General features: G+C 41.1%; 14 protein-coding genes across 15 annotated transcripts in view; 8 read left to right on the top strand and 6 right to left on the bottom strand.

Annotated features, from left to right (window-relative positions):
- Positions 1-12,425, top strand: part of clpxa (caseinolytic mitochondrial matrix peptidase chaperone subunit Xa) — a 17,005-nt gene extending 4,580 nt beyond the window's left edge. The window contains exons 5-13 of the mRNA XM_080730778.1: positions 1,065-1,227; positions 5,344-5,517; positions 7,163-7,327; positions 7,519-7,607; positions 8,056-8,220; positions 9,767-10,060; positions 10,150-10,242; positions 10,334-10,440; positions 10,723-12,425. Coding sequence (XP_080586904.1) covers positions 1,065-1,227; positions 5,344-5,517; positions 7,163-7,327; positions 7,519-7,607; positions 8,056-8,220; positions 9,767-10,060; positions 10,150-10,242; positions 10,334-10,440; positions 10,723-10,813 — 1,341 coding nt within the window. The 3' untranslated portion in view covers positions 10,814-12,425. The remainder of the gene's footprint in view (positions 1-1,064; positions 1,228-5,343; positions 5,518-7,162; positions 7,328-7,518; positions 7,608-8,055; positions 8,221-9,766; positions 10,061-10,149; positions 10,243-10,333; positions 10,441-10,722) is intronic.
- A 1,240-nt stretch (positions 12,426-13,665) lies between these two features.
- Positions 13,666-20,443, top strand: pdcd7 (programmed cell death 7). Its single transcript, XM_080730063.1, has 6 exons — positions 13,666-13,770; positions 14,271-15,395; positions 16,096-16,234; positions 17,840-18,070; positions 19,143-19,230; positions 20,126-20,443. Exons 2-6 carry the CDS (start codon positions 14,310-14,312, stop codon positions 20,250-20,252), a joined length of 1,671 nt encoding a protein of 556 aa, XP_080586189.1. The 5' UTR covers positions 13,666-13,770; positions 14,271-14,309; the 3' UTR covers positions 20,253-20,443.
- A 2,490-nt stretch (positions 20,444-22,933) lies between these two features.
- Positions 22,934-33,144, top strand: ubap1lb (ubiquitin associated protein 1-like b; the record flags this gene model as incomplete). The annotated part of the gene is made up of 6 exons (XM_080730062.1): positions 22,934-22,962; positions 23,976-24,105; positions 25,575-26,186; positions 28,678-28,890; positions 31,525-31,626; positions 33,010-33,144. The coding sequence occupies 6 exons, from the start codon at positions 22,934-22,936 to the stop codon at positions 33,142-33,144; spliced, it is 1,221 nt and encodes a 406-aa protein (XP_080586188.1).
- Positions 33,145-35,191: 2,047 nt separating this feature from the next.
- kbtbd13a (kelch repeat and BTB domain containing 13a) lies at positions 35,192-37,929 on the bottom strand (the record flags this gene model as incomplete). Its single annotated transcript, XM_080730061.1, has 2 exons — positions 35,192-36,715; positions 37,792-37,929. 2 exons carry the CDS (start codon positions 37,927-37,929, stop codon positions 35,192-35,194), a joined length of 1,662 nt encoding a protein of 553 aa, XP_080586187.1.
- A 2,082-nt stretch (positions 37,930-40,011) lies between these two features.
- On the top strand, positions 40,012-44,948 carry rasl12 (RAS-like, family 12; the record flags this gene model as incomplete). Its single annotated transcript, XM_080730786.1, has 5 exons — positions 40,012-40,114; positions 41,183-41,239; positions 41,358-41,431; positions 43,531-43,721; positions 44,612-44,948. The coding sequence occupies 5 exons, from the start codon at positions 40,012-40,014 to the stop codon at positions 44,946-44,948; spliced, it is 762 nt and encodes a 253-aa protein (XP_080586912.1).
- A 692-nt stretch (positions 44,949-45,640) lies between these two features.
- Positions 45,641-51,774, bottom strand: LOC308289180 (uncharacterized protein). Of its 2 annotated transcripts, none has more exons than XM_080730782.1 (6): positions 51,693-51,774; positions 51,303-51,344; positions 50,813-51,196; positions 49,670-49,804; positions 47,775-47,865; positions 45,641-47,190 (listed from the first exon to the last, which is right to left on the bottom strand). In XM_080730782.1, the coding sequence occupies exons 2-6, from the start codon at positions 51,340-51,342 to the stop codon at positions 46,731-46,733; spliced, it is 1,110 nt and encodes a 369-aa protein (XP_080586908.1). In that variant the 5' UTR covers positions 51,343-51,344; positions 51,693-51,774; the 3' UTR covers positions 45,641-46,730. The 2 variants fall into 2 exon arrangements, with proteins under 2 accessions (XP_080586908.1, XP_080586909.1); XM_080730783.1 differs by having other exon boundaries at positions 51,712-51,735.
- Positions 51,775-54,165: 2,391 nt separating this feature from the next.
- LOC308289179 (methionyl-tRNA formyltransferase, mitochondrial-like) lies at positions 54,166-58,454 on the top strand. Its single transcript, XM_080730781.1, has 9 exons — positions 54,166-54,719; positions 55,353-55,550; positions 55,698-55,820; positions 55,928-56,030; positions 57,367-57,442; positions 57,530-57,621; positions 57,726-57,804; positions 57,878-57,951; positions 58,063-58,454. The coding sequence occupies exons 1-9, from the start codon at positions 54,460-54,462 to the stop codon at positions 58,249-58,251; spliced, it is 1,194 nt and encodes a 397-aa protein (XP_080586907.1). The 5' UTR covers positions 54,166-54,459; the 3' UTR covers positions 58,252-58,454.
- Positions 58,365-63,388, bottom strand: LOC308289186 (uncharacterized protein; the record flags this gene model as incomplete). Its single annotated transcript, XM_080730790.1, has 12 exons — positions 58,365-58,599; positions 58,681-58,785; positions 59,003-59,156; positions 59,461-59,539; positions 59,996-60,065; positions 60,149-60,316; positions 60,489-60,638; positions 61,239-61,336; positions 61,688-61,790; positions 61,952-62,070; positions 62,207-62,295; positions 63,282-63,388. The coding sequence occupies 12 exons, from the start codon at positions 63,386-63,388 to the stop codon at positions 58,567-58,569; spliced, it is 1,275 nt and encodes a 424-aa protein (XP_080586916.1). The 3' UTR covers positions 58,365-58,566.
- A 1,122-nt stretch (positions 63,389-64,510) lies between these two features.
- prc1b (protein regulator of cytokinesis 1b) lies at positions 64,511-75,045 on the bottom strand (the record flags this gene model as incomplete). Its single annotated transcript, XM_080730060.1, has 14 exons — positions 64,511-64,582; positions 65,322-65,504; positions 66,219-66,329; positions 66,421-66,567; positions 66,692-66,787; positions 67,573-67,709; positions 67,797-67,944; positions 69,623-69,772; positions 69,961-70,131; positions 70,571-70,804; positions 73,059-73,181; positions 73,789-73,921; positions 74,138-74,193; positions 74,962-75,045. The coding sequence occupies 14 exons, from the start codon at positions 75,043-75,045 to the stop codon at positions 64,511-64,513; spliced, it is 1,845 nt and encodes a 614-aa protein (XP_080586186.1).
- Positions 74,901-83,865, bottom strand: vps33b (VPS33B late endosome and lysosome associated). The gene is made up of 24 exons (XM_080730777.1): positions 83,837-83,865; positions 83,348-83,522; positions 82,489-82,569; positions 82,339-82,400; positions 82,207-82,256; positions 82,022-82,089; positions 81,213-81,258; positions 81,026-81,120; positions 79,667-79,771; positions 79,361-79,451; positions 79,196-79,273; positions 78,911-78,984; positions 78,723-78,809; positions 78,381-78,471; positions 78,226-78,300; positions 77,809-77,873; positions 77,640-77,694; positions 77,506-77,552; positions 77,074-77,206; positions 76,402-76,475; positions 75,818-75,919; positions 75,582-75,657; positions 75,379-75,486; positions 74,901-75,162 (listed from the first exon to the last, which is right to left on the bottom strand). The coding sequence occupies exons 2-24, from the start codon at positions 83,441-83,443 to the stop codon at positions 75,083-75,085; spliced, it is 1,839 nt and encodes a 612-aa protein (XP_080586903.1). The 5' UTR covers positions 83,444-83,522; positions 83,837-83,865; the 3' UTR covers positions 74,901-75,082.
- Positions 83,866-83,939: 74 nt separating this feature from the next.
- Positions 83,940-87,085, top strand: hddc3 (HD domain containing 3). Its single transcript, XM_080730788.1, has 4 exons — positions 83,940-84,120; positions 84,358-84,417; positions 84,894-85,130; positions 86,433-87,085. Exons 1-4 carry the CDS (start codon positions 84,009-84,011, stop codon positions 86,561-86,563), a joined length of 540 nt encoding a protein of 179 aa, XP_080586914.1. The 5' UTR covers positions 83,940-84,008; the 3' UTR covers positions 86,564-87,085.
- Positions 87,086-88,047: 962 nt separating this feature from the next.
- On the top strand, positions 88,048-95,378 carry mfap1 (microfibril associated protein 1). The gene is made up of 8 exons (XM_080730779.1): positions 88,048-88,218; positions 89,436-89,652; positions 90,093-90,231; positions 90,553-90,743; positions 91,069-91,338; positions 92,830-92,989; positions 93,575-93,664; positions 94,282-95,378. The coding sequence occupies exons 1-8, from the start codon at positions 88,122-88,124 to the stop codon at positions 94,459-94,461; spliced, it is 1,344 nt and encodes a 447-aa protein (XP_080586905.1). The 5' UTR covers positions 88,048-88,121; the 3' UTR covers positions 94,462-95,378.
- A 125-nt stretch (positions 95,379-95,503) lies between these two features.
- Positions 95,504-98,822, bottom strand: hypk (huntingtin interacting protein K). The gene is made up of 4 exons (XM_080730789.1): positions 98,638-98,822; positions 97,525-97,580; positions 96,261-96,312; positions 95,504-95,815 (listed from the first exon to the last, which is right to left on the bottom strand). The coding sequence occupies exons 1-4, from the start codon at positions 98,797-98,799 to the stop codon at positions 95,720-95,722; spliced, it is 366 nt and encodes a 121-aa protein (XP_080586915.1). The 5' UTR covers positions 98,800-98,822; the 3' UTR covers positions 95,504-95,719.
- A 6,637-nt stretch (positions 98,823-105,459) lies between these two features.
- serinc4 (serine incorporator 4) lies at positions 105,460-141,068 on the top strand (the record flags this gene model as incomplete). The annotated part of the gene is made up of 11 exons (XM_080730059.1): positions 105,460-105,528; positions 114,170-114,337; positions 116,236-116,414; positions 120,325-120,404; positions 124,691-124,784; positions 126,907-127,118; positions 127,980-128,075; positions 138,263-138,389; positions 138,828-138,940; positions 140,099-140,249; positions 140,858-141,068. 11 exons carry the CDS (start codon positions 105,460-105,462, stop codon positions 141,066-141,068), a joined length of 1,500 nt encoding a protein of 499 aa, XP_080586185.1.
- Positions 141,069-142,872: the final 1,804 nt, after the last annotated feature.

Below are 142,872 nucleotides of genomic sequence, written 5' to 3'. Positions count from 1 at the left end.
CTGAAATCTTCTAGGTGGCTCACCTTTTCTTTTCTATAATTACAATCTAAAATATGAACCCTTGTTGTAAAAAAAAACAAAGAGAAAGAAATCTGTGCAGTTTCTTCCAGTGAATCACAGTTCTACCAACATGTTCTTTTGAAGAACTTTTGTCCTGATTGGTTAAGCATTCATAAACACAGCTATTTCCATTTGCCACACTAGGACATGCACACAAGAAGCTTGCCTGTGTAGTGGGGCTTCACTGAACATTGCATTGTGTTGTGCAGCTTCATTCACAAAAAGCAGTGCACACAATGTCATTTTCGTTCAAGATTGGACAGGCAGGTTATTAGACTCCTGTTTTCTCTCTCCATGACCTCATTGCATGTCGAAAACATGTGTCCAAACACTTATAGCACATAAACCAACACAAGGTAGATTCTATTTCAGATAAACAAGTCCTGCCTATTTCACCTCCTGGTTAATTGCACATCGTTGTCATTGTACCAAAACTCAAAACTACTTTGCAATGAGAGAGCAGTGGGGCAACTAATATCATGCTCAGATAGCTACAGTATACAGTCCAAGGTTCTACAAAAGATAAACATCACTTTAAGATTACACTTCTTTCGTAAAGTAGAATATCACCACGTGCTTTTGCCGTCAATGAAAATGGATGCAACTAGGGCTGTCACGATTATGACATTTTACATGACGATTATTTATCACTCAAATAATTGCAATTAACGATTTAATTGTGTTTTTGTTGTTGACAATTACATTTCCGTTGGCTTTTAGGCTTTGAAGTTGCACACGGTAGATATGACACATAACCTAAATATACAATATACGACATATTTGACAACTTACTACTTAAAAAATAACTTTGATAGTGGAAATAGCCGATCTACAAGCTGCTATTTCCGCTATTTTTACATGTTTGAACATATGTAAACATTTTTCAATATGTTAACGATTATGACGATTATCACAAAATAATCGCGATTATGTCAAATAATTGCGATTAGACGATTATGTAATAATTGTGACAGCCCTAAACATGTGCTAACATTTTCTTTCAGATCTACGCCTACCTTGACAAGTACATTATTGGCCAGTCTTATGCAAAGAAAGTAATGGCGGTGGCCGTTTACAATCACTACAAGCGCATCTACAACAACCTTCCTGCTGCTGGTGCCAAGCAACAGGTGGAAACAGAGAAACAGGCCTCCTTGACTCCCCGAGGTTGGTAATATGGCGCAAACACTGTGTCATGGGAAAAGATTTACTATAAACTACTTTTAAGTTTGAAACATATAAAAAGTCTAAGGCCGGACTCACACATATGCGTGAAACATCTTCTCCGTATCGTCTGAGAATGAGGGAGGGAGGGGGAGTTCCAATGCATTGTCAATGGAAGGTTGTTTGTTGAGCGGTGGTCACAACGCTCCTATACGTGGCCGTGTGTGTGGGTATGTCTGTCTCCGTCCGTGTCTGTCTGTCTGTATGTAGCCTACAGTACCTTTTATGACCACACATGTTAAGGGAGGGGCGCTGTTGTTCAGGCCAGGCCAGAACAGGCAAGGCACACTCGCACGCACGCACGCACGCACGCACGCACGCACGCACGCACGCACACACACACACACACACACACACGCACAGACTCCACCGCTCAGTTAACACAAGTGTGATTTTTTTTTTGTCGTTGCCGTGTCTCTAGCTCAACCACAGGCTGTCTTTTGGCCAAGAGACACGGCAACGACAAAAAACCAAACAACCTTCCATTGACAATGCATTGGATCTTCCCCTCCCCCCCTCAATCTCAAGAATACACGGACACGATATCTGTTGCAACTGTGTGTAGGGCGCCTAACAAATTGGTGAGCTGCACTGTTAATAAGGGTATTGCTAGCCAAACTTGAAGTTATTTGAATGCTAGATATCCTGAATGTCAGTATGATGATTTGGCATTTGTACAACATGTTTTAACCCATTTAGGCCTAGGATTATTGACTACTTTAACCATTGAAAAATAGCAGATATACAAGCTCACAGCGCGGCACCGAGTGCCGCGGTTACACCCCGCCATTCCGAAACACCGCTATTCCGAACGTTGACTTCTAACCCTAACCCTACCCCTACCCCTAACCCTAACCCTTACCCTAACCCTAACCCTAACTAACCCTAACCCTACCCCTAACCCTAACCCTAAACCTAACCCTAACCCTGCTTCGGAATAGCGGTGTTTCGGAATGGCGGACTGTTGCCGAGTGCCGCGCTGCAAGCTTGTAGATCTGCTATTTTTGAAAAAGTCGTGAAAATGTGTGCAAATCTTTGAATATATGTATTTTCAAAGCGAACGTTTGTAACTCAAATTTTGCTTCTGGGTGGTCCCTGGAACTAAATATTTTGAAATGGGGGTCTGTGGCCAAATACATATCATTTTGGGGGTCCTTCACATGAAAAGGTTTGAGAACCTCTGACATAGTAGTCTCTCAAGAACAGACTAACTGAGCTCCAGTTAAGTGAAAAGGACCTTTTCTTTGACGATGGCTGGCCAGATTGCTGACATAGAAACATAGGTTTTTTTCCAAAAATCTTAGAAGGATTCAAAAGACACTTATAGAATCGGGTCGAAATTCTAATTTTCACGATTTTTCAAAAATAGCAGATCTACAAGCTCGCCGCGCTGTGAGCTTGTATATCTGCTATTTTTTTATATTTAAAGCATAAAATATTGCGTCATAATGTGTTCAGGCCTAAATGGGTTAAGAGGATAAAGGTCCCTCCTGAAAAGAGATAAGAGCAGCCCAATTAGAATGCTGTACATGCACCACAATGAGCTTTAGTAGTTGAGGACGTACACTGGCGCTAGTTTGAAAAAACAGTAGTTAACTATATAAAGTGAAACCTTTGTGTAAATATATGACAAATACTATATACTGTATCTAGCAATACATCTATCTAGCCCATGACATTTCCGTGTACTAGTAACCGGTTACTGTATGTTTACTCAGTATGTAACCAAACACTGAGACTGGAAGAAATATTTATTTATAGAAACGACTAGGTGACAACAAGAGGTATGTGTTATGTATAGGGTTCACAAAAGTAGGTCAACCTATATAATGCGAGGTTAATATTCTCCCTTGGAGATGGGTGCAGTAGTTATTGAGTAAAAATACTGGCTGGGAGTGAGACGGTCTAAAATGGCGTATTTCTGTTATTTACAAACTTTTACTGTTTCTGTGTAAAGAGAGAATAGTCAATCAATAAACACATGCCTACTACCTAAGTGTCTCATTTTAATAATAATTATTATAAATGTGACACATTGAATTTATTGCACCGATACCCCGCCTGCATATTCTAGATGTTGCTCTCAGGTTACTCTGTGCTATGTTTTGGTTGCCTTGAACCCTTGCCTTGAGAACCTGCTTCCTTACCTTCAAACCTGCAGAATCTCAGAGCTTAGGTCCTAATTCTCACCATTGCCTCGTATACAGATTCCATAATTTACATATATGATAATGCCAGAAATATAGCTTTACTATTTTATTTAAGCAGATGCTAGGCTTATATTTAAAACACCAAATACACCTAAAGTAATTAAGACCAGATGTGTGCAACTGTGCATTTCAATACTACGCCTTGAAACACCTGCCTGAAGTTGCCGTTTGTGTGAAACTAGAAGGTCGGCCGGCTATGCCGGCCTCCCCTCTAGGTCGCCGCGTTGCATCTATAGGAGTAGATATTCGTCGAAAACAAACCCCTGAGGTACAGGGTGGCTTTGATCAGATTCCATTGCAATTGGGCAGTTTATGTTGCTGTTACAATTAAACAGCACAACATGCACCAACAACCAGTTGTGAGTCAGGCACCAAAAGGCCTTGGGTTAGGGTTAGGGTTTGATGCGTAGACTGTATGTAGACTGGAATCCTAATTTATTTTCCCTTGCTGCTTTCTTTAGCTTTTTCCTGCTTGGCCACTGCTTGCAGCTATATTTGATTGTTGCACATTTGTCTGTGTTTGTTGGTGTGTAAAAGGCACACATACTAATGTCGACATTGTAGAAGCTAACAACACTGCCGTGGAGTTCTATATCTGTGTTTATCAATCTATGTATGTATCTATCTACTATATTATAATATATGCTATATACTACCAGTAAGACGACCTAAGGGCAAGCTAAGGATTATTATCATTAATTAATCTTTTATTTATTTATGTATTTATTGGTGGTACATTTATTATGGAGAGAAGTGACTGTTATGCCTCTGCTCTTTCTGTGTGTGTAATGGCCAAATATGTTTTTTTTTTAGAGAAAAAAAGTTTTTTGAGAAAAAAAAATTGAGAAAAAAATAAAAAATAAAACGTATTGGTGATGCGATGACGTGGTGTATACGGATGTTACTGCGATTGAGGTGAAAGAGAAAGTGGAAAGTTGTGAGCTAACTATTAGCTGTGTGTGTGTGTGTGTGTGTGTGTGTGTGTGTGTGTGTGTGTGTGTGTGTGTGTGTGTGTGTGTGTGTGTGTGTGTGTGTGTGTGTGTGTGTGTGTGTGTGTGTGTGTGTGTGTGTGTGTGTGTGTGTGTGTGTGTTCTGGCTACGCCCCCCTCGGTTGAAATTGGATCCGCCGGTCCCATAGCTGGGAATACGAGCCAATCACCGGTCACCATGGCAACGGGGGGCCAATGATAGTTATGGGCGGTATTATTCCCTACGTTCTCCTCCCTACGTTCTCCTCCCTACCGTTGAGTTGTGGGATGCGGCTTTTGCTCAATTGTATATATACTAGAATTTCGCCCGCCTTCGGCGGGCTCATCCTAGTGCTCACATGCACACACGCACAGCTGCTCCAAGCCATGTTGCCCACAAAAAGCACAGTAATGCTTCTCTCTCTGTGTGCGCGCTTCTGCACTGACTGTGCCTGTGAGGGGCACGTGCCTCTCTCTCTCTCTCTCTCTCTCTCTCTCTCTCTCTCTCTCTCTCTCTCTCTCTCTCTCTCTCTCTCTCTCTCTCTCTCTCTCTCTCTCCACGCGCTTCTGCACTGATAGTCTCTCGGAGGGGCTGCGCTCTCTAGGGGCTGTGTGTGTGTGTGTGTGTGTGTGTGTGTGTGTGTGTGTGTGGCTACGCCCCCCTCGGTTGAAATAGGATCCGCCGGTCCCATAGGAATGAGCCAATGGAGGGCGGTCACCATGGCGACGGGGGGCGAATCAGCGGACGGCTGTGCCGTGCATTCTACCGACATCTGAGCTAGCTATGAGTTGAAGTCTTGAGTTGTGGGATGCGGCTTTTGCTCAATTGTATATATAAGATGAATTGACGATCACCAATCCAACTCTTTGTTTTTCCACAGAGCTACTGCAGATTGCTGGGCTCAATCCCCATGGCAACGCTCTGGGTGCCTCATCACAGCAGGCAAACCAGCAGCCTCCCCAGGAGAAGAGAGGGGGAGAGATCCTAGACTCCCACCCCACCAACATTAAACTAGAGAAAAGCAACATTGTACTGCTGGGGCCCACTGGGTCAGGTGAGGAAGTTAAAACAATATATAATGGATTAAAGAAGACCCATTAAACAGAAGACCTACTGTATATTAGCTGTCATGTACCCTTTATAGAGCTGTGACACTGTATCTGGATCTAATTAAATTACAAGTTGAACGGTTAGTCTACAATTATTTTGTTATATCAGCCTGAACTTTATGACATATTTATGACATCCCTACTTAATATCAAGTGTTCTGTAATGCAGCAGCTTGTCTGTGACAAATGCTATATCAGCAGACAAATGTACTTAAAATTCTCAAATGATACAAGAGCTCATGTTGTTAACTGCCTAGAAATCCAACTAATCAGAATGGCTAATCCAGCTGGTCTGGCATCATCACATTACCCATGACTCTTACAGTAAGCCTGTTGTGAGAGCTGGTTAAGCAGCACACTTGAGGTCACAAACGAGACACGTACAGTTCACAATGGAGAGTTTATCTGGGGGCAGGGGGTTAGAAAATGGACACAACTGACGTTCTCCCCAGATTGGGGTGTAACCGCAAAACCCAGCAGGGTATCATTGCCTGGAACAAAGGTAACCGAACACGGATGAGTTGAATGTGAGTGGCCCGGGTCACAGGTCACTTCAGTATCATTCTCTCGAGACAGAGTCTGGGACAAACCGAGTGGGTGTTTCCTTTTCTTTGACGATGGCTTGCCAGATTGCTTCAGTATGAACATAAATGTTTTAAAAACCACAGCGAATGTGGATGCCTTGTACACTACAGACAGAGAGCACCCGTTGGGGAGAGACCTGCAATGTGCCTCATTCCCAGTAATTAACCAATTAAACCCCATATAATTAATTGACCGCAGTCCCCCAAGGGTCTATTCCAGGGTTCCCCAATAGGCGGCCCGCGGGCCATTAGCGGCCCGCGGGGGGCTACTGTCTGGCCCACACCAACCCCAGTAATAATGGTGGTATAAGAGCAGCAACAACACTAGTATATCGTCGTTGTCGGGTGGAAATCTCGTATCTCCAAATTTGTACGTTCTTTCGCAAATCATACAAGGCCGTCGAACAAAAGTAGTGAAAACAGCAGATCTACAAGCACACAACGCCTCTTTAAATCATTTTTAAAATGATAAATTCAAAACGAACTGTTTTGGACATACAAGATTTTCACCCGAAAACTGTCGCTGGAGTAGTGGGAACGCCACCGTCGCCCCCTGCAATGTTGTGGCCCTCGGCTTGGTACCCTAGACATAATTCGGCCCTTGGGGAAAACTAATTGGGGAACCCTGGTCTATTCTATACTATCATATACTGTAGGTCTATTAACTTGCCGCTAACCCTCAAGCTTGCATGGAGGTTGCTTTGAGCAATGTGCTGCGAGCTTGTAAATCTATTTTCGCAGAATGTTTGCCCCAGAATAGTGACAGTAGGGTTCATGGTTAAAGGTACTGAAGTGAAATCTAAACTGAGCCGGCATTAATGACTGTAATCTGCTAAATTCAGTATTCTCAGGCTCCTGCTCTCCCATGTAACCTTATGAAGGGACGGGTCAGTGCTTATACTCCACACTGCACAATTAAAATTGTAGGCATGTAGTTTGTAATGTCATCCAGTGATGCCACCTGTGGATGCCTGCTCTAATCTTCATAATGATATCTATGTTGCAGGCAAAACTCTCATAGCTCAGACGCTGGCCAAATGCCTAGATGTACCCTTTGCCATCTGTGACTGTACAACGCTAACTCAGGCGGGGTATGTGGGAGAGGACATTGAATCTGTCATTGCGAAACTCCTGCAAGACGCCAACTACTCTGTTGAAAAAGCACAACAAGGTACAGTACAGTATTCTGAAGATTGTTTTTGGTTTCAGACTCATGGTGCATGTCAACCCAATAAAAACAGAGTGACAATAGGTGTACTATTGTCACTCAAACTGTGTGTGTGAGTGCGTACGTACGTGTGCATTTACGTGCACGCACAAAACCTTCAAGTGCTTCATGAAGTTCATGCTCATTCCTGGCAGGTATCGTGTTTCTGGATGAAGTCGACAAAATCGGCAGTGTCCCTGGAATTCACCAGTTGAGGGATGTAGGTGGAGAGGGAGTACAGCAGGTCTGTATAATCACTAGAATACATTTTTCCTCTTTTGCTGTGGCATTTATTCAAACTGGCCCCCCAGTATAGGAAATGTTGAGAGGCCAAGGTTATAGGGAATGTGACATTCTCAAGCTATGGTTACACTAAGTTATCACCACGCACCATGACAATTAAACCTTGATCATCGATGATGTCACTGATAGGCGGGTTTCTGAACTGTCCACAGCCCTCCTCTGAGACACAGGCAGAGTAGAAAAAGACTAGCATAATTAGCATTAGTGAGGAGTGACCAATTATATGTGCCAGCATGAACAACTCCTGTACAGTTAATTTCACGCTGGCTGTCATAAACATTTCCTGGATAATTTGTACATATTGCATTTCTCTCTGGATGGAGAGCAGGTGAAGCTATTGATTGAAACAGGCTTCTTGTAAGATCCATGCCCATCATGTTTCATTACAGGGACTACTGAAACTCCTGGAAGGCACGGTTGTCAGTGTTCCTGAGAAGAACTCCAGGAAGCTGCGGGGAGAGATGGTGCAAGTAGACACTACCAACATCCTGTTTGTAGCTTCTGGGGCCTTTAACGGACTGGACAGGATAATCAGTAGGAGAAAAAATGAAAAGGTAAATAATAATCAGAGTTGGGTGTAACGCGTTACAAAGTAACGCGTTACTGTAATAATACGTAACGGCACTACTCCTCCGAAATAGATAATAACACTACAAATACTGCCTGGTCGCGTTACTCGCTACTCGCTACTTTCGTGGCTGCAGTTCCTGCTTCTGCCTTCAGCAGGAACCGATTGTAAACATCATCAGTTGTCTTTTAGAACATTGGAACTATCATTTCACTAAAATAACTAACCAGAGAAGAGGTAATCAAACACAAGTGAGTCAGTGCAGCAGGAGGTCACGGTGACATGCCTGCAATCAGACAGTACTGTAGCAGGCACCCGACATTTGATAACAGTCACACTTATAGATTAATAAAAAGACTAAATACAACAAAACCCCCAACTATAAGGAGATTTATAATATCAAGCTAAGAAATGAATTACTTTTAGGAAGAGAGAGAGAAAGAGAGAGAGAGAGAAAAGAGAAAAAAAAGAGTCGCACTGGCAGGCAGCGCGGTGCGCAAACCCGACAGTTGATTAACAACCTAGATTAATATCCTACATGTGACACAATAAACTAAAACCTCAAAATAATGAGTATTAAATATACAGCAAGCCACAAGAATGAATTAGCCTACTGGAAATCCATGTATAGGCTGAGAGAGAGGGAAAGAGAAACCTACACCGCCTCACCTCTCTGGACTGCTGAGATGATGCTGTCATGATGACGGACAATTAATAAATATAATCCTTATGCAAAAAACATCTGTGATATCTTGCTTTTTTAAACATGAAGTTTTCAGCAGCGAGCTATAGACCTATATAGCCTAATCAGTTTGATACTGTTTGAGCTGTACACAGTAAATCAATCGCCTCGTTGATCATTCTCCCCTGCTATGCTGTGCTGCGCTCTGCGGAGGGAAAATCTCTGCCAGGTTAGGTTGTCCACCCCTGGCCTGTAAAATTCATAGGAGCCAAATGGAATGAAATCTGCTTAAACTTACTGACATACGGATACAGAACCATATATAGGCTATATTATGTCAGGTGGAAACCTTGTATGTCCGTAAATAAAAATGAATAAAATCATGAATGTATGGCAGCTGTTTTTTTTTGCTGCACAATGGGAGTCCTAAATTACAACAAGGCACCAGGGGCTCAGAAATAATAATTATTATTATTATCATTTGTATTTATTGTTATTATTATAATTATACTCATTCAAATTACCACCAGTGAGCAACTGTATTGTATTAGATATTATTATAATATCTAATAAATATTAATACATCTAATATATGTTGGCAATGCATCTCAGACATTTTTATGGAGTAACACAAAAGTAGTGTAACGAGTAGTGTAACTAGTAGTATGAAGTATTGTAAGGCACTACTTTTTTCAAAGGTAATATGTAATATGTAGTGCACTACTTTTTTGAGTAACGGACCCCAACTCTGATAATAATATATACTGTATGTTTATTTTATTTTTTGTCTGTTTAATGAGGTATCATAGCAGTCATGTACTGTAAGAAATTGTCACCTTAATGCTTTCAGTACTTGGGCTTCGGTGCTCCACCTGACATGGGCCAGGGCCGTCGGGCTGCTGCAGACCTCGCTAGCAGCGCCGGGGAGCTTGACGCAGTGCAGGAGATTGAGGAGAAGGACCGTCTACTGAGGCACGTGGAGGCCAGGGACCTGATAGAGTTCGGAATGATCCCAGAGTTTGTGGGCCGTCTGCCTGTGGTGGTGCCCCTTCATAGCCTGGATGAGGACTCCTTGGTGCGCATCTTGACTGAGCCTCGCAATGCTCTGGTGCCCCAGTACCAGGCCCTCTTCAGCATGGACAAGGTATGCATGCACACTTGAGAGAATACCTTCATGAGTAACACTCAATGCCTTCGTTCACTAAATATTGGTATCCCTGTGTTTGATTTTAGTGTGAATTGATTGTCACTGCGGAAGCCTTGAGGTCCATTGCAAAGATGGCTTTGGAAAGAAAGACCGGTGCTCGTGGTCTTAGATCTATCATGGTGAGAAAGTTGTTTGTTTCTCCCTCTGAATTGTTATAAATGCTAACTGTAGACACAGGCCATGTGTAATTAAATGGATTGTATTCAACAGGAGAAGCTGCTGCTCGATCCAATGTTTGATGTGCCACACTCCGACATCATGGCTGTAGAACTGAACAAAGACGCTATCGAAGGGAAATCGTCGCCCAGATATGTGAAGTAAGTATACTTGTCTTCATTTGACTGTTACATAAATATAAGTCAAGTTATTGCTTGAGATCTTTATAGATTGACTTTATAATCATGCTCTATTTATTTAGAAAAGTTAAACCCCAAAGTGTCTTATTTGGCTCTGACCACAGCTATTAGAAGACACTCTGTCGGTCAGTTGGCCCGTCAGTCCAATATTGAGAGCACAAAGTGAGAGCTGGATTATGTGCTTGTTTTCTTATTATTTTGTTGTATGTGTAGACTTAAAACTGTTTTTATTTTATTTTCCAGAGCACCAGTGAAGGAATCTCTGGAAGAAGAGTACGACTCTGGGGTTGAAGAGGAGAATTGGCCGAGGCAGGCGGACGTGGCCAAGAACTGATGCTTGGATGATCTTATTGGGGGGAAAATACTCCCCCGATCATAGAATTTCTATTGAATAAGCTATAGACGTTTTATTTGAAAAACAGATCACGATGGGCCCATTTTCAAAATTTGAAATTTGAAGGCCAGGCCTGATAGCGGCAGTAAGGAGCATTTATTCCATTTAAGACTTTTTCCACGTGATTGTAGAATTGAGTCTCACCTGCCTCAGCTGTCGGGCAAGCTGCAGAATGTGTTGACATGTTTGTGTAGACTTTTATGCTGTCAGAGGAACCATTCCTTTTTGTATGGTGAGTCACTGATGCCATCATTATTAATAACAAACGTTAACAAAGACCTTTTTGTATTTTCTAAACATTTTACTGCTTAGGGGTGGATTTTAAATATTCTCCACAGAAATTGCATACCAAACATACATGGAGCGGGTTAAGTTAAAGTAATGTTTCCATCCTAGATACCAAGCAATATGGCATCTTGAAGCTATGTTTCATCTGTATTAAAGCCATAAACGGTATTGTATAAGAATTAGGTGAAGGATGGTCTGTTATGTTTTTTCTTTTAGTCATCCTAGGGTTATAATGACAAGCGTATTACCATACACTTAGTGCATTGTGGCCACAGTATGATTATGACCATATTTGTTTTACAAAGGTATCAAAAACATGTATGGAAAGTATGTTATTTCTGTTTTGTGAGCAAAACAAAAATAACATTTTGGTTCTGATCAAAAGCCACATCTTGCTGACCATTTACAAGGGACAATTCATCTAGGGATGAGATAATTTTGATTATGTATATGGGTTAATCTTTCATTTACCGTAACAAAAGTGCCACCAATTTAACAAACCATGACTGTAAAGTACAGGTAAAGTAACCAGCATTTGCAATCAAAAACCTAAAGATCAGTGTGGTTGTAAACAGTTTCATCTCTGGAATGCAGCAGTTGCAAAATGTGTAGTATGTCATTAAATTTGGGAAATTTCTTACTAACCTATATGTCCAAAGTCATTACTACTGTATAGTTTATGTATTGTGCAAATGTCATGATTGACTGACAAAAAAAATAACATTGAGTGTTCTGTTGATTGATCTGATAATAAGTCAGAGGATCATCAATTACAGTAGACACAAACGGGTGTTTTGAATATCTGATACAAATACAGCTTTTCCTCAGTGATCTTTCCTTGTTTTGTCTTCACATTTTTCACTTGAAATGTGTTATTGTCTGCAAATGAGTACTATGCTACTGTCATATAATGGAAAGGTTATTGTGTGAGACATTTTCATGTAGCAACTATGAAAAGCATTGAGGTAATGAGGAATTTATGTTCATTGATCTTTCCCAGTAATTGTATTAAAGAATAATTTCCAATGTAATGAAAATGAAAAACCACGAAGCATGTCCTTTTAGACCAGTGTTTCTCAAATGGGGGTACTGCAGGGGGTACTCCAGAAAATGCCCCCAAAAAAATAAAAATGTAGGTATAAATCATGCTAATATCGTTCATAGTTACAGTAAGTAATTGACTACAATTGAATTAGGAGGGGAAATAACATGTACTGTTATGTTTAATGATGACACATGGAGAAACTTGATATGAGCCTGATTTTCTAACCCAAATGACATTGTACCAGGCAACTGGGATGTGTTCTAAAGTTGTTTGAATGTATTGAAATTATTGACCTGAAAACCGTTTGAGACTCTTTCACTCCATTTCTTATTTGTGATTTTATATTCTTGAAATGGGGGGGGGGTTATCATAGCACCATATATTTTAATTACAGTTTTATAAGCAAAATGTTTCTGGGTAAAGGGGGTACTTGGATTCAGAAATCAGGGAAAGGGGGTACTCAAGCCAAAAAAGATTGAGAAACACTGTTTTAGACTGATACCATGAAGGTTGAAAGCTATAGTCTTTCCAGTCAATAGTTCATTTTCTTTATTTCTGTATTTTATTATTTCAGCTCAAAGATGCAAAGCTTCTAGGTTTATTATACCTGTTTCTAATATAAAATGCCTTGAGAATATAATCTTAGATGACTTAAGAATTAATTGCAATGATTACTTTACTGAAGCTTCACTCAGAGAATCAAATATACAGAAATACACCAATACTAGAATGATTTGTGCACATTGGGTGTGCTTGTGCCGTCTGGTAAAGGATTTTACAGTAAACGGCAATCCGTACACCAATGGCATTTGGAACTAGAAATGTTGGTTATGGATCAACTCAGAACCCAGAGGAAATAGTGTTTTTATCTACTACATACCTTTCCAGTTTGTGCATTTGTGTACGCGCTTTTGTGAGGCACGCACCTCAACATATGGGGAATGGGGACCTTATAACTCTGGTGGGGAGTGGGGACAGGCATTAATTTCACAAAATCATGGAATGGAAATTCTGATTATTGTTTTGCTATCATCATTTCCCCCAAAATGCTATTCATTAATTTAACTTATTATAACTAAGCGTTTATATGACGTTTTAAATAAATAATTTGTGTCAAAAGAAATGACAAGGATTGAAAAACTGCAATTTAGATTGAGATTTAGTAGATTGGGATGTGCGACTCGAGCTAGTGAGAATAAAGAGTTCCATCTGATCCACAAGGTGGCAGTAACGTACTAATGAGATGGTTGCAGTTGGAGTTAAACCCCAAGAAGAAGAACCCTGTAAACGTGTTTCCGGAATTAATGACGACACGACAATATGGCGTCTTCGTGTTAGAAGATGTGTAAACATGGTAAACATGCATTAATCAAGCGCGTCCTTTGAACAATTTCCCCAAATTGTATCTCATTTACTTTCGTGGAAAAATAAACAACGTGCCATTAGCATGTGCGTTTCTGGAAAACAACAAGACATTTCAAATTACTTTACCGGGAAAGTAGCAACCTCTTTAGTAGTGATCTGATCTCTCCGCCGCTGTGGTCAAGGAGCGACACACCACACGGTATTTACTTATTTTTATGGGTCCCTTTATCGTTGGGACCTAGCTCTGGTCCATCGCTTTCACCTCCCGCATGGAGCAATGCGGGAGGTGAAAGCGATGGACCAGAGCTAGTTGGGACCGTACCTATGTTCCCCAGGTTCTATGTTCCCCACTTACCACCTGAACCTAACAACCCTAACCTCAGTAAAACTAATGCTGGTTAACCTGTGGGACCCCTTATTGTTACATGTTATTTTTATAAAACATTTTCAAAAAACATTGTAAAAAAAAAAAAAAAAAATCTTTCATGAATTAAAAAGATTCTATATATTTCTTCAGTATTTTCATTAAGAAATAAAAGAAAAATCTAAGAAATTCCATGAATTCGAAAACAAATGTTTAAGAAGTATTGACAATAGCAGATCTACAAGCTCACAACGCTGTGAGCTGGTAGATCTACTATTTTCACTAGTTTGGGTCCCGTGGCAAATGTCTAATTTAATTTCTCTTTTGGGTCACAGGCTATAAAGTTTGGGAACCACCGATCTACAGTAAGCAACATGCAAAGCAACACTTCAAGCAACGCCGGATTCTGGCCGCCGGCTCAAGATCCGTCGCAGCATAACCCCAGTAACGAGTGGGCAGCTCCATCCCCACCCTCTGGTCCAGTGTATGGCGGTCAACCGTATGGGTTCAGACCGCCCTTCCCACCCGCACCACCACCCAGACCAGAGGGCTATCATGGCCCACCTCGCATGGGACACGGCTACGGGTTCGATCCCTCCATACCACCGCCTGGATTCAACTCTCCACCACCCCCTGGCCCCCCGTTCCCCCCCATGCTGAACCCCGTTCAGAGGTCTCTCCATCAAGGTCCGCCGTGCTCAGACCTTAGGCCACAGGCTGGCCCGTCCAATACGTGGTACGAGGACGTGCATGGTAACTCTGGGGCTTCAAATAGCCAAAGATTTAATCAACACCCAACGGAAAGCTGCAGCTTTGGTCCACAGAGTGGTCAGAGTGAGTATCAACCCAACAGCAACTCTTTGGGACAACATGCACACCGAGATGTGCCCGAGAGAGGACCTCTCCTAGACTCCCCGTCCTTTCCTGCCTGGAGTAAAGAACATAACCAGGGTTTTGCTAAGGCAGCAGAAACACAGCAGCCTGTGGACGAAGAAGCTGTTCAGAAGAGACAAGATGAACAGTGGGTCAAGCGTTTCTTGCAATGCAGAGGGGGGACCTTAAAAATGCCAGAATCGGTGAAACCACGCTCCGAGATATCTGTTCCTTTTATACAGAACACACTCTATGGTGCTGTTGAACTTGTTTCAAAGCTGTCACTTGCTTGCGAAGCACTGAAACACAACTTGGAGAACGAGAGCGCTTGGGCAGACTCTTATGCATTGGCTCTAAAACTGAAAGGAGAGCTGCAGGACAAAATGAAAGTCGTTAATGACCCTGAATGTTTAGATGGGTTGAAAAATAAACTGTCCCGTATCGCTAAGAAGAGAGCCTGGCAGCGGAGGAATAAACAAAAACGAATAGAAGAAACACTGATTGAGGAGGAGCGGATCGCAGAAAAAGAGGCAGCAATAGATAAATGGAGGTTGAAGAAAATTCTGGAAGTAGAAGAGAAGAAGAGGGTTAGTGAATAAGGCACAACATTTAAAGTAAATGTATTTCCATTGTGCAGTATGTTACATCTTTTCACCAGTAGATGGCACCACAAACCCACCATCATGAAACTTTGCACATAGTCTACTCTACTGGTCCAGAGCGTCAGCTCCACTGACACTCTGATAGGCGGCTGGCTAAAAGACTAGACTAGGATTTCTGTACCCCTACAAGGGCTCAACCCTGTAAAATACATTATTTTTGTCATGAAATAAAATGCACCCACCTTGAGCCGGGAGTGAGCCACCGCAGACACAACCCGTAAATAAGCGGCGGTCGAGTTGGATGTGTTTTATTTCATGACAAAAATAATGTGTTTTACAGAGTGGGTGGGGTGCTGAGAGGTTTCCCACCGCAGAGACTAGACTTTCAACAACGCAAAACTACCTTTGGTTAGGTGAGTAGCGAAGTAGATTTGTTTATTTTGACTGAGGTTGAGCCCTCGTAAGGATACAGAAATCCTGGTCTAGTCTTTTAGTCAGCCGCCTGTCAGAGCGTCAGTGCAGCTGACGCTTTGGACCAGAGCTACATAGTCCAGTACAGTGCATGATCTATACAGCAGCCTGTTTGGGGGAATCCTAGCTGTATTGGATGACAGAGATCAGGCTGCAAGTAACTTTGTTTTAGTTTTGTGCTTGAATCTAACTATCGATCGCTTCTGTCGAACAGGAACGGGAACTGAAGCTGGCCGCTGATTCTGTCCTCTCTGAAGTGCTGAAGAAACAAGCAGATGTGAAGAGAATGCTGGATATCCTCAGGTCTCTGGAGAAACTACGCAAACTGAGGAAGGAGGCTGCATCCAGGAAAGGTGAGAATGAGCCTGTTAGGGCTTAAGTTTTTTGCCTAAGATGGCTCAGCGTTGAAGACAGAGTTAAACAACTAAAAATGGGATTGACTTTCAAAATAGTTCATGCAAATCTGCCCTCAATCCCCTCAGTACCCGCTTATCTGACCAAACATCTCCAAAAAGTTAGCGACACCCACAGCCACAACACCAGAGGGAGCGCACACAACGATCTGATAACACAAACCCATAAGACAAATATGGGTAAATTCTCCTTCTACAACACTGCCACCCAGGTGTGGAATTCCTTGACTACCTCCCTTAAAACATGTAGTTCGCTGGCATCCTTCAAATCTGCCCTGAGAACTCACCTTTCAGGAGGCCAGAGCCAGAGGTAGTTATCACTTCTCCCATAGACAGGCGAGAAGTAAGCACCCCCCCTTACCTACCCCACCCCCTTGTTTCCCCTACCCTGTACATAATAGTGTTTTTATAACTGCGATGATTTTCTGTTTTTCTTTTTTTGCTTGCTATTTGTTATGTCCATGAATTGAATACCAAGGAAGTAAAAAAGACTGTAAAAGGACTTATTTGGGATGCTTCTTTTAGGCAGGGTGTTTAACTGTACTTGCACTTATCCTGATGCTCTACTATTCTAAATATGTAAATAAATAAAAAAACAGCCCAAAAAAAGATTATATAATAAAATAAAATAAAACAATTGACAATTCTTCTCTGATATTGATTAATGTACGGTATTATATTTGTAATAAATAAACATGTTGCTGTTTAACTCTACGTTTGGCATGTTGATGAAATTGCATGATTTAAGACGCAATACAATAACGATAATGATAATAATAATAATAATAGTATATAATGGATCGGGGGGGGGGGGGGGGGGGGGGTGAAAACCTTAGCCTCAATGTGCAGAATAAGGAGAGGGAGGATCATTAGAAACAATATGCACAGAACAGAAGACAGAACATAGTACACATACATACAGCACCTACACTGGATTTGTACCGATTTAATGCATTTTCCCCCCCCCATGTCCTTGTTCAGGGCTCTCGCAGCCGCAAGGAAAAACTCCATCTGAGCCTTGAGCCTCGGGCTGTGAGACACCTCAATCGTTTCACAAATAGTCCGTTGCAGGGACTTTTTCCCTGATTCAGCCCGGGAAAAAGAGTTGGAGAGGCCCTCATTGCGTGCTATAGAGAGAGAGAGATCTCTCTATAGCGCTGCTGCTACTCAAAGATTTGCCATTTCAGATCATGACAAGTGACAAGCCAGTGGACCCAATTACATGAGTTATATTACGTTGTTGTCGGGTGGAAACCTTGTCGGGTCCTAAACCGTTTGTTTTGTATTTATCATTTTAAAATCTACAAGCACACAACGCCTCACACCAAATGTACACATTTGAAACTTGGAGATACGAGGTTTACTTTGTCGGCCGCCCAGCCCCCAAAATGGAACGAAGGCAGACATTTTATTTTAATTTTTTTCCTAATGGCCGGCCTGGACCGGCCGTTCGGGAGTTGTCCCACTTTTCCCAATGGCCAGCACATCCCTGGTCCGTTGCTATTGTGGTGTTTGTCTTTCATGTTTGGTCTTGTGGTTTTCCAGGTATCTTCCCAGAGCAGGAGGCAGATCAGGTGTTTGACAAACAGCTAGAGCAACTGAGAGCTCTGATCAGGAAGAGGACTGCTGTTTACGGGGCAGAAGAGAACACACTCCGGTGCATGCTGGAAGGAGAGCAAGAAGAGGAGCGTAAAAAAGACTTGGAGAAACGCCAGAAGAAGGAGAGAGACCGACAGCTACAGAAGAAGCGAGAGATCGAGGCCATGCTGTTTGGAGGTAATTTGGTAGCCGCTGGCATTAGAGTGTGTTATGGATCCACTTTAAAGTCGCAGTTTAATATAACTATGGTGTACCGAACGTAATCAACAATATTATTGTTAGACTAGAAAAAGTGCGCCTCAGCACACAGGTCTATGCCGGGTCAGGTAGGTTATTGTGGGCCAGCAATCTTTGGAATTCAGTCATTATAGAGGTGAGTGGAGTCTATAGACGTTGTGGGATTAATGTTGAAGTTATTGCGATTTGCTTTGTTTTTTGACAAAATCTGTAGGAGTAATAAGAGAGTGTTTTGCAAAAACTGGCCTCCGGGTGGCGCAAAATCAGCGGTGTGTGAACTTTCACAATGGTCGGACTCTTTCATGATTTGAAGCATTTGATCCAAACGAGCCACTCCTGCAAACTTTACATGACAATCTTAGCCAATCAGGGTGGACTATAAATTTGTTTTGGTCACAGCTATCCACCTCTTTCCGCGGGAATTTACTGGAGATTTTTTGCACCACCCTTCCGGTTAACAGCAGACATACAAGCTCACGTCGCGTCGCAGATGCAACCGGTGTGAGCTTGTAGATCACACTCAGCTGCGGTGCCGGAAGCTCCGTGCAACTTCTGCGCAATGCACGATGGGATGTTGGAAAGTTGTGGATAGAGATAATGTGCACTGGTTTGGGTGACAAAATCTGTAGGAGTAACATAAAAAAATGTTTAGCGAAAATTGGCCTGCTGGTGGTGCTATAATATTCCAATGTATAAACTGTAAAGGGTATCATTTTTTCCTCTGCCTAGTGGGAATTTGCATGCAAAGTTTCACTGCAATCAGACATGATTGCAGAGCCACTCTTGCAAACCTTTTAGACGCCAATCTTTGGCAATTAGGATGGAATATGAAAAATCGTTGGGGAGACGGACAGGGGACAAAACATGGTCTCGGCCACACCTTTGGCCTGATGGAGACAACGATAGATAATATAATGGAAAATGTTTTTTTTTTTACTTGTATTGTTTTGGTTTAGACAGAAATGTGTGTCAGATTTTCTCTTCATTATTTGTTTTTCATCTGATCTTTTAGAGGAGATGCCAGCTGATCACCTTCTGCAGCCTTTCAGAGAATATTATACACAGGCAGAGCACTCACTACCAGCTTTGGTGCAGATAAGGTACATTATATATTCACTCTTCCTGCTTTACTTCATACAGTCTCATTTGCCCACCTCGAGTTAGCTGTGCCCACAGCTTTCAGGAAGAAACCAGAAGTACACAGGGAAGACATATCTTTATATTATAACCACACCTGGGGGTCTATTAGAGTAATTTTAACTCCATAGACAAAAAACATAAAAATCACAAAACTATGGCACCCCATCTTGAATGTAACAAACTGTAACCTAATACCTACAGTAGATACATTTTAACTTAATTAGTGTCTAGCCGTTTACGCAGGGCATATGGTTGGTTAAAGTTTAGGCATTTAGCAGACACTTTTAATCCAAAGCGACTTACAATAAGCAGATAATACACCACTATAATAAACAAGATAACATGTCAGAACATCAACAACAATATAACAAATGCATATGAATATCAATCTAAAAAAACAATATAATCAGTAAAGAGGATTCTAAAAACCTAAAAACAAATGCTAACTAGCTTCATGTATGGTCATTGAGTGTTTCAGTAGTGCCAAGGGTTTAGGTGGAGTCTGAAAAGGTGAGTCTTCAGTCGAAAGCTAGTGAGTGAGTCTGTTGTTCTAAGTGCGACAGGGAGTTTATTCCACAGCTTGGGGGCCAGGAGGGCAAACTGTCTCGGACGAGTGGATTTTTGGTTATGAGGCTGCCAATTCAGGAGCCACTAATAACCTTGAAATGTATCTTTAGACTATTAATAGTTAATTATTCATCATTAGTCTATGCTGCCATAATAGTTTACTGATTCTCTTCCAATTGATACGTTTAATTTATGTATCAAGTTTGCTAAAATACAAAATCTAAAAGATGAAATTAAGCCATTTCTGTTAATACTGCTTACACATTTCACTGGTCTCATTCCTGCCAGGAGAGAGTGGGATGTTTTCCTGGTTCCTGTGGACCACCCAGACGGTACAGCCATTCCCCAGGGATGGGTCTTGCCTGAGGCTCCATCAGACAGGGCCTGGGCTTCAGCCCTAGATAATGCCCAATAGTCAGCCTCATTGACTCTATTCAGATAGAGGCTGAGATGTGTCTTTGACTGTTGAGATAACAGAGAGAATGTGCTACTGGAAAACATATCCTGCTGGACAAGACAAAAAGGATCTCACATGAACTATTTCCCCCAATGTTCAATTTAATACATGACTCATGCCCAACCCAACTAGCTCTCTCTCTGGACTGGTTGGAATGGGTAATGTATTCTGTTTTTCATTCATGCCCCTTTGATTGTTGCTGGAGATCATGCGTAATTAAAGTTGTCTTAGGCTTTGATGCTTGTCCTCTAAAAAATGAACACAATAAAGTAAAGCTTTCTCTAGAAATATCTTTGTGTACAGTATGTCCGAGTTAAGATGTCACTCATATGAATTAGATTTCAGCACTACAGGTCAAATATAGAAACAGGCAGGGAGGGGTTTAAAGTTGCAATGGCCTAAATTGAGAGAAAGCGGCTGTTTTCACTATAGTTTAAATCATTTTTTAAACGATAAATACAAAACAAACGGTTTTGGACAACGACGAAATATAACTGAAAATGTAATTGGCCCACTGGCTTGTCACTTTGTCACAAATCTTTGAGTAGCAGCAGCGCTATAGAGAGAGATGCGCTATAGCGCGCAATGAGGGCCTCCAACCCTTTTCCCGGGCTGAATCAGGGGCCCAGCACATCCCTGCTACTTACTGATGTCACTGTGTCTGGTACAACACAAACCTGATATGATTTCTGTTTACATTTTGAGATCACCACAAACATGGCTCTCAAGATCTTTTAAGATTGTGTGAAGCACCTGATTTTAGAAACACAACGATAACAGCTAGCAATACATTTATTTTATAATCTATTAACACATTTGGCCTCAAACCAATGCAAACTTTTACTATACAGTTTAGACCACACATGCATATTTTGAATGTATGTAATGTTTCATTGTGGGCCGCTCCTCCAGTAAATGTGTGCGCGGACAGCCACGTACGTCTGTCGCCTGAGTTCAGTGACCCTGGTCAGTGGTTTATTGGTTCAGGGGGATTAAGTGTCATCATCAGGTGCATCTTCTGATTCTGCCATGAGTCTTGGTAGCTTCAGTAAGTCTCAGACGTCACGATACAGACAGACATCCTACGAAGATACCAGAGAACCCAAGTATAGGAGAAGCAGCTGGTACAAGGAAACGGGTATGGAACTTTATTGCTTTCATAGATGGCATTCAATGGTCCTCTAGAAAATATACATTTTCAGATTTTGTTCTGTTGTTTCACTTAATTCAAAATAAAATAAATGTGTATAAAGTCTATTCAATATTTTGTATATAGAATTTTGTTCCTAAAAGTACTTGATAAGTTAACCTTAAAATGCTTTTCACAGTCAAATAAGCCTGCACTTATTTATTTCAAATTAAAGGAGCTATAGTCAACATTTTCTTGAAAAACGGACGCTAAAATAAAAATGTTTCAAAAATGACCACAAAAAGCATAAAATAATGATAAAATAATCATTTTGGCCATGTCAGACTGACTTTGTTTACATTCCTCTTCTATGGATTGATAAGGGATGTAAACAAAGTCGGCCCTACAATGGCCAAAATGATTATTTTATCATTATTTTACGCTTTTTGTGGTCATTTTTGAATAGAAACACATACATGAAGCTTATTTTTTTATAAAACATTTTCGAAACAATCTTTATTTTAGCATCCGTTTTTCAAGAAAAAGTTGACTATAGCTCGTTTAATTAAATGTATGTTTTTCTGGAACAAAATGGATCAAAATGAGCTATAGAAAATAATCCTGACATTCTATGTAGCCTGCTGACCAGCTATCTATTATCATTAAATTAATTAATTGAGAAATAATATATTGATTTACAGGTACATAAAATCCCAGTTTAAGAATGAAAGCCGGTGACTTAGACACGGAACATTCCGCATCAAAAGGAAAAAGCAAACTGATCATGTTAAAAATGTTACTTTCATGACTGCAAAGTTTCAACAACAGTGTCTTTCAGAGTTACTGTACATTGTAGCTACCAGCCCATTTGGCGCCAGGCTGCCATTTCTGTGTGCTTCAGGCTTTTCCTTTTTATGTTTTACACAAGCCTTTTAGAGACTAAATTGCTTGCAGTTTTTCAGTATTGTCATCACATAAAATATTCTGGCCTTGAATAAATTATGTGAAAACTGAAGTATCCAACTATAATGTTAGCTCAGGGACATAGCTCAGGGGTAGAGAAACCGTTACTAGAGCACGAAGGGTTCCCAGTTCGAATCCGGGCTCCCCCTGAGTTAATGTCGAAGAGTCCTAGCAAGACTGAACCCCTAATTGCTCCCGGTGAGCAGGTTGGTGCCTTGCATGGTTTCCTCCGCCACCGGTGTATGAATTTGTGTGTGAATGGGTGAATGTAATGCACAATCTATGTAAAGCGCCTTGGATAAAAGTGCTATATAAATGCACCATTTACCATTTATGTATTCTTGGTATGCATTTATTTAACATGCTATTATTCATCATACCAGTACTTTCTGATACTCTTTGTTCTTGAAACCACTTAATGAGCTTATCGAAGCATCTTTGGTCTGTCGCCTGGTCATAAGTCCTGTACCATATGGCTTTTTGGAAGTTTGTGTGCTTGTGTTGTGGGAGCAGCCATTCTGGAGCAAGTACCTGATTTAGCTTTCCCATGGCAGTGGTGATGGAAGTGGCTCAACAGTGAGTCATGTTCCTCGTCATAATACCTTCTGTCTACCTTGAGGTTTACTCTCAGACACACGTGAGGACTTAAAGCAGAGACGCAGGACTTAAGTATGTTTGGGTCCACTGATACGCACAACAGCTACAGTACTGTATGTGCAACGTGTGTGGTGTGTGCATGCATGTTTAATGTTTCGTGGTACCTTTGGCCAATAAGGAAAGGGCACCAGTTTGGCTGCTAAACAAACATGGTGTCATAATCCCTTATCATCCACCTGCAGACAGCTCTGTTGGCCTTCTAGTTGCATAATACACTTAACCAATATAGAAACAACAACATGTAAGAGGGTAGGCCTTCTGGGAGCCACTAAATCAGGGTTCCCCAATAGGCGGCCCGCGGGCCATTTGCGGCCCGCGAGGGGCTACTGTCTGGCCCCCACCAACCCAGTAATAATGGTGGTATAAGAGCAGCAACAACACTAGTATATCGTCGTTGTTGGGTGGAAACCTTGTATCTCCAAATTTGTACGTTCTTTCGCAAATCATACAAGGCCGTCGCACAAAAGTAGTGAAAACAGCAGATCTACAAGCACACAACGCCTCGCACCACGAGGCGTTGTGTGCTTGTAGATCGGCTGTTTTCACTAGTTTAAATCATTTTTAATATGATAAATTCAAAATGAACGGTTTTGGACATACAAGATTTTCACCTGACAACGACGAAAACTGTTGCTGGAGTAGCGGGAACACCACCGTCACTCCCTGCAATGTTGCGGCCCTTGGCTTGGTACCCTAGACATAATTCGGCCTTTGGGAAAACTAATTGGGGAACCCTGCACTAAATCGAATGTAGCCTTTCATATTTGGTTTTCGGAAGGCTTTTAATTTTTTTTTAAGATATGCAACCTGAAATCTGTAATACAGAGTAGATTATGTGGCATTTGTGCTAGTTAATCACATTTTATGTCCCAATATATCCCCCAAATTATTCTAACTACTCCCAATATGTCTACCCTTCTCTCTGTCTATAGCAGTGAAATGGACTGTGTCCCTATGAGGATGCCTCTGGGGAGTTTACAAGAAGCCAAGGAAGAAGTGGAACTGATTACTGCCCCAGACATTACAGTCCCTGACTACCTCACCATACTGCAAGAGACAGAGGTGCGTGTGCGTGTGTGTGTGTGTGTGTGTGTGTGTGTGTGTGTGTGTGAGTTCAAGCCATCAAATCGTTAGTGTTAATTTGACTCTGAGATCGTACAAATATAACCCAGGTTACACTGGATTTTACTGCGGAGGAACAAGCTAGACTAATTGCACTGTTGTTTACCCAACACACACTCTCCCTTTAATCACTGCTGTGCCACCTGCACACACAGTGCTGTAGAAATGAAGTGTGGCCGTGAGATGTTGATATTGAGCTCATAACAAATAAGGTGTCAGTGTCTGCTTGCTATTCTTTCTGCATCAAATGTATCAAATGATTACATGGAGGCATGTGAAGCATCCTGGAATGTACCTCTCTCGTCTGATTGTAATTAAGATTATCATAACAATCAACTCTGATCTCCTCAGCGACTGCCCAGACTCATTCCTCTGTATATTTGGACATGGATTCCTTATAACATATTAGGAAGAAAAAAAAGGTCTTACTTGCTAATGTTGTCAAACTATAGCCAAGAGTCTTAAGAGATCACACTAGAATTTTGCCTCATATAGTCATACAAAATACGCAAAGACGCAATTATAACCCATGTAGAGATATCGCCCGAAGAAAAAGGCAGCACTCCAAGAACAGGCAAAACAAAGTAAAAATCTCTTTGTCCTTTTTCGAGTTGAGCCTTCCATCAGAGCATCCTTTTTTCCTCCAACCCACCCATTTATAACCTTGTTATGGTTATCCACTTTATAAATAAGGCTTTGTAGGATCTTTCCCAAGGAATGGGGGGATAAGAGATGAAGAGGAAGGAGGGAAATGATTAGTTGAGGAAGGAATAGTTAACCACATGACTTGGCTTTGGAGACAGGTAGATTCATTGGGACTCCTGAGGAGGACAGAGTTTGTTAGTTGTGTGATTTGGAGGAATTTTAAAATGAGGTTCATTTCTTGTTTTATTGTCCATTATGATGAATTAAGACATAGATTATTTGGTAAAATGTCATCTATTTGTGTTAACCTTTTTTGGTTGGACGATTATGAAAGACTTGAATTATGTTTTAGTAAAGGTATTTTCTTTTTGGCAGATTATGTGTGTAAGCTTGGTAAAAAAGACTAAGTGTTTTGTATGTCTGAAGCAAAGTTTGAAAAACAGTCTTTTTGTTGGTTTGTTTTTATTTTATTTTTAAATGTATACCTGTATAATGTATGGTACTGATGAAATGATTTATAATGATGTGTCCTGTAAGTCCATGTGGGCTGGGCACCTTTTTGGTGCACGACACGAAAATAAAGAAATCTATCTATCTATCACATGAACCCTTGTGTACCTATTCTGGCCTGGGCATGTCATAATAGGCGAACATTTCGGCAAACAGGAAGATGTGTAGAGGGGTAAAAAGAGGGACGTGGAAGAAATGGAGTGAAGAAATAAGAAATGTACTAACACATCATTTGTTTGATGTTTGTGGTACAGTTTGAGTTCAGTCTGGAGAAGTGGGTGCTGACGGGGCTCCAAGATGGCTACCCCAGCCAGCCTAAGCCTCCTGTTCTGCGCTCCCCATCAGAAGTACCGCCATCCTGCCCACCCTACTGGATGATGTTTAGTAGTCCCCAACAGAGCCGCCTGGCCAGCCGACACGATTCAGACTTCTGGGAGCCCAACCCTCGACAGAGGTCCCATAGTCTCAACCTGAAAGACCTGCGCACTGGCGTGAACCTCAACATCTCCGACTCCGACGATGAAGTAGAAAGCCCTGCAGAGAAAACGAAAACATTTTTGCCAGTGAAAGCCTCTTTGGCTGGAGGCCCTGTGCCCATTTTATGTCAGCGAGGTCCGAGAAAAGCACAGAAAGCCTTCACCCCCAACCTGCTGAATCCACCCACTTGTCTGAGCAGCCTCCCACATCAACGCAGGAAGAACCTGCGTCAGTGTTCCCTCTCAGGGTTGGATGCTTCTGGTGAAGACACCCAGAAAAAGAGCAGCCGCGCAGAACCTACGCAGGCTCTCACGTCCCACAAACACAGACCTCCCAACGCAAGGGCCAGCACAGTCGACAGGGTCCCCGACATTAAACACAACATGCTGGTAAGGGATGAAGCCATCTGAGAAACCTCGTAAAAATAATTCATGAATTCAAGACCAACAGTTTCTCTAATAACCATGTAATTATTTAGAGCTGATTGTAGGCTTAATCACACAAAAGAAAATGGAGAGTCAGTACAAACTATTTTGGTTAGACAGAGTTGTGTTTATTGGAATCGCTAGAAATATGTTAGCTATACAAATTGCCCTGTCTCTTGGGATAAATAATCAAAGGCTGGTTCCCAAAGGCGGGATATTTTCCAGCCTGAAGCCCAGAGCACTTATTTTTAGTGGGTAGAAGGGATGACCTTACTATAAGTAGCTCTATACATAGGTCTGGTAAAGACAAGCAAAGTATTTTAATCACCACAAGCCGTGATGGAAAGTAACTAATTACATTTACTCACTAAGTATTGTACTTCGGAACAGTTTTTACTTGAGTTACTTTTTTTTTAAGATTTGTTTTTGGGCTTGTTATGCCTTTATTTGATAGGATAGTAGACTGACAGGAAATGGGGAGAGAGCTGGGGACGACACGTGGCAAAGGCCGTCCGGACCTGGAATCAAACCGGCGACGCCAGCAGGCATCATAGCCTAGTATGTGGTATGCGCCTTGACCACTAGGCCAGTGGGCGCCCCTTACGTACTTTTCTTGAGTATTTAAATTGTCCAATACTTAATACTTCTACTACCTCTCAGAGTCAAATATTGTATTTTTTTACTACTCAACAATTATTTGAAAACTTTAGTTACTAGTTACTTTGCAGATATAGATTATTATACAAAATACACAACTGATACATTTAATAACCACTTTTTGAAAATAGCCTATCTACAAGCGCACAACATGTGCTCATACATCTCCTAGCTAAACCCTTATCAAGTTCACATAGATTTCGTTGCTCGGTAATTCAATTCCATGTTGTTAATCAAGGCATTGTTTTAATTTATTACTTGTGTTTTGGTTTAAGATTACCACAATTTTTCAAATAGAAGAGAAAATTGACTATGAACTATGATCGCTTTTCCCCCCCCTTTCACTGCACATTTCTAAAATATTTCTGGGGATTCTGCAGTCTAAACTTAGCTAGTGTAAAGTCTGGCCCTGGAGTCTGACCAGGATACTACAATTTCATCAGGATTAGCAAGTGGAAGTGCTCTGAAATTGTCTTTCTCAGCAAAGCTGCATCTCAAGGTTCAGGGACGAGGGACGTGCTGGGCCCCTGATTCAGCCCAGCGCGTTATATTTCGTCTTTGTCCCGTGGAAACCTTATATGTCCAAAACTGTTTGTTTTGTATTTATCATTTTAAAAATGATGATGAACTAGTGAAAACAGCCGATCCACAACGCCTCGCACCGCGAGGCGTTGTGTGCTTGTAGATCTGCTGTTTTCACTACTTTTGTGCAACGGCCTTGTATGATGAAGCAGGGCTTTGCTTTGCGAAAAAAAATATAAATTTGAAACTTGGAGATACGAGGTTTCTGCCCGACAGTGACGATTTACTTTGTTGGCCGCCCAGCTCCCAAAATGAAGGCCGACATTTAATTTTTATTTTTTTTCCTAATGGCCGGCCTGGAATGAACCGGCCGTTCGGGAGTTGTCCCGCTTTTCCCAATGGCCAGCACGTCCCTGTCAAGGTTAATCATCTGGATTAACCTTGCAACACGCCGTGAATGGCATTCCATTTGGCATGTTCACACTGTCAGTCAGGGTTTCAGTGTGCGGTCATATTTAGTTTCCATGCTAATCTCAGCATGGGGTTGTCCATCTCTCGTTGCATTTCTTCCTACAACCCTCCTCTACTGCAGTGTTGTTTTTGACAGCAAATTTTGATTTAGTTTTGGTCATAGTCTTTTGAAGAAAATCTCATTTAGTTTTAGTCATAATTTAGTCTCCTGAAAGGTTTTAGTTTTAGTCTAATTTTAGTCAACTAAATATCATGAGATTTTAGTTGACTAAATCTACAGTTTAGTCAATTAAAATGCATTTTGGCAGGCCTTGATGACATCGTAATGACTGATTTTACACTTGGTTGCATGCTGAAAATAGCCGATCTACAAGCTCACAACGCGCCGCAGCGCGACGCGTTGTGAGCTTGTAGATCGGCTATTTTCAGCACGCAACACCTGAGAGCAACCAAACATAAAATGACTCACTTCTCCACTAGTCCCTCCCTAACGTTTTAGTCTAGTTTTTATTTTGTTGACAACATTGTCAATATATTTAGTCTTAGTTTTAGTCATCACAGCTTTGTTTTTATTTAGTTTTTATTTAGTTTTCATTTAGTTTTCGTCAGTGAAAAGGACGCAGTCGACAAACATTTTTCGTCATAGTTTTAGTCGACGAAATCAACACTGCTTCCTACAACCCTCCTCTACTGTTTATCTTCCTCTCTCTTTATACATTCTCAAGCATGCAAAGACAAATCTACACACGCAATCATACATACACAGGGGACGTTTGCTGACATCGGTCTCCTCTTTTCCGCACAGTCTCTCAGCCCATATTCATGCTCGCCTCCCCCTCCATCTGCGACCTCGCGACCCCTGGGTTCCCACACGCCAATGCTGGACTCGTCACTGGAACTACTGTCTGCTTTGAGCCCAGAGGAGAGGGAGCTGTTGGGGGCCATCACAGATAGAGGGTACCCCCTCCGTGCGGCCATCATTGCCCTTCAGAAGACAGGGCAGCAATCCCCAGAACAGGTCAGTTAAAAATAACATACAGCATTGTCCACACAATGTCTCTTTGGTCTCGGCTCAGCTATTAACTTATTATTAGTGACCTTCTCTGAATCAAGAGAGCAGATCTGTAATCCTTGTGGCGTGGTAATAGACTGCGGACAGGTTCAACCATCAAAATGTCTTTCTTATCTCCTGGTACTTCTGTTATCCCATTCAGAGCTAACACAGTCTGACATCTTATTCCTTTGTATAGTAATGGTACACTAAGGTCAAAGATGTAATCGCAGCAATCCATCACTGACTCGCACCAAAAGCCCAACGTTTGTGTAATTTGCGACAGGGCCAACATTTTTCTACAATGACCCCGTACAACTAATAGAATTTAACTTATGTAATTCTTGCAACAGTCTGCCAAATCGTTTTTTTCTCCTTTTTTTTGCACCTTTCATAACTTGAAGCAGACGGTCTCTACCTCACTGTTGGCATGGCATTATACAGATGGAACATCTGGTTTCAGCTCTCAATATATCTGATGCTGTTGCCCTGTGAGGGAAAAAACCCACGCCACAGCAGCATAGCAAAAATAGATACCGTCTTCAGAGTTTCCACAGCCTGCTCTGTATTGGGTGCTTCTCATCGGTGTCAGTCCCGAGAGTCCGAATCAATCAAAGACCAGTACATAAGGTTAATGTGGGGAACCAGGGTAGAAGGTTGGTAGAGGTAAGCAAATGCTCCCTACTGGTATAGTGTAGGGACTAGGGCATTCACGAATAGTGGTTTTTAGTATTCGAATTATTAGACCTCAAAGTATTCGAATAGTCGAATATTCGACAGGACTGGCCAAACTGTCAAATATTAAGCAAGCAAGAGGCGAACATTGTGAAAATAGCCGATCTACATGCTCACAACGCCTTGCGTTGCGAGGGGTTGTGAGCATGTAGATCTGCTATTTTCACAATATTTATCTGTGGAACCGAGTCACATTAAATGTAATACCTACAATTCCAAGTGCTTGTCAGGGTGGGGGTCCCCAGTTCAAATATGTTTATTTTTGGGGTCACAGCCTAAAAAGGTTTGAGAACCCCTGGTATAGAGCATTAACAAATTCATCCACCAGGGGAATGACAAGTCATTCTTATGACTTCCTATCTAGCCAAGCTTGATAAACTATATGTTTTAAAGAGAAAACAATAAAAAAATAAAAATAAGCGAATATTCGACTTTGGTGAACAACGTCGAATAGTGACTTTGATATTCGAATATTCGAATATTTGGTGAATGCCCTAGTAGGGACAAGACATAATGAAATACACATGGGGTTGCAAATTTGGCCCCCACCAACTCTCCATTCCTGAGATGTTATAACCGATCACGTCATTTTGACCTGGCTTGATCTTTGACCATTTTCACCCCAAAAGATGCTCATCTTTTCGGGGGATTTCTCCTAATCATTCCCACCAAGTAACATGAATATCTGCCTCATCCTTCTTGAGTTATTTTGTTCACAGACAGCCTGCTGCATGCAGGCAGGCAGGGTAATTATGGAATGGTGTGTGGAGTAGAGACAGGCACTAAAGCGTTAGCAAAATTTATATTTGTATTGACTACATAGAGATAATGACAAAATTATTACAATGGTAAAATAAAAATTGTTTTGTGTTTTTGCATTTTGTGGTGCCGCAGATGGAAAGTCCATACAGTTTTCCATAGAGAGATTTCCAAAAATATTGATATCAATTATATTAAGCCTAGAATCAAGCCATCCAGGCTCCTGGTATGACCATAAAACATTAGATTCTGTGTGAAAACCTATTTGAATATGTAATTATATTATTTAATGATGTCATATACTATATTTAATAAATACCCTTTTTTGCTATATGGCTTGGTTCCATGTTTAAATTATAAAAAATATTCTCAGAAATCTCCATGGGAAAAATGAACCTATTGCTTCATTGCACCATGGCAAGACAAAGCCACGCTGTTGCATAACTATTGGCAGACACTGAAAACTGCAGGAAGTCTGCAGGAAGCTAGGTAATTGATTCCACACAAATCAGATACATTTAGAACCTTGATAAGTACAACATTAATATCTTGTTCAAATAACGTCACTCTGAGACGGATGGATAACAACCAGAGGCCAGCAGAGTGAACGGTGAGAGCAGCGTGACATCTGCTACAGCACACAGACCAGAATGAATATTGCACTGATTGAGCAAGTAATGCGTGGATCTCTGTTGATGAAGTCTTGTTATATGAATTTGCCACTGCCAGCTGCGATCTCTCTTCTTGTTGCATGGAAGGAGAAAGTAGAGTCAGGAAAGATGTAGGGAGGAATGCAGGCAGTCACCTAGCTCTGGTTAGATGGAGTTCTCCTAACTCTAGGGACCCTAAATCCTTTCTTCAACAGACTTTCCAAAACCACGAGTTTTATCAGTAGAATCATCTTCTTTTGTGTTACTTTGTTATTATTATTATTATTTCACATCATTTTGTTTATTGTGTGTTATTTGTTTCTAATATTAATTTGTTTGTTTTATCTAATTCTATAATTTCTATATTTTTTCTTTGTTCCTTCTGGAGCTCACGGCCTGGAAAGGTTGAGAACCACTAGTCTGTGATACAGTATGTGGATATGTGTTTTGCCTGCAGATCCTGAGTTACATGGTGGCATGTGACCATCTCTGTGAGCTGGGTTACGATGCAGCTCAGGTAGAGGAGGCCCTGGAGATGTTCCAGAACTGTGAAACCAAGGTAAACCGCCCTCCTTGTACAGCAGTGGTTCTCAACCAGTGGTCCGGGGACCACCAGTGGTCTGTGGTCCTTGAGGGGGTTCCGCGATGCAAATAAATGTGTTCTCATTCGTCGTCGAACTGTCAATGTGGCAAATGAATGATTGTCATTCGCTGTGGGAGATGTGGGCGTCTAAAAGTGACCAACCACTGGTCTCAGATGCAGAGACTGGGCTCTCAAGCGCGAAGGATATACTCGGCTCATAACAGTAAACAGACAGGTTTTGACAGGTCTTGCTTAATATGAATAAAATAACAGTACTTTACAACTGTCGGTTATTTTTCGCTGGACATACAACTGGACATATAGCTACGTCAGCCTGTGCCACGCACTGCAGCCTGCAGGCAGGCTGTTGTGTCTCACTGTGAGCGAGACCGAACCTTCTCCCAAATATGCTATAAATTAACCCGATTATATTAAGCCTAAAATGGTTCCGCCGCCGTGCAGAACCGTTTTTAACAGTTTTTAACCATAGAAAAAAAAGAGTAAAATCTTACGGGTCCATTTGATTTCATTTTACGCTCTCAAGACTTTAATTATTGTTAAACACCTGCATTACAATAGGTCTACACAATTACAGAATGTACTTCAGAAGAATAGTTATGTTGATCGACTAAACGTGTGCCTGTTATCTCTCCTAGTCCTATCCCACATCAATACAGCATGGAATTGTGGATAAAATCGTATCCAACAAAAACAAAATATTCTACGTTTTGGGTCTGAGAGGCTAAATCTCATCTAGTGGTGGTCCGTGGCTCAAATGCAGAATAAACAATAGACCTTGATATGAAAAGGGTTGAAAACCACTGATACATACACTCAGGGTTCCCACGGTTATGAAATTCCTGGAAATATTTTGAAATTAGAAAAAAAGAAATCCAGTACTGGAAAGGTTTTGGAATTGATCAAGGGTCCTGGAAGGTCCTGGACAAAATAGCTATGCATTGTCTTTGGTTATTGATTTTGTTAATACCTCTGAGATGACAAATGAAACATTGGCCAAATTGTCAAATATTAGAGGCAGAAATTGTGAAATTTCACAATAGAAACGTGTTATACAAAATCCCTCAACTCTTGTTCTCGTCAGGGTGCCGGGTCCCCAGTTAAAATATGATTATTTCGAGGGTCACAGCCTGAAAAGGTTGAGAACCACTGGCGTACACTAACTACCTGTCTTTGGGCATTGCGCGTAGGAGTAAGCGACTTGTTATTGAGCTGAATTATTGTTATATAGTCCTGGAAATTGGGTTAAATATTTTTGGAAATTAATTGGTAAAAATGTGTGGGAACCCTGTACACTGCTTGGGTAACAATACAATATGATCTTCTCTTGTTGACTATCAGGCTAAGGAGTTCCTTCATCTGCTCAGGCAGTTCAATGAGATGGGCTTCCAGCAGAACGCCATCAAAGAGGTCCTGCTTGTACATGACAACCACTGTGAGAGGGCTCTGGAGGAGCTGATGATGCTTACAACATGACAGTGAACACACACACACACACACACACACACACACACACACACACACACACACACACACACACACACACACACACACACACACTAGGCCCTAGGGCATTCACCACATATTCGAATATTCGAATATCAAAGTCACTATTCAACATTGTTCACCGAAGTCGAATATTCGCCTTTTTTTTTTTCTCTTAAAAAAAATAAATATATATTTCTTCATGGTTTATAAAGCTTGGGTAGATAGGAAGTCATAAGAATGAGTTGTCAATGCCCCTGGCGGATGAATTTGTTAATGCTCTATACCAGGGGTTCTCAAACTTTTTTAGGCCGTGACCTCCAAAATAAACATATTTGAACTGGGGTATTACATTTAATGTGACTCGGTTCTACAGATAAATATTGTGAAAATAGCAGATCTACATGCTCGTTGCGAGGCGTTGTGAGCATGTAGATCGGCTATTTTCACCATGTTCGCCTCTTGCTTACTTAATATTATTTGACAGTTTGCCCAGTTTGGCGAGTCCTGTCGACTGTCAAATATTCGACTATTCGCATACTTTGAGGTCGAATAATTCGAATACTAAAAAGCTCTATTCGTGAATGCCCTAACACACACACACACACACACACACACACACACACACACACACACACACACACACACACACACACACCTTAACATGCATCTGCATCCTATTTAATTGGATAAAACATCTAAGCGGTATTAATAGTTTTAATCATTTATGGACAGTGGCCTTTAAAATAAGGATCTCTACTTACGATATGGTGTATTAAGTAATTTGCCCATAATTAATTATTTTGGCTCAGTTGTTTTGTTATTGAGCCTTTGACAAAAAAATGAAAAAGGTTTAGTATGCTAATAGTTTATTCAATGTGCAAGTCACTTAATTTTTCCCTGGTATGGATGCTTTTGCTGAATGAATGAATAATATCTTAAATACTGTCTTTTTTCTGTCAAATCTGGCAATTGCTGACTGGCGTTGCCAACTCTTACTTTTTTTACCTGAATATGCCTATAACTTTAATTTATAAGAATACATGTTGTGACTCTAACTGTATATTTAAAAAAAGCAATTGTCTAAAATTCATTAAACATACAATACAAAGATTGTTGTGTTTTTATTGTGTTTTCAGCAACTCTTCATAACACAACTTTATTCCTGCACATATTTGCCATGCCTTCTCTGTTGATGTGTGCCAGTTTTCACATGGCTATACAATACTGGTTTGTTACCGGCCTATCGGTGTCCTAAGAGCTTAGCATCGGGGGTTGAGCAAAGGGAAGAGTCGGCATATATTAAAGATGTGTATCTATGATGATGGACATAACACACTCTGCTTAGAGCGGATTTCTTTTTACTTTTCCAGTTTCATCAGTTCATCAGCTAATGAACATAGTCATACCTATGTCAAACACAGTCTTATGTCAAACCTATGTCAAACATAGTCAAACACAATGTTAAAGAAATCGAAAGTACAGAAAGCAGTGGATAATAAATTGGAAAGATTAAGCTTATTAGCGGATACTTTACTCGCCTGCTGACTAGACATGGTTTGAAAAAACAAAACAAAAAAAAGTTAAATGTTTGATTAAAATGTCAATGTCAGCGTGGCAGCGTTACCTAAGGCAGTGTTTTGTTATCTAACAATCCACGATTTTAAATTAGATCTAAAAACATGTCAGGGAGACTTGACACAGCTATGCACAAGTTTTCTTATTTATCTCTGAGTGAACGCCATCTTGGCCTTATCTAACCCTGATTCCCAGAATGAATACCCCTGGGAGCGTGCTGTTATGCAAGTGTTGTTTTCTGTAAAAACAGGAAAAGTGCACATGTCTGTCAGTGTCTGCTTGGCACAGAGAACCTGTTATCAGGGATTGGTTTGCATTGCCAGTGTCGATGGCTAGGTCTGGTTTCACGTTTCCAAAATGAACTGAATTGACTTATTTGCTATTTCAGCGATAGTTTTCTCTCCTCGTGGAGAGAGAGAGAGAGCACCAACAGGTTATTTGTATACACATTCACGGACATTCAGTCAAAGCATTGCCTCACGGATCTGGGACTGTCGTCGAAAAGGTCTGCAAAGTTCCGGCTGTGAGTCAGAACCTCCGTGTTTCCTATGCGGGGGGCGGCGGCTTTGGGAAGCCGCAGCAGAAATGTGTACATGGATCCAATCCTTCCAAAACCCTTCATCCGTCTCTTGGTTTTCCACTTGTGGTCATCTATGGTGTACTCTGTGGTCACCATTTGGTCGAGGGTGAAGACAGAGTCCCCTCGCACCACAGCAGTGAACAGAGAGCAGTTGCTGTTCCCGTACTGGCCAGATACAGCTGTCCACTGGCCAGTGCTGAGGTTGTAGCAGTCCATCACGCACATCAGGAAGTCATCGCAGGGTCCATTGCGCATCACGTACACATTGTCCTTGTGGGCCACCATGCAATGGCCGTAGCTCTGTTGGCGAATGAGCGTGGTGACCAACACCCACTGGTCTCTTTCGGGTACGTACTCGTGAATCTCTGTGGCGCCCTTTGCCTTCCAGAGGCAGATAAAGATCCTGTCCATGGCTTTAGCAGAGGCCACCGACGCTGCCGGGCAGGGGAGATGAGACGTAAAGCTCCAGTTTGCTTTAGATACGCTGTACCTCTCCACAGATGCCATGGCCTTCCTGTCATACTCTCCTCCTACGGCATAGAGAAAGCCGTCGTGTCCTATAAGAGTGAAATTGTAACGTAGTTGCTGGGGACTGGGGATCATGGACCAAGTGTTACTCACAGGGTCATAGCAAAAGCCACCCTCTACAACCTTCTTGCTGACATCATGGACCCCACCAATGATGTAGAGTTTGTTGTCATGGACAGTCACACCTGCCATGGTGGTACTAGTGCTCAAGGGGAGATCGGTAAGGGCCTTCCACTCTCTGTCGTTCTCATCCAAATAATACACTGTCCTCTGGCAGCCCTTCAACTTCTCAGTGGACGGTGAATGGGTACACACCGCAATGTAGGTACTCGGAGCAAGAGACTCGATGTATTCAACCAGCTCTCTAGGTAAGGCGTGAACATGCTCTTGCAGGTCGGAGTACATGTCTCGGACGAATAAGGCAGCACTGTGGGAGAGCTCCCACACACCGTAGGTGGCAGCCGTGTGGAGCATGAGTAGACAGTTGTCAGAGTTGATGCTGTTGATCAGGTGCTTTGTGAGAGCTTGGACTTGGAGGAAAGCAGCACACTCGATGGCTTCCACGATCTCGTCACCTCCCAGGACGGGCCGCTCGCCGTGCAGAACGCGGAGCACAGTGAGAAAGCCCAAGGCGCCCACGCCCCTCAGATGGATCTCCTCTTGGTGGCACTCCTTCATTCCTGACTGGAAAAGAGCTCGGAAGTACTCGCAGCTTTGACCGAGGAGGGTTTTATCCACGACAAAGAGGCTGTCGTCCACTCTCACTCTCAGGGTGTCCCTCTCTAGTGAGTTCAGTGCCTTGCGGAGATCCCCATCCTGGCTGCCAGCCTCTGAGCCCGGACAGCTGCTCACCTCCATCACTTCACGGGCAAATATCTTCATTACAGTACCATGCAGCCACACACAAAACTCACCAAGAGATGAATAATAACGTGAAGGAAATCTAAATCCTAAAAATATCCACAATACGTCCTTTTGGCATCACTGGGCAACCAGCGTGAACACAGCCAGTCCGGAGCAGATGAGGCTTAACTGTATCGACTGTTTCTATTTGTTTTCACAGCTACTAGAATAGACTGGTCTAAACATAGCACCGTTGTACATTAGGATGACATGCAGTCAAGGCAGACACCAGAGTTGACCTACTGAAAGAGGAGATGGAATATGACAGGCAGGGGTAGAGGCATTGTACACTTACTGTAATGTGCAGATGATTTATGGCTCTTTGTTTTGTGGTGACTGGTGGCCACTGGCCAATGGAATCACAGCTGAAAATACCAGGGTTTGTCCTAGGACATATAAAAATATCGACCTATAACAATAGGTTGTTCTCAGAGGATATAGATACAAATATTTCAACAGCCAAGCTTCTTTTTTTTACCAGTTATCCAATCAGAAAGGCTAAAACCTTACCTTATAAGGGGTTGTTAAGTCTGACATCATTTTGTAGGCAGAGGAGAACTTTTGGGGCCAAAAGGCCCCAGCGCCTGAATCTTTTTACTATTTTTACTATTTACAAATTTTTCTTCTCTTTGTTGTTGAAAGGAAAGTGGTAGAATTATACTTTAGTCGTTATTCTTGTCTCTGATCTGTTGAAATAGCGAGGGACAGATATTGATAATAAATCTGCTTGGCGGTCTGACTACAAAATTATGTATGCCCCATGGCATCTGACCAAACCAATCATGCGTGTCTACAAGGTGAAGACACGCCAGCCCAGCAACACACCTTGTTGAGACAACTCTCATTGACAGAAGTGTTGAATGCTGTTTTCATGTTAAATAAGCCTTATGAGTATGAAATTGGGGTAATAGTCATTTGTAGTAGGGTAATCCAATTGCAAAAATATATTCTGTTAATAAACATCTACTGATGCACAAACTCCTCCAGGCGACCTGACCGAAGCTGATCAGACCCCGGCCTATGTCCAAGTGGCATGCTAATGCCCCCACTGTCTCTTGGGGGCTTAGGGTGGCATAGTTGTGAGATGTTTGCAGCAGGTGTTGCTGGTGACTCCAGGAGGATCTGGGCACTGAGCCTCCGGGCCTGTATCCTCCTGCGTCTGACCGTTCTTCTGTGCGATGTGTCATCGTTGCTGCATGGGCACAAAACATCTAATTCTGTCTTGATTGATTTTTCTGTTACGTTTGTCATTGGCTTCCAAAGTTTGCAGGATTGGTCCATTTTGAACAAAATTACTTAAATCATGAATGCAGCTTGTGATTACAGAGAAATTCTGCACGCACATTCCCACTATATTAAGGAACAAATGCCACTCTTTTCACATTGGCCTGTTATAGCGCCACCAGCACGTCGACCTTTGCCAAACTAATTTTTGGAACAAAATGCCTCAAATCATGCATGCATTGCCGTTAAAGGCCAAAGAAGACATGGCACCCTTTTCACATTTAGCACCACCAGGACCTGCCTGGCCTGGTGGAGACCTGTGCTCGGAAGAGCACTGCTTCTATATTTTTTTTTTTCTTTTTGTAATTCTAAAATGTTTTCACAATTTTTCAAAAATGTTCACAACACATGGACCATTGAGCAAGAACAGAAATTTGCCAATTTCCATGTATTGTCTCCGCTCACGCAAATCGGTACACAGTGTATCTCTATAAACGAAACGTCCGGGTCATATTCGATTATGTCGGCTGTGATTGGTTTCCAAGGTTTGCAGAAGTGCTCCGTTTTCAATAAAATGCTTCAAATCATGAACATAGCTTGCATTTACCTGACATTTTGCACATTCCCACATCCCACTACTAATAGGCCAGGATCACTTTTTCAAATCAGCCTCATGGTGGCACTATAACATGTTTTACCTATAACTCTAAAAGAAGAATCTCTCAAGCAAATCAGTACACATGATTACTGTAATCATGTGATCAAGACGGATCTGTATGATTTTTCATATTCTATCCTGATTGCCTAAGATTTTTTTAAATTGCCTTTTTACAGAGCCACCAGGAGGCTGATCTTCGCAAAACATTTTTTTTAAATATTAGGCCTACTCCCACAAATGTTAAATCCACTCCAAACATCACACAAATCAGTACACATAGTTATCAAGATGGATCCATTCCATCCTGATTAAGATGGATCCATTCCATCCTGATTGACGAATTCCAAACATTACTGGCCCACAATAACCAACCTGACCTGGCGGAGACCTGTGGTCCGAGGAGCACTTTTTCTAGTTTATTATTCTTATATCATTATTTTACAGTTGTGAAATTATTAAATAGGGCTTTCTATTTGGCATTAGCAAATAAATAAGCATTAAAGAGTGATATGATCGTGACTCAAGTCTTTTAAGAGGGTTGCTATTTTTCACGGATATTAATATTGCTTATTAATAGGCTATGTGTCGATATTATAAAAATGCATTAAAGGCTGTGTGTTTCATTTAGCCTACACTCAGCCACGTGTATGCCTATGTAAAAATGTGTAGGAGCTATAGTCAACTTTTTCATTGTAGGGCCAACACTTTGTTTACATCCTAGTCTATAGACTAGAATGTAAACAAAGTGTCGGTCTGACAATGGCCAAAATGATTATTTTATCATTATTTTACGCTTTTTGTGGTCATTTTTGAATAGAAACACATATGTGAAGCTTATTTTTTTATAAAATATTTTCGAAACATTATTTTTATTTTAGCATCCGTTTCTCAAGAAAAAGTTGACTATAGCTCCTTTAATTAAGTCCCTTCCCATAAATGGAGATGGCAGTCAATCATGTGTAGGCTAGTAGCCTACAGTTGGGAAGGCGGTCTTTTTCTCTGCAGCCTCCTCAGTGTTTCAGCAGTCTGCCAGGGCACAACTCCAGCTGTTTCGTTACTCCTAGTCCTCGTATCGTCATGAACATCTGTTTTGGACTCGGGGGTGCAATATTTGTAATATTTCTATTTTCGGAGGCCTGAGAAGATGAGTTGACGGATATACTTCACTCGACCACTTCTTCCTGAGGGCCAGCCAACTGGTGTCGTCGTTTCAACATACCTGTACGTATATAGCTATCCTTGTCGACATTGTGAAGAAGATTATCATACTTTGAACATGTAAAGACTCAAGAGTCACGTTAGACCAACATATTACGATGCAAAACACAGAACAGAAGTTAAACGAGGTGAATTCAACTGAATTGATGTCTCCTTCTAAGCCTATAGGATGTCTATGTTTGGGAAAGCAAAGAGCTGTCATTTAGTCCCTGGGAGGATCCAGCCTGAGTGCAAGGTGGTGATTCTAGGTGTGATGGGCTCAGGGAAATCAGGTTTGTTCTATTTGTGATATGCAGTGAGTTAAAAAGGTGCTGTTATATAAGTGATGTTTTTTTTGGACAAAACAAAACGTTTTAAGAGGTTAAAGGCATATTTCACTTTCAAAAACATTTTTTGGCATTTGATTTTTCTACTCAGGTTTTTGGGAGTTAGGCTACTCGATTCAGATCTGATAGACCTATTCATTTTATCACACACACACACACGTCACACACACACACACACACACACACACACACACACACACACACACACACACACACACACACACACACACACACACTCACTCACTCACTCACACACTCACTCACTCACTCACACACACACACACACACACACACACACACACACACACACACACACACACACACACACACACACACACACACACACACATATATATATATATACTCCCATTACCATAATTTTCACTTGTGTATCCTGTATGTTGTATGAGTTTTCTCTCCTGATCCAATGAAATTGGTATCCCAACATGAACATGTATTTTGTGTTTAGCTACTAAAGAGCAGGAGAGATGTCAAGAGATCTTAACAAATATTACAATGACAATATAGAGCTACTTTTACACATGTTAAACAAAAACAAACACTTATACAACCCATTTCATTTGTATTGACTATTAAGATTACACCCCCCACACACACACTTTTCTTTCTTTCTCCAATCCATATTATAGGCCACTCCCTTCGTTGAACTAGACCCTATTTTGTTTGTTTTTTGGGAAATTGGGGGAGAGATGGGGAGAGACATGCGGCAAAGGTCGTCTGGATCAGGAATCGAACCGGCGACGCCGCCAGGCATCAATGCCTATATGGTATGCGCTTAGACCAGTAGGCCACCAGGCGCCCCTACTAGACCCTAGTTATGTTTTTAGTAGGTCTACTTGTTATTTTAGAAGTCTGATGACAAATGTCCAATGATAAATGTCTTGGGAGTGTTTACATTGGGTAGTTTTCTCATGGCCTCTCTGGAGACCCTTACATCTGAGGACACAGCATGACTGCGTTCTAAACAGGAAGCCCTTCTCTTCTTTTCTGCAGCGCTGACTGTGAAGTTCCTTACAAAGCGATTCATCAGTGAATATGACCCCAATCTCGGTGAGATTCTTGTTGCCTTTGATGAATGAATCTTATGGAGAAAGAGACTGGATATTCATGACAATGAGCGTGTAATGAAGTTGCTGTTATTTGTCTTTCACCCGTGGCCTCCATCTAGAGGATATCTACTCATCTGAGGAGATTGTTGACCAACAGCCAATTGTGGTGAAGGTGATGGACACTGCTGACCAGGTATGATTGATGCATTATACTTTTTAGACCAGGAGTCTTCAACGTTTTCAGGTCAAGGACCCCTTAGTTGAGAGAGAGATGAAGCAGGGACCCCCACAACCTGTTCATAGATTCCATATGAATCATCGGTGTATTTTCTGATTTATGTCAATGTGTGTTTTCAGATATTTAACCACTTGAACCGTCAAACTTAATAAACTTGACCTTTCACTCTGTACTTCTTCCCCTCTTCACCAAACCTCTTTCCCAAAAATAGCCGATCTACAAGCTCACAACGCCTCGAGGCGTTGTGAGCTTGTAGATCGGATATTTTTGGGTAAAGTTTTCAGAATATGAACACTATGGTTCAAGTGTTAAAATAAAATAAAAAGTAGAAAAAAACGTTCTATCACTCAAAGATTTGGATTTTGGAGGACCCCCTGTAGTAACTCTGAGGACCCCCTAGGGGCCCCGGACCCCCTGTTGAAGACCCCTGTTTTAGACAGTGCAGTAATACTATAATAATAGCAAAGACGGTACATTTGGCTAATGCCTCATTTACACTCCGATGCATGATGCCTCAAGCACCAAAAATAGCAGAGCTACAAGCTCTCAACGTATCACTTTTGTGATGCGTTGTGAGCTTGTAGGTCAGCTACTTTCGGTGATACAGTCATAGCCTGGCATGGCCAGACTAATATCAGTGCTGCTGAGGGAAAATCTTTTCTTTTCATTTCTTTTTTTGCACTGGCAGATCTGTCTGGTTTCCAGGCTAATGCCGTTGTGCAATGAAGCATGAATTGTTGGGCTTTACAATTCTCAGGTTGATCTTGACCTTGACAGCAGTACTTAACAGAATGCAGAGAATCTAGATGGGAAGGAGATTCAGTAGAATGATTAAAATAGAACTATACAACGTCTGGAAGGTTTCCTGTTTAAGGCTCACAGATGAGGGTCTCCACCACAAACGTGTTCTCAAAATGACGAATCTTGCCTCTTGGCATGTGACTTCCAATTTAGGTACAGTATTTTGCAGACGCTCTTATCCAGAGAGACGTATGATAAGCAAGGTAAATGATCACATACATAGAATGCAGAGAGAACAGTCTCAAGAAACTGTAGGAAGCGATGGTCAATTTCAACACACTGAAGACCATAGCTGGTGCAGTCCAGCCCCTCTTTGACTACGGAGTCCACGTATGGTATCGTGACGCCCCAAAAGCCCTGAAAACTAAGCTCCAAACAGCCCAAAACAAACTAATTAGGGTCCTGCTTAACCTTCCCTATCAGACTCACCTTACCGCTACTCACCATTAAGAGTGGGGTGGCTCAGAGTAGATGACAGAGTACAGCAACTTGCAATGGGCCTGGTGTACAAGATTCACTACACCACTAAGATACCCATGTACCTGTCAAAATACTTTAAAAAAACGTTAAGGATGTCCATAATTATAACACCAGAGGCAGTGCCACAGATCACGTTCAACCCAGAGTCAACTCAAAGGGTCAAACTCGTTCTTCTGCTATACCACAACAATGTGGAATCCCTAGCATCCTTTAAAATTGCCCTGAAAAACCACTTACAGGTGGCAGCCGTTCACAACTGGTAAAAACAAACCTAGCCCAGCCTCCCCTGACCCTTCTTTGTATTTACCTACTTTTTTATTTTACTTTTTTCCTGACTATATCTACTGCACAGTACTGTGTTCTATCCATCTGCCATTCAATGTTATGAGATACTTCAATGGTTTCCTGTGTAAATAAGCCAAGTGCTTTTCTAGGATCTCCTTTTAGTTGACCTTGTACCAGTGAACTGTACCGTCTAATAGAGCTAATAGAGTCTTCAATCAATCAATAAATAGGATACCAGGTAAACCATGAACTTAGCCTTCTAAACAATTAGGTATAGTTTCAATGTGCAGATTGATACAGTATTTAGGAGACTGGGGGTGAGGTGGAAGGTGAAGAGGTGAGTCTTCAGATTACTGTGGAAAATTGGGGTTGAGTCTGCAGTTCTGGAGTTGCAGTCAGAATGTGACGGGGGGAAGAAAATAACATCTGGGAACTCAGATTACAGTCAGAACTGTCAGTCCATCCATGTCTCTGCTTTGTAATCCCAGGATGGTCCTGTGAACAGTGAGCGGTACCTGTCCTGGGCCAGTGTTTTCCTGGTGGTCTACAGCATAGATAACAGGCGGAGCTTTGAAGGATGCCAGCAGTACCTGGAGACGGTGACCCTTCACACCAGAACTCTCCTGCCCCAAACTCCCATCATCCTGCTGGGAAACAAGCTGGACATGGAGAGATACAGGTTTGTGCCTTTATCTGTGTGTGTGTGTGTGTGTGTGTGTGTGTGTGTGTGTGTGTGTGTGTGTGTGTGTGTGTGTGCGTGCGTGCGTGCGTGCGTGCGTGCGTGCGTGCGTGCGTGTGTACGTGCCGCGCAGGGCCGTTTTTAGCTATAGGCGGTATAGGCGGCCGCCTAGAGCGCCATCCTAGAGGGGGCGCCGAGGGGGCGCAGAAATGGAAGCAGTGGACCCAAACCAGCCCCAAACCGGCCCAAAACCGGGCCAAAATCGGCCCAAAACCGACTAAAATCATGGCAAAACCCGCAAAAAGCGCGCGCACGCGAGTGGAGAGAGGCGCATTCAAGAGAGTTCGCCTAGAGCGCTGATCAAACGCGCTACGGCCCTGTATGTGCGTGTGTGTGTGTGTGTGCGTGTGTGCATGCCTGGAATACTCTTAGCCGTCCGCCTCCTGTCCAAAATACACTTTTTGGCCAGAAAATATTCCACTGGATGTGGGGAAAAGATAGTTACTCCACTGCGCCCCCTATGGATCTTGTCAATAGAAGAATTCCATTGACCACATCAGTTCTTGCCAAAAAGTATATTTTAGACGGGTGGAGAGGGGCTCAGTGTTCCCACTTAGAATAAGTACGCTTTCAACAACTGTCTTTGTTTTCGTGAGGTATTTTTAATTTTTACTACAGTCGAGAGGCACGTGTGTGCATGCAAGCACATTTCAACACATGTCCTTAGCTCCACAAAGAGCAAATGAATTATTATGATGTCCCATTACTTCATTATACTTCTATCTGAACAAAGTGTGATGAAGAAGTGGCGAAACTCTCTACCTCTTCACCGGCAATCTTTTACTGTGCATAAAAGGCTATTCACACTTTTTTTTTTTTTTTTTTTTCAGGCAAGTGAGCAAGACAGACGGCTTGGCCCTGGCCACTCGCTTTGGCTGTCTCTTCTACGAGGTGTCGGCCTGCCTGGACTTCCTGTCTGTGCAGCACATCTTCCACGAGGCAGTGAGAGAGGCAAGGCGAGAGAGGAGTCTACCGCTACGACCCCTCTACATCAGCGAGGACAAACCCCTGGTCGGTCTCTCCTCACTGCCTTCCTTCACCACGCCGTGCTACAAGGAGCTGCCGGCCCCCACCACCGCCAAGCTGGTCACGGTCAAGTCCTCAAGGGCCCAGAGCAAACGTCGGGCCCCAACACTCACACTGCTCAAGGGCTTTAAGATCTTCTGATTAGTCCGTCCTTGCCAACCAAGTCAAAACACAATGTATACAAAAACAGACTAAGGCCCTAAGGAGGAGACAAAAGAACTACAGGAAGTGTTTCAGTATGTGAGGAGGACTACACCATTTAAGACTGTGAATAACTTTGGATGTGCCTTTAGATGTATTTACAAGTGGACCAAAACTGCTGTGATTGCACAGTAAAATCCAGTTCATTTTAGCTCTGAAATGGAACTGTAAAGGTAAAAGAGGTAAAAATGGGTAAAACAAATCAAACAAAACAAAACAAAAACAGTACTACTCTGATGGAGGAACACAGAACGTGTATTTGACAAAGCATTGCTAAAGTGTACAATACCATGCTATCCATGCTGTCAATTATAGGGACACTGTATATGTTATCACCCTTATCACTGGAGTGATTACAAGCATCAGGTATTAGTTTATTCACTGTAGTTTTAAAACACTTAACGTGGTGTGTCTAGGTAAAGCCAACATTTTAAAAGAAAAGCACTTCCATAAACACACTGCAACTTCTGTGAAGTGTATCAAAGCTGAGTTCTTATAGCATAACTATACAAATGCTGTACCTTAGAATGCACAAATTTGCATTTTATTTTTAACTGAATGTATTGAATTTTCTTAAATACTGTAAATTATAGTGTACTCTACATTGCACAATTAAAATCTCAGACAAGCAATCTCTTGATATTACATTTATTCCCATTTTGACATTGAACATATATATTACAACTTGATTCTGAATACAGTTTAACAGTAAAAATATACAAACATATGGGAAGATGGATACAAAACAATGGCATATTTTAACATGTCTGTTCCTTAATACTTTTAGTCTTCCAATTAATATTTTACTTGAACGGAATAACCCCAAAAGATCATTGTGATACACAAAAACTAAAACGGTTTCATTTTTTATTTTTTTTAGATTTGTTTTTGGGCTTTTTATACCTTTATTTGATAGGATAGTAGACTGACAGGAAATGGGGGGAGAGATGGGGAATGATATGTGGCAAAGGTCGTCCAGATCGGGAATCGAACCGGCGACACCAGCAGGCATATTCATAGCCTAGTATGTGGTATGCGTCTTGACCACTAGGACAGCGGGCGCCCCCCCAAAAAAAACGGTTTTATTTCTTGCACATGTTGTGAATTGTGTTGTTGTAACAAAGTGGTTTAATGTAATATTGCATTTCTCTAATAGCAATACATTATAAATTACTGTTTCAATTATGAACAAGTGAAATGAAACACCATTGGCACAATGGCAGGGATCATCACCATGTTGGCTTGTGGTGGACATCTTTGTCAAAATTCCATTTTTGCCATGGCTATATAAAGTGACCAGACAATAATATTACCAGAAACATATAAAGAGTTAGCCTTGAATGACCATAACAGGCCTGTAACTCTGAGAGTGTACAAATGGAACCAAGTGGACCCCTAGAGTTATGGGGGTCCTTGCACTCAAAACGTTTGAGAACGTTTGTCTTTGCCACAGACACATTTGTCTGTGTAGTGTGTACGGACATGTTGATGACCCCTGCACAATGGATATGTTATTTATTAACAGTGTATCTTTGAATAGGACTCAGGAGTCTTCCACACAAACACGAACAGTTTTTCAAATGACACTTACTGTATTCAAAAATCATTTGACACTGCCGGCGTATAAATTAAGATTAAGGTGGCACACATGATGAGTGGAGTTTCCAGAGCAGCAGTACCATAGAACCTGTATCTATCTGTTCATGCCATCATACCACCCGTTCATTCTGCCCCAACCTGCGCGTCAGTCTCAGCCACTGACTCCACCTCCTCTTCTTTTTCCTCCACCTTCTGTTCTATCTGTTCTTCCTCCAGTTCCGCAGCAGAATCTGAGTAGAGGTTAGACACGTTCCCATCCTTCCATGTCACCACAATGTCCCCGGCTTTCAATGCCTCAGCCTCCCCGTTTAGCCCGTTTGCCGATGGCGGCTTAGCCTCCCCGTTTACCCCGTTTGCTGCTTTAGCCTCCCCGTTTACCCCGTTTGCTGCTTTAGCCTCCCCGTTTACCCCGTTTGCCACTGACGCATGCATGTCGTGTCCGTTGTGGGCCTGAGCTTCAGCACCGTTGACTGCATCCACCTCTTTGTGGTGTGTGACCTCTGTGATGACCAGTAGTTCTTCAGCCTCTGGCCTTTGAGCCAACGCAGCAGCTGCCTTGTACTTTGCTATCTTCTTTCTGTTCCTATGTGGGGAATAGGATACAGAACTTGAACTGGTTCATCAAAATTGGAGTTGGGGGAAATTCCTTTCAAAATGTATTATATATTTCATATTACTTTACTTCCCAAAACACACCTAGGCATTATAAAGAGGGTAGACTACAGTAAATACAGTAAATTTCAATGTCACAAAACAACGCCAAAGCTGCAGCACCCTCTATAGGTGCAATCTATTAATACTGTAGCTTATTGATTGTATTTTTTATTAGTGTGAATGAAAGTATTGCATCACGTGATAATAGTAAAGTATTGTAGACTTTGTGAAATTAGCTAATTGATTGTTTTTGTCATTAATGTGAATGAAAGAATTGCATCACTTGACACAGTCACTAATAATATTATGCACTTTGTGAAATTAACACAATACAATTACTTTGATACCCATCAAAGTATGTCATTATAACACATTGCTTATGTAATGTGTAACCCCCAACACTGACAACAAATGTCATGTGATCTCCTGATGTAACATACATTTATTATTACATCATAAGTACTTCTATGAAAATGCTGTGTGACTCATTCTGACAGAGAGTACTTTACATACTTGTTGGCCATGGAGCCCATTCCCAGCAGCAGAAAGCCAATGAGGAGGCAAGCAAAGGATAACGCCAGCATTGCAAACTTCCATGTGGTTGCTGTGACAGGAAGAAAACCACAGGAGAAGTACATCTTATCACACCATCGTAAATTAAAAGTGCAGCAGGACATTTATGAGGTAATCAAAGACATTTTTGAGCCCGGCCCAAGTGTTCATTTAAGCAATTCTTTACTGGCTGGAGGGAGTAAACGTTTACTGCCATATGAATCTCGGCAAAATGCTACTCTGTAAAATGTGTCCTTTTATGGTTTGAGCCGGAGGGTGTGATTCTTCACCAGGCCTTCGGCATGACAGTGTTGTAGTGTAGTTCCACCCAAAGAAAGGTCTTTCACCCATCTTAAAACCGACAAACAAACTCCTACAGAATGTTGAGCCTTTGTGTGTTCCATTGAATCTCTTTGTAAAATACCGCTATGTCCAAAAAGAAGAACACAGAACTCAACTCAACTTTATTTGTATTATAGGCTTTAATCACTGTTACAGTGTCAAAGGGCTTGGGGGAAAAGAAAGGAAGAAACATTGGGAAGGATCACAAAAGTGGGGGCCACTTCCAGGTCAATGTGCAATAGGTGCAAAGAGCAATACATTTTTAATTGCATGGAACAGAAGGGGCCAGCTATAGAACAGGACGTGTCTATTGTCTGTATATCTATGTCTGTTTAGCTATCTCTGTCCCCACAAAAGTAGATAAATCAAACCACAAAGCTCAGATGACGCTGCTACAGAATGCCAATCACAGCTGACCTCACGCTGCTACTGTATGTGCATACAGGCAGCTATGGCCAAACTCCATACTGTAGGTAATGTGATCAATTTTTGCACACAATTCTCAAGTTAACACATCTTTGGTGCTCAAACTGCACACCTGTCAATTTCTAAATGCTTCACTCAGCTAGAGACAATCCACTTCTATTGCTAAAACTGGGTGGAAACAGATAGTGGGAAGATTTTCATTGCCGAACCAATTCAACATCTTTAGGGTGGTCCTTTATATTGGGACGGTGATGTGATGGGTTTCCAAAGCATAGCGTGTGGATTCGTTAGCATCCAATCTCGCCGCTGTTCTAGAATCTACCGTACCTTGGGTTTAGAGTAGACTATAGTAACTAGCTTATCCATAGCTACTGCAGATTACACAGGGAAGCCACACCATTATTAGAATTTTTGTCCTGGAAGAGTCTATTGTTGAGCAGTGCTAGCCACTCCACCAATAAGTAAGTCCACGGAACACAGAAGTCATTGATACACTGCCGATTTTGGCTTAATGGAGACAATTGCAGAATGGAGAGTTCTGAAATTTTCACTTTTCTAAATGGATTTGAGGATTGGTCAAAATTCACATGACATCACAATATATATTCTGTTTGTTTTACTGAGGATAAGGTTAGATATAACTTTAGGGTTAAGCATAGCTTTACTGAGGTTAAGATTAGGAATTGGTTTAGGTTTTGGCACCGTTTTACTGAGGTCAAGGTTAGGAATAAGGTTTAGGTTTAACCGTTTAGGCATAGTTTACAGAGGTTACGTTTAGGAATACCAGGCAGAGACCGTTCTACCATTCCGCCAGACAGATAGACGCCCAAGGAAAGTGTGTTTTCCGGCGAGTCTTCTGGTATACTCGTTGTGAGCACCGCTCACTTCACACAGGTGTGATTTTTCTAAAATGAACACTGAAGAGGACCATGATGGAAATAAGCTTTTAGCTTTCTTGTGTCTATCCGTTTGATGTTTTATTTGTACATTGCTTTGTGCATATTGTCAATCAATCAATCAATCAATCAATCAATCATACAGAGGATACTTTTTAAAGCTATCCTTTGATTGCAGTAAACAGCACTTACGATCTTCAGTGCGGTAGTACCAGCGGAGAAACTCTCTCTGCTCATCTGTCATGGCTGCAGGTCCCGCTCTCTGCTCCTCTTTCTCTGTCTTCTTCACCTCAAACTCTTCAGGCTCGTTGGATGCTCGCTTGGTTCCTGTCAGAGGCCGTGGCAGCAGTGCACACACAAGACACGTTACAACACAGGACACTGACACTGATAAATGGTGCTTTACCTTCACCTTTACCCAAAGCGCTACAATGTTTCCATCATTCACAGAGTCAATGTTATCAGTGTGGTGTTTGTATACCCCATAGCCTACTGTATATTAAATGCTTGTGCCAAAAGTAGCCTACCAGGGACGTGCTGGCTATTGGGAAAAGGGGGACAACTCCCGAATGGCCGGTTCATTCCCGGCCGGTCCAGGCCGGCCATCAGGAAAAAATTCAAAATAAAATGTCGGCCTTCGTTCCATTTTGGGGAACAAAGTAAATTGTCACTGTCAGGCAGAAACCTCGTATCTCCAATTTTCAATTTTTGCAAAGCAAAGCCCTGCTTCATCATACAAGGCTGTCGCACAAAAGTGGTGAAAACAGCTAGATCGGCTGTTTTCACTAGTTTAAATCATTTTGAAAATGATAAATACAAAACAAACGGTTTTGGACATACAAGGTTTCCACCCGACAACGACGAAATATAACTCATGTACAGTAATTGGCCCACTGGCTTGTCACTTTGAAATGGCAAATCTTTGAGTAGCAGCAGCGCTATATAGAGAGAGATCTCTCTCTATAGCGCGCAATGAGGGCCTCTCCAACTCTTTTTCCCGGGCTGAATCAGGGGCCCAGCATGTCCCTGTAGCCTACAGAACCTTTCTCTGATTTCTGTTTAACTGCTTTGTCACCACAAATGTTTGCTTAGGAAATGTCTTTATATCTTGTTGCTAAATCTCAAAATCAAATGGACATCAGTGAAAACAAATTCTATAAAGTTCCGCAGGCTGCTGAAATGTTGATAAGTTTTAATGACAAGCATTACTATCCAGTGTACATGCTGGATAAAAATGCTTGTCGGAACAAACAATTTGTTCAGTGTTTTCCACATGAGTTATTATTGTTAATATTCATTTATGGAATAACAAAATTAGAAACCAAACTGACTCACTGAGACTTTCTTTACAAATATCTCCCTCCTCCACAGATCTCCACCTTGTCCCTTTGCTCTTGTCGGACAGAGACAGACGCTTCCCATTTGTGGACAGTTCCAGAGATCGGTTCTGGCTCATGAGTCTGTCCCCCTCGCAATCCCAAATCAGCCCTTCGACCCTGTCGTCTTGTTCATCGCAGGACACGGTCTGGACGTGGTCTGTGTGATGGGTTGACAGGCACCTGGAGGTGCTTACGCATTTCAACATTCTCTGGGTTGTCCAGACCCACTGTTGAAGTTCTGAGTCCAGGTTGCAGTTCTTCAGCTCAACTAAACCTGACACTGAAGAGTCTTCCAAGCACAGGCTGTGATGGGTGTTGTAGATCATGAAGCTGCTTGCCCCTGCAAGCATTGTGAGAGTTAAATGTTTCAGATTTTCTTCTGACCATAGCACTGAGAGTGGTAAAGGAATCTGCTTCAGTTTATCTGAGTGAAGCGCATACTTTACCTGGCAAGAGGACTAACAGGGAGATCCAGGCACGAAGCATGTCTGAAGAGGATTAGAGACATACAACAGCTATTTCCACACTTGTTTCCACACCTTTTTAGTTCAACGTAATCATTTTAATCCATGACTGAGCGTGCTGATTGTTTATTTAATAAACAAAAACAAATTCATGTGGACTAAGTCATCTTCATAATAGATTATCTTTTACAATTGGATTTGCAATAAACACAGTAAGTAGGCCTAAACCATATTAAAGTATATGTGCACATTGCAATACATCTTTTATGTTGAACATCACATCACACTTTGTATTTTACTCTTGTAGGCCTATCTGTTGTCCATCTAGAATCAAGTCATTCAAATGTCCTAATGTATAGTAGGTTTACTCACTGCTGTGGAGCTTTCTTACCGCCTGTTTACGATGAGGAGAGAAGCACCCAGAGTCACTGAGAGAATAACCATAGCTGTCAAACACATACGCAACTCTGAGGAAGCTTTCCAAAGTTCACGTGGGAGGAGACTGTTTCATTTTCACTGTGGTGGAAAAAGTACTCAATTTCTTTCCTTAAAGGAGTAGTTCACCCCCAAAATGACTTTTTTTTCTATTGATTAGTCACGCCATGGAGAGTAGAGTTCAATAATATTTTTAGTTTTTTGTCACATTCCTAAGACAAAAATGTGATAACAATAAATTTACCCCCATTCGTTCCGGATGGGGACCCGTTTCGAAACGGGTCCCCGTCCGGAATCAATGGGGTCAAATTTACTCGAATCAAATTTTTGTCTTAGGAATGTGACAAAAACCAAAAAATATTATTGAACTCTACTCTCCATGGCGTGACTAATCAATAGAAAAAAAGTCATTTTGGGGGTGAACTATTCCTTAAAGTAAAAGTACCAATTACTGCAGTGTAGAAACACTCTGTTACAAGTAAAAGTCCTGTATTAGTGAGTAAAAGTAAAAGTAATCATTGTGCAGAATGTCCCATTTCCCAAGTTCAAAGTGTATAAAGATCTTTTGAAAATAGCAGATCTACAAGCTCACAATGCGCCACATCACGACGCATTGCTTGTGAGCTATTTTCAAATGGCTGAAATGTATATATAGGGTTGAAGTGTTTTATGTATGTTTTGAAATTATAAGTAAAATCTACAAAGTAACTAGTAACTAAAGTTTTCAAATAAATGTAGTAAATGGAGTAAAAGTACAATCTGAGATTTGTAGTAGTAGTAAAAGTATTGGAAATTGTAAAGTAAAAAATACCTCACAATTTTACACAAAGTGCAGTACTTGAGCAGTTGAGTATGTACTGTACTAATTACTTTACACCACTGGTCATTAACCACATTAACACTGCAATTCTGACCATATCATTATAGGCGGAAAATAATAGATGAAAATGAAAAGAAAACAAATTCAAATAAATGAATACAAATTCAAATTAGAGAGAAATAGCACGTCTAAGCTGAAAATGCTTTTGTGATCTTGCAAATGTGCTATTACAAAGTATTCATCGGGCTTAAGTGGTTAAACGTTTGTGAGTTTATTCTGAATTTCTGAAAGTATCATCTGGAAACAATTGCAGAAGCATATGCCTCACACATGGGGGATCTTTGTAGATATAGGTCTACATAGGGCAAGGTCTGCTTTTTATTTATTCTGTTTATTCTACCACAATATACGTTATAGGCTATTAAACTGAGACTAATGAGTATGAAGAGACCATATGAAAGAGACTCTAGACTGTTCGGGGAGTCACGTTTACTTTTGGAAGGGAAAGCAATTCTTGTAGCTATATGGCAAGGTCTTTGACCTGTGTTGCTGGGTTACTGTTTAGTCAGCCTTGATGTGACATTGCATCGACTGTTCAGAAAACATGGGTTTGTGACTCATCGGTCAAAAACCTGGCAGATGTGGAATGTTGTAATATCGGCCAGTTAAAAGAGATTGTATTTTTATGGCACAGGTATGCTCTTAAAGTGAGAGGTTAATAACCTCTGAATCATTTCAAGGAGTAGATTCTTTCTGTGTCTTTTCTTCACATGCTGTAATATTGTTTATAGTTATAGGTTTGGTCTGACCTCGGCTTTCCTGAAGCAAGCACATTTCAGCTATATGTGTGTGTGTGTGTGTGTGTGTGTGTGTGTGTGTGTGTGTGTGTGTGTGTGTGTGTGTGTGTGTGCGCGTGCGTGCGTGCGTGCGTGCGTGTGTGCACTGTGCATTGAGCTCAGCTCTATTGACGCCATGGGTTGTGGGTTTGTCGATTGGGAGAGTGTGGTTCGATCCCAGGCCGGTGAAAACTTCACTAACTTCTAATATGTAGGCTATTATACTTAGTCAGGTGCATAGCAACAACACTGACTTGATGGCTTCGTAAGCACATGGCCTGTCATGGCCAGACTAATATCACTGCCTAGGTCAATTAAATGTTTTTGCAATGCCAGATTCGTCTTATTTCCAGGCTATTCTGGGCTTGTCAAAACAATGATTTTCAAAACAACTAGCCTGTCATGGTCAAAACAACTACAACAAAAAGTGTCCAAAATAGCAAAAATATCTGTTTTACAAGCTCACATTGTGTTGACGCGCGCAAGTGTGCATTTGTATTGCACATTTCTGCTCCAGCAGCACATTTGTGAAAATAGCTGATCTACATTTTTAAGATATTAATATAAGTCCTTAAATTGTCACTTCGCTGTGATCTGCATGGGACCCCCACAATAGGTGGGGAACCCCTTGGGGGTCCCGACCCACAGGTTGAGAACCACTGGACCAAAGAGCGTCATTCTAGGAAGTTCTAGGAACCATTGACCGAATATATTTGTAGGACGGGAGCTTTTTTGTGGTGGGACCGAAACAATATGGCTGCGCCCATGGGCTGCACACTAAAAGCTGTGACGATGTCCCGTGATAATCTCTAACATAAAATCATAATACAAGGACACGTGTTTTATGCACTGGCAGTGATTCTGTACATTCTTTCCCACAAGAATTGGTGATATTGCCATTAGAACCAATGCACAGTGACAGACCCAAATACGTCAACTTGACACATCCGTGTGGAAAGCCTGGTGACGCGAGGTTAACTTGACACGATTTAGGCAGTCTAAATGTCAAACTGTTGGCTACTCTGGTGGACAGAGTGCTACTTCACCGATGATGTGGAATAATCCTAAAACAAGGCAGGTTGCGCTGGACACGTTGAGGCGTTTTTGCAACTGTGGCATACAGAAACGAGTGTCATTTGGACTGTGGAGTAACAACAACAGCAGCCATCAGAACAGACGCTGTAGGCAGAGTTCAGTCTGTCTAGTAGCCAATAGATACCACTCAACATCAGGACCACCCTGGAGGATTTTGTTCTTTGGGACAGATGATTTTTCTGTTGAATCCCTGGAACTCCTCACATCCAGCAGGTAGGACAAACTCAGCACTAGCCTCAAGGGCACAACATCAAAGTACCTTTAGATTTTGAATGTCAACAGCCCCCACCCACACCTAATTACATGTCAAGACTAGGTGGGAATGGGATGGCATTTTGCCAGCCTCTACCAAACTTGCACTCTAATGTAGGGCTGTCACGATATGACATTTTACATGACGATTAATTGTCACTCAAATAATTGGCGATGAACGATTTAATTGTGTTTTTGTCGTTGATAATTACATCTCTGTTTGGTTTTTAGGCTTTGAAGTTGTACATGGTAGATATGACACATAACCTAAATATACAAAGAAATTACTGACATATTTGACAACTTACTTAAAAAAATAACTTTGATAGTGGAAATAGCCGATCTACAAGCTCACAACGCGTTGCGATGCGACGCGTTGTGAGCTTGTAGATCTGCTATTTCCACTATTTCAGAAATGTTTCAAAATTCACGATTATGACGATTATGACAAAATAATTGCATAATGTCAAATAATCACGATTAGACGATTATGTAATAATTGTGACAGCCCTACTCTAATGTTCACATGTTGCAGTTGCTCTGATGCCAGGCAGGTGAACAACTAGTCAACTACATTCTGTTGTCTGTTTGCAGGAGTTCTAATGAGGGGGTAGTGGAGACACTTGAAGTTGTCACGTTATCCAGTGATGTCCCAGTGAATAGGTTTGCTCACCAGAACCAGCTTCCTGTTCATACTTGGCCCCCAGGGGATCTGAATGGGCGCTTCGATGTTGGAGTGGTGGTGTCCTTTGGCTGTTTACTCCGGGAAGGACTTATCAAGCAGTTCCCATAGTAATCGCTCTTCCTATTTTAAGACCATAGCTTTATGAATAGATATATCAGTATATTATGTATACTAAGTGCATGCATAGAATGTTGCCTAGTAAGAGAATTATGACAATGAATCCTGAAAATACTGTTTGTGTATGCCATTTCCAGTGGGATTCTGAATGTTCACCCTAGCCTGCTCCCAAGGTGGCGAGGTCCAGCTCCAGTGTTCCACACTATTTTGCACGGGGACTCAGTCACAGGAGTCACCATCATGCAGATACGCCCTAATAGGTAGGCCTTTTTAAAGGTGATATTGCTTTTGATTGTATGTCAATAAAGTATTCTACTATAAAATATTTCATAATAAAACGAAATACAAAACACATTTTATGTTGCAGGTTTGATGTGGGCCCCATTCTCCACCAACAGATCTATCAGGTTCCTGATAAATGTACTGCTGATCAGCTGGGAGCTACTCTGGCTACCAAGGGTGCTCATTTAGTATGTCAAAGTTGCATTACTATTTAGCAGACACTCTTCGCTTGTCCTCTTCTTTCTCAGTTTACTCACCGTGAGACAGTGATAGGGATGGCGAAACGATTAATCAAGTAATTGATCAACAAGTTAATCTTATTACATTTGAGTAATTTAATAATGGATATATTATGTAGATATCTTTATGTGATATTTTGGGTAAATTACGATTTTTCATGATGTTTCAAATAACCAACATTTTGTACGTACCCTTATTTTTGTCATAATTATATGCTCAGTTAATCCATTTAGAACTGAGGCCGATTCTAAAAGTGCCTTCTAAATCCTGAAGTAAATATTTATTTTTCCAAAATTACAAAACAACTAGCCCTTACCCGTTCAAAGATATGAGCTCCGAAATGATGTGCAGTGTGTGGGTTATGGGATGTGCACTGTGCACACAGTATATGAGGGATGGAAACTAACTGGTGCTTGCATGCAAATATGTAGGAGCATCAATGTAAGAAATACCCGTTCCATTTAACAGCTACAGAGATACTGTGTACCGATCTGCATGATTTTTGGACAACATCTGTAACAGGGCCAGAACCCCCCCCCCCCCCCCGCCCGCCCGCCCGCCCGCACACACACACACACACACACACACACACACACACACACCCCCCCCCCGTGTGTGTGTGTGGGTTTGTGTGTGATTGTGCATGGCCTGAACAACAGCGCCCCTCCCTTAACATGTGTGGTCACAAAAGGTACTGTAGGCTAAATAGATATAGATACACCATAAAAATGCGAATATACAGTATACGATTTGTGAAAGTGACAAACGGGCTTCACAGTTATGTTAGGTGTGTTCATATGCTAATGGTGATGCGATTTCAGATCAATTGCTCCAGCCACTGAGGAGAAACGCTGTTTCAGACAGACAGACAGACAGACAGACAGACAGACAGACAGACAGACAGACAGACAGACAGACACTCAGACAGACAGACAGACAGACAGACAGACAGACAGACAGACAGACAGACAGACAGACAGACAGACAGACAGACAGACAGACAGACAGACAGACAGACAGACAGACAGACAGACAGACACTCACTCACTCACTCACTCACTCACTCAGACAGACAGACAGACAGACAGACAGACAGACAGACAGACACTCACTCACTCAGACATTCGCAAAATTATAGTATAGATTGTGTTGCTATATACTGTACATACCATCCTGAATGGTAAAATAAAAACATGATAAATTAAGCATCAGACAAATTGAATATGAAAATAATCATTTGCATCAGATGTGACCCATTTGTTGGAAATGTGCTCTTGATTACAGCTGGTTGACACATTGAAAACACTTTGTGAGAGAATCGCAAATAAAAGGGAGCAAAATCTGATAGGTGCAACACAAGGTAAGTATGTTTGGCAGACACACATGACATTCTTCATGAACAATGAGAAATTCTAGGCCTTCGCTTACCGCTGCTTTTCTCTAACAGCCCCTAAAATTAATCAATCTATGAGCTGTTTGGTGTGGGAGGAGCAGACCTGTGATGATATTGATCGCCTATTTCGTGCCATCGGATCTCGGGTAATGACTCTTCAGCGGTGCAGTTCTGTATGGGCAATGCAATGCAAAAACTGTCCAATGTACTGCTTATGAATCTTTACCAGTGCTGTCTTGTTTTTTCTTAGATTCCTTTGCGAACTATATGGATGGGCAAAACAATTAAACTTCTGGACTTTGTTGGAAAATGCCACATTTCATTATCAGGTAACTTACATATAAATCACAAGATCATTATCACCTTCATGACCAACAGTAACAATTTACATGTTGGTTACAGGTCGAGGAAGAACGCCAATCCCTGGCTCTATCAGCTATCAGAAAGAATCAAATATCCTGGCTGCGTGTTGTAAGGTATGAATCATAACTTCAGATTACGCTCATCTAATAAGTAGTAGTAATCTAATCAGTACATGGAAGTACCTCTTATTTTACTCTTGTGTTGGGTTATGATCCATGGCTCAGGATGGCTGGGTTGGGTTCAAGACAGTGGTACTTCAGAAAAGGCTCTCAGCAGCAGACTTCTACAATGGATACCTCCACCAGAGCATCACCAGTCAGATCTCCCATCACCCCCAGGAATGGCTCTTTTTCAGTAAAAAGGAGCCGCATCTAAAAAAAGACTCTGTGAAACAGTCTAGTTCTCTTCCTTGAAATGCAACATAGTGGCCTGGACAACAAATAATACCTGCCAATTTATGTCTGTTTTAAGACATTTGTTTTTGCTAAAGTCATGAGATGTCTGAAGTTGAATTGTCATAATGCAATTGCAAAGTTAACAACAGTATTTATTTACATAAACATTTACACAAATGTACATGATTTCCAGCATTTGCAAGACACAGGTGAATTTACCAAGTCAAATACCCTCACCAATTTGATCAAAATAAATAAAACATGTATCAGTGTACGAATGTATTTTTTCCTGGTCGAGTCTGCTGAGTCTTCGCACTCATCTAGGAACCATAATCAACTGGATGGCTTCACAAGGGGAACGTACCACTAGTGAAGAGAAACAAGGCAGTTAGATTGTGCATGCAATGATCCTGTGGAGGATAATATCTCCATTATATTTGCCTCTACCTCCTCTGTCATGCCAGCCGTTGTCCTTCCCTCTGTGTTGAAAGGGGGCTTCAAGTACCCTTTGAAGTGATGTTTCACCAAGTTATGAAATGTTGATAAGCATTCCTGTAAGGATCAGAATTGTATGATAAGCGTAGGGAGAGATCCTAATCATCCTATTCTGCATACTAAAATAAACGAAAGCAGACTAACATGAAATGGACGATTAAATGAAGCAGGACAATTCTGTGGAAACTATGGTGAATTTTTGCATCATTGCACGACAAAGCATAACAAAGCATAAATGTGGCTTTAAGAGCTAGTGGTTCCTCAATGGTCATACCCTTCCTTCTTCGGAGCAGATGTAGGTGAACCACCTCAGACCTGCTGCGACGTGTGTGATCTCATCTCTGTAGATGACCTCCAAAATGTCTACAGATGGCTGGTCATTCTGTGCGGCGAAACGTGACAGGGTCTGGGGGTGGACATCCAATCCCCTGGAGAAATCACAAAATAAAGATTAGGTCCAATGCACTACATGGCCTCCCCAAACCCTTATTAAAAGGACCATAATGGTGGAGTGCGTGTTTAGCCCCTTGGCTCATGGTATATGCAAACCATTTCCCAACGCATGGTTTGTTTGGAATCCATCCAAACGACTAGGTTAAACGAAAATAATAAATTAACTGACAATTAGTGTAGTCCTTTTAGTACTGGATCCATCCAAGTTATTTGACTGGGAGTGAAGCATGATACAGGATAAAATCAAATAGCTTTAACCCAGTATAAAGATGCATTTACCTGGCTTCATGAACCATATGTACAATAGCAAGTCTTGCCAGAAGGTCATGGGAGGTTTCTGTTGCTGACTGCCACAGTCCTGTTGAGAACAGCAATGAGAGCACAGAGTGGTGAGTCCCTAATGGTAAAGGCTCAATTTTGGGACCTTTTTGACAACATAAATTAACCCATTTAGGCGTAGAATTAGAAGGATTCAAAAGACACTTATAGAATCGGGTCAAAATTCTAATGTTCACGACTTTTCAAAAATAGCAGATCTACGAGCTCGCAGCGCGGCACTCGGTGCCGCGCTGTGAGCTTGTATATCTGCTATTTTTCAATAGTTAAAGCATAAAATAATGATACACAAAATGTGTACCCGTTCTAAATGGGTTATGTGAACACAAGTACATTGTTTGAAGGTGGAAAATATGCCATTGAAACATTCTTACACACCATAAATCAAAATGAAAGAAACATTACCAAAGTAAACAAATCTATCACAGCCCCAGAACGATTCTCTCACACCAAATATTATCCACCAACTACTACTAACCATTGTGTACAGGTAAAGCACCAAAGAAACTGCCCAGTTCCGTGATTCTTTTCTCTAAAAGGTGATAATGCTGTGGAGCATAGTAGAACACATGGTCATAACACAACTTCAAAATAGAACATTCAATTATACGGTCATGTGAAAAACGATTACCTTGGCTTCGTCTCCAGCCACTTTAACGAAATCACTGAAGAACTGACGAGGCAAAGGGTCCTCAGTCTGCACTTTGAAAGTTGAAAATCTAGCGATGACATCCCAGGACAAGTCGATAGCCCATTGCTCTATGTTAGCCAAGGAGTGGAGGAGGGCTATCCGGCTAGCCTGCATAGACACATAGACAGACACACACACACACACACACACACACACACACACACACACACACACACACACACACACACACACACACACACACACACACACACACTTGCTTGGTTATTTGTACAGTCATTTGGCACACTGATACTGTATTTTAAGTTAATTTAAAGCTAACCTGAGTGCCTCCTTTGCCACGTTTAATTTTGCCTGGTTCAAGCACTGTCAGGTTCTCTTTCCTACTGGGCTGCTGTGGTGGAGCAGCCTGGCCCACTTCTGATATTGATCCTGAGTTCCATCTCTCCTGAACCTCCAATGTCAAGTTGACCTGAAACATTTGGTCACAACTGATGAGTATGTATGCAGCTGAATGAAGCATAATAGCATTTTTCATGATTTTCTGTCAGTTGCTGGATTGAGGCTATAGAGCAGGGGTGGGCAACTTTGATGATGGCGAGGGCCACTATATTTCCACCTTCACTCCAGAGGGCCACATTGCATATTGCTATATGTCCTACTTTGTCATTCTAGTATCTCATACAAAAGAAGCAAAACATAGCAGATCTACAAGCTCAAAACGCATCGCGCTGCGAATCTGCAATGTGTTTTGAGCTTGTAGATCGGCTATTTTTTGCTTCTTATGAATTGAAATCCTGAATAATTTTGTTATTTTTTTAATTGGAATCCTGAAATCTAACATTTTGATTTAATTTCAAACACATTTAGTTATATACTCATGTTAACCTGCGGGCCACATTAAGTGAAGGTGGGGGCCGCATGTGGCCCCCGGGCCGCCAGTTGCCCATGTATGCTATAGAGGATAGACAGTGACATCACCATTGGTAAGTGTGTGTTGCGACACAGTCACACAGGACCCTGATCCCATGAGTGTGAAAGCGTGAATCAAGGATTAAGTATGTATTATTGCCTTCTCTCTTGGATCTGGAGTGCAGAGGATCTTTGCTGCCCAGTAGCAGAGTGTGTCTTCAGAAGGGCACAGCTTGATGGTATCAGGAGATAATTTATCTGAACAGAAACAGACAAGTTGAGACAACTCAATTTGACAATCTCACATACTGTATCCTCTGAAAGATAATAGCAGGGTTATCCTTTTGGCATAACGGACCCACTTTAAAATTACACAACTTTCATTTACTTAGCATGACCTAAAATGTGTTTAAAAAGGGGGGGGGGGTCTCTTATGCTACAGTTACAAAGTTTACTCTTTCACAATTTCAAAATGGGCACTGAATGTAAAATATAAGAACAGATAGACAGATTTAATTAACTGCAGTACATACTTTGTTGGCCCTGTCAGAGTATTTTACTCTGAGAAATATTGTAAAGCAGTGTTTGTCTACTATGTGTATGCCTTACCTGTGCATGATACCTTTGTCTCTGGAATAGGGTTCAAGGAGAGATCATTCTGAGTGTTGATGTAAACTTTGCCCTGAACAACTCTGACTTCGTAGACCGGGTTCTGCAGTTAAACAGAAACTATACTATCATGAAAATATTTGTATGCCAAATCTGTTAACAACACCAACTAAATCTTATTATACAAATATATTTAAAAAAAAGGTTGCTGGCTCTGTTTTTGAGATCCAAATATGGCATGCCTTTATGTTCCATGTACCTTACCTGAAGTCCAGTGGAAGAGGAACCTGTCTCCAGACAGAAGTCAAAGTGATGCCATGGGCACACAAGTGCCATCTTTCCATTTCCAATATCTTCAATATCCCCCAGTTCAAGAGGACCACCTGTGTGTTGACATATTACATTATAGTATACGATACCATCCTAATCAATTAAATCCCCAAATGTGGAAATTATTCCTGTATTCTAATATGTGAAAGCCTTCATTAATATGATATGATGGAATGGAATTGAAGACACCTTCATGGGGACAGGAAGAGTCCATTGCCCAATACCTATCATCTTCAGTGTGTACCAGGACAATATGCTCCCCATCCTCAGAGAACAGCCTGGCGACAGGAAGGACAATACTGTTAACAACGTAATGACATATGTGTGATGTGGCTATGTACACACATTACCATATTTCCCCCTGTGTGTGTGTTAGCATTAATAATAAAAAATCACACCCGTGTGAACTGAGCGGTGGTTCCCCCCCCCCCCTTCCCCCCTGTGTGTGTGTGTGTGTGTGTGTGTGTGTGTGTGTGTGCCTGGTCTGGCCTGGCCTGAACAACAGCGCCCCTCCCTTAACATGTGTGGTCAGAAAAGGTTACTGCAGGCTACAGACAGACAGACAGACACGCAGACAGACAGACAGACAGACCCACACACACGGCCACGTATAGGAGCGTTGTGACCACCGCTCAAAAAGAACAAAACAAAAACAAAAGATGTGTAGCCTAGGTGGCATTTTGAGTATTGTATTCTGCCTTATGTTTGTTTGAGCTGAATGTTAGGTGGTTAGATGCTGTCATATATGATTAGTATGTCTTATTTTATTGAAAAATATTTATTTAACGTACTACGTACATCCCACACACCCCACAAATGTATCCCAAACACACATACAGTCTCACATTACATAACATATAGAACATAAACAGTCTTGCACTGATTTATTGTGTAGACTTGCTAGAGGGAAACTAAATATTTAAATCTGATATATTGAGTACAAAGGACCCCAATGGAAACAAATAGTGCTTTCTAGGGTTTAAAAATCCTCTTAGCAGATCTATTAAATTGTACTTTCCTGTGTACTTCCCCCCTGCGAACTGCTGATAGAGTATTTAATCAATCAATGGGTCTTTTCTTGAGATGATGTATTTTGTACATGGTCCTTAATATGAAATTAACTAGCTCTGATCAAGAGCTTTAGCTAGAAATGAACTATCAACATGAATGTAATGACATGGAAACATGAATGTAATGACATAAAAAAAACAAGGCAATGGCCTATTTACTTATTCGAAAATAGCCAGCCCAAATGTGTAGTTACTTTGTGCACGCCGAGTGGAAGTCTGATGTCTTTCCAACACACTGCCAGTTTCCACCGTGGACCACTTCTCGTAAAGCAGCTACCAAGTCCTCTTCAAAGTAATCCATTAATTACACCAAACTAGAGCAACGTGCACGAAATTAAAGCAACGTGCATGTAAGATGTAAACACCAAGCAGCGTGGCGGAAACACAACTCTGGACCGGAGGTTGATCCGCCTTTAATGAGTCCGACTGGGAACGCATGATTGTTAGGGCAGTGGTGGTAGCGTGAAAGTGGTCTGTAAAGCAGGGGCAGGGACCCCCAAACTGATGGGGGGATGGAGCAGGGACCCCCTGGGGCTACAACATGTATATTTATGTATAAAATTGTGTTTCATGTGTATAAACATACCATGTTATTGTGCATTCAATACTATGCTATTAAAATAATAGATTAATGCTAACATTTGAAACATGCATGTACAAGTGGCCATACCACTGCCATTTACAAACATACCTCATTAACTGAGAACCAATGTCAATACTATCAATCTATCACTAACAATCTGTCAATTACACAATAATTACAGGCTATTCTTCATGTTTTTTTTATATGTTTTGTACAAATTTTCAAACACATTAGAGGGAAAGGGGGGGGGGGGGGGGAGACCAAGTATAGACCCCTTAATTAAATCCAACACAAGAATGAATACTTTTTAAAAGATCTGTTTATTGTGTAGAAAGAGGGCAATCAAAGCGACACAAAAAACCCGAATAAAACTCTGTCAGCTTGCTTGTTCAACATTAAACATATATAATATATACACGTGCATACCAACAGTTGACAATGAAACAGCGTGTGTAAATAAAACTATACAGTAAAATACAAAGTGCAAAATAGTCTACACATTAGGCCCAAGACCCTAGATGGCATATATACAGAAAAGCCGATTCAATCGTCACCCAACCCCTTTAACATTGTGTGCAGTGGAAGACGCAAACAGACATTAAATGTAGTGTTAGTTGAAATATGAAATATGAGGTGTATTATTCAAACACTTTGTACAATTTATTCATCTCCTTCATTTATATGAATATAACACCAATCGTAGTAGTGAATTCAAACGCATTAACACACCATTACTAAGGTTGTGAACACGTTGAGGAACCAAGAGAAGGAGATGACCTTGGGCTTACTTTTGTTAAAAGTCCTTCATAAAAATAGATTCGATTGGGTCGCTAATCGGAATCAATGGTCACTAATGGTGGAGTTCAGGACAGCTGGCTTGCTGTTGGTGCTAGCGGCCTTTGAAAAGTCTCGCTGTGAAAAGAAGAGACAAAAGTCACGTCACTGAAAGAACAAACAGGAGCTACCATATCAACCTGTAACTTGCTGTAAGTATGCAGAGAATGCATCTAATAGCAAATGAAGGTGCATGTTAGGGAGTACTAGTCAGTCTTTAAGGATTAAGGAAGAAAAAAAAAACAGCAGCACACAGCCTGGCCTAATAAACCTAACACATTCATCTTGAGTGACTTTAAATAATGAATTATTAGCATGCAACAGGATTAACTGGTGTTAGTGAGCATCACACAACACACACCTTGACTGAACTGATGTTGACCAAGTCCTAAAACATAAACCAATTTATGTCATTAGCCTCTTATATACAGGTAATTATATCATCAACAAAAACACAAAAAAAAAAAAAAACACTAAAACCTGTGTGGCTGCCTGCATAGGACTTAAAGCTGTATTATGTAATTTGTTTCGTGAATACATTTTTATTTTGTCCAATCTGTATGGTAGACTCTCGCACAGATTTGAAATAAAAATGTAATCTGTGTCTAATTTGATACCTTCTTACACAATCCCGTTTGACACAAATTTAGACCTGAAGGTCAAAATAAATTTGAGAGCCAAATTAAGTGCCATTTAGCTCAGTGGTAAAACGTTCAGCACTTATAGGTGACACAGGTTTAAATCCAGGGTAGAATAGGACATTTACATAGTGCAGCTTTAAGATCAGTAAATTGAAGGAAATAGAAGACAAAATTACCAAGAATTCGGAATATGTGCTGGCAACAGACGTTACGCTGAAGTTACACTGTGGACTAGCAGGGGTCATCAACGCACCGCTTATTGGAGTTCCTCTGGCCTGGCCCATGTTCTCCTTGTTGCTTCCATGTAGGCCTTGGTGTGGTGGAGGTTTAGCCCGGGCAGGTGTCCGTACTGATGGATTCTGGATAATGCACATCAGAAGAGACAAGGAAGATTAAAATGCGACCAGTGTATGGTGACCACTATTGATTAATCAGCATTTCTTGGTTGTAATGGTCTTACTGATGGAAAGTTACTAACTGCTTTGGACAGAAAGTCAGCAATTCTTTAAAGTCCACATTAAGTAGCCTTGGGAGCATAAGGCCCAATGGCCCATAGGAACCCATCTCCCGTTCCTGTACCATGAGGGCCATGATGTACAAGTACACCCGCTGTATCTTGCAGAGGGACTTACCAACCCAAACCCAACCTTTCTTTTAGCATTGAGGCATTGGGTACCATTTTTATAGACTTTGGTATACCAGTACCTTTTATTTTTAATAGTCTTTGCTTAAGTCCACATTACTCCTGTAAAAACATTAAAGATCAGCAGTGCACGCATCAGAATTGACAGGGGATTATAAAGAAGACCAACCTTATTTGCAGAGGGAGGTGAGCGACAGACAGCAACCCCAAAGGCAGAACGCATGGTGGTGCTGTTAGAGGCGATACTAGTGACGCTGGAGGTAGCATTAAGCTGTTAAGATTGTGATGATAGGGAAGGTGGTTAGTGATTGAAAACAGCCAAAATTAACTTCAATTATCCAGGTAGGCATATATTAAAAGAAAGGGTAAAGAGGCTAGGATTTTTGCCATTTCTACTAAGCCATAACAAATAAGTGAAGTTTTCCCTCACCTTCCGTGTTTTATTGGGGGTAGTGCCGCCAAGCAGTCTCCTTTTGGTCGGCGTTGGCTTCATGGTTCCGTAGAGCATCTCGACCTCAGTCTGTTTGTTTTTCTTAAGTTGCTGTCAGGATTCATGAGAGAGACTGTTACCACATTTTTAAAGGTTAATATACAACAAATGGGGATTTAAGCAAGAATCACATCTTTCTCACCCGCTCCAGCTTCTCGTTTTCTTTTTCTATGCGGTAGAGCTCCCACTGTTCTGCCACGTACTGGAGAAACATCTGCCCGTTCACCAGGAATTCACGCCCCTGCGTGCTTTCCCAGGCATCGATCTCCGCTTTCAGTTTTTTCTCAAGCTGAAAGAAATGGCAAAAATAAAGACCACATTTGTGTATTGTTGTCAGGCATTCGTTTGTGTGTGCGCATTTCTTTGCAATATACAGCTTCGTTTTTGCCGTTATTCGTGTGACCTGATCTCACCTTGGGCAGGCTTTTATGCAATTCTGTCCTCTGTTTCTCCTCTTTGAGCAGATTCCCTCCTCGGTTGTTAAATCTCGCCGGATCAGTGGCTTTTTTCTGAAAGGGACAAACATGACTCCAGTATTACACCAGCTCTTGATATAGCATCTTGACTTGAATGTGAGCATGACGGCCTATTAAATACATAGGCTTGTCAAGCTCTGGGCCACAGCATTAAGAGTTCTCCTCCTTCGACTGAATCAGCGAGTGCATAATGCAACTAGATACGCTAGATGTCAGCTGACACAGTAGACCATGACTTCTTTTATTCTTTGCTGAACAACGTCAAACAGGTGAGAAACTAATGCTACCCCCACACCATGTATATCTTTCACTTGTCTGTTTAAGCAGTTTGTAACTATATCCCAGGTTATTATACTAGCACTCTAACCTAACGTGGACCAGTTTGTGTAGGCAGATGGGCAGGGAGTCTCTGGCCAATAGCATGTCTTCTCCTCCCCCCACCCCCCTCTGCTCCTCTGCTCAGCGCAGAGAACGCTGCTGCGTCATGACGTCAACACATTCGGTGCAACGCTCTTTGCACTCTGATTGGTTAGGAAAATTCTACACTTCCTCCAACAGTGATCATAACACGATCGCCCAGGCTTCTTTTTCTTCCTATCGCCAAAAGAAGCCTGGGTTTCCGAGGCTATTATACTAGAGGACTACTCGCAATGCATAGAGGTAGGCAAGAACACATCGTGCATGTGCCTGCCTTCCATAATTTGCGTTGACACTTGACAGGCCCAGGTTTACGTATATCCTGTTGCAACTTTGGATGGGGTCCTGTAGTTTCACTCCATCTCTATCCCCCCCCATCCACAACTATTAAGAATACACACCTCCAGCTCCAGGAAGAGTCTCCAGTTGTCCTGCCACTGGTGAACACCTTCAAACAGCCCTTTGTGGTCTTCATAGTGCCGTTTTAGACGTTGGAGCTCAGCATCATGCATTCCCAGTAGCTCCTCCGTAAAGTCCTCTGAAATAAATAATACAGAGCAGGTGCTTTAGTACCTTGTGTTGTGATTTATGAAAGTATGAATCAAAAGTCAAGGATCACACTCACCGCTAAAATATGGTATGAAGGCCTGCCGCTGCTCGGTGCTAAAGAAGCACTTTTCCCACAATATGGCTACCTCAGAGCGTATTGCGTCTGTAACACTACGGATGTTTAGTAGTTTGAGTTCCTCCAGACGCTCAACCTCAGTTTGTAACTGAAAAGAAAAATTGACAAAAAATGGGCAACGAGCAGAAGATGCCAATGCCATCTGGCTGTATGCACATTAGTAATCAAATACTTTTGTAGATTTCAGACTTGGAAATAAAATTTGGATTGCACAGAGATTAAAGCAAAATTAAATGAGAAATTTTACGAATGACGTTTTGTCATTTTAAACCCTTTAGGCCTAACCTATAGTTAGGCCCAAATCAGAAAATAGCCTACAAAAACAAATATGTTGATACATACTGTACATGTACTGTAAGCCCCTCCCATACACTAAAATGTGTACCCGGCCTGAATGGGTATTCTTCACATAGCTTCCTAAACAATACTTCAACTGCACTTTGGCATTATCATTCTAAATCTATATTCCTGCTGTTGTACATACAGCCAAACAAACAGTTGAATAAATCGTAAATTGAGCAGCAGTATTAAAATGTACAAGCCAAGAGAAAGACATGCAGGCCTTTATGGAATCCAGTCAGCACTGAAATCATGTCTAGTCTTCTGAACACAAATAGAATATGAAACAAGTTTTTAATGTGTTTTTTTCTCCATCTAGCGTGAGTGCTGAAAAGAATTCTGACTGAGCCTCTTGCAGGCATTGACACTAAGGCTTGCCCACCTGCCCCCGGCAGGTAGATAAAACCTGGGGGCAGGTGAAGTTTGCTTTCAGGTTACCCGACAGGGCAAGTGCTCATTTGAGAGGGGACGCAACCGTCTAAACACAACAAGAGATATCTGTCTAAACACCTGAACGTGGCCAGCATGCTCTGTCTTCTGGTCTGCGGAATGTAAAATAAGAGCACTATTTACCTATAATGTGCCGTTTTTACTGTTGCTACACTTAAAAATTAGTGCTGTTCGAGTTAACTAAATTAATCGCGATTAACTCACCGTTATGTTAATCGCGATTAATTATTTTAATCGCAATTAATCGCATATTTATATATTATAGCCATTTGGCCTTTAGACACTGTTTCTCAACATTATTATCTCAACTATTATTTGGGGAGGTCTCCAGGTGATTAGCTTAATGTGCAGATCCTTATACCCATCAGCTGCAGTCCGTTTAATGCAATACCATTATGATTTATTTGGGTTTTTAATTGATTTTGAATAAAAGATTAAGATACTTTCGCATAAAGCCAGCATATTTTTCCACTCCCAAGTTAATTGGGCCACGAAAGACTTGAAAGATATCCCTCTAAGTAACATTGTGAACTGATAAAAGCTGATAACTTATTTGCGATTAATCGCGCGATTAACTAGCTAAATCATGCGATTAATCGCGATTAAAATATTTAATCGTTGGACAGCACTATTAAAAATATAAAATAACAAGTGTGAAACCATAGACATATTCGATCATAGCTATGTACGTATTTGGTATTTGGATTTGTAAGTATTGAGGTACAATATGAACCTTTTATCGCCCAGCCCCAGAAAGTAAAGAAATAAGTGTTAAATTGAACGGTAATTAAAATCGTACCTACCGGTATTCTATAATGGACAATTTACTTTTCGGGCAAGTGGGCATAACCTTTGGGCAAGTAGAACATGATCTGTACTTGCCCGACGGGCAAGTGCCTCTGAGACCTTAGTGTCAACCCCTGCTCTTGGACTCAGGTAATCTTACCCTTGCTTGTACTAAAAGGGTTTTTACTTACCGCCTCTAGGTTCTTCCTCTTGGATGTGACCATGTGCTCCGAGAAGGCCTGCCTCTCCTCCTGGGGAACCTGCAGTCTGTCCCACAGTCTCTGGATCCTCTCTCTGTGAGCCTCACACAAAGCTTCGTTCTCTGCCTTCCGTCCTTCTAGCTGCAGTATTGTCACAGGAAACACCAGCTTCAGTTAGCACGCTACACATAGCGTCAGAATTATTTAATCCCTCAACACAACGTCCATCGTTAAGGGACATTGCTCCAATTTGTCACACCTTTCATAAAAACAGTTTGCAAATGGAGGCGACACCATTGTTCCGTTTCATGGGTTTCAAAATATCACACCTGACAAATCAGTAGTTTGAGTGATCTGATGTTTTCTCTGGACAGGCAGATGGCATCCTCGTCCTCGCCAACAACGTCCTTCTCAAACGTCGTCTCGGGAAGATGGTCCAAGTCCCCCATTAGCAGGATGACCTGATTCCTGAGATCTCCAAACTCTTCATGCCTTCGTTCCTGAACAAACAAAAAGCATGTTGCTGTGTAATCAAACATGCCTAACAACCAACATCTGGATATGAAGAAAAACATGCTTCTTTTTTGTTGTCTTAATTATAGTATTTTCAGATCCACCACAACAAATTCAGTCACGAAGAGTTCAGTTTCTTTTCTTCTGCATTACAATTCGAAATGTGAAACTTTTAACATTAATTGCAAAGGGTTAAATATTCAAACATTTTCTTTCTTCACACATTTAGGAAAATTCACCTCCTTCCAGCCAATCAGGTAAACAGTCATTATCACACTGCTTCCTTGACAAGTCAATGGGCCATGTACACAACACCACCAATATGGTCCTTTTCTTACTTAAATTATAAAGCTCAATTTATGCTGTCATAATGCGTCACTTGCCGAACACTTTCTCTCAACATGGCAAATTCAGGCCAACTCTCACCTTCTCTGCTGTCTGGCTTGCGATGTGTTCACGAAAGGCTTCAAGTTGCTCCAGAGAGGGAACAGAGGCCTTGTCGATGCTGTATGGCTCTGAACACAGGATGTCACACAGCTCATGGTCCGCCTCTAGCAAGGCTTTCAGCTGCTGCAACCTCTGATTCCGCTCCTTCACCAGCACCTCCGCCCTCGTACGGAGGTCCCTCTCTTTCTGGAGAATTGTCATCCCCTCCTGGTTCTGTAGAGATAGATAGAAATTAACAAAAACTCACACCAACGGTATAATTGTGCACGTATGTTATCTTCATTATTTATATACTAGTCAGTATCTCCTCAATATTTTGGCGCGCTTCATCTCTTAAACGCTTACACCTTTCAACACCATTCAAATTTTTATGTGTTCAGCTTACTGAGGACAAGTGTGCTTGTATTTTTGGTTTTGAAATGTTTTGTAGTATAAATATAAAAAAATAAAAATGTTTAACTTTAAGCACCCAATGCATTTCCAATGGGTTTAGTGAGTGGGGACAGAGTGGAGAGAAGGATAATAGACCCATGTTTATGTTAAGGCGCTGTGGCTGCAGTGTTCACACTTCAGATATGCTATCTATATCATTGCGTTCACACAGGTCTGCTCTCTGATTTGATCCAAATGTCTAAGCTGTGTGATGTATAAAACTATAGTTATAGTTAAAACTATAAATAAATGTCCCTCTCCACTCTACTGATTACACAGCTGTGATCAAGAATCAAGTCCGGGCGATGGGATGTAAATCCCATAGCCATATATCCTAGAGCCCGCAGGGACAGTCAGCCATATTAGTGGTTGTTGTTGGTTGTCAGGGAGATATCAAAACCAATGCATTTCCAAGTCAGATCCACAAACACAATAAAAGCCATGCTCCACTCCTCAGTCTGGAGTGGCCACATAGAAGAACGCCTTGGTTATAGACATAGTGGAGGACATATGTGATCTGGGATTGTTAGCCTACAGTATATGCACTCAATATACTCCACTACAGTTGGAGTCCATTTGACAGTTGCTGGTTCCCAAACACAGAATCAAAAATGTAGATCTAGAACACATAGAATATGTACAGTACAGTAAGGTTCAGTAGAGTAAAGTAAAAGTACAGTAAGGTTCAGTAGAGTACAGTAAAGTACAGTAAGGTACAGAAAGGTACAGTACAGAAAGGTACAGTAGAGTACAGTACAGTAAGGTACAGTAAAGTACAATACAGTACAGTAAGGTACAGTAGAGTACAGTAAAGTACAGTAAAGTAGAATAAAGTACAGTAAGGTACAGTGGAGTACAGTAGAGTACAGTAAAGTACAGTATAGTAAGGTACAGTAGAGTACAGTACAGTAAGGTACAGTACGGTACAGTAGAGTACAGTATAGTATAGTACAGTAAGGTACAGTACAGTACAGTAAGGTACAGTAGAGTACAGTACAGTACGGTACAGTAGAGTACAGTAAGTTACAGTAGAATACAGTAAAGTACAGTACAGTAGAGTACAGTAAAGTACAGTAAGTTACAGTACAGTACAGTACAGTACAGTACGGTGCAGTACAGTATAGTAAGGTACAGTACAATACTGTAAGGTACTGTACCTTACAGTACCTTAAAGTATCCTATTTGTTGGGTTGGAATCGAGCCCACACTGTTTCGAAGGAACAGTATTTCTAGTTAAAGATGGTATTTGCAATCAGCCAGTGATGTAGGCCAGGGGTATCCAAACCTTTTTCAAAGGGGGCCACATTAGAAAATATTAAAAACACCCAAGGGCTGACTACTACATCTCCTGACAAAATGTACTTTCGGTCAGACCATAACCAAGTCACATACATATGCACAGCAATTTAAATATTTTATTTAACTAATGCTCAAGTCAGGTGTGTGTTCTAAACAACACAAATAACTTACATATTACCAAATGTAACCATGGTGTGTAAGGTAAAAGAGACAACAGGGAACAAGGAATCCTGACAAATTATACTTTGAAATATTCTTGTTTGACGGTGCTGGTAGCCGTTTATAATACAATTTAGGAATACTAGACACAAAAATAACCATTTAGCCAGAAAATATATTTCATGAGTAACCCAGAGCTGCATATGCTATTTTAAGAATAGAGTGGCTGAAACCTGAGATGGAATTAAGCATCTGCTTACAGAAACCAGCGTCTATCAACAACAGGTTATTCTAGTCCTGCTGGAGCACATACCACAATGTCCTTCCAACAGCTGACCCTGGTTAGAATCCGACTTGATGCACTTTTCTGGATGTTGCCCTGGCCTATGCCATAGGGTAAAAGTGCCATAGGGCCCGTCACTGGTTTCCCAAACCCATGTTTGGGTCGGGGATCTGAATCTTTGTGGGTCCGGAGTATAAAATCCATTTTTGTGTCTTCCATTTAAAAATATGTTAAATCTGTTTCACTGTCATATGAAAATAGAAGTGCCAAAAAAAGAAGAAAAGTCTTGCTTACTTCAACCATAGGTAACTCAAGTTCCATACAGAGTTTGGACAACACATGCCGGCATTTTTCGATACTGTCAAAGAGTCTCTTCTTCAGGGCCTCTTCTTCGGTAATCATGTCGTCCAGTAAATCCTGTTTGGAATAGAAATGATAATGGAATAGAAATTATAATCAATCAGTAGGGGAGAACCAATTTGAGTCTAGAGAAGGTATATAAAAAAAATAAGTACTTCAGCCTTTACATTTGGAGTTGTGTCAGTACTAGTAGCTGTATCTTATGTCATGCTTAAAGACACTAGGCTAAAAGCCATGAAAGCCCTGGTGGTTTTTCACTAAATCTAAAGCATGTTTTCATTTTTTCTTTTCTTTCTTTTTACCAAAATTAGGTTTTCAGCACCCACTGAAACAACCAAGTTCACTCAGGACACACAAAAGGGTGTTTTCATGGTGTACAGTCACAAGCCTCTAACTGTTGCTTTTTGTAGAGTGAGTCTTTAAATCAACTTTGCAAAGCCCTTTCCTGTCTTGTCTGAAATAAACAGCACCCATCATGTAAAACAAACAACTTGCAACTTTACCACAGTAAAACCTCCAGCGTTCATTTATCCACCTGTAACTTTTAGAGTGTACAAATTGGACCTGGATCCATTTGGTTACATTTATTTTGTACACTCAAGACTTTAAATAAATACGCAGGCAGTGTGTTTAATGTAGTAAGTAGTGTGGGGATGTCTCTCACCTGAACGTGCTTTTTTACTGTATTTGTCCTCTCCAGTCTCTGGTCCTCTGGGATTCCTATTTCCTCCCATATGTCCCTCAGTTTATACAGGGCTTTATTCATGCAGGCCACAGACTCTGCTGCGACCACCTCACTAGAAATAGTCAAGGACAGAGCATTAAGACACAGGCCTTGTCGCAAGCAACACAGATGCTATAATAAATGCTAAAAGTAGTAGCTAACTGCTACCTAACGGCGGTTAGCCAACTCCCAGACGCGGTTTAATATTACATCTAATTTAAAATCCCACGCTACTTTTTAAATAACTGAGCCGAAAACAACGCACGGCAAACTAATTGCGTTATATTACCTCTTCCTCATGATGGAGTCCCAGTATTCCTCAGATTTAGATGTATAACCGTACAACTATCTCAATAACAACACTGGTGGCTTTCAACAGCTTCTTCTCTCTCCGTCCGTTTCCAATCCAAACCAGGCAAGGCAAGAAACACATTTCAAAATACGCACTCTGAACCAGACTTTTATCCGATTGGCTTACGTGCACAGACTCAAACGTGCGTAGGCCGTAGATTGGCTGGTTTCATCAGCGTCAACGTTGATTGGCTGGTTTTCTGTGTGCGAGAAGACTGAGATGGGCGTTGACCGTTGGGAGTTTCCGCCTGTGCTGAACAGAAACCCCAGCGCCCCTCCCCTCCCGATAATCCTCCACTCACAAAAGCGAGCACTGTGTGCACTGGACGCCTCGCCTGTGCACGCCCTTCGGTTTTATCATTCATAAACAAAATTAATGTTCTGACCTTACAGTCTATGGTTCTGATCTAATATAGTCTGACACTTGAAGGAGAAAGCGCTGTTTGGTTCATATCTTTATCTTTAGTGCAGAGACTGCAGAGTGCAGACAACAACCATGGCAAAATGTGTAGTTTCTTCATCAGGGTCTTATGACAGCCTAATGTTATCCACGGGATAATATGATTTTCTCTCACAAGTCAATAGTCCAAGTTTTTGACTACAGACTAAGTACAGAAGAAAAAAAAACAGAAACATGCTAAAACATTTATTTAAAACATTTATTCATTTTGTTTGTACATCATATACTTTATGAAGCACTGTTGTACACATGTATATGCTCTCATCAAGAGAAGAAAAAAATTGCATTTTATAACTAAATGCCTGAGGCCACTTGACAAAGTGTGGCAGCAGGAATGTTTCAGAACTGGAGAAGTGCAGATGTCTTGCAAAACTTTGTCCATACATGAGAGTGTCCTGAACAGTTGAGATGGAAAGAACGGGACTACACGTGGTTGTCCAACATTGCGTCTAAAAGTCTTGCACTGTTTGTGATTGCAGTGGTTACCACAATGAATTTATAACCTAGAGAGAAAAATAAGAGTGATTAAAAGTGCTAGAAGATAGAGAAAACAATACAACTAGTTGCTCACAGGAAGAACAAGTAAAGTACAGTTACTTCCCAGAAGTTCCCACCTTGACCTTTGTATAAAAATGTCTCATTACAATTAGTATCCCTTAATCTAAATGTTTAATCTAATCATAAGTGTTACCGCCAACAATCTTGAGTTACATTTGTACCTTTCTCTCTTCCAAGGAAACGTAATGCTGAAATCTCAGAGAAGGTGCAGCCACCAAGAAACATGACCAGGATGATTCGTTGTGAATCATTCTTAGCTCCATTGCTGCCTGATGGGGGGAAAAGGTGCATCACAGAATCTTCAACACTCATCATCAAAACAAAATTAAATTTGACTTCATTATAGTGAGCGTTATTGTCGAACCTGTGACTGCAAACTCATGCCCATTGAGCATCCTGGTGACTTCTTCAAGTCCTGTCCAACCATCTCGCTCCAGCACCTACAGTATAGATCAGACACAACACAGAAGAAACACTAGATTTGCAATGGCACCAATTATCTTCCATATTTCATTTTTCAACTTGTGTCCCCTTCTTAATGAACAATGTAATTGGGGTCTGTGTGTTTAATTTCTGTTGCATTCATGTCTTATTACCCACCTGTTCGACGAGTTTACAGCTTAGAGGGATATAGGCACCGCTAAAGATGTAGGCCATGTCTCTTGGGACACGGAGATCATATTCCTCATCTGACTTTGGCACCTGTATGAAAAGTGACGACAGCATCCATCCATAAACACAATGGAATTGATGTCTGTCTGTCCCCTGCATATCTCGAGAACTGTTCGACCGATTGACTTCAAACTTGGTGTAACTTAGCCTCGTACCCGCCCTCTTCCGGAAACCATTTCATTTACTGGATTACGGAAGTTGGTCGTTTACTAGGCTAGGTGTAACTGAGGTCCAGAGGGTGATGTGCAGAGAGGGAAGTGGGCGGTTGTCCATAAATATCTATAAATGCACAAATCTGGCTACAGTAATTACCATCTTAAATATGATGTTACAATACTGTTATTCCCCTCCCAATCAGCTCCACGCTGATTGGTTTTCCTTACAATCCATTAGAGTGGCATTCATGGTAAAGTGATTTTGAATGAGAATGTGCAACTTTCCACCGCTGAACACAAGTTAGGTGAAATATCTATGGTTTTTAAAAAAAATAGCAATGTTCAAGGATTGCTTACCAGGTTGAGTCTTCTACTCAATGCTCTGAAATTACTCTTCTTTGCCAAAGAAGAGAAGGCATCAGTCAACTTTCCTAAAGGAAAAAAGAAAAAGTTGGGGGTCAGGAATATAACCTGCATTTTGTGAATCGTTATAAAACATCTAATCTATTCAGATTGGTGTTATGGAAGTAGTAGTCTCGCGAGGCCAGACTGTTGCCTCCGCGATTTTGGCAAATGCTCCCAGCATACAGTCTGGCAAAGGGAAATAGAAACGATGAGTGCGAGATAAAGCGGATGTGACGCAACCGCTCCCTTGGTGCAGTAAATAACATGTCCTACTGGAAGCATTATGTCTCCTTTCAATATTTCTGGGGGGGTTATTTCGTCTTTCTCTGGTGTTATTGGTGTTACCTCCATGATGTTTTCAAACGTTTTCTTAAACTATACACCCATAACAAGAATAGGCCGCTCGAATTACTTAGTCTGAGCTATTGTGTTTCTGTTATGTTTCCAATGGGACTACAGTTCCGTGCAGCACTGGCTACTTCCGATACTCGCCGTTCGGGAGCTGCCGTTCCAGACTCTATATAGCATTCAGAGATTGTGGAATAGTTGTCTGGCTACGCGAGACTATGGAAGTAGAGGAGAAGAAAGGAAGTTGGTCAGCATAATAAAAACAAGCTGTTTCACCTCCAGTCCTGTCATTGACCATTTTGCCCACTTTGCTCTCCATAAGAGTCTGTGTCTCCCCTGGCTGTTGCTCCACCAGCAATCCTAACTGCTTCAGGTTGTCAAATGTGAGAAGATGTTCCACTCCGTAGCTCTGATAGGGCCAAACAAACCAGACAGAACAGACTAAACTTGTGACATCAACACCACAGGCTTATTATAGAAATACACTTTTACATCCTTAGCGCCCAATATCTTTATTCGGTAGCAGTAATCACTACATTTCATATATTTCAGCCAACCTTATCTGTATCACGGAAGCATAAAAAAAGCTAATCTGAGATTGTATGATCAGACAGCAAAACACCATAATGTTCAACGATCAACACACTGAACACAGTTTATGTCACAAATTGACAGAGCATTCCTTTTAAGATATGCATTAAGGCTCACCTGTAGATATTGCGCTTTTAATGATCGGTAATCTTTTGGCAGGAGCCCTGTTAGATAAACGCAAAGTTGTTATCATTGTATGAGGCCGGATTTGTTTTACTCTGATATGAAATACTTAGATTTAAAACACTCACCATTTTCCGTGAGAGACAGGAGACAAAGGAGTCTTAGACTTTCTACATTTGAAACCTTGACAAGGGAAACAATAAATTAATGACAACATTAGAATGTTAAGGCACATTGTCACAGATTTGTACCTGTATAGTATCATGCATGTGTGTTTTATGAATAGCATTAACTTACCTGTCTATTGATGTGCTCTTCTATGGCGTTAATGCATTCACGGATTTCAAATCCTTCTAGTAAGGCTGTAGTTGTAGAAGAATACAGGATTTGTAGAACTAATCATGTAATAACAAAAACTGAAACTCACAAGTGATTTGTGTGTTACGTCCATTATACACAAATAACCCTGCATAACCCCGGCCGGCTGGTTCTCCCAGTAGCCAATTTTAATATAGGATGAAACTGGTTCATTGTTCACAGTTTCAGTGACTACTGACTATGTTGCTAAACCTCTGTAAATCAAAATACTGTTGTGTACAACAATAGACAGGAAAGACGTGTAATAGAGCAGCAATAGAAACTCGGCCTGCGGCTCCAAAAAAGAAGGTTCTACAACATAACAATATGGTGTTGCATTTAATAAGGCAATCTTACCGTGTTCTGTCTTCAACAGTTCCTGAAAGTCCTGCTTTGTTTTCTTCTTCATCATTGATTCACTGGCACCAATATCTGAAAAATAATGTGACTTTTGGTGATTCATCAATACTGGCACAATAAAAAAAAACAACCAATAAGAATATAAGACCTACGCAAACTGAGGAGCCGATGTTCTTGTTTCAACCCTTTCAGTTCATCTGAAACAAAGGTCTTCATCTGTTTAATGTCCATCCCACGGCGTTTCTGTAGAAAAAGAACAATATTGGATAGAGATTCACATGGGAACGGTCAGCCTGTGATGCTCAGTCATTTATGATCCAGCCTGATCCAAGTCCCATTGACTTACATTAATAAAATTACAATTAAATATGTGAAACAGCCAAGCTAGGTTCATTCATACAAATCGTTATCATTTCACTAGCTTTACAAGATGGAGGCCTGGCTAATATGCAAGATTATGTTAAGATGTACAGTATGTATGCTCCCACACTCACATCATAAGCAGTCTGGAGATTCTTCGCTTTTTGACTGAGAAATCCAAAGACATTGGAGAAATGCTCATTTCTGATTTCATTGAACACCTAAAAAGAGATATCATGGTTCAGAGCAGGAATTCACGTAAAATCAAAGCCTAGATGAAGAAACTTGATGAACGGCTGGCCGGTGATACCGTCTAAACTACCTTGTCTTGAGAGTTCAGCATCACTTTTATGCTTTTGTCTGAAGATGTAACATCAGGTCCAAACTCCACGCAACCTGCACACCAATTATTATTATTATCAAGGTCATCCATCCTTTTCTTGTCCAGGAGAACCAAGCTTTCTGTTTTTCTCCACACACACACACACACACACACACACACACACACACACACACACACACACACACACACACACACACACACACACACACACACACACACACACACACACACACACACACACACACACACACACGAAATACTTACCACATTTGATTCTAAATATGTCGTCCACTAGTCCTTCATAGACCACTTGTGAGCACAGAGGGGTAACAAGGTCCACATCTACAAAGTCAAGGAGAAACGGTTATGGAGGAAATAAACTAAAGGAGTGTCTGCAAAAACAAAGCATACAACAGCTTTATACAGTACCTCTGTCAATGAGAAAGACCTTTCCAATTTCAGCTTGACAGGCTTTTTGTTCGCCTTCTTCTACCTGCTCTCTCCATGATTCATATGCCATCTGGAGAAAGAGTATTAATGACAGCTAAATGTCTACTACTCAGGCTTTTGTGTGCACCCTAGACAGTTTCTATGTTGCTTGATTCAATATTTAGACTAGAGGTTTGATATTCATTTGATCAGACAAGCCCCGTCCTATACAAACCCACACGTCAACCATGTTAGATTAATTTTCGATGAGTGAGACCCTTCGCTCGTCATTGTTTCTGATCCTACCTTTGAACATCGTCCAATCCCATACACCTTAGAGAAGGGGCCATAAAGGGAGTGTAGGAGATGTAGAGCACTGCCTGCTGTCCTCACCCAGCGCTGGTCCCCATCCTAGGAAAACACATGGTTATGTGTGCTAGCTTTGAATCAGGTCACTTACACGAGCTGTTCTTTTTACAAATGTATTTTCTGGTCATTAAGTCAGTGGTTCCCAAATGGTGTGCCTTGGGTGGAAATGTACAAAACTATGCACGCACTCATTTCCCAATACAGAGTCATAGACAAATACTATACCCTAAAAATATACATTTAAACATTTTTCACACATTTTCAAAAATAGCTGAAATAGCAGATGATCAACAAACTCATAACATTGTGACGCGTTGTGAGCTTTAGACTTGCACATTTGTATGCTTTAGGCACCAAATGATTGAAACCCACTAATTTAAGCAATAACACACCAGAGGGAATGCTACAGAGTGCTGTAAGATATTGCTACTGGTATTCTGTACTGTATATCAGCACACCAGTGCCAATATTGTGTATTATCGCTGTCATACCACTGATGCATATTTATGATTCAAAAGCGTAAATAAATTAAATTGACTTTGTTAATAACAGAGGTCAGAACTGTGTCTCATTCTGATTTTCACATGGCAGTACAGACAGGAAAGTTGAGGACAGAGTGATGGGATTACATGCAAAACAGACACCAGAGCCAGATGAAAAGCAGTTACACAGTCTATGCATTAAGTGACTGAAACTAGCTGTTAAAGCAGTGTTGTTGGGGGGGCAACCCGATTGCTGAGTGGTTAGGGCGTGTACCATATTGGCTTAAATGCCTGACAGCGAGTCTGCGATTTTTATTAAATGCTGGCTAATTTTGGATCAAGAATTTCTAATTTAATCAGTAGAGCAAACACCCTGTGATTCCTGAGAGGAGGAAACTCTTCCTTGCTGTTAGACTTGTGATTGATTGATTGATTGATTGATTGATTGATTGGTTGATTGATTGAAGAATTTATTAGAAGTTTGCATAGGAAAGGTACAGTTTCATGACAGTACAAATCACTGGTACAACTACAAGGTCAACTAAAAGGAGATCCTAGTAAGCTTTTCAGCTTATTGAGACAGGAACCAGAACCCCTTTATGTATCTCATATAACATTGAAAGACAGACGGATAGAACACTTTGCATATAGGGAATTGTCAGTAACAAAAGGGGGAAAGAAATAAAAAAATATATATAACGGAAAAAATAAATGATAGTAATAAAGAGAAATAGGAGATACAGTATTTACAATGGAAAGGGGGAGGTAGGTATGGGCTTAGGCTTGATACAAAACACATCACTAGCAACATTACCAGAAAGTTGTCACGAAAGAATTCTGGGAGCTCCAGACTGATGATGTCATCATCCAGTGGCAGGAGATAGAAGGCCCACTCATCAGTGGTCACATCTACCCAAAACAAGGACAGACAAGATGAGCGTTTATATTGAAAAGCACAGCCACCATGCATCTACTCTAAATCAAGTTCCAAGATCACCTACCACCAAAGATCCCTTGCTCCTCCAACACTGCATCACACGTATAGAACTGGATTTGAGTTGAATAAGAGAACAAGGTAAAAATGTAAGCATCTGACTAATTTCCCAACACGCACGCACGGCACGCACGCACGCACTCTCACACACACACACACACACACACACACACACACACACACACACACACACACACACACACACACACACACACACACACACACACAGATGAATAGATGAATTTAAATGTTGACTTTTGTGCCATGTGCAGGCCATATGGAGATGTAGTGTATCGCAGGGGTGGGTGCACCCCTCTCATCTCTGTAGACGTTTGAGTGTTTGCAGAGACGGGAGGGGTGCACTCTCTTCTGTAAGATACTCACTTCTGTGAGATACTGTATTCTTTGTATTTAGCTGCTGGTGGAATTTGCACTGGAATGTCTGTTTTTGGTTACATGTACAGTATGTATTTGATGTGTCTGATAATCCCATATGGGATGGGTCAAATGTTGTCCAGACACGGAAATAAAATATTCATTCGCACGCACGCACACACGCACACACACACACACACACACACACACACACACACACACACACACACACACACACAAATGGTATTTGTGCCTCTGACTTTACTGAATCTTAATGTATTTTATCCACAGTGTTTAGGGCAAAGTACAAGAATTTCACTGACTGCAATGTTGCTACCAGCTGTATTGTAAGTGCTGGTGACAAAGTGAAGCCTGGCGGTATAAAAAACAACGTAAAAGAGCACCAGTAAGAAACACCAGGGGTGTCACTACTTTATGTACCTTCTGAGGGCTAAATATGATCTTGTATCTTCTGGATCGTCCAGCCGACTTGTCTGCATTAACAATATCTGGAAAAGAGAGAATGCCACAAAATAAACAAATTGAATTTAAATAATTTAACAGACAAATAGTGACAAACTGTGGATAATCAGCTTTGTGTTGAAAATGGGTTCCACTGTACTCACCACATATCCACTTCACAGTTTGTATTCTTGGGCGAATCAGGAAACAAAGCCTATGTAAACAAAATACAGCATTAACAATCACGGCAAGAATGAGACTAATATATTGAGCTATGTTGGGAACATATCACTTACTGATCAGAGTTGCTGACAATAGGTTTATGTTCCACTTTATAGAGTTTGTCAACTTCATGTTGCTGCAACAAAATAAAAAATTATTTTAAATGCAGCGTGGCTCATCTCTAGCTTACAGTAGGTGGCAAAATTGCAGTTATTAAGGTTCACCTTTAGTGTTGTAACATTTGCAATGCGATCTAGGGGGCTCATCAAGTCTGCATCAATGAACAGGTCCTTCCTTCCAGGTAGCTAAGAAACAAACATAATGAGGATGGAAGATATTTAAAATACAAACACAAGGCTCTAGTCTACTGACTCTGAGGATGGTCAACCGCAGCACATGTAATGATTAGGACCGAGCTGCCAGCCTCTACCTGCAGAGGAGTAGGCAGGGTGAAGGCCCAAAGGCTCACCAAAGACCATAGTCACAAATCACATCAGAAATGGACTGTTCACACTGCCATCATCATCCATCGGGTCTCTCTCTGCAGGCTCAGCAACAGTTTCTATCCCCCTAGTCACAAGACTTCTGAACCCTAAAAGTTATATAAACTGAACCAGATCAATGGTTTTATGGGCCGATCAGATTCTGTTGACATTTTATTGTATTCTTCCTGTATTATACTGCAATTTAGAACAAATTATGTGTGTGTGTGTGTGTGTGTGTGTGTGTACATATGGTATGGTGTACAATGGTATATAGAAATGTAGAGTAGGCTACTACCCTCTGATAGTAACAGAAAAACCCCAGGCACTGCTAACTCTTTCCAAAATCAAAAGGGACATCTAGGGGTACTATTTGGTGCCTTTGGTACGTTATACTGGTTGCCAATTTTGTCCTCATACAGGTTGACAATGTTGTCCTTGATGATGAAGACACATTTGGAACAATGTTGTTCCCACCGAGGATCTGTGCTCTCTAGATGTTTCTTACTCTTGTGTGAAGAAGCAGATTACCCCTGGTGGTATTTCATGAGACACAGCCCGTGACAGCTATAGGTATGTGAGGTGGTAACGTAGTGCGCACCTGTTCTAGCAGGTAAATGAGCTGGTCCCTGACCAGTCTCTTGAGCAAGGAGAAATCAGGGAGCTCAGGGGAGTCCCTCCTGACACTGTGAGCCATTGTGACTCAGTCAGCTGATGGAGAGAGAGGTGGAGTAGAGTGCTGCCTGCAGGTTCTTCCCCAAATGACAACACCCCCCCTGCAAAACACAGTGAACAAAACGACTGAATTTCAGGGCACAGTTTTAAAAAGTGAGAAATGTGCACTTAATGTTACTGCAGAGTGCTAGTCTGTTCCCCTTTGGCAACGACGTGTCAGTCATCTTAAGCTAGGTCATGTTAACGTAGCATAATGTGTGGGATAAAAATGAAACCTGTAGGCTACCATGTTTGTCCACAAAGTATTCAGGTTTCTAATGCATCCTGGACTAAGTATATATACAGATACACACTGACATTCGGCAATAACGAGACGAAACAACAACACTGTATTAAATAATGACCAGGCACTTACTTCCGTGGTTAGCTGTGGGGCTGTGGTCATCAACAATGCTTAGCTTGTTTTCCCCCGGACCCAGTTCAGGGACGTACCAGTGTGGGACATACTCGGCATTTGTTTTGTTTTTGTTTTACACTCTGCTTTCTTTTGACGTTGTTTTACTTTACCTCGCGTTTCATTCCTCACAATGAACACAGACGCCGTTGTATTGTTGGAAACTGTAAACTTTGCCGCAGAAAAGCACCGCAACCAACGACGTAAAGACCCAGAAGGAACCCCGTACATAAACCACCCGATAGGTATGTGTACAGTTGTTCAGGGTAACAGTAACCTCGCCTACCAGTCTTTCTGAGAGAAAAGGGTAACAGGGACAGGTAACACAGGCACTCTGTGGTGGTAAAATGCACGATACTGGTCTATACTAAGTTGTATAAACCTCTCTCTCTCTCTCTCTCTCTCTCTCTCTCTCTCTCTCTCTCTCTCTCTGTGTGTGTGTGTGTGTGTGTGTGTGTGTGTGTGTGTGTGTGTGTATTAAGGAGTAGCAAGAATCCTGAGCAATGAAGGTGGTATCACAGACATTGAAGTTTTGCAGGCAAGTTCTCATTCATAATTTATGTATAGATTTATAGTGATGTATCATTCAGTGTTTTGTAAACCAGTGATGTAAACTAACTAAGCACATATACTCAAGTACTGTTGGCCTACATAGGTAACATTTTTAGGTAATTGTACTTTACTTGAGTAAAGTCCAATTTCCAACACTTTTACTTGTACTCCCCTACATCTCGGATCCAAAACACAGATTTTTAAAGAAATCTGCAAATGTCAGATTTCTCCAAAAATCGGCTCCATTCCCATTGAAATGCATTGGTGGTATCCACTCTAATATAGGTAGAATATTATTCCGGAGTGACCGTGCCTTAACAGTATTTCTACATTGCAGTATTGATACTTTTACTTAAGTAAAACATCTGAGTGCTTTCTACCCCACTGGATGTTTCTTGTCTTGTCTTGTCTTGTCTTGTCTTGTCTTGTCTTGTCTTGTCTTGTCTTGTCTTGTCATTGCAGGCAGCTTTACTTCATGACACTGTGGAGGACACTGACACCAGCCTAGCAGAGCTGGAGGCAGCGTTTGGAACAACGGTGGCGCGCATCGTGCAGGAGGTGACCGATGACAAGAGCCTCCCCAAGCAGGAGAGGAAGCGGCAGCAGGTGGAGCACGCGCCGCACCGCAGTCACCAGGCCAAACTGGTCAAACTGGCTGATAAGCTGTATAACCTGAGGGACCTCAACCGCAGCACGCCATCAGGTCTGCTTTGTTTTCAGAGTTCATTTAACAGGGTTCCCACGGTCATGAAATTCCTGGAAATATTTTGAAATCAGGAAAAAAAAAATATCCAGTACTGGAAGAGTTTTGGAATTTATCAAAGGTCCTGGAAGGTCCTGGAAAAAATAGCTATGCATTGTCTTTGGTTATTGATTTTGTTAATACCTCTGAAATGACAAATTAAACATGGGCCAAATTGTCAAATATATAGAAGCAGAAATTGTGAAAATAGCCGATCTACATGCTCACAACGCCTCGCATGTAGATCTGCTATTTTCACAATAGAACCGTGTTATACAAAATTCCTCAACTCTTAGTGCTCGTCAGGGTGCCGGGTCCGCAGTTAAAACATGATTATTTCGGTGGTCACGGCCTGAAAAGGTTGAGAACCACTGGCATACTACCTGTCTTTGGGCATTGCGCATAGGAGTAAACGACCTGTTATTGAGCTGAATTATTGTTATATAGTCCTGGAAATTGGGTTAAATATTCTGGAAACGTTTTGGAAACGTTTTGGAAATTAATTGGTAAAAATGTGTGGGAACCCTGTTTTAACAACAATGTAACCAAAATTGATCCGTACTGGTCCATTTGGTTATGTTTGTACACTTTCTGAGTGTGTGTGTGTGTGTGTGTGTGTGTGTGTGTGTGTGTGTGTGTGTGTGTGTGTGTGTGTTGTGCATTTGTATTGTATCATTGTATGTAATGTTTTATCTGTGTGTATTGGACCTCCTCTAAAATGAGATGCTGCATCTCAAGAGGCTCTCCTCTCATTCAATAAATACTGCCCAAATTCTCTGTCTTTACTGTTGTTTCCTGCACAGTTTGATGTTTTGTAGAGAAACGCCACCATCCCTATCATTTCCATTTCATTGATATTTATCCGCAATTTGGTACTAATTCGGTATGTATGTTTAGAAGTAAAGAACTTGACAATTGGAATAATGTAGGAGACCCACGCACTGTCTTCACTAAAAACATTTTTATTGGTAGGCAAGGTTTCGATCACTCAGACCTTCATCAGGTCTGAGTGACCGAAACGTTGCCTACCAATAGAAGGGTGTGCAAAAGGGTGATTGGGTGAAATCATCCGGCAACTGCTTCTGACAGCGTTTAAAAGCGTATATAGCGCCTTTCAAGAGACCCAAGGATGCTTCAACAATAATTTGTGTTGCCTTGATCTTATCCTAGACATTTAATCTGAGTCCATCTTTTATTTCCTTGTATGGCAGATAAGGCTGCTTGTTATAACCTAATGTTCCTCTGCGTCGCTCTGTTTGGCAGGATGGACAGCAGAGCGGGTCCAGGAGTACTTTCTTTGGGCTTCTCAGGTGGTGAAAGGACTGAAAAACACCAATCCAGCCCTGGAAGAAAAGCTACACGAGCTGTTCAAACAGAGGGGTGTTCAACTTTAGCGTTGACTCAGAACAACTGATCAACTGAAAAGAGTCATTTGAAATCAGAGTGGGATGTAATTAGGTTTGTATTTCATTGTTTTGTTTAATGGATGGATTATCACTCTTAAACACACTATCCTTTATCATAATAATGACAGTCTGGCCAAGGGTGTAATGGGGCTGCACAATGATGACTAAAAATATTTAATGATGTAAAAATAATTATTTGTAAAGTAATATTCTTATCTAAATGTGATTTTATTGTTCCCATGTGAGCCGGATAGAAAGATGCGTTGTGTAATGTTATAGTTATTAAACCTTCAAGGTGGACAAAATACGATGTTTGGATTAATTGGCAAGTTTCACAACTATATCGTTGAACTGTTAACTAGGTACTCTGAACAAACACTCCATAGCAATGATTACTATCAGAATATGGAGCTTTACTTTGTGCAGCCCTAGGATATAGCATAAAACTACATTTAAATAGGCTATATTGGCCTACATTATGAGATGCACTACATTTTGTAAGGAATTGATGCAGTGTATTTGGTTTACAACATGACTCGAAATAAATTGCCTTCATTTATGTCCTTGTTTTCTTTTTTCAAAAGGTTTGGCTTTGACATTTAGTTTACTTTTCTTGTCTTCTTAATAGATATTAGGAGAACACAGGTTAATGAAATAAATCAAGTCATAGGACCTCCGACGGAAACAAGGCCGCAAGGACCTTTTTGGGGTGTTCCTTTTAGGCGGGGTGTTTTGACTGTACTTCATCTTTTTAGTTTTGACTACTTGTGGTGTTCTACGTTTTTGTCTAATACAATATTAAATCAACCAATACACCAAATAGCCACTGCAGGCTGTATATTAATTACTTGTGTGGGCTGTAATAACTAAACAGAGTTATATTAACGCTTGTATTACAGTGGCCGTGGTTATGAGTGGAACAGGAACGCCCGGGGGCAGACCTCTATTCAGAAACACCCCTACTTAGAAACAGTGTTAGGGTTTGTTTGATTGATTGATTGATTGAAGACTTTATTAGAAGTTTGCATAGGAAAAGGTACAGTTTCATGACGGTACAGTTCACTGGTACAAGGTCTACTAAAAGGAGATCCATGAAAAGACTAAGCTTATTTCCACAGGAAACCATTAAAGTATCTCATATAACATTGAATGGCAGACTAATAGAACACAGTACTATGCAGTAGATATGTAAATAAATAAATAAAATGAGAGAACAAAAAGGAAAACAGTAATTAGGTAACAGTAATTCAAAAACAAACAGTAAGTATATACAAAGAAGGGGCAGGGCAGGTTCAGGTGACACCTCCATTTAGAATAATGGAAGTCAATCTTCTGAATAGCAATGTTTCTGATTCTGAATAGAGATGTGTAACAGGAACGCCCCTTGTAGACTTTAATTTCTAGTCGGAAGTTTGGAGCAGCTGCACTTCCTGTCGGAGCACAGTTCGACAACTTCCGTTTGAGCGAGCCGACATCGTCGAGTGGATTTTGTTCAACGAAAACTTTACATTTTATTGTGTTTAGAATATATATTCTTTGGGCAGCCATGGCTGGACGCGAACTTCGCGATCGCGATGCCCTCAATATGAAGTTACCACCTATCCAGTCCACGGCTGGAGCCGTACCAATTCGAAATGAGAAAGGTGAGATTTAGTTAGCTGCTAGCCACATGCTAGCAAGTCCCACAATCTGCGAGTCTTTTATTTGCACTGTAGCCTGCAGGTTGATTTGCTGTACAACCAAAACCAATATTTGATATTAAAGGCTCAGTCCGTGTGAACTTTAGTGTTATGTGTTCATATTGTCCAATATTATTTGTAATTTAAATCCTTTGCTACTTGATCATAAATCAACATATTGCTTTAGTGTTCCAATGTCTACAACACATATATTTGTTCTCTTCTTGGGGGTGGTTGGTTGTTTACGTCTGTATCTGTTTGATGCCGATGTTGTGTTTGCAGCAATTGCAATGTAAATGAGCATAGAGCATCGCAGCGGAAGTTGATTCCTGGGGTCACTTAATATTCCCCATTCATTTTCGCCATAGACTTTTACAAAAATATTTATAACAATTATGTTAAGCCTCGAACCAAGCCATCCAGGATGGAGGTGAATCATGACCATAACCTTTTTTTCTATGAAAAGAACATTTTGAAAATCGCTAAACAAAGGGTAGTTATTAAATGTAGTATATCAAATAATGTAATATTAAAATATGTTTTCACATAGGATCAACGGTTTTATGGTCATGATTCACATCCATCCTGGATGGCTTGGTTCGAGGCTTAACATAATTGTTATAAATATTTTTGTAAAAGTCTATGGCGAAAATGAATGGGGAATATTAAGTGACCCCAGGAATCCACTTCCGCTGCGATGCTCTGTACCCAGTGAATACATCTGTGATGATGATTGTGTATAAATACCAATTTTCTTGTCCAGTGACAGTGTGACACGTTTTCATCCGAAATCCAGTTGTCCAACTGATGTGTAGGCAGCATTTTAGCTGCTGTAAAGTGACTGCTCAGATGAGACGGGACCTAATTTGGTAGTTTTGTGTCTGTCTCAGGCTGTGTGTCTGTGTCTCTAGGTAGTGTAGTGTGTCTGTCAGTTCTCAACACTATTAGTAAGATAATATGGGAACTATTTTAACTTTAATTTCACTGGTGATCATCCCACCTTTGTGCTCACAGGCTATATTATCAGACCACGAGACCAGTTTATCTAAGCTCTAAATGACTGGTTCTCAGCATCTGGTCGGGCGACCACCAGGAATCCAATTCAACCCTTATGGGTCTGTAACTCTGACAGTGTACACATTCAATCTAATTCTAAACCGCCTCTGTCTTGCATTGCGTAGGTGAGATCTCGATGGAAAAGGTGAAGGTGAAGAGGTATGTGTCGGGTAAGCGTCCAGACTATGCTCCAATGGAGTCGTCGGACGAAGAGGAGGAAGATTTTCAGTTTGTGAAGAAGGGAAAGGATGCAGAGCCAGAGATGGAGATGGAGGAAGAGGAGATCTCCGACCCACGTCTCAAGCGTCTGCTCAACCGAGTGTCGGAGGATGTGGAGGAAAGGTAAACGTTAAATCTTCCATCAGGAGGACGCATGATGTGAACCAAATTAACAGTGTGTCTTGGTCCACCAGGACGACAACGTTGTAAGAACCAAATTTCGTCCCAAGTGGAAGTCCTGCACATGGTTATCATGTCACAATTACAAATTTAAGTTTATGATTAATTGTCACTTAAATGATTGCGATTAACGATTTAATAGTGTGTTTGGCATTGATATGACAAATAACGTTAAATATACAAAGACATTATTGACATATTTAATCATTTTAAACATGTAAAAATTGCAGGAATAGCTGATCTGATTTGAAAATGTGTGATTTTTTTTTTACATGAAAACGATTATGCAAATATAATAATACTTGCGATTAGACAATTATGTAATAATTGTGACAGGCCTGTTCCTGCAATTTGACCCAACTGTCTCCCCTCTTTTTTCTCAGGCTTGCCAGACACAGACAAATAGCAGAGCCTGAAATGGTAGCAGAGAGCAGTGAAGACTCAGATGAAGGAACCTGGCACCCGGAACGTGAGGACAGCAGTGAGGATGAAGAGGAGGAAGAGGAAGAAGTGGATGATGAGGTTCACTTCATACTAATTTAAATATGTTTGTGATTTTGTTGTTCTATAAATACGTACTAAGTTTCAAAAAGCCTTTTTCTCAATTGTTTAGAAATGTTGGTTTGTGGCAAAGAAGGATGATAGGTTACATGCAAAATAGAGATGTTCAGCTTTTACTTGGATGTTTTCTTTCTCACATTAATGCTGAATAGAACTTATGCCTGGAACATATCCAGCACCAAACGTAATAGATATTAAAACGGCAGCTTTTTTACCTAATAAGTTAACCTTTTGATGAGAAATCTTGAAATGTGTCTTTAAAATGTAAATTTTCCAATGCAGGAAGTTGAAAGGCGTCGAGCAATGATGCGCCAGAGAGCTACAGAACGAAAGACTGAGGACATCACTGAGATCATGGAGGTGGAAGATGAAGGGAAGTCGGGGGAGGAGTCAGAGTCTGAGTCTGAATATGAAGAATACACAGACAGTGAGGATGAAGCCGAGCCACGACTCAAACCAGTCTTCATTCGCAAGTAAGAACAGACACATAATCACGCTGCACTTAATACAAGTGTTTACGGTACATGATACAAATCACTAAACCAATATTTGAAATGTTTGAACGTAAATTAATTTAATTCAATTTCTGTTGATTGATCAATGACTATTCAATTAATTTTCACAAAGTCTCTTGTAACTACACACTTTGTGTAGATTAGTTTTGTTAAAAAAATATTGTTCGGTCTGTCTGACCAATACTTTCTAGCTCAAACTGAGCTAGAATATGGTTTTTCGAAGGACCTCCTCTAAAAGCCCTAATGTAACCAATTTAGTCTCTCCATTGAATTTGTACTACAGGAAGGACAGGGTGACGGTGGCAGAGCGTGAAGCAGAGGAACTGAAACTGCGAGAGTTGGAGGCGGAGGCCAAGAGGGTGGCCGAGGAGCGCCGCCGCTACACCCTGAAGATCGTAGAGGAGGAGGCCAAGAAGGAGTTTGAGGAGAACCGACGCACGTTGGCTGCCTTGGACGCCCTGGACACGGATGGGGAGAACGAGGAGGAGGAATATGAGGCGTGGAAGGTCCGGGAGCTGAAACGCATCAAGAGGGACCGAGAAGCACGTGAAGCGTACGTTGATCATTTCATTTTATTTACTTATCCCATTTAGAACGGGTACACATTATGTGTATCATTATTTTATGCTTTAATTATTGGAAGAATAGCAGATATACAAGCTCACAGCGCGGCACCGAGTGCCGCGCTGCGAGCTTGTAGATCTGCTATTTTTGATCGTGAAAATTAGAATTTTGACCCGATTCTTTAAGTGTCTTTTGAATCCTTCTAAGATTTTTTTGAAAAACCCATGTTTCTATGTCAGCAATCTGGCCGGCCATCATCAAAGAAAAGGTCCTTTTCACTTAACTGGAGCTCAGTCTGTTCTTGAGAGACTACCGTACTATGTCAGTGGTTCTCAAACCTTTTCATGTGAAGGACCCCCAAAAATTCGCTTTGAAAATACATGTATTCAAAGATTTGCACACAATTTCACGACTTTTTCCAAAAATAGCGGATCTACAAGCTCGCAGCGCGGCACTCGGTGCCGCGCTGTGAGCTTGTATATCTGCTATTTTTCACTGGTTAAAGCATTCGATAATTCTAGGCCTAAATGGGTTATTTAGCAGAGATGATTAACAGTTAAATAGATGTTCCAGAATTTGCTGCAAAGCTAGATTTCATCTGTTAAACGATCATAACAGTGTCAGGGGGGAGTGAAATCCAATCACAACTGAGCGGCGCCAAACCAAATCTGCCGAGGGCAATTACATTTTTTGCAATTTGCAATACATAGTTTCATAGTAAATCAGAAACCTGGAGACTGACATTCAGTAATTGGGTCTTATGATCAAAATAAGAACATTATAATGTCAAATCTAGAATTTGCCACAGACAAGGCCAAGTCTTGCCACCGGCACATTTGTCTGTGTATGGACATATTGACCCATTTAGGCCTGAACACATTAGGACGCAATATTTTATGCTTTAAATATAAAAAAATAGCAGATATACAAGCTCACAGCGCGGCACCGAGTGCCGCGCTGCGAGCTTGTAGATCTGCTATTTTTGAAAAATCGTGAAAATTAGAATTTTGACCCGATTCTATAAGTGTCTTTTGAATCCTAAGATTTTTGGAAAAAACCTATGTTTCTATGTCAGCAATCTAGCCAGCCATCGTCAAAGAAAAGGTCCTTTTCACTTAACTGGAGCTCAGTTAGTCTGTTCTTGAGAGACTACTATGTCAGTGGTGCTCAAACCTTTTCATGTGAAGGACCCCCAAAATGATATTTATTTGGCCACGGACCCCCATTTCAAAATATCTAGTTCCAGGGACCCCCCAGAAGCAAAATTTGAGTTACAAACGTTCGCTTTGAAAATACATATATTCAAAGATTTGCACACATTTTCACGACTTTTTCAAAAATAGCAGATCTACAACCTCGCAGCGCGGCACTCGGTGCCGTGCTGTGAGCTTGTATATCTGCTATTCTTCACTGGTTAGAGCATTCAATAATCCTAGGCCTAAATGGGTTGATGACCCTGCTTGTGGTGTATTGTTTTTAGCCTGGAGAAGGAGAAAGCAGAGATCGAGAGATTCCACAACCTCACAGAGGAAGAGCGCAGGGCAGAGCTCCGTAACAACAACAAAGTCATCACTAACAAAGCCTCCAAGGGCAAATACAAGTTCCTCCAGAAGTACTATCACAGAGGAGCCTTCTTTATGGTGAGTAGCGGTCTGCTTCTACATTATAATTTTTAGGAACACCCTCTGTTTGCAATTGTATACATTAAGTCACAAAAAAAATATCTGAATTATTTTATAATTGCATATAAGGCAATCAGAAGTTAGCTATAGCATTTACTAAAAAATGCACCTTGATATTCCTTACCTTTTTATATTGTTTTTACATTTTTATATTGTAGGGCTGTCACAATTATTTTGCATAATTGTCATAATCGTTTCCATGTTGAGAAATGTTACTATAGTTTCAAACACTACACTTTCAAAAAGTAGTGGAAATAGCAGATCTACAAGCTCACAACGCGTCGCTTGTAGATCGACGATTTCCACTATCAATGTTCTTTTTTTAAGTATAAAGTTGTCAAATATGTCAGTAATTTCTTTGTATATTTATCTGCCATGTGCAACTTCAAATGCCTGCAAGCCAAACAGAAGCGTAATTGTCAACGACAAAAACAAAATTAAATTGTTAATCGCAATTATTTGAGTGACAATTAATCGTCATGTAGAAGGTCATAATCGTGACAGCCCTATGTGCACCAATACACATTCTGATTACTTTCCCAGGACGAGGAGCAGGACTGTTTCAAGAGAGACTTCAGTGCACCTACTTTGGAGGACCATTTCAATAAAACCATCTTACCCAAAGTCATGCAGGTCAGTTGGATTTATTTGAATTGCGTCATTATTGTATTGATATACATCACTAGCTGAAGTGTATGGTAAGTAACAATATTACTTTCACGAGTAACAAAGTAATATAAAGCATTACCTAATGATATTAAAGTTGCTTTTAAAGTACTGCATTATATTCAGAAACTCCAGTTTTTAGTCTTCCAATGAATTCATTCACACTAATGATAATGCAGTTTGCATTACCTGCACCAAAAGAGGATGCTCCAGCTTCTGAGTTGTTTCATTATGACATTTAAAGTTGGCCTTCTAAAATAGCATTTTAATACTAACAAAATTGTTATTGTTTTTATTCTCCATTTATGTATTCCATTTAGCCTACCTTCCCATTTCATATTATGCCTAGTCCTTTTGCGCTTCATTTGAGGGTGTTTTGTGAGTAATGCAAAAGTAATATCTTATTTAACTCTGAACATTTTAACATGGCTTACTTTATTACATTTTAAAAGTAACCCAACACTGATTGCATGTCACACATTGATAGATGTCACCACTGTTCATTCGTTATGTTGGTAACATGATTCTTCTGCTGATCTATTACTTACTATCTTAGCTAAAATTATCTTTTGTTTGTTTATAAGGTTAAAAACTTTGGTCGCTCTGGGCGCACAAAGTACACCCACTTGGTGGACCAGGACAGCACATCATTCGATTCGGCTTGGGCACAAGAGAGTGCTCAGAACAGTAAATTCTTCAAGCAGAAGGCAGCTGGAGTGAGAGACGTGTTTGACAGGCCCACAGTTCAGAAGAGGAAGACCTAAGTGTGTGTGTGCGGTCGGTGAACTGTGTACAAATCTTGTTGGACCCACATTGCAGCATCAAAGACTTCTCAGGCGCCGTACAGACATTTGCGTGAAACATCTTCTCCGTATCGTCTGAGAATGGCCACTGGGGGCACCGTACTAATGCATCGTCAATGGAAGGTTCAAAAGACAGGCTGTGGTTGAGCTAGAGACACGGCAACGACAAAAAACCAAACAACCTTCCATTGACAATGAATGCATTAGTACGGCGCCCCCAGTGGCCATTCTCAGACGATACGGAGAAGACGTTTCATGCATATGTGTGAGTCCAGCCTCAGACTTTTTGCATCCTACATTCAAGAACCCCTGTATATACTTGGCATTTATTTGTATCTGCCATTTGTCTAACCTTTTTGGAACACCAGGGGGTACTAATGAGTCAGAATTGAACAGTCATGGAAAGGAAGACTTGCTGCATCCTCCTCTTCAAAATGTTATTTTTTTCTTTTAACATACAGACCATTGCTCAAACATGTCAAAGCTGACAGACTATGACATTCATTTTGAAGGTGGATTGTCCTTTTATTGCTGACATGCCACCTAAATGTCACTGCATTTGGGGTAAGTGTGTATGACACCATGAACACCTTTTATGACCATTATTTTGTCACACACCCATATATTGACCTTCAGTTTTCATAAATCAGCTTAGATTGTAATTGACCCTTTGTCAAGTCCTGCCTGTGGCCCCTCTTCATGACTATTGGAGGTTGTTGCTTGGACTAAAGTCCTCTCTCCATCCACCATTAGAAGAAAGACATTTCAGTTCAATTCTCATTTTAAAATTGGCCTCAGTAAAAAGGAACATCTTGGGTGCAGTAGGCTATTGTGATTTCTCTTTCAGGGACCAATCAGAATGCTGACAAAGGGTCAATCGTGTATAAGATCCCTTTAAATTAGTATGGAAATTATTTGTATTTTAGTTCTGTCCTTTATTGTTGTACATTTGTGACAACTAAAATGTATTGTAACTTGAAATCGTTTGTGAATAAAAGTCACATTTTGATCCAGTGTTTTAATTGATCTTCATTGAAAACAACTGAAATATTGCATTTATACAACATTTACTAGGAAAAAAGTAAGCAAGCCAAATATGACGTTATAACAATGAACCTTAAAAAAAGAAAAATTGAACCATATTTCCATTCGGCCACTTAATGACGCCCAGTGAATATGAAGCAGTCCATAGCGTAAACGTTCCAAGAACAATTTGTGTTCAGTTTGTCAGGGTAACAAGAGCCTCCACCACATTTCCCATGTGTTCCCTGAGACTGCGCTCTGCCACACCCCTGGATATCTCCATCTCTGCCATCTATGAATGAAAACATTTGTGGCAGTAAGAAATACCAAATTACTCACAGCAGTGTTCTTTAGATTCATATACTGTACCGAAAAGCTTGTTTCTTTACTATATTCTGATAGTATTCATTGCTATAGCATTTATTCAATAACAATGGTCTCTACTCTTTAGTAAACAGTAAATACATTTTCAGCTCAGGATATCAATTCAAGATACAGGATTAAAAAATATGAAATGGCTGATCTACAAGGCAAGCACACCATGTAGCGTTACAATGAACTATTTAAAATACTGTCGTTTTTAAAGAGCTGATCTACAAACAATGTGTTGTGACGTATTGTCAGCTTGTAGATCTTAAGATTTTTTACGTTAAACATTTGCCTATAATGAATGACCTGCCCAAAATAGGAATACAGTTAAAAGTTGTTTAAGTTGATGATCAAAGTGATAAACTTACAATTAGTTCTACATCCTCTCTCCTGATCGTTACTTTGGCCAACTCCTTTTCCCTGGAATGATGAGAACATAATTAACATGCAAATTCATGTTATGTGTTAACTGTACCTACCCAGTGTCATTCAAGTTGTAATCTAATAGCCAGCAACTTAAGAGGGTATCCATAACCATAAGTTGCAATTCCCTTCTTTGACATAACCATTCATGAAACATCCTATGTCCTATGATTGTATTAAACAACGATAAAACACACTCATATTACACCACTATGGACAGCATGGGTTGTTCTCTTCGTCTCTGTCAAGTCCTTGTTCCCAAAAAATGTTGTGAGCAAATGTATGTGCAAGAATAAAAATCAGCACATTTAACTTGGTAAAATGAGCCACCATGGGTTCTTCCGAAACGTTATCAAGTAAAATTTGCAGCAATACTTTTATTCTTGTATACCGTTTACCTTTTTTGATCAAGCACCCAAGCTGTCCAAATATTGGTGAGTTTATCAATGTTCATTTAATACAACCAGGTTTCTGTTTCATGAATGGGGCTGTCAGTGGAGAAAGTTGCATATGGATACCCTCAGTCTAAAGGCCTCTCCATACTTCGACCGAAATGTTCGGTGAGTTGTGTTTTCCGACGTGCAAATTTCCGAACTCTCGTTCGGTCCAATGCTTTTCAGAAGTCCCGAGGGATATAATTTTATGGTAGAAAAGGACCTTTTGACCGAAAACGGCGGTTTCGGTCAAAGTATGGACAGGCCTTTCGTCATGGGTCTTCAACAGAGTTACTACAGGGGGTTCTCCAAATCTTTGAATGATCGAAAGTTTTTTTTCTCCTTTTTTATATTAACCACTTGAACCCTAGTGTCCATATTCTGAGAACTTTAGACGAAAATAGCAGATCTACAAGCTCTCAATGCCGTTGTGAGCTTGTAGATCGGCTATTTTTGGCAAAGAGCTTTGGTGTAGAGGGGAAAAAGAGCAGACTAAGTACAGAGTGAAAGGTCAAATTAAGTATTGACGGTTCAAGTGGTTAAATATCTGAAAACACAAATTGACATGAATCCAAAATACACTGATGATTGTGCTGTCAAACAATGAAACTATATGGAATCTATGAGAGGGTTGTGGGGGCCTCCTGCTTCATCTCTCTCTCAACTAAGGGGTCCTTGGCCTGAAACCGTTGAAGACCCCTCCTCTAAGTTACTTGCCGCTATGCCCGCTAACAATTCAATACAACACTGTTTGACTCTTCAGGTATGAGATTACCTCTCTTGTTTGGCTTTCTGTTCTCGTGATCTCCGGTCTCCAATAACTGACATGGCCTGAAACAAGGATGGAACACACATTAACTTTATAAATAGTAGGTATGAGTCATGTTAGCCATCTGACAAACCATTTATTATCTTGACGCTGTAATCAAACAAATCTAAGCCTCAAACAAACGGGTAGCCCACAAACAAACAGAAATAATAAATAGTATTAAAACAATAAATACATGTTTCTTTTTCTGTTTCCTAGAGAACAGAATATCCGATTCTGAACCCTTTGGTGATGTTTGTGGTGTAAAGCAGACATGTACTGTATTTTGACAGGTGGAGTAGATTGATTAATTGATTGATTGAAGACTATTAGAGGTTTGCAAAGTAAAGGGTACAGGACAGTACAGTTCACTGGTACAAGGTCAACTAAAAGGATAAACATACACCACAAGAAAGCTTTCGGGCATGTTTCAATTGGGGTTCCTTTTTTCTCTCAATTCATACAAGTAAATAGCCCTGCGTCCTGTATTCAGGGCTAACAAGTAAAGTACAGTGCTTTCCTCTCTACAATAAATTAAACCAAACTCTTTCATAACATATGCCAAATATACTTTAATACATTATGTTAAAAATAAACTCCGGATAGGGACTTTTATTATTAACATTATGACAGGTAAACAATATGCTACAGTCTATGCTACTACACAATGATAAGTCAACCAACAACTGTAACGTTAGCTACATGCCATGGCATTGGTCCGAAGGTTCATTAGTCCGAATTTGTTAAGAATACTATGCCTAAAGGCCTCTCCATACTTCGACCGAAATGTTCGGTGAGTTGTGTTTTCCGACGTGCAAATTTCCGAACTCTCGTTCGGTCCAATGCTTTTCAGAAGTCCCGAGGGATATAATTTTATGGTAGAAAAGGACCTTTTGACCGAAAACGGCGGTTTCGGTCAAAGTATGGAAGGGCCTTAACTCTAACTAACCCTAACCTCAGTAACCCTAACTAAATTCGGACTAATGAACATTCGGACTTATGGGCAGTCCCCAGCTACACTAGTAGCGGCTAGCAGTAGACACATGCTTGCTAGCTGAACAGACAGCCATCCATCCTCACATTTTCCAGGTCGGAGCTGGAGATCTCCTTCTCTTCCGCATAGTCGGTGACTCTTTCCAAGTCGGCGGCTCCGCTGTCATGTTTGCGAGGTTTTTCAACGGGTTTTCCAGTACAATTCTCCTCAGCTTCCAGGTCCAAATCGACATCTCCCTCGGCCGCCATGACTGCTCCCCTGAAGCCCGGAACAAAAAGGAAGTCGTTGACTCGAGAACATCGGAACGAATACCGTGTAACACACCCAGCGCAGGGAGGAATTTAAAGACACACATACACAAAGGCCTAAAGTTTCCCCCAGAGCTAAAAAATAAAAAATAAATCAAAACACACACTAGTAGTACCATATATACTCTATGACTAGTACTCACTATAATTGTACTGGTGTGGGGGAAAAAGCAAACACAAAGTTTGTTGCACATTGACAGAGTTGATAGCCTACTTCTGGGTCCTATTCACTCATTAATGTGTGTCTTCTAGCTCTTTACATTTCAAGGTCTCCAGTGTACAAATGGAACCACATCAGTTACAGACTTATGGGTCTCCAATATTCATCTGCCAGGTAGGCTACCATCAGGCTCATGCTGCACAGTCCAAGCAATGTTCACCTCTTGGTAATGTTCTTCTTTTATAGTGTTCCAGCTCCAATTTTCTCTGCTAATTTCTTTGTGTCATTATTCTGTCTGTATCCTGTCCTGATTGATTGAGAATTGGTATCCCGACCTGAAAATGCATTTTAATTTTTAATAAAGAGCTGGAGAGACAAGGAGACTCGTATACTGAGAAAACACTCTATCAATGACTACTATCAGAATATAGAGCTATTAATACTTATTTTTAGAGATGTTACCGATCAATCGGCAATGGATCGGATCGGGCCGATCAAAGCATGATCGGCGATAATCGGTGGTTTAGATCAAAAGGTAAATTCACCGATCCGATTGGATCGGTGCATCTGATCAACCAGCCGTTCAGTATGCCCACTTGAGGCCATTTTGGGGTATTGATTTCCACAGTGCTGAAGGAATAATTAGTTACTGCTATGATAATAAATACATAGTAATGCTGGTAAATAACTATAAGGCAAATATATAAATGAATTCATGAGTGAATGAATGAATTAAAGTTAAAACATTAACATTTAGAAAATATAAATAATAACTTGATCGGATCGGTGATTGATCGGGATCGGGTGATCAAACTTTTGTGATCGGTGCTCGGTGATCGGTTCCAAAAAACCTGATCGGACCATCCCTACTTATTTTAACCAAATACCGGCTGATACCGACAATAAGCCACTCAATAAGCCACTCCCGACCTACTTGACTTGTAACCAAATAACATAATTTCCCCTGCCGTTAAAGTGCAATTTTGTACAGGAATTTGTCTCACTGATTTAAAGGGATATTTCACTTTCAGAAAAAACTTTTTGTCATTTTATCCTCTAATCAGGCTTTTGGGAACACCCAGGACAGTTTTTGAATTTCTTCATTCAGTATTTAGATATTTGATTTTCATTTCCCCCATTTTGCCCTCTTCCAGGACCTTCCTATACAAACCCATTATAACTTCAAACTCCATTTTAACCATGATAGATTCAATGAAAACACCTGTCCTTTCTGGTCACTCCTAACAACCTCCGAATATGAAAATAACTTTTCATTTATTTTTTTATAATCTTTTATTGTAGTTATAAGTTATAATGGGTTTGTATAGGAAGGTCCTGGAAGGGGGAAATGGGGGGAAATGAATATCAAATAACTAAATACTGAATGAAGAAATTCAAAAACTCTCCTGGGTGTTACCAAAAGCCTGATTAGAGGATAAAAAGACAAAGAAGTTTTTTTGAAAGTGAAATATCCCTTTAATTGTATTATTATTATCTTTATTATTATTACCCTTATTATTATTATTACCCTTATTACCATTATTATACTTATTATATTGATTGATTTGCTTGCTTGCTTGATTGATTGATTGAATAGAAATGTAAACAGCACAGAGGTGCAGTAAGAAATTTAGCCTAAAAAGCTAAATGTTTCCATTATCAGTGACATCATGAAGATCTACTGTAGGCCTACTCTACAAGCCAAAGAGTACATCTTTATGATGTCACTGATCACCCCTGACAATCAATCCTCCAGTTCTAGGCAGTACAGAAGGGGGGGGGGGACTTTCTTATTATTTCCACACAAAAATGAGTGGTATTCCCCTTTTAAGTCCATTATTAAAAAACATTTGACTAAACAAAAACGTATTCAATAGAATAATCGCTAAGAAGAACATTAGTCTGGCCATGCCAGGAGAATAGTGAATATTTTCAATTTGTTGTCCGAGTCCTGGCAATAATTAGAAGATATGGATCATGGACTTGTAATGGTCCCTCCCCTTTCGTGTGTAATCTATTCGATCCACCCACCATAATGAGCTTAAGTGAAGAGAATCCTTGCTGTCACTTCAATCTTCTCACTGTATCTGAAATCACATCAGTGCTTCTTGGTTCTGTTAGTACAGTTCAATATTGGGCAGTAACTTAGTAATATAGTATTATGACTTTCGCTGGTAAGTCATGTAAGGGATTTATTTATTCATTTCTTCATTTCTTCTTTTGTGTATCATCATCCTTGATGATTGGGTGGCGACATTTGTTTCACAAGATTTTGTAGTACGTGTTTCACAAGATTTTCTTGATATTCATTCATTATTTATTTATTTATAATTCTTTGATGATCTTAGACTCCTTCCATGAAGCTAATAGGAGAAACGGTTCGAAATACTTGAGAGCCAAGTAGATCGGCATTAACTCCAGATAACTGAAGTGGTACTCCCACGTGGCCGGGGTCCACAGACCCCTGGCTGAGCGCCCCTCGTGGGTGGCGTCCCAGCCCGAGCGGCTGGCGTCTGTGGTGATCATCTTGCGTGACACCACCACGCCTATGGAGACGTTAAACAGGCCGTTGTATTGTACATCAGTGCTTTTACATAAGCAACAATTCATTTTGATAAACTATTACTAATACTAACTTTAGGAGTAATATGAAAATAGCTATTTTGTTTCCTGAGTAACTTTCCCTGGCACTCTTTATCCATTTTCTTCCCCACAGGCTTGAGGAGATGTGTGACTGATGAGAGGAACGGCCCCAGCCAGGTGGGTACATGCCAGGCCTTATCCCAACTCCTTCAACCTGCAATATGACTTATTGCTGTGTTTAGAGTGGTGGAGCTTTCAGTTGCCCACAGTTGTCTACTGGAAGCATTTTCACACTGGTCCCGGTGACGTAACATTTTCTAAAAATCGCATCCATGTGTAGATCGGCTGTTTCCAAATGGCCAATGTATAAAATAGGACTAAAGTGGTTATCCATAGCCCTGTTTTTAGACTTTGTCGTACAATGGTGTCCCGCAGTGAAAACAGCCAGATCGCGATGCATTGTGAGCTTGTAGATTGGTTGTTTTAACTGAAAATAACAATACATTTTTCTATTGTGACATCCCAAAATAGGGACATCAGGTTGAAAAATCTAAAAAGAACAGATTTCCGGAGAGCAAAAGCTGTTGTACAACCAAGTATACATTAGCTTTAGTTTTCATGGTAGTGTGTACAGTATGACTCCACAATGAATACCTTGAGAAAATAAGATTCTTATACTTCGATACTGTAAGATATCAACAAAATCATAGCCTTCACCCAAATACCTCGGTATTGAAATACAACCATAGTAGGCTATAGATGTGTGTCTATAATCCCTTTGTCTACAATAGCTGCAGACAGTTTACATTTCAATTGAGTACTCAAGTTATTAAGTCCACCAGTCATCAAAACATATCTGTATTTGTGACTGTGGCACAGATTTGTAATCTAAATTCAAAGAGTGGTCTGGCATGTGCACTCAGTCGTGTCAATCTATGAATGGGTAGATTGTGTTGCTATGTCATAGCATTTGTTGTTTGCATGTGACTCATTGACAACACCCATAGAGGCATTTTATTTGATCCTGCCTTCCCAGTAGAATTGTATAACCTCAATTTATTATCAATCGATATTTAAAAGAAAATCTTTTTATTTGATATTCCATACTGGATTCATGGCTAGTAACTGCTACTTGGCAGGAATCCAGACATCTTTTCATAAGCCTATTGAAACCATAGGTTGAATGCTTTCACTCAAGCGATAAGTTGCATCCTCTAATTTGTTTTTGTTAGCTCTTTTTGGCACCGCTTCCTCTCCCACAAGGCAACAGTAATTATTTGTTAGTGAAAGGGCCCCCAGGAATGCTGGGCAGTGTCTCATTGTAGAAGAGAGTGCTAGACTTGTCCACTGAGAGTAAGACCTGTTTATCAAAGGGATTCAGGGATCAGAGGGATTTATGGCTGTTTTTAACAGTGTTTTATTTTATTTGTATTTTATTTACATTGTACTAGTTCTAATATAATTTCTGAAATATTAAGGGTAATGGGATATGCCTGTATCATTAATACTTGGTGGGTGCCTTGAGGTGGTGTTTACCACTGTCATATTCCATAGAGGCTATACCAAACATTATAGTGTATTGTAGGAACCAAAATCCCCCCAAGTACAATCATTTATGCCTAGAGTTCATGATCTAGAGTCTGTGGTATCGAGTGTGCTAGATTATTGTCCACTGGGAATGACTGTAAATCCAGGCCACTCATCTCAGACAAAGTATGAATCGAGATAGCTTACCTTTACCAAATCATATTTTATAAGTAAAAGGACAGACATTGCGTATTACATTGATTATGTTATATTAAGCAGCCTGTACATATTGGCAAGCACACAGACCATTTTGGTAGAGCATTGATTACACCACTTTCACACCCTTGATAATCATTACTACCCTGTTTTAATTACATCGCAGTGCTAGCACATGCGCTTGAGGGCACACAGATGTAGTTTGTGTGGTGTCAACTGTTCTGGCTCATTTCCATGAACAGATTCACTGTCTTTTTTTAATTATTTAATTAAAATGTAATGATTGTGATTGCTTTGTAGGGTGTTTGATAATCAGGAGATAATTACTTCTGGTTAACAGCTGAAGATTACTTGCTAATTATAGAACTAAATCTCTGCTTTCCATTAAATCAGTAAAATCTGTCAAATTTGTGAACATACAGTAGATGGCTAATAGACTATAACTGGCCTATAAACAGTTTCTGATTCTAAATAAATCTTGACAGATTAGCCATAGCCAGGGATGATAGAGACAACACTATACCAAGCAAATTAATATCTTAACTAGAAAGATTGCACAGAGTAGAGTCCCTGTCAACAATAGATGTGGCATTTCCACCACAGATATGACTGATTTCTAAATTTTTCAAATTTGACCGTGAACTTGACTTTGACCCTTTGGACCAAACGTAGTGATCATTCCCACCAAGTTTCTGTACCTCCATCCAACTCTGTTGACGAATAGTTCAATCTTTCTGTATAGGTCTTAGCAGTTTATTTGGAGCGACTTACAACAAATTAATAGGAAGTAATTGTCTTGCTCAAGGAGACTTGTAAAGCTAGCTATAATAGTGGGTATAAAACATTCAACTTTTCAGCTAACGGTCTAACCATTATGTCACCCTACCACATTTTGGAGTCACAGCCTTCTGTGGCGAATGACTGGCACCCAGTGCAGGGCCAGTTGAGAACTGTAATTGCAGTCCTTTGCAGGCTGAATCTAGGAATGAAGGTCACCCTGACTGAGATGAAGATTGAACTATGTCAGGATTATCCAGGCACATTGCCCAGCATACTAACCCATATCTAATCTGCCACTTCATACTCCCAGCCTCAGACATGGCTGATCCCCAGACACAGATGACAGCCATAAGTCTATTTGAAAATAATTTATTCATCTGAAAAAAGAAGAAAATAAACATTGTGTATACATCCATTTTTGGTTGCATGTTTTCCTGGGATTCTTTTAACACTCGGGTGCTTCTACCCTATTAGTGCAGATTCCGTTACAGGCAGCCTGGATTCAGTATAGCCCACTTCTATGTTTCTGGGTCGTAGTGTAATGACACTTGGTAGGATTATCAATGTGCCCTCTTTTCAATAAACAGGAATATCACAGAGCTGGATGCCTGACACTGTATGGAAAGTGTGAGGTATCAGATGTCATCCGGACCGGGAATCATGTGGGATAATTCCTTAATATTTAAATGGGATTACTGGGAAGTATTGGCCGACCCCATTGTATTGTGGGAAATGTGGACTGGTGCTACTGGTGTGAAAACCCTGGGGGGAAGGGAGGGACAGATGGGACTCACACACAGTTCCTGTCCTCTTCCTACTTTCCTCTCCCTCCCACCTCACAGGCTCTGCCTAATCTGACCGAGTAGAGCGTTGGATGATGGGGGAGGGCATTGGGCATTCACCACCACCTCTCCCTCTCTCCTGGCAGCTCCCAAGACCAATACAGAGCCAAGCCACACAGGAAATGTGGGCAAAAAAACAACTTCATCCCTTAAAGTTTTGTTGAGAGTTACTGCAAGTTGGACCGGAGGCTGATGCTGTGAGATACCACCACTATAAGGATTCTACTAGGTGGACAGGCTTTACTGATAATCCATCTGACTGAGTGATTGGGACACACGCTAAACTATCCATTGGAGTTACTGGAACTGGGGCTGCCGTACTTTGGGCTTCCATTTGTGAATAGAAAGCCTTTTATTGTAGGAGCTATCCGCTCCTCTGTTTGGATTATGGCTTCTTTACAGGAACTTTGATAAATCTAGATTCGTCTATGCTGGATGGTTTTAGGACAAATGTAGTGGTTGGCAAGGAAAAGCATGTACAGAACCACCACAATGTCGGCCACGCAGAAGACGAGCCGGAGTGGTGCCTACAGCTACTTCCTAAACATGGTAGCCTATCAGGTGAGACCAGACCACCCTCAGCTCAGCAGGCCAATGGTTAAGACATGTTTCATATTGTTGCTGTCAGGTGGAAAGACATTTTCAAAACCATTACTTTTCAGGAAATGGTGTTCCAATGGATCCACTGTAGTTATTTAATCACAAGCTATTTTTAAAACTTTTCATTGATTGTATATTTATAAAACTCACAGACAGACTTGACCACTTACTTTCAACCTGGCGTCCTTGTTTTGTATAAAATAGGGCATTCATGTCTGAAAAACTAGAAGATATAGAGATACAACGTTTCTGCCCAACAGCGACAATATCATTATGTAGAGTGATGTTTTAAAGTATAACATAACTGTGTATTAATTCAGCATCTGAATAATGTCATATAGAGATAGAATACAGACAGAAGGTTGGGTGCAATTTGAAAAGCTTATATTTGAAATTGCTAAAATGTATTTCCAAAAGATTCAGCCCTGATAGATGTTGGTGTGTGTTGAAGTATCAATAGTGATGCATAATATTATTCACTCTTATGTTGTGTTTCAAAACATGTTTAACACTTACTTTTAGTTATGAATATGAATGAACACACAAAACCTTGGAGTATTCAGTCAATTCCCTGTAAAAAACAGTGGTTCTCAAAGTGGATTTCAGGGACTCTCTATGTTCCATTACGGTGGTCTAAATTGACCCTTACGAGTCTGTAGTCAGTGTACAAATGGAACCAAATGGACCCTGACAGGTCCATTTGGTTTCATTTATACACTGTCAAAGTTAAGGGGAGACCTTGCTACAGCTAAAGTTTGAGAATCACTGCTGTAAACTGGTCCAGACAGACGGAGCACTGAGATGCTTTTGTAGGTTGTTGTTTATATTTTTTTGAGTGTCAGTCAAATGTATGAAAACATCAGCGTTTAATTAACGTAATGTTGGTATTCTTCAAAGGCTTCGAATGTGTGTTTAGTTTCCCATTTCCCCATTATTAGTAGTTGGTGAATGGTTTAAAATGTGGAGTGGAGGCATAACAAAACGTATTTTATAGCCCTGCGTGTTACAGTACTAATAATTATGCTTGATATGTTTTAAATCAAATGCATTTAAAAGAAGGGCAGGATGTGTTATTTGTAAAAAAAAGAAGAAAAAAAAAAGAGGGGGAAAAAAAGTACAGTATATCTTCTTCTTCATTCTTCAAACCAGATTGTCCATACTGCAAGCATTCCATTGCATACCACTGTCCCAAATATCCCACCCACTGACAATTAATTTAAAGGGATATTCCACTTTCAACAGGGAGCCTCTCTCCACATACCCACCCTTTGTAACTTCAAACTCTATTTTAACCATGATAGATTCATTAAAAACACCCATTATTTTTGCTGGTGACTCATACTACCCTCCTAATACGTGAGCAGGCCGTGTTTTTTCGATAACCTTTTTCATTTATTTTTAATAATTATTTGGGAAAATGGAAAAAATGAAATACAAACAAATAATTATTAAACATAAATGAAAAAAAGTTATCGAAAAAACCCAGCCTGCTCACATATTAGGAGGGTAGTATCAGTCACCAGAAAAAATAATGGGTGTTTTTAATGAATCTATCATGGTTAAAATGAAGTTTGAATTTACATTGGGTGTGTGTGGGGAGAGGCCCTGAGCCTGGAGGGCCTGGTAACATTTACATCAAATATCTAAATATTCAATCAAGCTAATTAAAAACTGTTCAGGGTGTTCATAAAAGCCTGATTAGATGATGAAATTACCAAAAGTTTTTTTGAAAGTGAAATACCCCTTTAACCTTTTAGAATATTAACTTTTTCAATCTGGACTTTCAAACACTCCTCTATCTTTATGTGTTGCCAACACTGCCCTGAGTTAAGTAAAGCTTATAGCAGTTATAATTGTGTCTGACAGACTATTAATCCTGTATTAAGGGCATTTAAATGGGCCAGAGGACAGACAGAGCTGCTGAAGGTTCACCCTGACTGCAGAGGCTATACCGAATGAAAAGAGAAAGAGAAAAGAGTTATCTCAACATTTATAATGTTTCATTAAAAGGATCCCTGGCTAATACGACAAATATGCCTTAATACATTATAATTGTCCTCTATAACTACAATGTAAAATTAAAAACACCTTAAATATCTCATTTCTTCTAGAAATAGCTAATCTTTCACTCAATAGGGGAAATGCCTGTTGCAAGTTGATGATGTCATAAATGTCATGTGTAATTTTTATGGCATGCATGTGCAAAAAACACATTTAAAATATTGATTTGATGCTCATATTAACCATAGGAAGTAATACGTTTGTTTTTATTTGCACATGCGTGCCATTAATTCCATAGGGATAGATCACAAATTACTTTTATGACATCATCAACTTGCGACGGGCATTTCCCCTGTTGAGTGAAAGATTAGCTCTTTCTAGAAGAAAAAACATAATTAAAGGGGAAGACCACCCATTTTCAATATTGAACTATGTCATTACTATACCTTAGAGGAGTTGAAAATGGGTGGTCTTCCCCTTTAAGGTGTTTTTAATTTTACATTGTAGTTATAGAGGACAATTATAATGTATTAAGGCATATTTGTCGTATTAGTCAGGGATCACTTTAAGCCCTTTATATTTAAAAAAATGTAAGCCATCCTGTGGCTGCTACAACATCCTGTTGCTATATCTTGAAAAGACGTAGTTACCTTTTTTTCACTCCGTTTCCTTTATCCACAAGTCCCAGCACTAAGGGGCACGGGTAAAGTAGTTTTTCCAAGTTAATATTGACCAGCACATTCATAGTAAAATACAACATATTATAATGCATATAGAGTGTATTCCCTGTTCACTTGGGATAAAAATTGGGATATATTCTATCATTGTGTGAGTACTAATCCGTTACAAGATACTAAATGGATTGATAGGTAACTGTTTATCAGATTTGTCTTTTTTAATTCTTAAACTTTTTACCTGGGTCTACTATTATAGTTATACGTAGGCCTATCTAAGAACAAACTCTTCATGGGGATGATAAGCCTTAACCCTTGTACATTTGACTTGGGTAACCAGAGTCCCCCAGGGCTCTATAGAGGTCCGCTCATCTTTTCAGAAAATAGCCGATCTACAAGTTAACAGCACGTTACAACTCAACACATTGTGAGCTATGACCACTTCTATCTTCACAGAATATTCGCCCCCAGAATAGGGATGCGATGGTTCATGTTGTTAATTTCTATACATCGATGAGAATATGCTAAATATTTCTTCTAAGATTATTATATGATTTTAACTGGACTTTAGCTTGAACATACTGTATGTAGAATACATTCAGCAGTCAAAGAGGTATAAAAGCCAGTCATATACACATTAATCTGTGGAAGTATCTTTATTATCAGACAAATGGTCTTTTTCTTTTGGGTCCTCAGGTTTTAATTCAGGATAAGAGATGATTGGCAACAGCTTCCATTTTTTTGAATGAGAACCAGACACATGCTTTTGGGTTCTGTGGATTAATCTGCCAAACCTCAATCGCACTCATATTCTCTCATTGCTCTCCAAACAAACAACCATCATGCCAGACTGTTAATCCCCCAGGTAGGATAACTACAGTATGAGGTAAACATTAAACACCAACAGCAGAAGGACACCTGTCTCCCTTGCTGTCAAGTGTTGTTTAGACCAGTGGTTCTCAACCTTTTCAGGCCGCGACCCCAAAATAATCATATTTGAACTGCCCCCCCCCCCCCCCCCCCCCCCCCCCCCACACACACACACACACACACACCATGACAAGCACTAAGAGTTGAGGCATTACATTTTGTGTAACACAGTTCTATTGTGAAAATAGCAGATCTACATGCTCAACGCGAGGCGGTGTGAGCATGTAGATCGGCTATTTTCACAATTTCTGCCTCTAATATTTGACGATTTGTCCACTGTTTAGTTTGTCATTTTAGAGGTATTAAAAAGTCCTTAAATTGTCACTTTAGAAATGTGCAGATACCCTCTATACACCTAAATCTTATGCTGGTTTGTTTACTGTTGAGAGACAATGTTTCACATTAAGTTAATTATCTGGGGACCCCCCAAAATATTTTGGGGACCCCCCTGGGGGTCCTTGACCCACAGGTTGAGAACCACTGGTTTAGACACAGATGAAATGGATTTAAATCAAGTTCAAGTTCGGGTCAGTCTATCATTCATCCTCATATACTGTACAGCAGCTGAAAAAATGCCTCACAGACGAAGGTGCTAACACAAAGAAATATACAAAATCATGAAACATTATACCAGACAGGAAAACATCATGTTAAACAGGGCAACTTATTTTGAGAGTACAGTGTAATACTGGGGCACAAGAAAAACAATCTATTTACACAGCTTTTATGGCATATACTGTATGTCTTGTCTTGTCTTGTCTTGTCTTGTCTTGTCTTGTCTTGTCTTGTCTTGTCTTGTCTTCTCTTCTCTTCCTACTTTATTGGATGGCATGTGACAGAGGTCCTGAGCCTCATCTTCTAAAGCAGTGGTCCTCAACCTTTTCAGGCCGCGACCCCCAAAATAATCATATTTTAACTGGGGACCCCTCCACCCTGATGTGTGCAGTGCACTAAGAATTGAGGCATTACATTTTGTATAACACGGTTCTATTGAGAATGTAGATCTGCTATTTTCCCAATTTCAGCCTCTAATGTTTGAAAATTTGGCCAATGTTTAATTTGTCATTTTAGAGGTATTAAAACATCCTTAAATTGTCACTTTAGAAATGTGCATAAACCCTCTATATTATGTTGGTTTGCTTACTGTTGAGTGAGAAAACAATGTTGCACATTAAAGCCCCTTTTCGACTGCAGCTTTAGCACCACACTAAACCACTTACCACACCACATAAAAATATCTACATTTTCCATTACATTAAAGTGCCCCTATCAGTAAGAAACAAATGTACCATTTTAACTGTGATTATAATCTATCTATAAATGCGAGAAGTCTCTGCGTGTGTGTTTGTAATCCGCGTATCTCGAGAACCGTTCGTCCCACCGGCTTCAGATTCGGCACGCGCGTTCCCCGCCGCGGCACGGAGTGCAGTGCCGGGCCTCGACCCGACCCGACGTGCGGTTTTCCCTAACCGGCGCGAAACGTTCGGAATCTCCTTATGCGGAAATCGGCGCAAAATCGGCACAAGCGCTGACTCATTGTGACATCACTGCAGTGCCGGGCGCAAGCGCTGAGTCATTGTGACATCACTGCAGGCAGATACAGGGGCCTAGCCTCGACCCGACAGACTGAGATCTCCATATATGGGCATATGGGCAGATACAGAGATCTCCATATATGGGCAATACAGGGGCCTTGCCTCGACCCTACAGATATCTCCGTATATGGGCATAAAAGGGACACAGACAGATATATCTCCGTATATGGGCATAAAAGGGACACAGACAGATATATGGGCATAAAAGGGACACAGACTGAGATCTCCATGACAGATATCTCCGTATATGGGCATAAAAGGGACACAGACTGATACAGAGAATGGGCATATGGGCAGATACAGAGATCTCCATATATGGGCATATGGGCATAAAATGGACGCAGATATATGGGCATAAAAGGGACACAGACTGAGATCTCCATATATGGGCATATGGGCAGATACAGAGATCTCCATATATGGGCATATGGGCATAAAAGATGGACACAGATAGAGTATATGTGCATAAAAGGGACACAGACAGATACAGAGATCTCCATATAATGGGGTTTGCATCCGTATATGGGCATAAAAGGGACACAGACAGATATATGGGCATAAAAGGGACACAGACTGAGATCTCCATGACAGATATCTCCGTATATGGGCATAAAAGGGACACAGACTGATACAGAGAATGGGCATATGGGCAGATACAGAGATCTCCATATATGGGCATATGGGCATAAAATGGACGCAGATATATGGGCATGGGCATAAAAGGGACACAGACTGAGATCTCCATATATGGGCATATGGGCAGATACAGAGATCTCCATATATGGGCATATGGGCATAAAAGATGGACACAGATAGAGTATATGGGCATAAAAGGGACACAGACAGATACAGAGATCTCCATATAATGGGGTTTGCATTAAAGGGTGGGGCATTCATTCCCTATTTACATCGTTCCCGAGTTGGCCAGGTCGCAAACTCCATATATGGGCATAAATGGGCACAGGCAAACAGATGGTCAAACCAGGTCCTAGAGAGATCTCCATATATGGGCAGAAAATGGACGTAGACAGACATATCTCTCCATATATGGGCATAAATGGACACACGCAAACAGATGGTCAAAACGGATCCTATGACAACAGGTATAATGGGGTTTGCATTAAAGGGCGGGGCATTCATTCCCTATTTACATTGTTCCCGAGTTGGCCAGGTCGCCGACTAGACGCTCGGCCGCCCTTCGGGCGGCCGAGCTTCTAGTACAATATAAATTTGTATTACAACTATCCTAATTATAATCTTACTATAAATGCGACAAATCTCTGTGAGCGTGTATGCGTAGATGTAATCCGCTTATCTCGAGAACTGTTTGTCCCACCGGCTTCAGATTCGGCACGCGCGTTCCCCGCCGCGGTGCGGAGTGCCGTGCCCGGCCTCGACCCGACACGACGCACGGTTTTCCCGAACTGGCGCGAAACGTTCGGAATCACCATGTGCGGAGCTGATTGTTGACATCAGGCTGTTTCAGAGGAAACCCTCGCAAGCGCTGACCTATTGTGACATCACTTCATAAAAGACTCTGACACGTACGCCACGTGAGTCAACAAAAAATGCCATGGTTACGTATTGAATGTCATCAGTATGACGTAACCGAACAACGGGTATGATGGGTATTGCCTAACAACCGGAGGGGCATCATTCCCCACGGGTGGCAAAGCAAGTAGGCTGCGTATACTGCTCAAGATAAAGACAGACAGATACAGAGATATCCATATATGGGCATAAAATGTACGCAGACAGAAATATATCTCCATATATGGGCATAAATGGACACAGGCAAACAGATAAATGGGGTTTGCGTTAAAGGGTGGGGCATTCATTCCCTATTTACATCGTTCCCAAGTAGGCCGGTCCCCGACTAGACGATTGGCCGCCAGAAGGGCAGAGATCTCATATGGGCATAAAAGGTACACAGACAGACAGATACAGAGATCTCCATATATGGGCATAAAATGGACGCAGACATACAGATATCTCCATAAATGGGCATGATATCTCCATATATGGGCATAAATGGACACAGGCAAACAGATGGTCAAAACTGGTCCTATGACAACAGTTATAATGGGGTTTGCATTAAAGGGTGGGGCATTCATTCCCTATCTACATCGTTCTAGAGTAGGTCGGCACCCGACTAGACGCTTGGCCGCCCAAAGGGCAGAGATCTCCATATATGGGCATAAAAGGGACACAGACAGACAGATACAGAGATCTCCATATATGGGCATAACATGGACGCAGACAAACAGATATCTCCATATATGGGCATAAAATACATAAATGGAAACAGGCAAACAGATGGTCAAAACAGGTCGTATGACAACAGGTATAATGGTGTTTGCATTAAAGGGTGGGGCATTCATTCCCTATTTACATCGTTCCCGAGTTGGCCAGGTCGCCGACTAGACGCTAAAGGGCGGCGAGCTTCTAGTACACTATAATGGATTATAACTGTGATTATAATACCCTATAAAGTATTAATGTATTACTATGATAATTTATAATACACTATAATAGATTATAATAGTGGTTATAACACAATAGAATCTATTATCATGTATTACAACTACATCCTGGTGGTCTAAATGAAAAATAAGTGAGTGATCAGTCATTATGAATTGTTTGGCCCTGTTTGGCCTAGCTCAGACCTACACTGGATTGAATACCTTTTAGTACCACGTTTAGTACCACTTTCACACCACTCTACCCAGGTCCTTGTAGTGGAAAACCTGGCAAGTGGGCGGTGTGGAGTGGTGTGGTGTTGGGCTATGTAAGTGGAAAAGGGGCTTTAGTTAATCATCTGGGGACCCCCACAAATTATTTGGGGACCCCCCTGGGGGTGTAGTCAGTGATGACACTGGTAGGTTTTGAGGGATGTACATGTGTGTGTGTGTGTGTGTGTGTGTGTGTGTGTGTGTGTGTGTGTGTGTGTGTGGACTAGGGAGGGTTGGGTATCGTCGGCGATACTTTTAATGGTATCGATTTACTGACGTCGATACTATCGAGTATCGGTTCACGTAAAAACGAACAATACCTTGTTTCGATACTTTTGAATGCACCCCTTGCCGGTCGCATCTGTAACAGTTGGGCTACTGAAAGTTTAATGACTGCTTTAGTAGGCTATACTCGTTACTGTGAAAATAGCCGAGAATAGCCTATAATGTTTATTATTATGATAATGATCCAACGTCTATAAAATAGCCCATAAAAAAGGCAAATAATAATTATAATAATAAATAAAAAGTATCGAAAATGGTATCGAAAAAGGTATCGTATGGAGTCCCAGGTATCGAAAAAGGTATCGTATTGATTAAAAGGTGAACAATACCCATCCCTAGTGTGGACCCTTTTGGAGCTGTATACCTCTTCTCCTCCTCTGCTCAGATATGCTGCTGCTGTGGGCCTGCTCCGTGCTCGCTGTGCTGCTCCTTCTGCCCGCCTGTGAAGTCGTCATCCAGCACGCGGGTCATGTATACCCTCTTCCACATCATGGCCTGTACCGTCTCCTGCCTCATGCTGTCCCGCAACATCAATGAGCTTCTCAGGGAACATGTGAGTCAAAGATGAGACATGAGATGATTCACTTGACAAATCAGTGACAATCGTGTAGGTATTCAATTCGATATAGAATGAATTTATCTTTGAATTGAATTAAAACAAATTCACCTGGGTGTGCAAATACCTCTAGCTCTACATCTCTCAATTTTTGACCATGGCATTTTACTTTTTTTTTAATTTGTTTTTTGGGCTTTTATGCCTTTATTGATAGGACAGTAGATTGACAGGAAATGGGGGAGAGAATGGGAGTGACACACGGCAAAGGTCGTCCGGATCGGGAATCGATCCGGCGCCGCCACCAGGCTTCTATGCCTATGTGGCAATGCCTAAGTGGTATGCGCCTGGACCAGTAGGCCAGCGGGCACCCCGACATTTCATCTTAATAACGTGCACTGACCATCATTCAAACACACACTCTTACGACCAATGTACTTCTCCTAGGCTGCCAAAGATAAACACAAGTAGATTGCACCTATAGCCTAGCTCTGTGATGGTTTGGATGAGCTGCTGGTATTTAATTAATTTAGTCCTAAAGCTTCCTCTAAGCTAGAGTCAAAGGTGCAGGACACTTCAAGAATTGGAGCCTTCATTGACAACAAACATCTGGTGTATTAGCAGAGAGATGTGCAAAGATTTCAGGATTTTCAGTACAGTTGAAACATGGAAGGTTTAACACAGGAATGTTTCTACATTCTCACAGACAGTGTAAAATGTTTAGATATGTACACACGCATACACGCACGCACGTGCGCACACGCACATACACGGCGCGCACGCTCACACACATGCCACATTAACACAATATTAAAGTCAGCCTACTATCACCTCAAATATAGGCTATAGCACAGACTTGTCCATGCATTCATCTTCAGTGATGACAGTGTCTTTACAGGTCTCCCTAAAAAAATCTATATCAGACGACTGTGGTTGATTCAGAACACTTGCTGCACGACTTTACTATTATCAATAAAGTGGAACATATCACTCAAGTTCTTAAATCTTACACTGGCTCCCTGTTTGTCAAATAACCTATTTCAAAATACTACTGTTGGTCTAGATACATCTTTGAATGGTTAGGGCCAAAATAAAATTCTGATCTTGTGCGATATCATGAACCATCCAGATCTCTCATGTCTTCTGGGAAGGTCTGCTTTCTGTCCCTAAAACCATATATTTTTTAATGCACCACATATCTGGAACAAACTCCCAGAAAACTGCAGAAATAAGCGTGGCACTCTTATTCATCTTAAAGCACAACTAAAGACCTTTCTGTTTGCTGCTGCCTTTGATTGAGTTACTTTTCTATTTTCTTTCTCTTCTGCACTGTAATTGTATCGGTTTGTTTTACTCCTTTTGTTTTATGCATCCTAATGTCATTGTATAATTGTGTTTTCTTTGCTCGATGTTCTGTGAAAAGCACATTGAATTACCTTGTTGTTGAAATGTGCTTTACAGATTAAACTGCCTTGCCTTTAGGGCTGTCACGATATGACATTTTACATGATGATTAATTGTCACTCAAATAATTGGCGATTAACGATTTAATTGTGTTTTTGTCGTTGATAATTACATTTCTGTTTGGCTTTTAGGCTTTGAAGTTGTACATGGTAGATATGACACATAACCTAAATATACAAAGAAATTACTGACATATTTGACAACTTACTACTTAAAAAATAACTTTGATAGTGGAAATAGCCGATCTACAAGCTCACAACGCGTCGCAATGTAGATCTGCTATTTCCACTATTTCGGACATTTTTCAACATTCACGATTATGATAAAATAATTGCGATAATGTCAAATAATCACGATTAGACGATTATGTAATAATTGTGACAGCCCTACTTGCCTTGCCATCAGGAGTCAGTGAATGTCTGTGCATATTTCAGGTGCCTTTCTTCAACATGGTGTGTGACCAGGCCCACGGTGGAGGCCACTGTGAGATGCTGGTGGGGTACTCGGCCGTCTACAGAGTCTGCTTTGGAACGTCCTGCTTCTACCTGATGATGGCAGTCTTCCTCATAGACGTGAAGTCCAGCCAGGACTTCAGAGCTCTCATACACAATGGGTCAGTCAGTGTACCATATTGTTGCTGTCGGGCAGAAACCTTGTGTCTCCATATTTAAACTTTTTACCTCATGGCCGAATCTTTATTTGGCTTTACTTATCAACCGTTTGTCCTACTAACTTGTGGCTGCTGTCAATTGACTTGATTAAGAGTCCTTCACCTTAATTGGTTTAACTTAGCCCCGCCCCCTCCTCTGATTGGCCCAAACTTTATTTGGCTTTACTCATCAACCGTTTGTCGTACAAACTTGTGGGTGGAACCAATGCCACTTACAGGCCTCTTTGTGTATACTGTGACCTGACGGTCGCTTATCTCCCGATTAGGGAGTCTTACTGGTGTATTTTTGTCACTTAAAGGGATAGTTCACCCACAAAACATTTTCTCTATCGTTTACTATCAAAACCTCAGCTGGCTGTCTGTCAGTCAGTCAGTCAGTCAGTCTTTCCGTCACGTCACGTCACGTCACATCACGTCACACTTTTGCCCTACTCATATCTCCGCCACCGTTGCCCCTATCCATGCCTAACTTTGCACACACACTCCTTGGATGGCACCTCACAACCTCCACTCATTTCTCACATGGCCCTCTTCTAGCGCCACCATCAGGCCAAAACACTGACCAAAAAGATTTTGGCCTAAAATCACGCAAAGCGGTACACAGTATTTCTAAAGTCATGTCATCAACATGGGTCTGTCCAATTTCCCATATTCCCTCCTAATTGGCTACGATTGCCTTCTAAAGTTTGTGAATGCGACCTAACGGTCGCTTAACTCCCGATTAGGGAGTCTTAGTGGTTTCATGGATATTTGTTTTGTTTCTGTCGCATTCCTTAAGCCAATAATTTGATGACCAGCAGTGGTTCCCTATGGAGACACAAAGTACCTGCTTTGTTCCCTATGGAGACACAAAGTACCTGCTTTGTTCCCTATGGAGATACAAAGTACCTGCTTTGTTCCCTATGGAGACACAAAGTACCTGCTTTGTTCCCTATGGAGACACAAAGTACCTGCTTTGTTCCCTTTGGACACACAAAGAGTCAAATGATTGGCTTAGGAATGCGACAAAAACTAAAAAATCTCCCTGAATTGTCTCCATGGGGTGAGTAATCGATAGTAAAAAAAAACATTTTGGGGGTGAACTATCACTTTAATGCCCTATTTTACAAGGATGTCAAGCTAAAGTAGTGAAAATAGCTGATCTCCGACCTTGTAGATCTGCTATTTTCATTATTTCGAAAGGTTTTCGGTTTTGGACATTCAAGGTTTCCACCTGACGATATCTTAAATCACTGTAATCAAGTGTGTTTCGCTGGATTCAGTTGCTTGCAGTGGTGATTTGTGTACATCAATACAGGGAGCATAAAAGAAAACCTGCGGTCCAGCAGAACCATGGTTAATATTAATTCCACACAGGGTAAATTAATGTATTGTATATATTTATTTTTTATTGAAGTGTTCAAGGTTCAAGATTTCTTTATTGTTCTTGTGTAGAGGTACACAAGATACACAAGAGTGTTCTGGTTCTGTAGACATTGTAGCAGCAATAATAATCACCAGTAAGACTCCCTAATCGGGAGATAAGCGACCGTTGGTCGCTTATCTCCTGTCACACTGCTGACATCAGTATGACATCACACGGTACACAAATGACCCTTATATAAGACCGGCATTATCTACCGACAGATTAGTAACAAGATGTCAAAATCGTTGAAGGTTGAATCTCCAGATATGGAGATAACCAACACATCACTCCATATATGGAGATAACCGACGAATCTCACTAAGTCTGACCTCACAAGCCCCATATTTGGACACGAACAACATATAACTCCATATATAGAGACATAGCTGCTGACATCAGTATGACATCACACTGCTGACATCAGTATGACATCACACCGTACACAAATGACCCTTATATAAGACCGGCATTATCTACCGACAGATTAGATGCAAGCAGGATCTCGACTCTGACACAACTCATCGGCTCATAAGCTGGTTCTCCCTCCATATATGGAGATAACCGACGAATCTCACTAAGTCTGACCTCACAAGCCCCATATTTGGACACGAACAACATATAACTCCATATATAGAGACATAGCTGCTGACATCAGTATGACATCACACTGCTGACATCAGTATGACATCACACCGTACACAAATGACCCTGACGGCACACACCAAGCAGTGTGATGTCATACTGATGCGGAGATATGAGCAGGGCAAAGGTGTGACGTGTGACGTGTGACCGACGGACGGACGGACGGACGGACGGCCGGTGGAGGTTTTGATACTAAACTGCGACCTGACGGTCGCAATAATATATGTGCATACATCAAGTGGGAAAAAAGGTGTAATCAAAGAATAGCAGTGCAAACTAAGAAAAGGAACAGTGCTTAAGTGGCAACTGCATGTTTCATGCAAAGTATACTTTATCTGATCTATTCCAATTTCCATTCCATGAAACAATTTCTGCTCTTATCCAAAGTAGGCCTATTCAATATTGGTTTAACCCCAATATAGGCCTACAGTAATAGCACCCATACCAGTGAATATCTTTTAATACCTCAATGATTTCTATTTGGGGGAAAGGGGTTTCTCTCTCTGTTCACGTGACCTGACCTGGTTGTCTATTTTAAGCTCCAGTCTATGGTGTCACACTTTCCATTCGCAGTTCATTAGAGCTCAGCCTGTGACGTGCCTGGGATTAGGCTTTGAAATACTGGCTTGCTGGTCTTCACTGGTATAAATCTGCTCATAAGAGTCTTATCAATGCAGGGTGAATGGTTCGTGTCTGGGCCAAAGGTTTATCAAGCAGTGTAGTGGTTAGTATAGGGGTCATGGAGTTGAAGTGAAGTTACTTTTTCACCTATATTTCTTTGGTTTTGGGACCGTGTCACCCATTTTCAACCTTCATATAATTGGTCCTCACTATTATGCTCTTGATAATATGGTAAAAAAAATCTACTCAAACTCTTTCTCAGAGGAGGGCTGTGCACAGTTCAGAAACCCGCCTACCATCATCCTTATGCCTCATTCACACTGAGAGATGCCAAGCTAATGGTTGGCTTGGTAATTGGTAATGTAATCTCTATGCAAACCAGCTTTTAAAATTTCCAAGCTGGAAAAAAAGCTTGGAAATGTTTAAAGCTGGTTTGCATAGAGATTACATTGAATTACCAAGCCAACCATTAGCTTGGCTTCTCTCAGTGTGAATGCAGCATTAGACAGGTTTTTCTTTTCAAACAAGATCTTTTCCCCCGTATATATATTATTTTGCTATTATAGCATGTTAACTTTCCAGGAATAGAAAGCCTGCAGTTTCTATTAGCTTGGATTCCCCATCGATGATGTCACTGGTAGGCTTTCTGAACTGTTTGCCCTCCTCTGAGACACACACAGGGTAGACAAAAATGGTACCATATTGTCATGAGCATTAGTGAGGACCAATTATATGAAGATAGGTTGAAAATGGGAGAAGTCGTCCTTTAACTATAATAACTCTCATACACGCTAAACATAGATTTACATGCAGATAGAAACACCAAACAGCTACCGGTATTTAGTGTTGACTTGAAGTCCCAATCGAGGATTGTTTTGATCATATAAATTATATTCATATAAATTATATTCATATCATATAATTTATCTATGAATACATTCTTAAAGAATTACATAACGTACCATTCTATAGAGATGTAGATACTTCACTAAATGCCTCCACCAGTCAGTTGCCATTTACGCCCGTGCCTGTCCAGATTTCAGAATTATAGCATGTATATTGAATGAAGACTTTTGTATCACCCTTTAAGTAACTGACACCCTTTAACTGTTGCTGTTTTGATTTCCGTCCTATATACATATCACATACAGTATAGCTAACATCCTTCTTTGTGTTGAAATACAGGTTCTGGTTTCTGAAGTTCATCACACTTGTTGGGATGTGCACTGCTGCCTTCTTCATCCCAACGGAGTCATTCCTGCATGGTAAGCAGCCCCACAGGGCTAGACTAGAGTGATTATTACCCCCCTTTGGTGGCGCTGGCAGTGCCAACCACATACTGTAACCACAACATACGGTAGGCTACTGGGTTCAAATATGGCTCAGGGACATGATGGGCCATTCGCACCAAGCTCTTATATAATTGTTATTATTTAACGACAGTACAACCATAGCTATAACTATATCGTTCACCATTGTATTTGTTATTTCTGCCAGGGTAAAACAATCTATAACGGAATATTACTTGTCGCTCACAACAGACTGCGCTATAATAACCACACCACTTTCTGGAAAGCGGTTAAATTGCTTCAGAAAAAAAGGAGTTCCTGGCCTAAAAGCTCTGGGTTAGTAATTCCTTAAAGGACAACTTTGTTTTTTTAACAACAAGGGTTCATATTTTAGATTGTAATTAGAGAAAAGAAAAGATAATTATTAAAAAAATTAAATGTTTTCATTTACTGCTTTCTATTGTTTTAGCGATTTTGATTTCAGTGGGTGGGGACATGCGTACAAGTGGCTAAATATGTCTTTTTAGGCACAATAAGCCGGTGATTTCTTGATTACTATTTACAGTAACACTACTGGCCCCCATAAGTCACATCTGCCCATGAAAGATTGCGGTGCATCTTCAGCTCCCTGATGTGTTGCGGGCACTGACCTCTTTGGACCCAAAACAATCCTCTGGTCTTGATCCTTTCTTTTAAAGATCTCTGTGGACATCATTGCCCAACCCATCACAGACATTTCTAATCTCTCGTTATGTACGCAGAAGTTACCTGGAAAAAAGCTTATGTCCGTCTCACCTCTAGTCAAGGCTGGTGATCTGTTAGATGTAAATAACTACAGACCTATATCCAGTCTCTCGGCTTTGGCTAAGATTCTAGAGTCCCTTAAATCAACACAAATCAAAAGTTATCTTGATTCTCATAAGATTCGAAACTTTAGGCAGTCTGGGGTTCAGATCCAACCACAGTATGTTGAAGGCCTGCCTAAAAGTCTTAGACGATGTCAGAGAAAATGCTCCCGAGAAAAAATGTGTCCACTTTGTGTCGCTTTATTTATTGATCTAATGCGTTCAATACTGTAGGTCAACACATTTAGCTTGATCTTTTTTTTTTCTTTTTTTTTCCTTAAAGATATTTTTGGGTCTCTTTCTGCCTTTATTTATAGGTGTACAGTAAGTAGGCTGACAGGAAACGGGGAGAGATGGGGGGGGGTGACACGCAGCAAAGGTCGTCTGGCTCGGGACTCGAACCTGCGACACTGAAAAGGCTGGATTACCAGCCTACGTGCCTGGACCACTACCCTGTGGCCAAGGCACCTCTTGAACCCCATTGCCCCCGCCGGCGGGGGCAAAAGGTGTTGACCTCTGAACAGCTGTCAATAAATGTCAATAAATCAATAGAGACCAAATAAAAGTACAATTTCATTGTTGATTATTGTTACAGTGGTCCTACAGTATAGTAATCAGCTGCCATTGTACTTTTCATCCATACATTACTCATATTACAGTATTATTACTACTTATTGTTACTCGTTTTTATCATTTTTCACCCTATACTTTAACATTACTAATATTACAGCACTACTCTCACTAAAACATCTGTAGAGTTTACATAGTTTGGAATATATTAATACAATTTTGCCTATCAATTGACGACACCTTGGTGAACAATTTCTCTATTCAATATTTATGTTTTCAATGAGGTCTTGAGGCTCATTCACTATTCAGAAGGCAAATTTTCCATAGGCGGAGGTCTTTTTCAATCCTCTTTTCCTAGCTAAATAATCACAGCAGGACAATTTGGTATAAAGAGAAATGTGATGTTTTACACTGCATTTGTGAATTTTCAGGGGTTAGCTGACATTTGGTGGGACAAGATTAGCCACAATCATTGTAGTTTTGTGTCCACAACTGTTCCAATTTGGGCATACATTTTAGGCGGATTTTTCCCCTGGACCCCCCTGGGGCTTAAGAGGTTGTTCTTTTTAATAACATACTGTGATAGTTTGGTTTCTGAGATTACGGTATTCATTGGGACGTACACAATGGGTCAAACTTGGTGACATTGTGCCGGATCCCATTAGTCTGGGGAAGGGAGTTCCCAGGATTCGGTTTTGGGGCCGTTACTTGTTTATTCAATCTGTACACAGGGGCGACACAAGGGGTAGGAAAGTGGGACTGAGTTACTGGGGCCCAAGGTGGAGGGGCCCTAATAACTTTATCTATTGAAAAATAGCAGATATACAAGCTCACAGCGCGGCACCGAGTGCCGCGCTGCAAGCTTGTAGATCTGCTATTTTTGAAAAGTTGTGAAAATGTGTGAAAATCTTTGAATATATGTATTTTTTTAAGCGAACATTTGTAACTCAAATTTTGCTTCTGGGGGTCCCTGGAACTAAATATTTTGAGATCGGGGTCCGTGGCCAAATAAAATACATATCATCTTGGGCAGGGGTGGGCAATAATGTTTTGCTTGGGGCCACATGAACAACAGAAAATATTGTGGAGGGCCGCGCCAAAAGGCAGTGCTCCCCGCAAGATGTGCTCCCCACAAACTAAACACTTAGCGTTACCTCTGACTTCAGTAAATAAATACTTAGCAGTACAATCTTTGTTGAAAACCCGGCATTCGGCATCGACTTTTTTAGCCACTTACTAAGGTAAGGCAGGTCGTCGTCTTGACTTGTGACCAGTCTGACCACCTGCTTGTTATTGAGACACATCCATTGATCACGCACACGTGCTGATGTACGCATTGCGTCCATATGTACGTGAATAAAAAAAAACTTCAAATAAAAGAAATGCAGCTTTAGTCCATGCATGAGGTAAAATAATAAAATGTGTTCATTTTGTAATTTACCATTAACCCTACAAGGGCCAGTCAGAGTGAACCAAAGGGCCGCATACGGCCCCCGGGCCGCACAATGCCCAGGTCTGATCTTGGGGGTCCTTGACATAGGTTTCTTGCACACATTTTCACGATTTTTCAAAAATAGCAGATCTACACTCGGTGCCGCGCTGTGAGCTTGTATATCTGCTATTTTTCAATAGTTAACATTCATGGGGGGCCCCCCATGAATGTACCCAGGGCCCAGAATTTGGTGTGACGCCCCTGTCTGTACATCAATAAGATTTGCAGTCAATCTCAGCACTACTTACTTACCACATGTACTGTAGGCTATGCGAACAATACGGTTTTGTACACCTCTACGTCGCTGACGACTGTGGGTCAAATTTAGCACTTGCTTTTGTCTCTCTGTAGTCGCATGCATCGATAAGATTCAAGTATCTCAGAATCTTTAAACATCATGTTGATTTTTTGGCTAAGATTGAAATCATGTAGTTCTCGTAAACAATTGGTTAATATCATGCTACTCTGAGATTCATCATGAACTATGCAATATATTGCAAAACAATTGTTTTAGTTCTACATTGTACTGTGTGCATGCACTGCACACAGAGGCTGTCAAAAGAAGCCTCTTCACATATTATGTGCATAGTGGGCTCTGAACAACTGGATCGCCATATACATTATGCCTATATATGGGCATATCGGGTATTCCTGTATCATAGTGACATGTCTATATATGGGCGTATCGGGTTAGTTTATGGTTATATCTGAGTCGGAGTGACGTGGCCGTGGTCCTGCCTATATATAGGCACATGGGGTTTGTTTATGGTTATGTCTGAGTGGCTGGCCGATCCCAGTTTAGAATATCCCACAGCTCCCTAGTGTCCTGTTGGTGGCTGCATCCCAGGACACAGCCCTGGGCATTGGCAACCCGGCCTGGCGGAGACTTTTCTAGTTGTGGTGTGGACTCCATCTACGTTAGAAGAGTTATAATTAGAGTCATAGTGCTCGGTGTGAACGTCTCCCCTCTTTTTGTCCCACTATCCTATCATAATGAAGCTCCTTAAAATATAAATATATTCAGTACCAAAAATGTGAATGTGAATGATGAATCACTGCAACTTCCTTTGCATCCCACTAGAGGGCGATGTATGCTCAATTATTAGATCTTTCAGTCATCCTATTTCTTATCATGATTTATTAGATCATAAGAAGTCTCAGTTTGTTTTGGAACAGTAAAGCATGTTGTGATACAAGCCCTATCAGATCTGCTATGATTTACATCTGTGTATAAAGTACGATTACATAATATCAAACAATAAGGATTGATGGTAGCTGTGTTGTTTGCAGTTTCTTTTGCATACATGTTTTATCTGATCTGTTAAGATTTACAGATGTCTCTCTCCTTCTCTCAGCATGGCATTATGTAGGTGTGGTTGGAGGATTTTCCTTCATTCTCATCCAGCTCATCCTCATCACAGCTTTCGCACATACCTGGAACAAGAACTGGTGAGTGGTGACGAGGAGGGGTTGAGGGACAGAGGGTGGATGGTACTCTAAATGGTAAATGGTGCATTTATATAGTGCCTAAGCCACTTCACAAATACATTCACCCATTCACACATTCATACACTGATGGCAGAGTAAACGATGCAAGGCACTAGGGCATTCACGAATAGTGATAGTATTCGAATTATTCGACCTCAAAGTATTCGAACAGTCGAATATTCGACAGGACTGGCCAAACTGTCAAATATTAAGTAAGCAAGAGGCGAACATTGTGAAAATAGCAGATCTACATGCTCACAACGCCTCGCGTTGCGAGGCGTTGTGAGCATGTAGATCTGCTATTTTCACAATATTTATCTGCGGAACCGAGTCACATTAAATGTAAGACCTACAATTCCAAATGCTTGTCAGGGTGGGGGTCCCCAGTTCAAATATGTTTATTTTGGGGGTCACAGCCTAAAAAGGTTTGAGAAGCCCTGGTATAGAGCATTAACAAATTCATCCACCAGGGGCATTGACAACTCAGAGAGAAAAAAAAACGAATATTCGACTTCGGTGAACAACGTCGAATAGTGACTTTGATATTCGAATATTCTAATATTTGGTGAATGCCCTAACCCATTCACACATTCATACACCGAAGGCACCAGCCTGCTCATCAGGAGCGTCTTGCTCAAGGACACTTTGACACTAACTCTGGGAGGGCCCGGGATCGTACTGGGAACCTTCCAGTTCCCAAGAGGCCACTCTACCTCCTGAGCCACTGTCGCCCGTACTGTACATGTAGGATGGGCAGGGGGAACAAATCCACACTGGAAGACACATCAAAATTAACACAAGGCAAGGAAGGCTGTGTCAGCCGTTGTAGGCTGTCATAATACTGCAGTGTACAGTTAAGATCAAGTAAATGCTGTGCAGTGGTAGGGTGTTTCATAGATGGTGCTGCATCACATCTGGAGAAGTCGTGATCTCTGTTCATTTCTGCACTTTGCTGGGGATTCATATTTTGTGCAGCAAGGCTGTAAATCATACGAACGTCCTTTCACCACGTCTTACCTGTATTTCCTTCCTTCCTTCCTTCCTTGTTCCTTCCTCCCTTCCAATTCTTTCTTTCTTTCTTTCTTTCTTTCTTTAATTTCTTGCTCAGTCTTTCTCTACTACGTTTGTGTTTTCTTATTCCACTTGTTCTTTGATCTTCTGTCTCCTGATACCTCCTGTACTCTGCATCTCAGTCTCATCATCGTATGATCGTCATATTGTTCCCAGATGTTAGATATCGTTACTCAGTCTCCATGATCCTGTGTTGCTCTTGCTGCTGTGTTTCTGAAACCCTAACCCTAACACTGAACACTGGCTTTAGCACTACTCAGTTGTAGTAGCAACAGCTAAGGGGGGATCCTTAGTGCACTGTTTGCCTTGGAGGAGCTCCAGAAAAGCCCTTAGTTGTGCCTCAATGGCCCGGGGGTTACATCTCCCAGATAACTATTGCTCCTTCCTGGGTGTTCAGGTCAGGTGTGTTGTGTTTAAGAATAGATTGCTTGCTTTAGTCAGACTGTAAATGTTAGCTTAGGATTGGGTGTGCCGTTCTGTGACGTAGCAGCAGTGTCTTATCAAATGTATCGCAGACAGGGACTGTTGCTCAGAATAGATTTCATAAACATCCAACTCACTGCATCTCCTGTGTTGCCTAGGGCTGTCACAATTATTACATAATCGTCTAATCGCAATTATTTTAGGTAATCGCAATTATTTTTGCATAATCGAGAAATTGAGAAATGTTAATATAGTTACAGACACTTTCAAAAAGTGGTGGAAATAGCAGATCTACAAGCTCACAACGCGTCGCATCGCGACGCGTTGTGAGCTTGTAGATCGGCTATTTCCACTATCAATGTTCTTTTTTAAGTATAAAGTTGTCAAATATGTCAGTCATTTCTTTGTATATTCAGGTCACGTGTCATATCTCCCATGTGCAACTTCAAAGCCTAAAAGCCAAACAGAAATGTAATTGTCAACGACAAAAAACACAATGAAATCGTTAATCGCAATTATTTGAGTGACAATTAACCGTCACGTAAAATGATGAATAATCGTGACAGCCCTACTCCTGTGTTGCCCTCAGGTTGACGGGAGCGGCAGAGAACAAGCGCTGGTATCTGGCGGTGATGTGCGCCACGCTGTTCTTCTACACCGTCGCCGCCATGTCCTTCACCTTCATGTACAAGTACTACACGCACCCGGTCGCTTGCCACTTCAACAAGGGCCTGCTCTGGATCAACCTGGGACTCTGTTGCATCATGTCCTTCATAGCGATCACGCCATGTGTGCAGCAGAGTGAGTTTGCAGGGGCACGGGATGTACAAGCACAAGCACACCACCGCCGCGTATGTGTTTATGATGTCTGTCATCTCCTTCGCCGTGGTGGAGTAACACTTAGTGCATCTCTCCAGCTAAGTAAATATCTCTGTGCCGAAGAGAGTTTCTGGCACACACAATAATAATTACATGAAGGCTAATATTATACGTTTCTCGCTGTAACAATCCGAGACTTAACGTGTCTGGGCGTTATCTTCCACACGCACGCACGCACACACACACACACACACACACACACACACACACACACACACACACACACACACACACACACACACACACACACACACACACACACACACACACACACACACACCACTACCGTGTGCGTGTTGAGTAGGGTGACCATATTTTCAGTTGCTCAAACCGGGACGCGAACCACTGTTCCCTAAAACCGGGACCCTCAAAGCAATGCGCTTGCCCATTCTCTAACGCCGTAGGGTTGCATACAGGCAGTGAGCGATTGACAAACAGCCTCAGTGTTGAATTCAGACACACAATGTATTTTCAGATTTTCATGTTTTCTGATGGTTAGGACAGGTGAGCATGTTTACATGAAAAGAACATGATAAATGTCTTGTATGCAACCACTGAAAACAGCTACCATTATTTTAATTCTGCCGAAAACGGGGACAATTTCGTAGTGAATGTTGAAAACCGGGACATAGTGTTTTAGAGATATTTGTCGGGATACCGGGACACGCAGCTTGAAAACGGGACAGTCCCGGCCAAACCGGGACGTCTGGTCACCCTAGTGTGGAGGGAGTAGCAGTATGTTTATTGACTGTCTCATTTCTGTTTCTGTCTGTCTCTCTCCAGAGAGCCCCCGCTCAGGGCTCCTCCAGGCCTCCATCATCAGCTGCTACGTCATGTATCTGACGTTCTCTTCTCTGTCCAGCCGCCCGCCGGAGAAAGGTAAAACTTACTCTACTAACTGCTCAAATGGAATATATGAAAGGTCGACCTAAAACAAAGTCGACCCAAACTCGTTTCCCAACGGGTCTGCACAATAGACCGAAATCTAATCTTTGTTTCTGGGGGTCCCTGAACAAAATATTTTGCGATAGGGGTCCATCCGTGGAACAAAATATTTTGAGATGGGGGTCCGCGGCCAAAAACACATTTTGGGGGTCTTTAACCACTGATAGGCACATTCTAAAAATGTCTTCTAAATCCTAACAGTTTTCCTGGAAAAACTTATGTTGCTATCATTGTTTCTCAAACTTTGTCATGTTAAGGACCCCCATAATGATATGTATTTGGCCACGGACCCCCATCGCAAAGTTTTTGTTCCAGGGACCCCCAGAAGCAAAGATTAGATTTTTGTCTATTCTGCATCTAGCTTAAGGCCACAGACCCGTTGGGAAACGAGTTTGGGTCAACTTTGTTTTAGGTCGGCTTTTCCTGTTACCCTCATATGCCAGTGTGTGAGTTCCTGTGATATGAAACAAAAGAGAGATCTTTTTTTTTAACCACATGAACATTTTACAAATACGTAACTGATCTACAAGCTCAAAACGCGTGGTAACACAATACGTTGTGAGTTTGTATCAGCTATTTTCGGTGGAGAGGTCAGGAGGCTGTTTCCTGTGTGTGTGTACAAGTACACTCTCTGTACATGATGCTAGTATGTCGCAAGGGCTTTATTTTAGCCATTTGATAATTTTGTTTTATATATAACAATGTGTGTTGCTATTGGACCAAAAACGACTACTAGTGAGCTCTGTCGGTCATTTACTAAAATCACTGAAAAAGACATGCAAGTGGAAAACTCTGGATGAGCCATGCAGTCGTAAAGGCTTGCCTGACATTACCCCTTGGCCTGTCAGAGGGGCCCTGTCTTATCCAGGGCTTACGTCTAGATTACAAATGCATTAAGGTGGATTCATGCACATGCGTATACAGAGTTTAAACTCACATGCGCATGTGCATGGAGAAACATAATATGCATGCACACTGACAAGCCACAATACACGCACGCACGCTCGCATGAACGCACATGCATGCACGCGCACACACACACACATGCACGCACGCACGCACGCACGCACACACACACACACACACGGATAATCAAATGTGAGATGTGCTCCTACATGCTATCCGCAGACATGCTTGTCTGTGGTAGGGTCAGAGTGAGGGGGATACTAGTGTGCATTCCTGATGGATTCAATGACAACATAATAGCACAGTAATGCTGCCTTGGCGGTATCATTACATCTGCTTACACACCTTATCCCATTAATCTCTGCGTGCGATGGCTCACCTCTGCCAGTCAAAAGAGATCTGTTAGCCTGCGTGAGAAAAGGTCACCTAACAACCCCAGGTTACTCTCAGTGAGAACTAGAAAGGTGCAATTCTGGGGAATTGCAAGTGTGGTTGCACTGGCGGAAGTCGCGAGGATTCCACAGGGAAATTAATTCCGTCTTACCATTTATATTAGATGTTGTGATGTCAAGCGAAGCATGGCTAATCCTGTCTGATTGGACATTATATTGTCCAATCAGAAAAGGTCCATTGAACTCAATGGACTTTTGGGGTTACAGAAAAAAACAGGTTTACTTTAGGTCAGGGGTCTTCAACAGGGGGTCCGGGGCCCCTAGGGGGTCCTCAGAGTTACTACAGGGGGTCATCCAAATCTTCCAATCCTTTTTATATTAACAACTTGAACCCTAGTGTCCATATTCTGAGAACTGTAGCCAAAAATAGCAGATCTACAAGCTCACAACGCCTCGCGCTGCGAGGTGTTGCGAGCTTGTCGATTTTTGGCGAAGAGGTTTGGTGTAGAGGGGAAAAAGAGCAGAATACGTACAGAGTGAAAGGTCAAGTTTATTAAGTATTGACGGCTCAAGTGGTTAAATATCTGAAAACACAAATTGACATGAATCACAAATCCACTGATGATTGTGTTGTCAAACGATGAAACTATATGGAATCTATGAAAATGCTTCATCTCTCTCTCTCTCAACTAAGGGGTCCTTGGCCTGAAAACGTTGAAGACCCCTGCTTTAGGTGAATAAAAAAGGTGAACTGAAAACAGGGTCACTTTGGGTTCTCGGACCTATAGGACAATAATGTGGTTGCCTATTATAGCAACCACATTAATGAGACCCGCACTCAGCAGGCCTTCCTATTTTAGATGTGAGATGCAAAAGTAATAGTGTAACGGTTTACCATGCAGATTCCATGTTCAGTTTTACTGCAAGCCTCCATAACTCATACCCTGCGTAGGGCTGTCACGATTATGACATTTTACATGACGATTATTTGTCACTCAAATAATTGCGATTAATGATTTAATTGTGTCTTTGTCGTTGACAATGACATTTATGTTTGGCTTTTAGGCTTTGAAGTTGCACAATGGTAGATATGACACATAACCTAAATATACAAAGAATTTACTGACATATTTGACAACTTTATACTTAAAAAAGAACATTGATAGTGGAAATAGCCGATCTACAAGCTCACAACGCGTCGCGATGCGACGCGTTGTGAGCTTGTAGATCTGCTATTTCCACAATTTTTTACATTAAAAAAATATATATGAACATTTTTCAACATGGAAACGATTATGACGATTATGAAAAAGAATCGCGATTATGTCAAATAATCGCGATTAGACGATTATGTAATAATTGTGACAGCCCTAACCCGGCGTGGCCTGCATTCAAACCACTCACACATTCAGAGAGCTCATTTGTCTCACCTCCCACGGAGGATTTACGCACACCTTTCAGACATCCTGCCATGATGTTTCTCTCAGGTTCTCCACATAATTACTCCCAATGGAATCAGGCTGAATCACAGGCCCAGCCTGTCTACTAGCTGCCCTAAGCCAGTGGTTCCCAGACAGACTGCCGTGTGACAAGTCCAGGTGTGCCTGGGCATGTCTCACTACACGCCACGGACACGGACACAAGACTTGTCTGGATTTTGTGACAAGCACACATTATTATACAAAAGTTATGAATTAATATGTGTTATGAATAGGCTATATATATTGCAACATATCGAACCGAATATTGAAAATCGAATCGAACCGAGAAATATCGAACCAAATGACCCTGTACCGAACAATACAATAATACCACTCCACATCCACATTCCCCTGGAACCCCCTCAAGGACCCCTAGGGGTCCGCAGAGCCCACTTAGAGAACCACTACCCTATAGGTTGAGTACCGTATTGTTCAAAGTTAAAACCAAAAAATACGTAGTTATAAAAATACATTTATAAATCAAGGACATTTCTGTTTATTTTTTGTATCGAAAAAAATACCGAACCGTGAATTTTGTGAACCGTTGCACCCCTAATATATATATGTCACGGTTTGTTAGAGAAACAGGACGGTCGAGAAACGGAGCACTTGTGGTGCCGCACGGGGCGGAACAAGCGGTCGCCCACAACAACGTCCTCCAGGCGGAGCCACTCGATTGTCCACGACATTGCAAGCGGCGCGAAGGCCAGCGGACCTTGGTCCGCCCCCGAGCGCCGCAGGCGCGAGTGGCCGCGAAGAGCGGGCCAGGGCCGCGCGGCCGGCGGAGCGCCGCGCGAGTTACGAAGCCGTGGTGAATGCAATCGTTATATTTATGCCCAGGCCGTAAGGCCTGGGCAAGCCCACGATAAATGCTCATAGTAAGCTAATGGCTAAGCTAATGGCTAAGCTAATGGCTAAACACCGCCCAGCTAGGCTAGTAAATAAAGAAAGAGAGTCGCAAACGAGTGACGTCAGCGCCTGCACTAGTGAATGGCTGTCTATGGGCTGTCGTCGCCATCTGGTGGTGATTAGTGTGTGGTGAACACAAAACAAGCGCTCTTACAATGAACGTCCTGAGTTACCTAAACATACTGTAACATATATATATATATATATACACACTGTATATCTTTTTTCTTCTTTTTTTGTACACACTCATTTCCCAATTCAGCGGGAAATTCCAATGTATTTTAACCACTGGGCACCAATCCAGTGCCCCTTATTTTGGGCATGTTATTAAATCCCTGAAGAAGACCTTTCCAGGTCGGTATTCCTTTAATAAATTATCCTACATCGTGGCTATGAGTCTGCAGCCTTTGCTTCACTTTTGGGCATGTCATTATATTCACCAATTTAAAATCAAATGAATTAATGACATTTCGACTTGCCTATTTGTGTGCCTTGGGCAGAAAAAAGTGGACAACCACAGCCTTAAGGTTCAGCATATCAGTCTACACAGGTGTTTGGTATTTTGTGACATTTCAAAGGAAATGTTGAAAGTGAGAACACGGTCAATCAGTTTTAAATGCTCTTTAATGTTACAGAATTGTAGGAATGGAACCAGTGATTATAACATCTAAAAGGTTCATCGCACTCAAGGAGGCCTGAATGTTTCTTCAGGAATCAATGTATTATCAGACAAGATGAAATATGCACATTCATTTCATCCGGTTCAACATACTGTATAGTGATTTTACATCTTAACGTGTGTGTGTGTGTGTGTGTGTGTGTGTGTGTGTGTGTGTGTGTGTGTGTGTGTGTGTGTGTGTGTGTGTGTGTTAGGGCATTCACCAAATATTAGAATATTAGAATATTAGAATATCAAAGTCACTATTTCGATTGCTGTTCACTGAATTCGAATATTCGCTTATTTTTATTTTTTTCTCTTTAAAAAAATCACACCCGTGTGAACTGAGCGGTGGTCGTGGAGGCTGCGCAACAGCAAAACAAATATATATATATATTGTGTGTGTGTGTGTGTGTGTGTGTGTGTGTGTGTGTGTGTGTGTGTGTGTGTGTCTGGCCCGGCCTGAACAACAGCGCCCCTCCCTTAACATGTGTGGTCACAAAAGGTACTACATACAGGCTACATACAGACAGACACGCATACAGACAGACAGACAGACAGACAGACAGACAGACAGACAGACCCACACACACGGCCACGTATAGGAGCGTTGTGACCACCGCTCAAAAATATATAGTTTATAAAGCTTGGCTAAATAGGAAGTCATAAGAATGAGTTGTCAATCCCCCTGGTGGATGAATTTGTTAATGCCCTATAGCAGGAGTTCTCAAACCTTTTTAGGCCGTGACCCCCAAAATAAACATATTTGAACTGGGGACCCCCACCCTGACAAGCACTTGGAATTGTAGGTATTACATTTAATGTGACTCTGTTCCACAGATAAACATTGTGAAAATAGCAGATCTACATGCTCACAACGTCTCGCAACGCGAGGCGTTGTGAGCATGTAGATCGGCTATTTTCACAAAGTTCGCCTCTTGCTTACTTAATATTTGACAGTTTGGCCAGTCCTGTCGAATATTCGACTATTCGAATACTTTGAGGTTGAATAATTCGAATACTTAAAATCAGTATTCGTGAATGCCCTAGTGTGTGTGTGTGTGTGTGTGTGTGTGTGTGTGTGTGTGTGTGTGTGTGTGTGTGTGTGTGTGTGTGTGTGTGTGTGTGTGTGTGTGTGTTAGTGTGGTATATGGGTGTACAAAATGCACGTACAATATGAGTGTTAGTCCTGGGGCTGTACAGGACATTGCAGCAACTTGTTGAAGAAATATGCACTCCCAGCTTGCTATAAAAACATCTTTTCAACACATACTCTGTGTGTCACACACCTGAGTTGGTGTTCATTCATACAGTAGCACTTAAACCTTCCGGTAACACTCATAATTAATTAATCATTGTATTATTTTAATTGGTTAAAGTTAAATTCCCATCACCACCACATGTTTGTACTATAATTAAGTAATCATCGCTTAGTTGCTTAAAAGTTAAAATAGTTTTGTCATCAGTTAATAACAATTATTGTTGAAATGAGAATTCTCCCTTTTGCAAATCCCGCCCCATTCTGCCCTGTTACTATGATGGGACATTTGACCCTGGGCAGATTGTTTTTATAGTGGCAGTGAATGGTATTTCTTTATTTTTTTATAGCCTCATTACAGCTATATAAAGTACCAAAGGAAAAACATCTAGGTGATATTAATAAAAAGGGAAGACAAAGGTACAGTAGTTACATTGCAAAACAGGGGGTTTACCCGAAAATATATGTTTTAATTTGTTTAATCCCAGTGGGACAGAAATTAGAATCCTCTTTGCAGATTCTTTTATAGTGGTAGTGGATGGGATTTTTTTTCTTCATAGCCTCATTACAGCTATATAAAGTACCAAAAAAAACACATCTACGTGATATTAATAAAAAGGGAAGAAAAAGGTACAGTAATTACCCGAAAATAAATGTTTGAATTAGTTTAATCCTCTGGATCAGAGATAGAATAGAAATAGAAAGAGAAGCGCATTGCATCTTGGGTAGGAAGAGGACAGAACTATAATGTTTCTCCTCACATAATAGGCTGGCTTTTCGTAATTCTGCCCATTTAAAATATATGTACCCAATCGTGACTCTTAGACCATTGATAAGGTCCATGTGAACTAGTTTGTTGAAGCTTATTCATTATGATGAGCGAGATCGCCCCCTACTGCCGCGGCCGCACTGGACGAAGGTCGTGCTCCGCACTGCGGACAGTTGCTGAAAGCTTGAAACAACATTCTCCACTGCACAAACTCCACCCCCGATAGCAAAAAGTGAATGTTTTTTTCTGGTTGGCCAGTCAGGGAGTCTCAGGGACCAATCAGAAGGCTGACAAACGGTGAATTAGTCTAATTTATTCTAAGTGTTTATTGTGACAAAGGGGTGGAAACACTGGATGTCAAAAGGTTGTAGGTTCTTCTTCAGTACCTCCTCAAAGTTGTATTTTTCACACAAAAAAACGAAACGAAACCACTCTCTACCTAATAAACCAAAAGCGCATTTTTTGTAGTTAGTTTTTTAGCTCAATATTTATATAAAAAAAACATAACAGAGCAGAGTGTAAGTTCAATCCCTAGGTCATTTATCATGAACTAATCATCATTTAAAACTTACTCTGTAGTTAAAAAATAATAGTTAGGCCTAATATCACTTAGGTGTGTGTGTGTGTGTGTGTGTGTTGTGTGTGTGTGTGTGTGTGTGTGTGTGTGTGTGTGTGTGTGTGTGTGTGTGTGTGTGTGTGTGTGTGTGTGTGTGTGTGTGTGTGTGTGTGTGCGTGTGTGTGTGCGTGCGTGCGTGTGCGTGTGTGTCAGACAGTTATCTTTCCTTGTCAATGTCTTGCCAGGCTCTACCTCTTCTGTCCCTGGAAGGCTCTCTCTGCTCCATGACCTCATCTTGACGCACGCACGCACACACACACACACACACACACACACCTGAGGGAGAATTAGCCTTGAGTGTAACCGAAAACATACACCACAGACAGCAGGACATGATCTTTATGTCCGAAGGGCTCTTGTAGTGTGTGTATGTCTGTGTGTGTGTGTGTGTGTGTGTGTGTGTGTGTGTGTGTGTGTGTGTGTGTGTGTGTGTGTGTGTGTGTGTGTGTGTGTGTGTGTGTGTGTGTGTGTGTGTGTGTGTGTGTGTGTGGGTGCACATTGAGGTCTGAGGCCTGTAATTAGCCAGTGTTTTCAGTGAACTCTGCTTCCCTTTCCCCTCACAACACACAAACACAGGAATCCACAGCTGGCCACTAGCATAGCATCATTTGAGAAGTAGACGATGTGAGGCCAATTCTTCTCACAAGAGAAATGGTTGTTTACTGAATAAAAGTACGGTTTGGGGTGTTGGGCTTAGAATTAAGAAAAGATTCAGATTGGGGTTAGATGTACACATTTAGAGGTTAGGTTTAGGGGATGGTGCTGGAGTTATACTCCATCTATACTTAGTTGTGTGCCAGTGTCTGCAGCAAAAATAGCTGATCTACAACAATGTGTTGCGCTGTGGCGCATTGTGAGCATATAAAATGGGCTGGCATTAATACAATAGCTGTCTTAAAGTTTGATGTCCTCACAACAGTATCTCTATATACAATTTGAAACTGACAGAACGGTGCATTCGACATACATACATACAGACGACCCAAAGCAGTCCAATTGGCTAGGACTGATCACGTGGCACACGTGCCGACGTCCTCACGTCACACCAGCGCCATACGTGCTGACGTAGAGTCAACACCAGGCTAACAGTTAGCTAAACAAATGATGTACTCACGTTTGCATAGTCAATAGCACTACTGTCCACATTCCAGTACATTCCATCACTTAGGCACGAGTCCCGATCACATTAACATAATCTTCATGTATGTACATCCCATTACAGAAACGTAACGTTACTCTTTTTAATTCGCGTTCTTCACCGGAAGTGCGTCCGGCCGTCAAATATGTCCACCGGAAACGTGCTGCGGCACAATAGTTCCGCCACAATAGTTCCCCCCCAAAAAAACATTTTTTTTTCTTTTTTTTTTTTTTTTCAAAAAACTTTTTTTTTTTTTTTTTTTAACTTTTTTTTTCAAAAAACCTTTTTTTTAGCCATATGAGCTTTTCACGTTAACGAGGCGAGGGGGCGTAGATGTGAGCGGCGCGAACCTCTAGTAGTAATACAAATGAGTGCATGTGCATGCATGTGTGTTCAATGAACATTGTGTACATATTTGCAGTGTTAGTTGTGTCCCTAGTGGCTAAAGGCCAGAGAGAGAGAGAGAGTGAGTGCACAAGTGATGGTCAAAAGGAGGCACCGTCATCCACAGTAACTCTGAGATGAACTCTTTGGGGTTTTAGGGGTAAATGTTACACTTCCCATACTCCAATGGAGGATTTTTCTATGTACAACAACAACAAAATCCCAGGACATTCAATGAAGGGGAAGATATCCTGAAATATATATTCATTGACAGCATGGCAGAAAAAAAGCATGAAAAAAAAAAAAAAAAAAACTAAAAACATACATTTTCTCTGATAAATAATAAAAGTAGGTCAGAGAGGCTTGTTGATGGTATCAGCCGAGGATGTGGTAGTCTACACAGTGGCGTAGCTGAAAATCCCGAAGCATCCCTGCAAGGAGGGGGGTGGGGGCCCTTTGCAAATGATGATGGACCCCCCCGCGCGCACACACATGAAATGTCCTCGAAAATGTCCGCGACATTTGCGGTGTTTTCCGAGTTTTGTACGCTGTAATAGCAACCATGATCACATCATAAAATATATCTAACAGCACAGCACAATAACAGCACGGCCAAAGTTGATATTCCATTGTTGTTTTCCAAATCAGAGAACTAAATATGAATCAGTCAGTCAGAGCTGCATGGGCAGGGATGTTAATTGAAAAACGTTGATTCTTACTTTTGCAATGCATCAGATCAGTCTATGACCGTCAAATCTCCCCATCGCTAAATATTTTGTTCCAGTGACCAGAAGCAAAGATTTAAAGCTATACTATGTAACTTTTTAAATAAAATAAATCTTTAAATTGTCCTAATTATTAAATCGCTAAAGTTTTAGAACACCAACTCTGTTAATTTCAGCTCCCAAAGCCTTTTCTTTATATGTGTTCTACTGAGCCCTGGTGGCCGTGACCGGGGCTGTTTTTCCCGGCAAAATTACGTCATATGCATCATTCTGTACACGTGTCTCCCTACCGGCCAATCACAGCCCAGATCATACACTGCCGAGCTCTTTAGGAAGTACACTGCAGTGTTTACACTGGTCTAGGAGTTTAGCATGTAAGTCCCCAACCGCTGCTCGTAGAGGGACACGAAAGACCTCTATGGACTCGTCTCGGCGAGGCGGACGCGGTGGTCTGAAGGCCCGGTCCGCAGCGAAAAACGGCCGAAAAAAGCAGACGCGACCGCGGTTTGCTATAGCGCTACTGACCACTAGTTGAGCAACTTACACAGTATAGCTTTAAGTTAAAAAAAGGTTCACTCTAAATTTGGGTCTATTCTGCATCTAGCTTAAAGCTCAGACTCGAAATGGCAGGTCGCATCTGTCAGTGAGTGAGTCCGGACTGTGCTTCGGGGAGTGGGGCCCCCCCCTCTGCTGGAGGCCCCCCCCCCTGCATCGCATCACTTGCTAACCCTCCCTTACGAGTCTACAATGTGTTGCATGTCGATGCACTGTGAGCTTGTAGATCAGCTACCTTAGATATTTTTTCAATAGGAAAAAAGAAAAGAAAAACATTTGTACAATTATTGAAATAAAGTAACCCCCATGTCTTGTCTTTTGCCCTGCCAGTGGTGTACCAAGGCGTGAATATGACAGTGTGTTACCCTAATGTGGGCCAAACTGGTATCCAGAAAGAAGGCAACGCCGTGGCAATCATAGGTGCTGCCATCATGTACTGCTGTGTGCTCTTTGCATGGTGAGTGTTTTTGTATGGTCTGCTGTGTCCAAGTTATTGTAATCAACTGCTCCTACTATAATGTCAAATCAGAACCAGAATTCAATACTTTTTTTCTTTTCATTGAAGTAAATTTACAGGAATAAATGCCAGGAATTGGACTTGGAATTTGGTTCATTATAAATAAAATTATCAATGAAATATTGAAATAATTACATACGTTATCAAACATATATGGTGATATATTTGTAAACTATACAGAGGCTATGAAAGGCTGGTGAACAAAAAAAAAAAAAAAAAAGTATATTATACAATATAAAAGAATACAATTGCTAGCGGACAAAAATACATTATGACTTTTTAAAAGCAAACATGTTTGTCTGAACTATGGACTAATCGTTGAAATGAGAAATGATTTAGTTTAGACATTTAGAATGTTTCTAATTTGTTTCGCTCCAGTAATGAAGCTTCCTACCTGGCAGAGGTGTTTGGTCCATTCTGGATGATCAAAGTATACCGCTATGAGTTCCAGAAAGCCACGTGCTGCTTCTGCTGCCCTGAGGAAGAGGAAGGTTTGTGCTACACACTGCTGCTGCATTATCCACAGCTTTAGGGTGATTTATAGCAGGGGTTCCCAAACTTTTTGGTCTCAGGGCACCCCATAAATATTTTTTTTTAATCCGAGGCACCCCTACATTATCATTTTCACTCCCAGCACCTTATGTTTATAGCATATCTTCGTTGTCGGGTGGAAACCTGGTATGTCCAAAACCGTTTGTTTTGTATTTATCATCTATAAAACGTACTAGAGTAGTGAAAACAGCAGATCTACAAGCACACAACGCCTCGCATCGCGAGGCGTTGTGTGCTTGTAGATCGGCTATTTTCACTAGTTTTGTGCGACAGTCTTCTATGGTGAAGCAGGGCTTTACTTTTCCAAAAGACGTACACATTTGAAACTTGGAGATACAAGGTTTCTGCCCGACAGTGACGATATTTTAGTGATTATGTTAATGTTGCGAGGAAAATGTTGAGATAATAGCCATTTTGGTTAGAACTGACACACAACAGACACACAGACTGCAGCACACACAGACCGACCCTCTTATAGACGGCTAGACTTGTGCAGAGCCACGTGGTTTTTACTCTGTTGTAACCTACACCAGGGGTTTTCAAAGTGGGTGACGGGGCACTCTGGGGTGCTGTGACGGCAGTCCAGGGGTGCCGCGAGATAATTTGATAATATTTGGAACAAAGTACAAAGTTATTTTCAGTCAGTTCTAACCAAAATGGCTATTATCTCAACGTTTTCCTCGCAACATAATCACTAAAATATCGTCACTGTCGGGCAGAAACCTTGTATCTCCAAGTTTCAAATGTGTACCTCTTTTGGTAAAGCAAAGCCCTGCTTCACCATAGAAGACTGTCGCACAAAACTAGTGAAAATAGCCGATCTACAAGCACACAACGCCTGGCATCCTAGATCTGCTGTTTTCACTAGTTTAGTACATTTTATAGATGATAAATACAAAACGAACGGTTTTGGACATACAAGGTTTCCACCCGACAACGAAGATATGCTATATGTGCTGGGAGTGAAAATGATAATGTAGGGGTGCCTCGGATTAAAAAAATATTTATGGGGTGCCCTGAGACAAAAAAGTTTGGGAACCCGACCTATACTATGTTGTGAAAAGAAACCATTGAAATCTGTTCTTTTCTTTCTGCAGAGGAGGAGTTTGTGATTGATGAGGAGAATAAAGGCTCTCAGATGGTGCTTCACAACGAAACTCAAAGAGTCGCTTACAGCTACTTCTTCTTTCACTTTGTCTTCTTCCTGGCTTCACTCTATGTCATGATGACCCTCACTAACTGGTTCAGGTCAGTCCTATATGTCATGATGACCCTCTCACTAACTGGTTCAGGTCAGTCCTATATGTCATGATGACCCTCTCACTAACTGGTTCAGGTCAGTCCTATATGTCATGATGACCCTCACTAACTGGTTCAGGTCAGTCCTATATGTCATGATGACCCTCACTAACTGGTTCAGGTCAGTCCATGACACACAACAAGACAATAGTCGCCGTTTTCCAGTCATCTTTTTTCCTGAATTTTGACCCCATCTCCTGCAATGCTCCTGAATAGTCATTTGTCCTGGATTTGGTATAAACTCCCAAAATTCACCAGAACACTGGAAATGACATCTACTATGTTAAATGTTTTCTGCAAATGCAAAATCATACAGATATTCACTTAAATAATGACTTAAAGAAGTCATTATTAAAGATGTCTTACTTTGCTTCAGTCATCAAATATGTACACCTATATTTGTCATTTTAAGGGTGCAATTGTACCCACGCTAGTAAAGAAAGCCTGATAAAAAACAAAATAATACCCGATGATTATGTTGTAGGGGTGAAAAAATCACGGCACCACGTCTTTAAGCTTGTGGTACAAATGGTAACTCTCAACTGTTGTTCCATCAGCTACGAGTCAGCAGTCCTGGAGACCACCTTCACCCATGGCAGCTGGTCGACCTTCTGGGTGAAGCTATCGTCCTGTTGGGCCTGTGTCATCCTCTATCTATGGCTACTGCTGGGACCGCTCTGTCAGTGTCAGTCGGACACCCGGCCTCGCCGGTCCCGCATCAAACGGCGCGTGGTGTCTTCACGCCATGTCACTGTGAGCGTCTGTTGACAGCCTGGCAAGAAGTGATTGGAGCTTGGTGGCTATGCATTGAAGTCAGATGTCTGCAACCATGCCTCATCACTGTGTGTTTATGGCAAGTCCCCAGGAATGAACTAGTGGCCAAATTGGGTATTGCAAGCTTAGCGCATAAAGGACAGTCACTGCGCATGCTTCCATTGCCTGAAACCCTTGTGCGCTTTTTGTCCAAAACCGTAAGGAGAGTGTTTCTACTTCCAGGGGAGAATGCCCTGGGTGAACAACTTTCATTGAAATGAATGGGCGAGGATTTTCCCTCCGTCCTCTAGTTTCCTTTCAAAATCTTGACTGGACCATTCAGATACTCATTTCTCAGTGACATCACCATGTGGACATTTTAATTTAGTAGCTGGACAATATGGAACTAATGGACATGGGACCACATATGACCATTGACAAGGAGGATACAGTGGTCTGGAAACATACTTACAAATTGCCAAAGGGATAAGAAAAGGGTTAGCTCACATCATGTAGGAGGTGGAAGATACAGTATCTATGAACCTACCGTAGCTGGAAGGATTTTAGAGTCCATTTTCTTTTTGGAAAATGTCTGTAGACTTTAAGATAACAGAAATGCAAGTGTTGCTGTAGTTGTTTATGTTTAAAACAAAGTCATCACAAAACAAAAGTCAACCTTTTAAAGCAAAACTACACTTGTTTGGATCCTCTTTGTTGTGTGCTAAAAGAGTGACTTTGATTCCTGTTTCATCGTGCAATTCTGAGAATATTTTGGATTATCAGTGGAATAACTATTGAATATTGTCACCAATGTTTCACCAATATTTGGAGTTAGTAACTACACAACCCAAACCTCTACCAAAGTGTAATTTTGCTTTAAAGCAAGAATTCACCCTAAACTAGTGTTTCTCAACGGGGCTGGTACAGACACCCAAGGGGTGTACAGAGATGGTCAGTGGGCGCTGGAAGCAATGTTTTCTAAAAGGGATGCTGAGGTGCTTCAGCACGCACGCACGCACGCACGCACGCACGCACGCGCACACACACACACACACACACACACACACACACACACACACACACACACACACACACACACACACACACACACACACACACACCCTACCATGACACTGACATCATACTGACCATACTGACATGAAAGTGACATTATACTGACCATAAAACTGACATGATACTGATATGATCCTGACCATGAAACCGACATGATACTGACCATGATATTGACTATGATATTGAAATGATCATACTGGCCATGACACTGACATGATATTGACATGATCATACTGACCATGATAAAAAAAAGGTTGAGAAACACTGCCCAAAAACAGAAACCACTGTTATTCCTATTATCTTAAACAGGCAATCACTATTTGCAACATTTATAAAACCTAAGGTGCATCCTTTTACACATAACTGGCACATCTCAGTCCAACATGCTTATCAGTGATGTCATTTAGACATTTCTCAGGAAGAGAGCTCCTCCACTGACCATGAACGGGCTGCTGGCATTATAGACTTACTGTACAGTATGAGATTGTCCATCCAAATGCACTTCATTTCTTTGTAACTTTAACTACAAAGCACTAAATGTTCAGATTGCCCAGTAACTTCACCCTGTTGGTCTCCCATTCATCGCCAATGGAGCAACCTTACACAAAGCCAAAGAGTGACTGTCTTATGTTCACAAATAAAGACTGAATTGCCCAAGATCATAGGAACAACAAAATAGTTTTAGGGTGAATTTTTATTTTGAGATACATGAAGGTGGGGCTCTATGAAAAATAGTCAGACAAGG

The sequence above is a fragment of the Nannobrachium achirus genome (assembly GCF_963921795.1).
Source record: "Nannobrachium achirus genome assembly, chromosome: 7".
Lineage (NCBI taxonomy): Eukaryota > Metazoa > Chordata > Actinopteri > Myctophiformes > Myctophidae > Nannobrachium > Nannobrachium achirus.
The sequence above is the reverse complement of the archived record's forward strand: the minus strand, read 5'-3'. Positions and strand labels throughout refer to the sequence as shown.

Excerpts from the sequence above, each read along its gene's own strand:
- pdcd7 (XM_080730063.1), top strand. The coding sequence starts at position 14,310 with ATGCAAAGCAACACTTCAAGCAACGCCGGATTCTGGCCGCCGGCTCAA. Across the intron at positions 15,396-16,095 it reads AAGTAGAAGAGAAGAAGAGG|GAACGGGAACTGAAGCTGGC; the intron begins GTTAGTGAATAA and ends TCTGTCGAACAG. Across the intron at positions 16,235-17,839 it reads GGAGGCTGCATCCAGGAAAG|GTATCTTCCCAGAGCAGGAG; the intron begins GTGAGAATGAGC and ends GTGGTTTTCCAG.
- LOC308289180 (XM_080730782.1), bottom strand. The coding sequence starts at position 51,342 with ATGCTTCGTGCCTGGATCTCCCTGTTAGTCCTCTTGCCAG. Across the intron at positions 51,197-51,302 it reads CCTGTTAGTCCTCTTGCCAG|GGGCAAGCAGCTTCATGATC; the intron begins GTAAAGTATGCG and ends CAATGCTTGCAG. Across the intron at positions 49,805-50,812 it reads TATTTGTAAAGAAAGTCTCA|GAACCAAGCGAGCATCCAAC; the intron begins GTGAGTCAGTTT and ends GGCCTCTGACAG.
- LOC308289179 (XM_080730781.1), top strand. The coding sequence starts at position 54,460 with ATGATGTGGAATAATCCTAAAACAAGGCAGGTTGCGCTGGACACGTTG. Across the intron at positions 57,805-57,877 it reads ATGCCACATTTCATTATCAG|GTCGAGGAAGAACGCCAATC; the intron begins GTAACTTACATA and ends TGTTGGTTACAG. Across the intron at positions 57,952-58,062 it reads TCCTGGCTGCGTGTTGTAAG|GATGGCTGGGTTGGGTTCAA; the intron begins GTATGAATCATA and ends TCCATGGCTCAG.
- vps33b (XM_080730777.1), bottom strand. The coding sequence starts at position 83,443 with ATGGCTCACAGTGTCAGGAGGGACTCCCCTGAGCTCCCTGATTTCTCC. Across the intron at positions 82,401-82,488 it reads CAAATGTTACAACACTAAAG|CAACATGAAGTTGACAAACT; the intron begins GTGAACCTTAAT and ends ATTTTGTTGCAG. Across the intron at positions 79,452-79,666 it reads GGATTGGACGATGTTCAAAG|ATGGCATATGAATCATGGAG; the intron begins GTAGGATCAGAA and ends CTCTTTCTCCAG.
- hddc3 (XM_080730788.1), top strand. The coding sequence starts at position 84,009 with ATGAACACAGACGCCGTTGTATTGTTGGAAACTGTAAACTTTGCCGCA. Across the intron at positions 84,418-84,893 it reads CATTGAAGTTTTGCAGGCAA|CTTTACTTCATGACACTGTG; the intron begins GTTCTCATTCAT and ends CATTGCAGGCAG. Across the intron at positions 85,131-86,432 it reads CAACCGCAGCACGCCATCAG|GATGGACAGCAGAGCGGGTC; the intron begins GTCTGCTTTGTT and ends TCTGTTTGGCAG.
- mfap1 (XM_080730779.1), top strand. The coding sequence starts at position 88,122 with ATGGCTGGACGCGAACTTCGCGATCGCGATGCCCTCAATATGAAGTTA. Across the intron at positions 90,232-90,552 it reads AGGAAGAAGTGGATGATGAG|GAAGTTGAAAGGCGTCGAGC; the intron begins GTTCACTTCATA and ends TTTCCAATGCAG. Across the intron at positions 91,339-92,829 it reads GACCGAGAAGCACGTGAAGC|CCTGGAGAAGGAGAAAGCAG; the intron begins GTACGTTGATCA and ends TATTGTTTTTAG.
- hypk (XM_080730789.1), bottom strand. The coding sequence starts at position 98,799 with ATGGCGGCCGAGGGAGATGTCGATTTGGACCTGGAAGCTGAGGAGAAT. Across the intron at positions 96,313-97,524 it reads CAGAAAGCCAAACAAGAGAG|GGAAAAGGAGTTGGCCAAAG; the intron begins GTAATCTCATAC and ends TCATCATTCCAG. Across the intron at positions 95,816-96,260 it reads GAGAGGATGTAGAACTAATT|ATGGCAGAGATGGAGATATC; the intron begins GTAAGTTTATCA and ends TTTCATTCATAG.